The sequence below is a fragment of the Gobius niger genome, assembly GCF_951799975.1.
Source record: "Gobius niger genome assembly, chromosome: 7".
Taxonomy (NCBI): Eukaryota; Metazoa; Chordata; class Actinopteri; order Gobiiformes; family Gobiidae; genus Gobius; species Gobius niger.
In genome coordinates, this window is record NC_136858.1 from 28,242,515 (window position 1) to 28,386,693 (window position 144,179).

The 144,179-nt window shown below is 41.4% G+C and overlaps 3 protein-coding genes across 5 annotated transcripts in view; 2 read left to right on the forward strand and 1 right to left on the reverse strand.

Annotated features, from left to right (window-relative positions):
* tsnax (translin-associated factor X) overlaps positions 1-1,253 on the forward strand; it is an 8,903-nt gene extending 7,650 nt beyond the window's left edge. Inside the window, exon 6 of the mRNA XM_079560382.1 lies at positions 365-1,253. Coding sequence (XP_079416508.1) covers positions 365-742 — 378 coding nt within the window. The 3' untranslated portion in view covers positions 743-1,253. The remainder of the gene's footprint in view (positions 1-364) is intronic.
* Positions 1,254-3,390: 2,137 nt separating this feature from the next.
* On the forward strand, positions 3,391-104,848 carry disc1 (DISC1 scaffold protein). 3 transcript variants are annotated; one of them, XM_079559736.1, is made up of 14 exons: positions 3,391-3,967; positions 11,224-12,047; positions 20,145-20,214; positions 23,082-23,241; positions 24,481-24,577; positions 24,916-25,148; positions 30,569-30,623; positions 32,329-32,431; positions 40,288-40,476; positions 63,980-64,040; positions 78,675-78,921; positions 87,350-87,394; positions 94,918-95,040; positions 103,922-104,848. In XM_079559736.1, the coding sequence occupies exons 1-14, from the start codon at positions 3,892-3,894 to the stop codon at positions 104,099-104,101; spliced, it is 2,463 nt and encodes an 820-aa protein (XP_079415862.1). In that variant the 5' UTR covers positions 3,391-3,891; the 3' UTR covers positions 104,102-104,848. The 3 variants fall into 3 exon arrangements, with proteins under 3 accessions (XP_079415862.1, XP_079415863.1, XP_079415864.1); XM_079559737.1 differs by lacking the exon at positions 87,350-87,394; XM_079559738.1 differs by lacking the exons at positions 94,918-95,040; positions 103,922-104,848 and adding an exon at positions 85,094-85,129 and having other exon boundaries at positions 87,350-87,392.
* LOC306965091 (uncharacterized protein) lies at positions 34,281-37,560 on the reverse strand (the record flags this gene model as incomplete). Its single annotated transcript, XM_079559335.1, has 2 exons — positions 37,487-37,560; positions 34,281-36,792 (listed from the first exon to the last, which is right to left on the reverse strand). Exons 1-2 carry the CDS (start codon positions 37,489-37,491, stop codon positions 34,281-34,283), a joined length of 2,517 nt encoding a protein of 838 aa, XP_079415461.1. The 5' UTR covers positions 37,492-37,560.
* Positions 104,849-144,179: the final 39,331 nt, after the last annotated feature.

Below are 144,179 nucleotides of genomic sequence, written 5' to 3' on the forward strand. Positions count from 1 at the left end.
GGGGGTCTTGACCCTCACCCTTTTGGGGGGGTTTGAGTGAGAAAGCCTTGTTATAGGCCTCTAGCAGCGCATCCCTACAAACCATACCTTTGGTTAATTGGGCGAGTTCTTGAAATACCAATTTAAAATGGAATCAAGTTAATAAAGTGTTGTGTCTGTAATGAAGATGAAGTCCATTGTGTCAAGATTTCATTTAGGAAAACCCTGAAGAGTGAAAAAGCCAACACACTTCAATAAAACTGCAATTATTCAGACAACTTTTTGACCCAAGTGGCTCTTCCAAATAATACGCTGTAAATTCACTTCATTATTTGACACAAAGTTCCCCTCCCTTTCACTCTTAATGCTTTGGGTGACCCTCCAGGCCCCCGCTGATGCCGCCCCGTTGGCAGCCTACGTCCTGACCTTCCATGTCACCCCCTCCGATTACCTCTTGGGCGTGGCGGACCTCACGGGGGAGCTGATGCGTCTGTGCATCAGCAGCGTGGGCAACGGAGACATCGACACGCCCTTCCAGCTCAGCCAGTTCCTGCGACAAATCCACGACGGCTTCTCCTTCATCGGGAACACGGGGCCGTACGAAGTGTCCAAGAAGCTGCACACTTTGAGGCAGAGTTTGGGCAAAGTGGAGGACGCCTGCTACACCCTCCGCGTCAGAGGGTCCGAGATCCCCAAACATATGCTGGCCGACGTGTTCAGCAGCAGAGCCACCATGATGGACCCGGAGGAGGGAGTGGTTTAGGCCATACCACAATCCTGATTTTGTAATTGCTCATTTTTATTCAGGCTGGAGGTTAGGGCTGCATGGTTTTGCCAAAAAATATCTATATATGGTTTTATACATAACTAGACCCCACAGATATTGAATATTTTGTTGTTTGCAAAGAATATTATGACCTTTGTTTATTTTGTAAGGGACTGACATTCAATTTCAATCATTCTTGCAGCCTTAAGGTCGTGGCATTGACAGTTTTAAGAGTCCTATTCCATAGAATCTGAAAAGGCTATTTGTTTCAGTAGTTTAGTTCAAAGTTACATTTGCAGTGTACCTGGCAATGGTTCTCAAGGTGTGGTGTGGGTACATTTAAAATGAATAAAAATAAACACAGAATAATTCCTGTTATTCTGATTAATCTCACTGTGGACCCAAATTATACCATACACACTATTACTGTTGAAACAAATGCGTTATTCTCCTTAATGTAGATGATGAAACTTGTTTTGTACATATTTTTATCGTGATTTTGGTGCTGTTTTTCATTTTCATATTTGGCAATATTTTTGTGTATGAAACAGGTGTCACTTTAACGCTTTTTGCTAAATATCGTCGAGACCTGAGTTGTTTTGCATGAATAAAGTTCCTGTGCCAAACGCGCCGTGCTCGCCTCGTCTTTGATAAATGTGTTTATTTTCTTTTTGCTGCATAGACGACTCCTCTTTACGCTCCATCACTCAGATAATCTAAGGTGAAGCCGATTGGTTGGTGTGGCACAGTTTGGAGGTGGGATCTGGGACTTCTGCCCTCTTCAAACGGACCTCAACATGAAGTCAGTGACGCAGTCTTCTAATAATTAAGACAAAGGCATGTATTGTAAATAAAACCGAATGTAGCAGCTGCCACAAATCACACCAAAAACACCAACATGGTTATTTTCAGGTAGGATAGGTTTATGCTTTTGCATCTGCTTTGAAGAACATTTTCACATTTCCACCTGACTGAGTCATTTTGTGCGATGTCGGGCTGTATTTTACTGCCATCTAGCGGTCATAAAGTGAACATAATAGAACAAATGCAGGTGCTCGTCATATAACTAGAATATAATGATGAAGTGCATGTCTGTTAATAAATAAATAAATAAATTAACTTAAACTGTGAAACTATGATAGACTCATTACATGCAAAGTGAGATATGCCTTTATCTGTTATTTTGATTATCCATCCATCCATTTTCTTCTGCTTTATCCGGGCCGGGTCGCAGGGGCCGTAGTCTCCGCAAAGATGCCCAGACCTCCCGACCCATGCACCACCCGAGGCGACACCAGGCCAGCTCGGAGACCAGCGTGTTCTGGGTCTTCCACGAGGCCTCCTCCCTATAGGACATGCCTGGAACACCTCCCGCAGGAGGCGACCAGGAGGCATCCGAAACAGATGCCCTAGCCACCTCAGCTGGCTCCTTTCGACGTGAAGGAGCAGCGACTCTACTCCGAGCTCCTCCCGGGTGACTGAGCTCCTCACCCGATCTCGAAGGGTGCGCCCAGCCACCCTGTAAAGGAAACTCAGCGATCTTGTCCTTTCGGTCATTACCCAGATCTCATGACCATAGGTGAGGGTGGGAACGTAGATCGATCGGTAAATCGAGAGCTTTGCCCCCAGACTCCGCTCCCTCTTCACCACAACAGACCGATACAGCGACCGCATCACTGCTGACGCTGCACCGATCCGTCTGTCGATCTCACGCTCCATCCGTCCCTCACTCGTGAACAAGACCCCGAGATACTTGAACTCCTCCACTTGAGGCAAAGACTCCCCACCGACCTGATTATGATTATGACTTCCAACAGCCATAATCATCAAAATTATAACAAAGGCTTGACATGTCACTTTGCGTGTAATGAGTCTATATCATATATTAGTTCCACATTTTAAGTTGAATTACAGAAGTAAATCCACTTTTTCATGATATTCTAATTATATGACGAGCACCTGTAGATGACAACAAGCTTTATAAAGAGTATAGGTTGACGTCATAAACATGTAAAGTCTGACATCTAGTGGCGGAAACGGGAATCTTTGCCACATTTCTCGCCCAGCCCTAATTTTCCTCTTTGCCATTCAATTAGTCGCCATTATGGTGATGAGAAAATGTCAGAGATGTCAATGTTTAAAGCAATAGTGTCCCAAGTAATATTGTGAATACAACAATGCTCTACAGTAAATAAAAAACAAAAACATTTCTTTATCTTGGTTGTATCTAATTTTATTTTACCTCCAGAAGCAATTAATTTGATAGGGCGGAGGGTTAATTACGCAAGGGTATAACTTGAAGTGCTTGCTATAAGTCTAATCAAACAAACCAACAAAACAAAAACTATACAGGCCAAAGACTTTCTGCCTTGTCCAAGTGTGTGAATTTGTTTTTAGGCACCATGCGTTTCTAATATGTTCTAGTGGGATGTGATTCCTACAATGGAAACAGTAGACCAGCTGTCAACCTCCAGAGGGCTCTAGCTTTCACAGCAACTCCCCAAAACTGGGAGGGGAAAACATGTTTCATCATCAGGCGAGATTCAAAAAGTTGCTGTGGCGATTTGGATCCGAATTAGGCAAAAAAAAAGAGACGAGCTTGTTTTTGGACATCGTAGCAAACGCTGTTGGCTCTTGCCTTTTTTAGCCAAGTGTAAATGATCTTAAATGCTGTCGGTGTGTGAGGCGGTCTGGAGGAGCGTGGACTCAAATTCCTGAACACGTAGGAGCTTCTCGCGTTGGTCCAGCAGCAGCAGCACGACGCACACAGGACGCAGAGGCGCATCGAATAGCGGATTACACGCGGACGCACTGATCAGGAGATTTATAACGCCTCATTTTTCACTTGTGGATGCCTGCTCGGTTAATCCTGCAATTCCCCCTTTGTCTTCATAGGAAACGAACGAGCGTAACTTTATTTTAGTTGTAGTTTAGCACCAAAGGCTGGGGACCGCGCACAACTGGAGAGCTTCTCGCATCAGGAAATGTTTATGTGGACAAAGCCGGTTAAACTCACAACAGGCTAGATCTGGGTCATTCTAAAGGGACAATACCACAAGTGCCATCGCTGTAGAGAGAAAAAATCATGGTCTTTACGAGAAGTCTTCCAACAAGTGACGTCTTGGACTAAAGCCGGTCGTGGGAAGATGTTCGCAGGACTTCTTGGCTTGGAGCGCCAAAGCCACAGCAGCCCCCTCCTGCACCGCAGCCAAGTCCAAGAAGGTAACACAACGGACTACTGTAAGCGTTAATAATCAGCTGCTGAGTTTTAGGAAATAGACAGGGAACTCGAGCTTTTGGCGCATGCTTTCTGGATAGTGTTGCTCTTATATGGATTGGCGCTGTCGCTGAGGATCTATTGTCAAACGCAAGGAAAAAGTTAACCCATGAAAGAACAAGTCTGTTTATCCCACATCTGCGCACCATCCACGCTGTCAGTCTCAGCCTTAAAGATACAGCAGGCAAAGCTTAAATATGAAAGTGAACGCTTGACACTTTCTTCCTGTCTGTTGTTGACATAGATTTTTAAAGCTGTACTATGCAACTTTTTATGTGGAAAGAAAATAATAACTTAATATTTGTGCATGTTTGACCTTCTAGTGACTCAGTGGCTCTATAGGTGCAGCATGGCACCTTTGCTTCCCTCACGGTGGCCTCTATGATGCTCCAGAATCAATTGTTTTGGGGTTTCAGGCAAGTTTCTGGGCCGAACTCCTAAAACAATTGATCCCGGAGCGTCATAAAGTCCACTGTGAGGGAAAGCAAAGGTGCCAAGCTGCACCCACTGAGTCGCTTAAAGCTTAAAAGATTTTTTTTTTCACTTATAAAGTTACATAGTGCACCTTTAAATGTTGTTTCGTCATTTAAAGTCTTGATTCTGGATTATATCACTTATCCACATTCAGTATTTGCCACACTTGTCAATAATAGGCTGCATAAAACCCAATACAATCACAAAGTCTATCACAGCTCACTAAGATGCATTTGACTGTCTTCATTACAAAGGTATTAAGCAACATGGTTCAATAGAGATGGCAGGAAAACAGTCAGTCAATGTTTCCAGAGCAAGGACATACTGTAATAAGCAGTCCTGAGAATATGCATTGCCATAGGATACAGCAAGCATCATCTCAAACCAAACATCAATGCCTTATTATTGTATAAAGGTGAACCTACAGTCCCTCATAAAGATCTCACTGTTGCTACTTTAACAGCTACACTTGAACCATTTAAACACAATAATGCAGCCTATATCGGCCCTGATAACCCACAGTAACCTCTTTTCACGTGGGATCAGCTGTTTGATACGTTTATTCTGCATGAGTGGTGTGGAAAACGATGTAAATGAACAGTCTCTATGGACTTCATGAGTGCATCCATTTCAGATGATGACCCCCATGTGATGAGACAGGAAGCTGCTGTTTCAGTCCATGTTGCTCCAGTTGGCAGCTGATGTCACAGTCTTTAATGGGGGTTTCCTGCCATCTCTATTGAACCGTATTGATCTTTCACAGTGCATGGAGAGACCACAAAACCCTTGTTCTTTTATTTATACAGTATGCCATGTTCTTATAGGTCACAGCTAAAGATTATCTTAGAAATGTTTTAGCATCTGCATCATAAAATTAGACGACTCTGGTCATGAAGGGAGCTACTGAATAAAGTCATCTTTTCAGATACAGGAAAATGTTCCCCTCAATATAATAATGTTTACCGTCCATGTTGATCTATTAGTCATTGTGTCATTTTGTAAGGAACTTTCTCTTCCTCTTTTCTCCCACTGTGTCTCATAAGCAGCGAGTTGCTGCACATCTGTTGACTGCTGCTGACTTGCGTATGGCCTCACTGCATGTGTTTGCGTCTGACGCTGCAGAAAAAGCTTGTTCCTCAAATGTTTCTGTCGTTTTTATGAGATCCTTCACATTCCTCGCCTCTCAGGTCTAAGCACTCCAATCACATCCCACCAATGGGATCCAGTGTTTAACCTACGGGCTCTGTCCTGGGCCTCTTTAATCTCCAAAGGTAAATAATCCGGCCTCTTTGTAGCAAGGCGTTACATTTTCCCAGACTGGTGAAGCTCTTCATTGCTATGCATGCGCTTTCGTTGCGCAGTTTGAATAGGATGCGAGGGCCCATTACTTTGTGACAAGGCTTGATTGAAAACGAGAATCCAAAATGAACCTTGCTTCACGTTGCCCCTAAACCTTGGAACAGCATTTCTCTACATGCACGCTCGGCTCAGTCTGTAGAAGAGTTCAAAACCAAATTAAAAACCCACCTCTTTGCTTTGGCCTTCAGTTCAATGTAGACCAGACACAGTTTGTGCCTTTTACATTACCTGTGTTTAAGTTTTATTGTGTATATTGTACATACTGTACCTGTACTGCACTTTAGTTAACTGAGGCTGTTTTTAAATGTGCTTTATAAATAACGTTGACATTGACCTTCATGAAAATCTGCATGTGAGCGAAACTGTCGACCAACATCAGTATATTGGAAATTTCATAAGAATATATGATGCATACATTTGGTTTTTGATTGTCTCATACATACTCTAGACGTTTACAGCGATGATTTAGGCAAGGCAAGGCAAGGCAAGTTTATTTGTAGAGCACAATTCATACACAAGGCAATTCAAAGTGCTTCACAGTTGCATAAATACAAGAAAACAAATACAATCAATAAAAACATCAACATAGAATTAATCAATTACAGTAAGAGGCAATATTTAAGTCTTCTCCAATTCTCATTAGCATCAGCAGCGTACTACTTCTACTACTTACTCTGGGGTCTTTCCACATCATACACATACATCTTTAACTTCTTTTTATTATATTATAAGTCAAAATCATATCCAACAAAATAAATAAATCAGATGCTATAAAACAAACAAGCTTGCTATTATCAGTTAAAAATGTTCACACTGAATACTGATTTTAAAACTCTAACTGCAATCACAATTGAATTAAAATAATAATTAAACAATCATGGAGCTCTGCTTTGCATTTCCCATTACACGAGAGAGATCCTGCACACTGTATCTATTGACCAAATCTTCTGGAATGCATTGAACATTCCTCTGTTATCTTTCACCGTGATTTATGATAAAGATTGTGGTCAAAAAGGCACATGTTCTGCAATTAGGAACAAAAGGAGCGTAGTTGTTGCTCCATTTGATATACACCATGATTTCTTAGCTTCTTCCTGCCAATCTATTTCAGCTCCGAATCTTCCAGGAAGAGGCACATTACACTCTGACCATGATGTCGATGCCCCAAACGTCAACACAAGCACATACAATGGGGCTTGAGGCATTTCCTTCCCCTTTTCACTGAACAGAGAGGCTCCCAGTTCGATTGAAGCATGGCGCGGATACAGTGTCAGGCTTTCTCTTTCACCTCGTTCACTCTTAGAAGTGCTATATTATGACATTACCGCAGCAGATGGCGAATGTCTGCATTGGCGACCCATACATGGTGTTGGGTTTCTTGAGGTTGCTCAGGGAAAGCACTAAAGTGTAACATGAGAGCGAGGCGGTGATCCCGGTAGACCGTATGGGCTTTCACTCAAGGCCATTGACTTGGACTCGGGATGGAGACAATCGGACAATTACTACTGTCGGCATGGATGTGTGAATAAATCCAATTGCAAAGTGTGTCAAGTGTAGACAGGAGCAAGAATCGTAAGGACTGAAATGGGTCATGAAGCCCAAAACAAACTAACTGCTTTGGTGCTGTAGTATTAATCTTGAGTATTGCTTTGTTCTCTCATCAATGGGATTCAGTCACATGATTGTTTTCCGGGGGGACCTTTACCCCTTAAAAATGTACCTAAATTGTTTTGAATTGTAAATTGCTATGGCCACATGAGAGCTGTGGATAGGATGCATTGATAAATTGTTAAATTGTGATATTCATGGGATCATGTAGATAATGAATTGAAGACGTGGACAGGAGTTGGAAGATGGCAGTTTTTTAGAGCATTTGCTGCTGCTATGGTTTGCTCCGGTTTGGCATTTCGCATTCTTAGCTCCCCTCTTTTGACTTGCATGCCCCTATTGTAGCTCTTAAGCGGTTGTAGAAAGCAAAGAAAGCAGCCAATTAAATGCCTTTTTGACTAACTTACGAGAACATCTCGTTTTGAACGTCTTTCATTTCTCCCAAAATAGACAATACTTGCTGCCTAATGTTTTCAATTTAATTCAACCATACACCACAAAATGTTGCAATGAGCTACACCCCAAGAGACACTAGACTTAAAAAAAACACAAAAACATAAGTCAGGCTGCGGTATCACTGGACTATTATAGAATCCAGAGACTGTCCACTTTTTATAGATGTCTGTCTCTCCGTCCGGTCACGTGGTTCAGTCCTAACATCGTAGAGGTCAGAGGGCGGAGCTACAGACTGCGGCTGCAGTTTTGTTTGTTTGGCATCTTCATTCCCAACATATGTGGATAATCACTGCCATGGCAAAACAATTCATAAATCAAACATTATCTCAACTATGAAAAACATATTTCTAGAGGGTTGGGTTGTCACGATAATTACTATATCAACAGGTAAACAATACATTTTTGGCCTCAATATTTATCGGCTGTTCATTGATTAGCATTTCTCCCTATTCTTTTTTTGCAAACGTATAATTTTTAACTGAAGTAAATTGTGCTAGATTATATTTCATGTTTTTGCAGTTTAGGGTGGGATTAAGCACTTTTAGAACACAGGTTTACTGTCATTTTCATGCTTTAAAGTTGAAAGTCTCTGGTATCTTTAGAGTCAGTAAAATTGTTTATCGTGATATTTTCCTACCTCAATCTCGAATTTCAAAATCATGACAGGCCTAATTCATGTGGAAAAGTTACTATGCACTTTAAGAACAAGGGATTACTAAGATTTCCATTCTTTTTTAGCTCGTTTCAGTGGCATCAAGTGGTCCACAATAATATCGTTTATCGCAATATTTCCCTGCCTCAATATATTGAGGTTCAAATTTTGTTGTTGTGACAGTCCTACTAGTGGGTCATTTACTTTATTTTAGCATGTTTTTTTTTTTTTTTTATCTCAATAGAGTTTAGGAATGTGTCGTCATATCGCTAAGCATTATGAGATTAGCAGCAATTGTAAACTAATGGAGATTATAAGACTTTAAATACTGGCGTTATTGTTTACATTAAAACACATGGACACCACAGTGTGTTAGATGTATTTACCAGCAGTAACTAGGCAACAAACAGGGTTGTTCCAAGGTTATTTTCTCCACTTTTTATTTTGTTTTTAGCTAATGTTAGCTCCATGGTAACTGTGGAATTTCCCGAACTCTATTAACTATCTTATGTATTGCTATATTTTGTGCAGGCTCTTATAGAGCCTGCTATTATAGAAATGCAACATTTGTATATCCTTTTTCTTTGATTTTTGCCATATTAGAATATTATAGATTCAAAAGATTATATTGTCAATCCATAATGTACGTTTCTCTCAAACCCTTGGTGTGGGGTGGGGCTGAGGCGTGAAGCATAGAGAGGGCAGGGAAGGGAGGGAGTTCAGCTTGGTGGATATAAGTGTTCTTCAGTCGACTGGACCTGGCCCCGTGGATTTCGCAGTCTCCTCCCTGAAGGCACTACCTTGAATAGACTGTGTGATGAGTGTGTAGGGTCCCTGGTTTAATCAAAATAAAGATCATAATGTTTTTTTTTTCTTTCATTTTTGCATCAATGAACGAGCAAATCATTAATTTCTTCACCTCAGAGAATAACAATTGGAGATGCTATATGAGTCCAGTGTTGTACAATTTTAACGGTATATATGGCATTAGAATCACTGTTGAATTTCTACCAAGTACTTTAAAGTTGCACGTCAACACTATAAATACCCTCACTGTCGTACTACAAAAGCCTCAGTGACAGTGGTGCCTTTGAGTTTGAGTGTGTGTGTGTGTGTGTGTGTGTGTGCGTGCGTGCGTGTGTGTGTGTAGTGAGCGAGTGGCGCAGCTGTGCACAAAGACCCCGTTTATTCCTAACATTTGAGTCTTCTCCTCTTCTGCCCGCAGTCCTCCTCTGGGTCCCACACATTATCTGTATAATCGGCCTGAGGCGGCAGCAGGTGGGACGGTCCAGGCACAGACGAGTCTTTGTGATTGGTCCATTTTGTCGATCTCATTTTTCTGACAGCACTGATGGTCCGAGTTAATTATTAGACAAGAGCACAGTTTACAGCGATGTGGCCAATGTGAAAGTAGTGGGTCTTGGCACCGAGCTAAAAGTCCCAATTCAAGATATTAAAATGAAAGACAATATAATGTTCCTAATTGAAAAAGGGATAGATTTCTGAATTAAGGACACAAAACAACATAAACAATGCAAATACATATCACTAAACCAGATTTGAACTGTTTTTCCCCTGATATTGTCCACATTATTTGTTCTTTTTCACTGTGGGGGTTCTAGATTCTTTGCACGGTACCTTTGGGAGCCCCTGACCTTTAACCTCTTAACACTCGCCTGCACATTTTCTCCAGTTTGGCATTACCCAAATCTAAAAGCATCGAACAGTGACGAAAACAAGGATGAAAACACAAGAAAAAGTGACAAAAAATCAGCAAAAGAACGGCAAAAAATTGACACAAACGTACCGGATGAGCTACATTAACACAATAGCGAAAAAAGAGATGAAAACATGACTAAGAAGTGATGAAAAGGCAACAAAAGAAGAGTGTCAAAATAGTGACAAAAAAGCAACTAAGATTCGACAAAAAAGAGTCAAAAACAGGACAAACACACAACAAAAGAGTGGCAAACGAGAGAAAATGAAAAAACGGACAAAAAAATACACAAACACTTCTAAAATGTGACAACAAAGAAGTGACAATGCGACAAAAAAGTTATGAAAAGTAAAAAAAAGCTTTCAAAATGAGGCGTTACACTGGCCTTAGCTGTGAGCTCGCGGGTCAAGAAGCTTTTAAGATTCAGGTAAAGCTGAACTGGGGAAAATGCGCTTGGTTAAGGCGGGGGTCAAAAGGTTAATCAATGTGCATTTTTGTATATTGTGATAGAGTATGTTGCAGGTTGCATCAGGAAGAGCATCTGAAATAAGTGTTTACAATTCTACGTCTTAGTTTCTGAAGTTCAGACTCTGTTGCTTTTCAAACCAATTCACACCAATCTCTTGTTGTGTTTTGGGGGCGGGTCCTGGACGCCGCATGACAGCGAGGCTCTGGTATTTCCAACAGCTGGAGCAAACCCATGGGGAAAAAAAAATCTCAAACCGCTGCCCCGCTTGTTTTCCATTCATTTCGCTTCGTGTTAGCTTTAGCCCCAACCAAAATCAATGAGGTGTTGATAAGAACCGCTTCATGACATTTCCCTCATTCTTGTGTAATTAGCTTATCCAGTGTCCAGTTGCTTCCAGTCAATTGGATAAGCTGGGCCGTCCATAATCTCCTCTCCTGACTTGGAGCATAATCTGTTCTGTCCACAGGTGGCAGTGGCAGGGCATCTGGGTCAGTTGGCAGCGCCGGTCGGAAGAGGCTTCTCCACAAGCGACCTGGTTTCGCGAGGGGAGACAGGCGACAGGACGGCAGCCGTGACGATGGAGATGAGAAGGAGGGGGGAGACGTGGAGGAGGAGGAGGAGGAGGAAGGGTGTGGCGCTTTGAGGAACGGGAAATCCGGACGTCATGCCTGCACTTCTAATGACGCAACAGCGCATGCCACGAACTCTGTGAATCGAGCGAATAAACCGGCAAATCGCTCATTGCACACGGACATCATAGGTTCAACCACTTCTGCACATTCCCCTGTGAACTGTAACGGCACATGCAATAAAAACAAGCACTTAATGTCAAAATCTGAAGTCAGGACAATCCCAAAATCACCCACCTTCGAGACCTCGTTCAACTCAAGTTTTAGTTTCATCCAGCAGTCTCTCAATTGTAGCCAAGATTTGCACACGCTGGCAGAACCGAATCTCACCACTTTGTCTTTGGACCAGTCAAGTCGCTCACACAATGTCCATTCCTCGCACGGAGCGGAGAAAGAGGAGCTTTGGAGGGACGGCCTGTGGAGCGCCGGGACAGGAGGGGTGTCCGGGTCAGACTTACCCGATATCGACGCTCGTTCTGTGGACACGGAGGTCACGTCGTCCCTGTCTGTGGATTCGGACACGGCCTCGGCCTCCTCCGTCACCTCCGGGTATGAGAGCGCCACCCCGGCCTCCACGGAGCAGCAGGGCCGGGACAGTCTGGTGAAGAAGTACGACCAAGTGCTGCAAGAGTGTCTACAGAACAACCGCGCGCACACCAAGGTGGGTTTAAAGACACGCGACATGAAACAATATATGCTACAGTGGGCTGCACTCAAAGGCACTGCAGGATAACTGAAGTTTTTCCTCAATTTCCAACCAAAAAAAGTTTGTTTATGCTTTTGTTTGTTAATTTTGGTCAAAATTTTCCAAATGGATTGCTAATGACCCCATTCTTTACAGGCAAGGTTTTCACAGCTGATATATTCCTTTTCTTTTGTTATCCGGTTTGCCTTTCTTGATAACAAAAGTTAGAAGTACAGAACAAGACAGTACAAACAGACACCTATTGGACAAAAAAACATTAAATAAATCATTGCAAAATAATTTAAATCTTAATTAATTTACATTTATACTGTTAGATACGAGAAAGTCATGATATCTGGCTAACAATGTATGTAGGTTCTAAAATTATATGAAGCCAGCATGACTCGCTGCGCCCTTAGCATGTCGTAAAGTAATCCAACACCGTCAATAATAAAATCCATGGAGTCAAGAAGTGCAGTTAAAAACTCTTTAGTGAGAAAAAACATACATTACATGACAGACTGACAGGGGATTACAAAAAAAGGGGTAGCAGTGGTCTAAAAACTGTTTGGCTCCATTCTGTGCCATCCCCACCAATGCGACACTGTGCGGCGTCATGATATAGCGACACCTATAGCCTAACCAAACAAAATATGACAAAAACCAATTACCAAATACCAAAATGAAGAAAAGTAAATAAACCAAAATAACCATAAAGTTACCAAACAAAATAATTATGTCTTAAACTCATTGAAACTATTTACAGAACAAAACATAATTTAGGCTCCTACATTACCGGCCCCTAATTGTTAGCAAGTTTACGTAACAATTACCAACAGATTAATTCATTAAAGGGAGCCTCAAACATAGATGGTTCAAGGAGTCTAATCAGGTTATAGAACTCATGTCTCTTCAGCTTCTTGTAGTAGACACAGCTTTGTCACTGGCCGCAACAGCTCAGAGATTTTGGTCCTGACTTTGACTTGACGGATGAGACCTTTTCTGTCGGGAAAAGTCTCTACCACTCTTCCAAGTAGCCATGAGTTTCTGGGTGAGCTCTCATCCACGATCATCACTATATCTCCCACGTGAAGATTTCTTCCAGTTGTGGACCACCTCTGGCGTTCCTGTAGCTGTGTGAGGTATTCTTTACACCAGCGCTTCCAGAAGATATCTGCCAGGTACTGGACTTGTTTCCATCTTCTCCTGGCATATTGATCCTCCTTATTGAAAACACCAGGGGGCAACGATGGTTTAGTTTTGAGCAAAAGCAAGTGATTAGGCGTTAGGGCCTCCAAATCATGCAAATCTGAAGAAGCTCTTGTAATAGGTCTGCTGTTAATGACCGCTTCTGCTTCACATAACAGCGTATGTAGGCCTTCTTCTTCCAAAACTTGCTCTTTCAATGTCACATTCAGTATCTTTCTTACAGAGCGTATCAATCGTTCCCAGCAGCCACCATGGTGCGAGCCTGCTGGTGGGTTGAAATGCCATGCAACTCCCTTTTGTTGCAGATTTTTTGCAATTTGGCTGCTGTTCCATTGCTGAATAGCTTGTTTCAACTCCGCATCCGCTACTTTCAGATTGGTGCCATTGTCAGAGTACATCTCCTTCACTTGTCCTCGTCTTGCAGCAAACCTCCTTATTGCATTAAGACATGCATCCGTGTCCAACGAAGATGCAACTTCCAGGTGGACAGCTCTCACAGCAAGACATGTGAAGATGACTCCATATCTTTTTACTTGGGCTCTTCCTCTTCGCACCAGGAAAGGACCAAAGTAATCCATCCCAACTCTGGTAAAAGGCGGATCGTCAGGTAGCAGCCTACATTCAGGTAAGTCAGCCATTAATTGTTTCCCAGTAGAGCCATGGAGCCTTCTGCAGGCAATGCATTTTGAGAGCAACTTCCGGATAGCTCCACCGGCCCCAGAAATCCAAAACTTCTCTCTTAATTTAGCCAACATGTGATTTCTGCCTGCATGAGCTGTAACTTCATGAACGTTTCTCAGCACAAGAGAGGCAACATGTGACTGCTTCGGTAGAATAACTGGCTGCTTGAGTTCAGCTGGCATGGCTGATCGACTCAATCTTCCACCTACTCTCATCACTCCGTCTTTAAACACCGGACTTAATTTGTGTAGTGGGCTACTTCTCTTGACTCTGTTGTGTTCCTTTAACGTCATTATGTCCTCTTGAAAGTACTGCATTTGGAAATATTTCACAATTTCTGTTTCAGCTTCATCCAAATCAGCATAAGTCAAATCAACTCCTTTGGATTTTGATTTCACATCCATCATTTTGTGATTTGAAGTCAACATTTCCTTTCTTTTCATCCTCAGCTCCATCAACAGCGTTTTCAGCTTTAGAAACCAAGCAACAGCTCGCTTCAACTTGATCCAGGAAGAAAAATGAAGCATTAACTTGTCTGTCGCATTGCTGAGTTGTACCTGAACCGCGTGTATTTGAGCCACTCTCTTCACCTCCAGGTCTTCACAAACCAAAACTGTGGGATCTGGATTGGTGGGCCACAGATCAGGTGACTGGAGAATAAAGTTCGGTCCAGACAGCCAATTTTCACTCTGCAGGAAGGCCTCTGCCGTGAGCCCTCTGGAGGCACAATCTGCAGGGTTAGAGATGGAATTCACATACCTCCACTGACACGGTTGTGAGTGATGCAGAATGGCTGTAACACGGTTCGCCACAAAGGTTTTGAATCTTGACGTTTCACTGTTCAAGTACTTAATGACTGCTGTACTGTCAGACCAAAATATTGAGTCTTTTAGCTCCAATTCCAGCTCCTTTCTCAACAGCGTGTCCATCTTCACTGCAACTGTAGCAGCTGTGAGCTCCAACCTTGGGATAGTGGGCGTTCACCAGTGTCATTGTGCAGCACCAGGTAGCTTGTCGTGCCATAAGCATCTTCACTCGCATCAGCAAAATGGTGAAGCTGTGCAGAGACTGGTTTACCAAAGTGCTTAGTTTTGATGCATCTGGCAACTCCAAATCCTTCCAGCAACTTGAGGCCAGAAAGCCACTTTTTCCAACTTTTGATGATGTCATCTGGTAGCTCTTCATCCCAGGAATATTTCAGACGACATAACTCCTGAAGAAGTCTCTTCGCTGGTAAAATGACAGGAGCGAGCAAACCCAGTGGATCAAAAATGGAACTAACCAGGGAAAGCAATCCTCTTCTGGTGTGCGGACGGTCTTTGAGATTGAGTTTGAACTTGAACTGATCCATTTCAGCACACCACTGTATTCCCAGAGCTCTCTCCACTGGTAAGCAATCTTTGTCCAAATCCAAATCTTGAAATCCAGTAGCTCGTTCATTTACTGGTATTGTATTGAGCAGTGTTCGGCTGTTACTGGACCACTTTGTCAGCTTGAAGCCTCCTTTTGCCAGCATTTCAGTCAGAGCAGCAGCAAGTAAAACAGCACTGTCTTCATCCTTGACGGACTTAATACAGTCATCTACATAAAAGTTCTTGAAGACTGTTTTTGTTGCTTCTTGGCCGAACTCAGCTCCAAAATCAGTTGCACATTTTTGCATTGCAAAAGTAGCTACACTTGGTGATGACGTAGCCCCAAAAATGTGTACCAACATCTTGTGATCCACCAGCTCTTTACTGTAATCGCCATGAGGCCACCAGAGAAATCTGAGGAGGTCTGTATCACCATCACTGACTCGTACTTGATAAAACATGGCCTCCACATCAGCCATCATGGCAACAATCTCCTGACGAAATCTCAAAAGCACTCCAACTAATGAGCTTGTCAGATCTGGTCCTTGCAGTAGTTCTTGATTCAGAGATGTTCCTTGAAAACTGGCTCCAGAATCAAAGACAACGCGCAGCTTTTGTTTAACAGGATGTCTGACTCCGTGATGAGGTAAGTACCATTTTCGACCAGCAGATGTTGCATTTTCAGCGTTTGTCATCTCCACTGCATAGCCTTTCTCTAAAATGTTATCCATAAATGCCACATATTCCTTGTAGTAGCTGTCATCTTTGGAAAATCTTCTCTTTAGATTCAGTGCACGTTGCTCTGCCACTGATCGATTTTTTGGCATTTGCAGAAATTCATTTTTGATTGGGAGACAAACACTGTAATGTCCATTTTTCAGGTCTGCAGATCGAGACACCATGGAAATAAACTGATGATCATCCTTTGACATCTCAAGCTCCTCAGTTTGTCCAGCATCAGGAAAGTCCTGTTTAAACTGAAGCTGCCACAACTCATCCAACCTGGCAACTGAAATCCTGTTTACAGTCACTTTAGTCCATGCATCATCCTGTTTGGTCTCTCCTCCACCTCGCAGCGGCCCGTTTATTGTCCAGCCTAGTATTGTCCTCACAGCGTATGGTCCGTTATCCACACTTTTTACCACTTGAAGTGGTTCCATAGCTTTGGGTACATTTGCTCCGATGAGCAATCCAATGTTGGCTTGGATAACAGGGATTTTCACTTCTTTCAGGTGGGACCAATTATTCACATCTTCTTGGCGAGGGATGTTCTCCTTGCTTACTGGAATCGACCTTTGTGAGTAAACTTCAGACAACTGGATGAAGTGCTCACTATCCAAACTGCTGATTTCCAGTCCGTTCACAATACAAGTGTTCACAACAGATTCTCTTCCCATTGTCCTGAGCAAAATACTTGTGTTATGTCCATTCATATTCAGTTCATTTATCAGTGACTCTGTGGCAAAAGTAGCTGTGCTTCCTGGATCCAGAAATGCATAGGTATTTACTACTTTAGTCCCTTTTACAGCTTTCACACACACCGGCACAATAGAGAGTGTGCAGTCTTCTTTACCGGCCCCTGTGTGATGATGAGTCTCCATAGTCTGTACCAGAGCACTTGACACCGTTTGCTGCTCATGGTTTTCGTTTGTAGATTGTGATTCTTTTGGTTTAAAATTCATGTGCAGCAAAGTTGGGTGTGGTCCTGAACACTCTTGACAAGTTGCCTTTTCTTTACAACCATTGCCCATATGTCCGTGTTTCAAACAAGCAAAACATAAACCTCTGCGTCTCAAAAAGTCAATTTTTTCTTTGTGCGACTTGGCTTTGAGCTTCCTACAGACAGCAAGACTGTGATGCTCTCCTTTACAGTAAGCACAAGGTTTAGCATTTGCATCCACAGGTATGTATGACACTTTCTGATTTTGTGATGTATCATCTTTGTTTTCCACCAAGGAAGAAACAACTGCTGTGCTGAAGACTTTCTTGGACTTTGGTGGATCTTGGACCCTTGATTTTGATCTTTGGTGGAAGGGTACAAAGTCACTATTTGTTTCTTTTATGCTTCCATAAAGTGGATGTACCATGTATTTGGCTTGTTTTGTAATAAAATCGACAAAATCCTTAAATTTTACTCTCCGTTTTGTTCTTTCTTGTAAATCACATGCACATTTCCTCCAAGTTTCTTTAAGTTTGTAAGGAACTTTGCTTACCAGCAACTTGATGTTTGTAGTGTTGTCCAAATCTTCCAGGTAAGTGATATCTGACATGGCATTGAAACATCCAGTGAGAAACAGTGCAAAAGAGTGTAGTGCAGCGCCATCTTCTGACCTAATTGTTGGCCAGTCCATTATTTCTTTCATATAGGCATCTGCAATTTTAAAATCGTCTCCAAAAAACTCTTTTAGCAAAGTCTTTGCCTTAGTATATCCAGCTGTCGGCTCCATATGAATGCAGCTTTTTATCAGTTCATGTGGTTGACCACTGGTGTATTGCAAAAGAAACTGCAATCGGTCGCATGCATCACTTGTGCGGCCCTCAATGCTGTGTTCAATAGATCTGATGAAGGTCTGAAATTGAAGTGGGTCACCGCTAAACGTTGAAATTTTTATTTCAGGAAGTAGAGTAGCCTTGTGATTTTTCACCAAATAGTCAGTAACACTGGCCTGTTGATTTATGGCTTTGCACAAGCTGTCAAAGGCTGGCCCGTCAGCTAATTCCAGGTTGAGGGCTGTTGAGGCTCTTGGTGGCATGACTGTTGGCAGTGGTGTCTTGTTTCTAGGATTGGGTGCTGATGAAACCTTAGGTGCTGGCCAAACATGCCGAGATGGAAATTGGGATACAGGTGGTAGTTCTCTGTGCATGTTGTTCATTTCTGATCCAGCAGATGGCAGCGGCTGTTTCCTTTCCAATGGTTGCGCCTCTGAATAATCAATGTCCAATACATCTCCATCAGCATCGTTGTTCACACCACCATCACCATCCTCATTATCACCGCCATCACTGCTAAAGTCAGAACGAGCCTGGACGCACTGTGAGCTGTATTTTTGCAACACCTCCATTTTAGCCTCCGACTCAGCCAGTGCGGTTTGAATGTCATGCATTTCTTTCTTTGCTTTAATTTCCGCCTCAAGTCGTTTTTGATGCGTCTCAAACTCCACGGCTCTCAGCTTTTCTTGTGCCATTATTTCAGCTTGTTCTTTTTCGATAGCCAGCTTTTTCTGTAGCGCAGCAGCTTTAACTTGTAATGACGCGCGTTCCAGCTCTGCCTTTATCCTGATCGAAGATGTTGAACTACGGCTTCCATGAGATGAGCCCGAACGCCGACTTTGCGCTCCGCTCCTTGTTGACTTATTGTCCACTTGGTCAGCGCGTAAAGATCTGACCTCGACCACGGGCGCTGGTGCAGGTGCCTTTGCGCCAAGCACACCCACCGCTGCGTGCTCAGTTTGTGCCGTAGGTTTCAAAACATTCTTCATCCAGTTCTCACATTTCCAAAAATAGTCATTTATGTGCTTGTTTTTAGGTTCAAACCACGTATTTTGATCCTCCACATAATCCTCTTCGGACATATAGTTCTTAAGCCCCGCATTTATTTCACAGAACTCTTGATGCAAACTGTGATAATCCACACGTACTTTGTTTTTGACAACATCTGCATTTTCATCCGTTTTCATTAATTCATCAAGGTGATTAATCATTCTTGATATTTGAGACAACTTTTGTTTGCGTGCTTTTAGGTACCTTGTTTTGTAGTCCTCCATAGCCCGCTCGGTCAACTTTATTGTCCGTTTTTCTCCAATTTGCTCCAGATCTTCCGACATTTTGATCGTTCTTTTTCCACAATAATAATCCACGAATTAGGAAGGAACGAATAATCCACAGAAATGTCCAGAATGTCCACGAAAACGGCTTTTATCCAAGTTATTCACTCGTGCGTAATAGCCGCGCCACGGCGTGGTCCAGGTTAGCAGCAGCAAACAAAGAGAGGCTAGTGCTTCGGCGTTTTCGTCCTCAATCACCGTGTTGGCACAAAAGTTCATGATCCACTTGTACTCATCTGATTGTCGGGTATTTCCACTGTCCAGTAGTCCACTTGGAGCGAGTTTTTAGACTAAATGTAGGTTCTAAAATTATATGAAGCCAGCATGACTCGCTGCGCCCTTAGCATGTCGTAAAGTAATCCAACACCGTCAATAATAAAATCCATGGAGTCAAGAAGTGCAGTTAAAAACTCTTTAGTGAGAAAAAACATACATTACATGACAGACTGACAGGGGATTACAAAAAAAGGGGTAGCAGTGGTCTAAAAACTGTTTGGCTCCATTCTGTGCCATCCCCACCAATGCGACACTGTGCGGCGTCATGATATAGCGACACCTATAGCCTAACCAAACAAAATATGACAAAAACCAATTACCAAATACCAAAATGAAGAAAAGTAAATAAACCAAAATAACCATAAAGTTACCAAACAAAATAATTATGTCTTAAACTCATTGAAACTATTTACAGAACAAAACATAATTTAGGCTCCTACAATGTATGTACACCACAATGAATAATAATGCTCCTCATTTTGCAATGTCGACCACATCCTTTTCCTATGAAGACATTTGCAATATGTGTCAATAATATACTGTATCATTATACCATAAAAGCCTTTGTATTGAAATAAGGGACTTATTTCACACTTTTGACACTTTTTTGACATAATGCTGACTTGTTCTCGCCTCGGCCCCTGCAGCTTTAGTCTGAGTGCTGTCTGTGGTCAGTGTTTAAACAGTGCTGCTCTCTGGACTCTCGTCACTTCTCGGTGTCTCTGTCACAGATCGAGTCCATGATGTTGAAGCTCCAGAGGCTGCAGCAGAAAGCCATTCTGGAGGACGACTATGACGCAGGTGAAGTACACAGCCTTCATGTTGAACTATTCTAAGTGAGAAGCATGACATTGGCTTGTTATTCTGTTGAGTGGCTATAATCTTAAATCTCTACATAAATGTATCTAAAATTACTATTTAATAGTAATTACATCTAATTACAGACTCCATTACCTAACACCTGGTTTAGAAATTGTGGGTAGTATTTGTTGTAAAATATCACTGTGGAACTCTGTTGGCCTTATTTTCACTGCAGTGTGAATGAGGTAGGGCTTCTCAATTGCTCTCAATTGAACTCATGTTCCCATGGGTTAATCCTCCAGTCAAGTGATTCTGACCATTAGCCTGGCTCGACATCTGGAGATGGGTCCCTGGGCGCTGCACTGCCTCGCCCACAGCTCCTTATAGGTTGCCCCACTGGCATCAAAGGATGGGTCAAATGCAGAGGACAGATTTGTGTACAGGAACAGTCAAGTTCACTGTAACCTTAACCTTATATAAGTCATTTATATAATTTTGTCTGGGAAAAAAAAAAATCTGTGTCCATAAGGATTAATTATGTATAAAATCTGCAATCCCAGACTAGATTAGACCTAGTCTGCAAACATGTTCAGCATATGAATTGCATATGAATCTTCAGTTTCGCAGGTCATATTGCAGTCTTGCACTGTGAACGTGCCCTGTAAACTCAATCTTTTCTTTTTAAACATAATTGCATATGCTAATCTCCGAAATAAGAATAAAGCAGTAGACACGCTTTCTCAAATGCACCTGTTTGTAGAGATGTTTATGGAAACACCTGCACCATCCTAATGTGGACATGAAATTTTAAGTGAAACATCCTTTTTTAATGATCATAACATATTAACAGCTGAATAATAATTTATTGCTAGTGCTTCAAAGGGACTTCTCTTTACACTGCATTATTCAGCTGGTGGCCACAGTGACCCTGGGACAAACTGTCCACACCATTCTGCTCCTCCCACATCAGCTCCACGCTCACATACTGACATACTGACTTATTGACATACAACAGTGAAGTGCCTCGCCCTAAAACACAGTGACACTTTGCAATACCAGATGCTGTGATCTCACCAACCTCCAGGTCACTTTTAGGTCACTGGTCCTGTCTCCAGCCCCCAGACAAACAACTGCTCACATTCAGTGGCTCCGGTCAGTGTAGGTTCACTAGTTTACCTCAAAAGTATCTTTCAATATAGTTCATGGAAATACAGTGAGACCTATGAGATATTTGAAGTTTCCCAATTAACTTGATTTGATTTTCTTTCTAACTGCATTAGTCACCGATCAATGAGACATTTCATAAAACACATGAGGAAAACAGACCACAATTTATTAGAAAATGGGATTTTTTTCTGGCAAACACCCAACAGATTGCTATCTGTCAATGTTATACAAACGGTCAGTAAGATAAGTTATTCATTTTTGTTGTTGTTGTTAACAAGTTGTCCAAGGATAATTTCTTAATGTTGACTCAGGAAATGGAGGGAAATGTCCTGACCCATTTCTCAAACCTTGTGACTAAACTACAAAACTACATCTGCTGCTTCTGTCCAGTCCGGTCATTATTATCTGGGTCAAAATAACATGTAGAGTAAACACTTGATAGTAAACTTGCATTTCTCACCTTTTCACCTTTTGTATTTGGAAAGTTAAAATGCAAAACATCTTCTTTAATGCCCTAAAGAAGACGTTTTGCATATTAACATGAAGAGAGAAGAGGCCATGCAACATCTTGATTTGTATCTGAGAGTTTCAGGCATGATTAAGTTATCGGAAAACCACATAATTAAATTGTAATTTCTTGGTATTTTGGTAAATGTAGAGATCCCACCATTGCAGATGAGATCTGAGCAGAAGTGAGCAGAGTAGCCAAAATATTTACTCAAGCAAGAGTAACATGCTTTCAAATAATTATACTCATGTAAAAAGTACTTGGAGAAAATGTTTCTTGAGTACTGTGAGTTTGAGCCAAAAGTCTGATTTATTTTCAATGGTGCCATAAATTGTGTGAACTGAAATTCCCAGAAAATGGCACGAGACGAACTACATCTATTTATATTGAAATGCACTTGGTTAAGATGGGGGTTAAGAGGCTAAATATTTACTCACAATAAGAGTACAAACACAATATTATTATTTTACTCAAGCAGAAGTAAGACGTACTATAAAAAAATATTAAAATATAGTATAAAAATATAGTATAGTATAGTATATTAAAATCAAGTACATGTACTTGAAGTAACTGTGTACTACCCGCCGCTGGATCCAGTGATTATTTTGATAATTATTATTATTATTATTTTGAACATATTTTATTTTAGTTTTAGTCTTAGTCTTTTGACTAAAATGTAATTCAATTTTAGTCTAGTTTTAGCCGACTAAAATTGCATGTCAATTTAGTCGACTAAATTTAAGACTAATTTAGTCGACTTTGCATTTATAATATTCATTATAATCATATTTAATCCAGGTCCTTGACTTCATGGGGCTGCTTCCACATGAATAAGGCTCAGACCTGTTCATTTGGCAGTGAATTTACATGATCTGAGGCTCTTTCAGACGGTCAATAGAAGTTTGGATGATTTTAGTCTCTCCTTTTCATTTTTATTTAGTCTTATTTTAGTCGACTCAAATATCTGGACATTTTAGTCATAGTTTTAGTCTCATGAGAAACTTTTAATTTAGTTTTAGTCTATTTTTAGTCGTCAAAAATATCACTTTGACTAAAATTAAGTCTAAATATTTTAGTCGACGAAGTTAACACTGGCTGGATCTACGAATGTAATGAAGTTATTTAAGGATCAAAGCTATTGTATGTTTTGTCCTATCTTTAAAAAGCTAAACTAAAGTTTGTTTTGTTACAGCTGAGAGGTTCGGGAAGAAGCTGGAGGAGCTGTGCCGGGAGAGGGGCGCTCTGAGGCTGGGGTTACCGTCCAGACAGCCCGCTGTGGCTCAGTTCCTCCAGCGGCTCAGTGCGGTGGTCAACAGCGCCCTCCAGAGGACAGACTCTGTAGCACAGCACAGGTCAGTATTTAATTATGAATCACTGAGTCTTGATTAGGGGTGATTAGTTGCTTTACAATACTACATATCCAGATACCACCAAATCAATATTATTACATTTAAATGCCAATAATTTCATGAAAAGATAATCATGAAAAGAAATGAAAAAAACCGTATTCTTTGCTCTTATACAACGTGTGCTTTGGCTACCTCTAATAAACTACATAGAATACATTTGAAAAGAATGTTTATTTCTTCTTGGTCCTTGGTGAGTCATACGAGTGTATTCAGGTCCAATGGGAACATCATGACCTTATTCTGTGATCGACAAACAAAAGCTGCGTTTACTTAGAAGAACGCGACCTACAATCTATTGTAAAATATCGACCATGGAATATTCATTCAGTTACCTGCTCCATGATTGACCGTCTATTGTATTTGTACCAAGCAGATACTTGTACTTTTCACGTTACGGTTGTTGAATCAGTCGTGGTAGGTCTAGACGTGGCTAAAAATAACTTGTTCAACTCAGACAGGAAGAACATCAGGTGGAGTCTGTTCATGGCACGTCCTGGAAAACTGAAAACAATGATTGACCTGGCGGTTGGTCTCTGTCACGCTTTAAGTGCATAATGATTAGTGAAACATGTGAAGTCTGGTGTTTGTTGACCGTAATTCACAATTCTATGCTGCAGTGTATTGAAGTGAATGATGTGACAACCCAAGGTGACAGTTGACAGAAATAAATGGGTGGATGGCACAGATTACTGGGAGATATGGCAATGCGGTGGAGGATATGCAAAGGACCCGATAGCAAGCGTTAAAAACCCAATACACTGGCACCTGCACATTCATATAGACTTGCCTCCACCCTGCCCCACAGTGGTCGAATGAAATGTAGGTCAACTCTGCCTAAATGTAAACAAACACTAATGAAGGAACAATAATGGCTCCCACGACCAACATTTCTCTCTCCCTTTTCGTAATCAATAATGTTCATGTTGTGATTTCTACATATGTACTATTATCTGAATCAGGTCTTGATGATGATTGTCTCCAGTTAATGATCGTCAATGACCAGAACTAAAGCATGTCCAAACCCAAGAATAAACCAGGACCTTTCTGTGTCAGACTTCATCAGACTATGTTTTCACCTCATAGCCATAGTAGTTGGCTCTAAAACCAACATTAGGTAGTGGATGCCTAAGGTTCTTTATTAAGCATTACAAAATGTTTCATGGGTCAATGCCTTGTTCACAGGGAGAGTGCGGAGTCGGACAGTTCAGACCAGGGCGTCTTGTCTCAGGGTCCACTGCAGCGCAGAGATCGACTCATCCAAGAGAAACGACTGGTTGAGGTAAAAATTTTTTTAAAACATTTCATTCATCAGCCCTTTTTATTCATATATACACACACACACAGCATATTTCGTCAGCTGATGGTAATACGATATAGAAAATTCTCATGTTAAGTCCCACTGAGCCAACAATGGGATAGACACTTTTATTAGATTGCCAAAAAAGACTAAGTGCAAATGTCATTGTGAAATGGGAACAAAGCTATCCACATGATGCAAGACCGGAAGAAAAGAGGCACAATGCAGTGCGAAATGAAATGATCTTCTCTTTTGAAATACGGGTAATTACTATGTGACAGCTTAGAATAACCCTCTTTATTGATAATATTGTTCTAAAGTTGGAGATGTGTGAGCTGCAGCAGAGGTTGTCCGAGCTGCAGCAGCAAAGGCGGAGTCTGGAGCAGCAGATCCAGGGTCAGGAGCAGGAGGCGGAGTCTGAGGATCTTGAGACGTCCGTCCTGAAGACCTACAGCGCCCCGCAGATTCGAGAACTCAACCAGACCCTCCAGGACCTGCTCTCATCCCAGGATCGGACTGAAATCACAGTGTCCCCGCCCCCGTCCGTGCTCAGGTCAGTCACAGTGAAGGGAAATGATGAGAGGACACTAAAACAAAAAGTCCCTGGATAAGAGTCATCAATCTAATCATGTCATCTGTTCTGTTATGTAACTGATGACAAATCTTACCAGAATAATTGGATTTGAACGGTCATAGAATCTATCGTTTTTGTCCATAGCGTACTAAACACAGTGAAATCTTACTTGCTAAAAATGTCTTAAATCACAAGTGTAAACCAGGGCAGAACAGTGATGTGGGTGTGCAAACAACGGCACATGATTCATCTGACATTTCAACAGGCCACAGAGAGAAAGAAATCCACCTGTTGCAGTGCCATGTGTGACCTAGTGGAGGTGCTAATGAGCTGCTAATTGCTTTTGTTCAACAGCTCTTATATTATAGATGATCTGACTATGCAGCTGAGACATACATTCACTCACTTGTTGATTGAGTGGACTTAAATGATTTCATAATGTAACAGCGACCCATAACATTTGAATAATTTCCTTAGTCCTGCACATACATTGATTATAATGTACCCACATATTCTATTACGACTTTGAAGGAATAAATATAAATGTAAAACACATTTGAAAACAAATATCTTTAGCTCTATGTACCTCCTTGTAAAACTATGCCTCTAATGAAAATCACCTTCCCCTCACAGCAGCTGCCACTTTATTGCCGTTGTAATTAAGCCGTAATTATCCATTTGGCTTTTTCTGATTTGGAGAGACGTCCCGCTCCCCCCCCGCCCGGCGCCCTCTCCCGCGCCTCCGCTCTCACACCTGCGTCGACCCGCTCCGAATTTCAATGCTTTTTCTCTGATGCAAATGATTACTTCGCATCAGAAGTTAATAGCGTGCGAGGGAGCGCCGCGGAAAGCCCTCTGCCTGCACACACTCGTTAGGAGAGACGTGTAAATTGCACTTATCGCCTTTCCCGTGCCGTGACCCCAGCGTTGCAGGAATAATTTGATACCTGACTCGTCCTCACCTCGGCTCCGAAACGCTTTGATTCTGCCCATACTGATTGAAATTCTGACCTCTGATGCTCTGTTTGTAACGAAGATTGGAGCCGCCATTTCCCCCGCTCATAATTTCCTCCTGAAAATATAGGATGCGAGGAGAGGCAGACGAGGGCTCGAGAGGATTGAAATTAAAGCTGGGGTTATTGATATTTTTTACCTTGTTGTGGAGTTATTTCCTTATTTCCCACAGTAAAAGACAATACTATGAATGCACAAGCTGTTTGTGTAATGCAGGTTTCTGAACGTAGAGACATGTTTACATTTGTTGGCCTGCCAGATTCATTCAAAGAGCCACAGGGGGGGCAGTATGTGAAGTATGTCGATGGAAATATGGAAGTGGACCTTAAAAATATTGCTGACTTTCACAAATAGTTAGGTGTAAAGTTTGATCAGACACTCTCTAGAGATGTATCTTCCTTATGTGTTTTGTTGGTGGTGTTTAAAGCAGAACTATGTAACTTGTTTACCATAATAAATCCGTTCCGTCGTCCCTCTGGGGGTGATACAAGTGTTAATGGGATGATTGGGAGGGTCTTCATCTCCCCCTGGTGCCTCTAGCCAGAAAACCACAATTGCAATTTCGGTGCCACCGGGTAGGAACCACCAATGCACACTAATAGAATCACAAAGAAGAAGCTAACAGGCTAACGGGCAAAGTTAACTGCGGGCTAGCGCCACTTAAACAGTGTCAGGTTCTTCTAGCTTTTTTACCGGGCGGGTTCCCACGCCTGACGTGAGATGGGCTCACTACTGAAGTCAAGTACAGGAATTTACTCTAGAGCCAGGAAGTTGTCTTTCTCCTTTTATTTACTTCATTTGTTGGTTTCATTTGTAAAAAACCTTAGTGGAAACAGAAAAGAAATTCCCAATAAGTAAAAAATACAAACACAGGTAAGTATTCAGTACAAAATCTAACATTTAACCATGCATTTTAAATCATGGAGTTCACAGTGTTTTATATGTAGATTACGGATAAATATTTATGATTTTAGCACATTTTACCCTTTGACTTTTATAAATGTTTTTAAGCCTTTAAAGATTTAAACTTTTACACTTGCAACTATGAATTAACCTTTAACACAGCACATTATAAACACTACGTTATTTATGCTTTTAACAAGTTTACCAAAGTTTAGTTAAATGCAGTGATGAATTACTAAGAACTATACATTAAACCCATGTAAACCCCTTTCCACATACATAAATCACTATTTACAAAGTACCACTGAACACAGCTTTAACACAACAGAAGCACGCGCTGGCGCTTACCGGCAGTCTCTTCAGGTTTTTAAAAGTGAGTCCGGTCCCGCTCAGCGTTTTGTGTTGGTTTAGAGCAGGGGTCCTCAGACTTTTTTCTCTGGGGGCCACATTATTGTTCCTGACTGTGATGGAGGGCCGGACCGGGTTGGCTATAATATAGAATTGTATGACTCAGACCAAAATGCCTCTTTGTGAAGTAGAGATGACTCGCCTGCACAGTCGTCCCCACGACTATATCCACAAGATCAACACTTGAGGCAGGCACATATTTGTTTCAATGTGGTTTGCAAAAATAGTAATCAAGTCTTCACACTTTGTTTTAATTTCCATTTATTTTTATTTTCAAATAAAACATCATTATGTAATGTGACCAAAGTAATAACTTCTTACACTTGTATTGTGCTTTACAAGCCTGTGTCACAAGTTTCTCAAAGTACTGTCGTCATTCTTCTCTCCACACTCTGTGGTGGTTAAGCTTCATTTACCATGTGGCTTTAATGTGTTATTCTGATCTCTTATGTAAGTGCCCTCTGCTGGACACCTGTGGAATTATTTTTTATTTATTCAAATTGCCCCCTAGTGGCTGGAATGAGTAAACTGGTTATTTAGTTAAAACATCCTAACTCCGCACAGGAATGGGCTAGAAACTTACTTTTTTTTTTGACATACTCAGGGATTTGTGCTCCTCAAGTCGGGGGCCGGATTAAATCATCTCGCGGGCCGGATTTGGCCCGCGGGCCGTAGTTTGAGGACCCCTGGTTTAGAGTCTTTTGTTGAGTTTTAGGAGTTTTCCTGTGCTCCTGCCGTGGTGTTGGGCTGCTCCCGGTGCATGACAGTGGAGTGAATGAGGCTCATTATGAACAGTCCAGGTGTGTGAACCTGATTGCAAATTGGTTCCACCTGGCCTCAGACGAGGAGGGCGGCAACCAAACGCAGAGGAGAGGGCAGATCGCAGCAACAAACAGTATTTACAGCCAAGTTTGAGTGAGAAATAATATCTCCATTGTGTAATTGGATGTACAATATCCCTCTCTCCCTTTGTCTTTTCTGTCAACGTAGTATTTACTCTCACGGACAATTAATGAGTAAAAAAACGCAACATGCTACGACACCTGCAGTGGCACTTATGGCCTCTAGGGGCATGAGTTACTTAGTGCTGCTTTAAACTTTGTCGATGAGGTTATAGCCATAAATCTAGGCCTGAATATATTTCCACTCCATCCACTTGTCTGTGGCCATTCCACCTTGTGAAGGTCCGATCTCAGCTCGGAAGTAGGTGACCTGGATGGGAGACTGTGAGGGAATAATCTGATCCCACTGTGAAATGTGAAGTATGACAGCTGCATCAGAGATATGAAAAGTTGTCCCTTGTAAAGCACTTGCACGCTGTACAAATCTATTCCCTTTGATCAGTAAAGTCCCTGCAATATATTTAGTTTCTCGCGCTTAAGGTATTGCATTCGCTGATATTGCGATAACTTTCCTTTTGAGACATGTTGCACCCCTGTACTGTAAATAGGCTAATACAGTTATCAGGCAGATGTAGTGATGTTGACAGCTCCCATTTGGTGAAGTGCCTGTAAACATTAAGGTTATCTCACGCCGTGCACCTGCTATAACAACCTTTCGAGGAATATTATTGAAATTGAGCTAGAGGAATGCGTTAGATACGGCGTAATAAGAATAAAGTTAATTCATTACAGTGTTCAATCACACCGCTGCTGAGGCTATTATTTTTGCACCTCTTGAATAATTTCATGAGCCATCATCTCGACTAAAGACTGAAAAGGTCAGACTTATTTTTCAGATTTGAAACAACGAGAGCGCCTCAAGGTGACTGTAATTATGCACCAGGGATAATAGATTTTGTGTTTCTTTTTATCCATCTGACAATTCATTTATGTGTGAGTGCTGTGACCTTATTGGTTGGTGCTGTTTGTTTTTGACAGACGGTAATTGAGTGTAATATGCCCCGGTATAATCTGACATTCACCTTTTGTTTGTGATCGGATCCAGCGAGACAGGGCTGATAAAGATGAAACACAGTGAGTGAAGGGAGTGGGTGTCAAGCCTTTTACAAGCCCTTTGTTTTTCAAGAACTTACATTTGTTTTACAGACTTGTAGTTGTGACTGGTCTTTACAGCAATCAATCAGGATGTGACTGGCGCTCCCAGAGAAGCGAGGAAGAGAGGAAAAAAACTCTGTGTAGGCAATAACTTACCGCACTAGTTTAGTTTTAAACTATTTGCTTTTGCTTCTTCCATCCCAAACCATGTGTTTACCTGTAGATTTTAAATAAAGTTTAACTGAACTAAACAAAGTAAACTACTAAAAACAATATTTCATACACATAAACAAAAACAGTTTAGTTTAGGGCTAGTTTCCATCCGTCGTCCCCCTGCGCATACTCAAACACATTCATTCTGGCCTATTGTACATGTTTTAAGTGGTAGGGGAAATCTACGCAGACACGGGAAGAACTCCAAACTCCACGCAGAAAGGAGGGAATCGAACCCGGACCTTTAGCTGTGAAGCACGAGTGCTAACCGCTGCGCCACGGTGTCGACACGGTGTGGATGGTTTTAATTCTGCTGGTTCTCTTCTTGTTGAGTCTGGATGCAAACGCTGGACTTTGGAAAATTACTTTTGTTCAATTGTTTTGATAGATTTGTTAGTCAGACTTACTGCCAATGTTTGAATCAACAGATCTCTGAGGAAATGCTGTAGTAAATAATTAATGTACAGTTCTTAAACATGGCCTTAAAGGGACTATACAGAGTTTAAAAATGTTAAAAAATTAAGTATTTTCCTCCCCCTCCATGTTTCAACAATGTCCAAATGTGTAGAATGAGCCCAGAGCTGTTCACCACAACTGCCCCTAAAATCCTGCACTGTCACTCAAAACGGTGTTAATTCGGGTCCGAAGTGCCGTCATGCACGAGCTTAATATAGAAGCTGCAGTTACACGTTTGACCTGAGGTGGCAGTAGTGAGTATAAAATGGCTAACATGCATCTAGCTCCTTTAAGATGAAATTCCTGTTTTTATTTGGGTCACTATTTGGGCCCCCAGTCTACAGCAGTCGAAAACCACTGACCTAAACAATTACAAATAACCATAATCATGACTTCTGTTCTTTTTAGACTTCAAGAGCAAGAACAGGCGCTCAATCTGTCCATCAAGGAAGCCACCGCAAAAGTAAGTCTCCCCATTTTTGTGTGTTCTTTATCAACACATGGGTAACTTTGATGTATGTATGGATAGTTACATACTGTATGTGGGTGTCTTAATAATAAACATGCATCTTTCCCATTAGCGTTTGATCTTCCTCCTTATAGGCCTTGATTGGTCTGTAATTATAATAAATGTGTTATTTTCCATTAAATGCATGCTTTATAATTGGAGGCTGTATGCGAATCCCCACACTCTTGTGCTCTTTGTTGATGTGTTTTATATTCTCCTTACATTAGCTCTGTGTGCCTTTCTGTAGAAACCATCCCTCCCTGGGGTTATTCTCACATCTCACTGCTATATCTTTGTGCATTCTCCTTCACTGTATCTGCACATATAAATGTAAAGCTGGGGGCGGTCTGTGTCTGAAGAAATCCAAGTTTTTGCGCTGCAGAGACACTGACTTACAGTAGAGTCCTCTCTGGCTTCATCTCGTCCTTGAAAAGTAACATGAGTCACTTCTTTTGAAACATATACTGTCTTGTTAAAAGTATAGATTTCTGAAAAGTGACTTTGAACACCAAGAAGTCACTGAGTTGCTTTTGTTTAAGGCCGTAGAAGTTTATTTTAAAATACCTATCCTAGGCCAGCAGGGCAAGGGTCTAAACATTTCACTGGGAATTGGAAGGTTATTGTTTTGATCACAGCCTGATCTGTTGTGTTTCCATTGCAACTGGCATTAAAAGCAAAAGCCATGTCACCACACGATTTGTTGTGATGACTCCTGATGAAAAGGGGAACAGCTGAATGCTAAAAAAGTAATAAACCGTGGAAATGAACTTTTTTTAATGCTCCAAAGTTTCCCAATTCTTTTACGACGGACACCTGCTGTGACAAAATGAACGCTCCCATTTAAGCAACTTTTAATTTCACTTTGCAATTTCCGAAATCTTTTGAAATTGAGCCTGCACTTTCACTTCTCCCTCAGTCGCTGTAACGCATCAAAGAAAATTATGCAAGAGCCTTTTGAAAAGTCACTCACGCTTTTTGGGGGGAACAAATCTCCCCAGAGACTCAGAAATGCCACTACTTTCTGATGGCCTTTTGAAAGAGTTGCACTAAACTGTCGGACCTTTAAGGAAAATGCATCAGTTGTACCCCCACCGAGCTGTTCCTCCGCAAAGAGAGTGGTGGGTTATGGGAAATATGTGTAGCTTTAGCTCATGGTGAATGTTTCCGAAGGGAGGGGGGGCATATTCAGGCGTTATCCGAACACATCAAATCCCCAGAGAGAAGACACAGGACAAGGTGCAGCTTCCCTATCAGCCCTGTGACATTCAAGCCCCCCCCCTCCCCCCCATTCCTGAGTCCTGACATTATAATGGCATCCTTCATGGGGATTTTTTCTAAAGGTTATGGACCAGGTAGACACTGATGGGGTCTATGGATCTGCACATTCCATCTCTGGTTCACGTATGCGGTCTGTCTGTTACTTAAAGGCTGTCCACGTCAGAAACATGATGATGGTTGGTCTAAACCAGCATAAACCTGCACTAACACCTTCATGGAGATATTATTTCAAAGGTTTTGCTAACAAGGTAACATACTGCTGCTCTGCTGTGTGTTTGAATACATGGGGAATCATTTCGGAAGAGGAAGACGGCGGATTCAAGCGTTCACGTTCAACCCATATGTGCATCTCCTTTTCTCACTCTCGCGCTCCTCTCTTTAGGTGATGATGACTCAGCGACTGGGCAGCAGTCTCAGGAGGAAAGTCAGTGAGACGGAGACCCAACTCCTGGCGCTGGATCAAGCCAAACTCGCTGCCATCTCAGGTCAGTACCCAAATAGCACCCACATGCCCTCTGTTCAGCGAAGAAAACGTCTAATATTACTGTGGGTGAAGTTCACGATGTTCTAGACTTTGATGTGACGAAACAGTATTTCTCATCGGGTGATTGAGTGCTTATTCATTTTTGTTTTCACCTGCAGACACTACAAACCTGCCATATTAATCTAGTGGCTTGACAACAATGTAGACTGTATGACTCAACATGAAGCAATCATCTGAGTTTTTATGGACGGACATTGAACTCTGTGACAATCTGTGTTTCACATGGTGAGGCCCAGTAATAGTAACTACTTTAAAGCATCTGCATTTTGTTTCTGGCTCATCCTCTTCAATATTAAAATATAGGGTTACATTACAACCTGTTAATTACATATCGTACATAATGCAAATGATTGTTTTAAAGGCATCAGGAACTCATATGGAATGGGTCAGACCAGCAGGATTATCATTTTATGGTAATGCTGCGTTCATGTGGACTGGGGAGCTCTTTTTCCTGAGATATGAGTTCATTGTTCCCAGTTGGTTTGTGTTTATGCGCTTTTTATGACGGAAAGGGATCTTTTATCACTGATTAACGTCCAACTGAGCCATTTAAACCATTTCACCATGTAGATTTGATGTTGGTATAAAACGTCACATACATTTTATTTTTGCTAGCATTAATGCCGGGCATTTCTCACATATATGTCACTCTGAGGACGACAGCTCACACTAAACTCATGAAAGTAGAGTTTAACCAATGAAGGTCACATTAAACAACAAATCAACAATTCATCTGATTTCCACAGTCAGGAGGTCGGGAAGCTTGATATGACCCGAGTTCCCCGGTAGTTTTATTCAGTTGTTTTCCCCAGATAATAAACACATACAAGGATGCGTTTTTGCCTAGAAATATTTGAAACAAAACCCACTGAATATCAACACATTGCCATCATTGGCGGCTGGTGATGTGAAAACCATAGGGGGCTGATGCTTATACCCTTTCCATTATATGGAATTTCCCTACGGGGACAATAAAGTATACAAACATACTTATAAACATTGTTTCAACCTAAAAAAGAAAGTGGGTTAACTTTGGGGCATTTTATTATATTATTTTATGCAGAATATTATCAAAAGACACAATTAAACAATATAGAAGCATGAAATGAATTTGTGCTTTAGGAAAATCTTTTTTCTGACAATGAAATGAAAGTCCAAAGATAATATCTATACATATTTTTGTTTTGCACCACTAAGTACAAGATGATTTGTGTTTTGTACCAACAGAACCAGAACAAAGGCAGGAGGTGCGTTAATTTTCAGGTTTCTCCTTTGATTTCATGTTCAGTTACTGTATGAGACCTGTCTGGCAGACAATCGCCAACACCAAATAAACAAAGAAGAAGAAGGGCACATGGAGATTATTCTTACTTAATTTGCTGAAGCTGAAGTCCACTCTCCAGAGGCAGAGATAATCATAAAATCGGCAACAGCTCAGTCCGCTATCTGTGTGCACGGGCAAAAACAAACAGCAAATTCTTTCCTAAAATATGCTAGAGTGCACTAAATTTGATCTGATTGATCAAGTCAAATTCCTGGAGATGACCAGCTGTTGCTCTAACTTTCTGGGAGTATCTCAAACAAGAGCACACATAAATAAATGTTGTAAAATGTTTTAAAACTTATTTTAAAAATAAATCAATTCAAAGTAATAATAATAAAAATAATAAAAACTTCTGTTACATGCACTTTATACACAGCCTTTTATATATAGGCCTAATGTAGCATTTTGACGATACCCATCCCTAAAACTCGGGTATAGGACCTTGAAGTAAGACCTTGTGTGAACATTAAATCTCAGGACTTTTCAGAAGGAAGTCGTCGACCTGAGCGCGCAGACTCAGGTCGCTCACACCCCAGTCCTTGATCCGCTGTAAAGTTTTAATGCTGCTGGAGCGACAGTGCGACGTGACTGGGATTTCTGCTGCCCTCAGGTGGTACTGCGTGGACGTGTGCGCGTCGTTTATTTCAAAGTACAGAAACTTGGCGTAGCTGTTGTACAATATTTGTTTGGATGTTGGCTCCAGGTCGCGGCGGATCAGCTCGCTGTAGAGGAGCTTGGCGTCAGTGAGACTGTGGTTGGACCGGGCATAGGCGTTGGCTAGGTCAATCTCCGTCCTGAAGCAGGAGTCTGGGTACAGAGATATGACCTCACGGAGCAGAACCACTGTGCGGTCTATCAGCTCCTGAGTCACCGCCGCCGCCCTCTGGTGGATCCTCCACTTGTAGCACATGGCAAGGCAGGCCTTCAGGAAGCGGCTGTCAGGGCGTTGTTCCAGAGCTTTAGTGGCCAGATCCACCGCGGCGTTGGCCGATACGGTGCTGCGGTACAGCTGCAAGAGAGGCTTCATGTGTTTCTGCATTCTGTCGGGATGTTGTAGGACCTTAACCGCCAGAGCCTCTGCCTCAGGGCCCACATCCTGACCGCTCCTCGCGCACTGCTCTAGGTACTCTGCCCTCAGCGGCAGGTTCTCAGGGTCTCGCTCTGAGGCATGTCTTAGCTGCTCCAGGAAGTCGCTGCTCTTCTTCTTAGCATAGAACGAAGCCAGGACCTGAGCGCTGCGCCACTCCACTCGCTCCTCCACCTCCAGGGCCTTCTGGAACAGCCTCGCAGCCAAGCGGTAGTTTCTGCAAAGCATCTGAGTACAGGCCTTTTCAGCATAGACCTCAGGGAGCAGCTGGTCCCTCTCTGTGGGGTACTCCCTGCTCAACTCCTCTATTCTCTGCAGGTACTCCTGGCTCAGGTCAGGCTCTCCTCTCTCGTGGTGAAGCCAGGCCAGGTTGCTGTAGTTGACGAGGAGTGCAGGGCCCTTCAGGGCTTCAGATGCGGAGCTGAAGAGGCTCAGGACCTCGTCAGAGTTCCCCAGTCTGGTCTGGAGGAAACCCAGCAGGTTGTAGATGTATCCCTTCCAAGGGTTACTATCATCAGGGAGGAGGTCCTCCAGTTGGTCCCTGATGTAGAAGAGGTGCCCCCGGCTAAGATCCAGCTTCCAAGTGAAGTGACACTGCAGCCCATCGAGGTGGCTGCTGAGGGAAGACTGCTGGATCTCCGCTTGGATCAAGTCCCAGCCTCTTTCTTTGAAGCTCTCTATGACTTTTATGCTGTTGTCTTTGAAGAAGGAGTCATGATGTATGAGAGCAGCCTTCCTGTGGTACTCCAAGCATCGGGGGATGTCTCTCAGGTCATGCTGGAGGTATTTGGCGTAGCGGTTGTACAGCATCTGTGTTTCACGTGGCTCCATGCGCCTCTGCAGCAGCTTATGGTACACCTCATCCGCTTTCGCGTGGTCACATTTACCATAAAGATCTGCCAGGTCGATCTCCTTCGCTAGTGCCGTGTAGGGGTACAGAGAGATCACCTCCTTCAGCACAGTCACGCCTTTCTCCAACAGGTGGTGCTTTGATGCTCCGCCTTTCTGAAACAGGACTCTCCACTTGTAGCAGAGCGCGGCGCAGCGCTTCACATAGCGACTATTGGGGTGTATCTCCAGAGCCTCCTCTGCCCAGTAGATGGCCATGTCCAGGGCGTCTGTTAGACGGTAGTACCTCAGCGCGGGCTTCAGGCCGCTGTAGCTTTTGTGGGCGCTCTCTACGATGCGGGGCATCAGCGCAGCCACCTCCTCCTCCTCCACCTGCTCCCCTCTCTTCACTCGCTGACTGAGGTACTCCACACTCAGATACATATTCTCTGGGTCTTCCTCGTGAGCTCGCTGCACCTTCAGGAGTTCCTCCGGGGGCACCCCAGTCTTGTCGTATTTGTGAGCACTCATGAGAGCGATAGCCTGAGAACTGCGCCACTCCACACGCTCCGGCTGCTCCTCCAGCGCACGCTCAAATAGGTCTATGGCTACTCGCTTCTGTAGATCGAACTTGATCAGAGTCCAGGCTTTCTCCGCCAGCACCTCAGGGAGCAGCTGCTCATCTGCAGGGTCTGTGGGGCGGTCCCTCTCTGTGGGGTACTCCCTGTTCAGCTCCTTCACCCTCTGCAGGTACTCCTTGCTCAGGTCAGGCTCTCCTCTCTCATGGTGAAGCCAGGCCAGGTCGCTGCAGTTGACAAGGAGCTCGGGACCCCTGAGGATCTCAGAGGCGGAGCTGAAGAGGCCCAGGGCCTCGTCGGAGCGCCCCAGTCGGGTCTGGAGGAAACCCAGCAGGTTGTAGATGTGTCCTCTCCAAGGGTTACTCTCATCTGGGCAGATATCGAGGAGTTTCTCCCGGAGCTGTAGCAGCATAACATGATTGGAGCACAGGCCCCAGGTGAAGTGGCACTGCAGCGCCTCCAGGTAGTGCTCTGAGGGAGGTTCACTGTGGAAGGAACAGTGCCATTAGCACAAGGGACCTTAGCTTAAATTATTTTAAAATGTATTTTTTATACAAGCAATATTTAACAGGCAAAGAAGATACAATAATTAACCCCTGAGCGGCTCTTTACAGTTTTAATTGGTGAGTCATTGTGAATAAAAGGCTACACTTCAACACGCATGACAAAAAAATGTATACGCTTTGTTGTGTGTAGATGTTGTGACTCTTTACGACTTTTCTTTGGTTTGAAGCGGGACAAAGTGTAGCTTTTGATGTTTAAGGTTACGGAGCACTGAACTTTCTCTTGTTTTTTATTTGAGCCTGAACAGTAAAGGTAGTTTCTGTAAAGACTGACTATGAAAATGGTCTTTGTAGAGATGTTTGACTCTTGGATGCACAGTTATTACAAAAAGTGATATAACTCAAAATCAATGTTGTTTATCTTTCTTACTTTTCCTAAAAGATACAAATCTATTTGTTTGTATGGCTTCTGTGTATGTTTTTTTTTTTTTTTTTTTACAAGGACTCATTTTCATCTACAGTGGGTGAGTTTAGTTTCTTTTGACTGAAAATAAATCTTCACAGTGTGACACACAATAACCCTGAAGTTTAGATAAAACATGTTCGTGCTCGTCAAACTTTCATCAAAGACTAAAGTCTAAACTGGGACTGAACCAGAACTAACGCAGTCACTCACCTCATTCTGAATCCGAGCTACAGCCAAAAGACTCCAGAGAACAGCGGGATCAGGTTCACTGCTGCTTAGTCCTGAGTCAGACTGGGTTCTGACTCTGGAGGAAACTAGAATGTCATTTTCACTTTTGGGGAAAACGAAACTTACCAGCAGGGGCGTGTGCAAGGGGGAGGAGGAGGAAGAGGAGGAGGGATTAGATTCAAAATTAAATACGTACATTTCCAAAAGCCTGTATGTAACACAATAGGCCTGTTTAGCTGAAGACTGTGGCATATTTTTTTCAAGAGCGTATGATAGCTAGGACTTATTAGTATTTTTAATATATATTTTGTTTATTAAGAAGTCAAAACAATAGGTTTACAACTAAACAAAAAATGTCTCCCCCTACAAACAACAAAAAAAGGAAAAACAACAACAAAAAAGATTAAATTAAAAATCTAAATAAAAGAATTATGGGGGGAAAAGTAGAGGAAAAAAATAAACAAAGAATATAGAGAAAGCCCCGTCCCTCCCCCCACACCCTTGTGGTCCTATACAAAGCATTATGAAAACTCATCTCAGCTGTTAACTAGCATCAGTCTGGCATAAAGTCCACCAGTGTGTCGTGGTAGGACCTGAGATGGGCCTCCTCCATTACGACAGCTTGTCCTGGAGGAGTGACCTGTTTCTGGAGACCGTTCTCTATAGGCAGATCCTCCTCTGGGACTATGAAGCCCATTTTTAAAGGAATAGGCCACCGTTTTTACATACTGAGATATGCTCTTACCTCACTTTAGCCGAGTTAATATATCCCCGTCTGGTCTTTGTCCGTGCGCTCTGCCAGGCAAACGGAGCACATACGCAGCCTCTCCCACATGTCACATAGCTCCAAAAAAGCTCACGATAGAAGCTACCAAGCTCTTAATAAAATAAAATAATAAATAATAAATAAAGACTTCCCCCGCTCACTTCCGTCAATAGCCTTTAGGAGTTACCGCGCGGACGTTTTGCTCCTTGTATCATTACGCCTCACAATATAGTCCCCCTTTTTATCTGCTTATAAAATTGACATGCTACATTTCTGTGTAAATATACTTCGCATGAAAACACTTCACGTAACTTTATTTAAATAGGGAACACGTGGAAGAGCTTGGTAGCTTCTATCGTGAGCTTTTTTGGAGCTATGTGACATGTGGGAGAGGCTGCGTATGTGCTCCGTTTGCCTGGCAGAGCGCACGGACAAAGACCAGACGGGGATATATTAACTCGGCTAAAGTGAGGTAAGAGCATATCTCAGTATGTAAAAACGGTGGCCTATTCCTTTAAGAGCAGAGCTGTAGACACTTTCCCCTTGGCTTCTTTCTTTGTGAAAGCGGTTCCTGTGGACCGATTAACTTTGCGTTAATCGCTCCACAGTATATTTTTCCAGTAGTGCAGTGGAGCTTCCAAGTGCTCCTTCGAAAACAAAAGTTGAATAGTTTGGCTGGAACACACAAAGTAACTACTGTGGGATACTTTGGTAATAATCGCATTATACCATTTTGAAAATCTCCCCAATCTAGCCCAATACCCAACTATTGTGGCGACTATAAAGATAAAGAAGATAGAGCAAGGTTGGCTGTTTATATTTATACTTGAAACCAATGTGTACTTGACAAGACCCCGAGTCTTGTGCATAAAATAATGAGTAGTCAATGCATTTAGGGACAGTGCAGGTAAAACCCCATATTTCAGGTTGGCTTTATGTTGTTTTTATCAATTACATCCAGCCTGTGATTTCCTCTTGTTCATTTACCTCATTTTCTGGATCCCGTCATTAGCTGATCTTAATTACCGCGCTAACGGTTGAGCGCTCGTTAATGTGTGCTGGGCTGTAATGTGGTCCTGTGGTGATCAGGTAATGACTTCAGATGTGCCAACTCTCCAAACAGGGACTAAGCCACGGATTACCAGGTTCACAAAACATCTTTACACTAGGTCTTGACTGAGACTAAACATGACCTATCCAGAGCTAAAAAAAAAGAGCGGCGTCAATCCATCATTTAAATGTCACTGTGCTGCAAAGAGCAAACATCTAAATTGAAGAGAGGCCATATTAGTTTGTCAAACAGCGACATGACGAATGAAAATGTCAGTCTGGGATCTCCAAGATGCAAGTCACGACTACCATGGAACAAATGTGGACTTTTCTTAAACAGAACCAGGCCAAACGAAACCAGCACTAAACCAACTTGATTGACAGGCCAGTTCACAGGAAAGGACAGAATATAAACAGAAATATAATTACTTAATATTATTTATATTACATTAAATGGCAGGCCACAATCCATTGATACATAAATAATGACAACAAATTTAGATCTGAGCCATGTCAACTGTAATCAAGCCATAATTATTACAAAGACAAAAAGATCTAACAAAGCCTCTCATGCAGTTCTGTCCATTCAGTCTAAAATACAGCAACAATTCCACCTCAATCAAGTCAAAATTGGGGCATATGCCAAAAAATGCTCTGGGTATTTGCTACATGTCAAACCTGTCAAATGCACAAAAGTCTTAAGAAGTCAGTTTCATTACAAGAATCACCAGACTAAACCTTAATTCCTGTATAATTTGGCCACTGATTCAAAAGGTATAAAGTAGAGACTAATCCAGGACTGAGCAAGGTCTCTGTGTGCTGTGGTCTAATAACACTCTCTTGATTCATTCAGGCAATGACATAAGCTGTCTTTACGAGATAAATAGGAACAAACCTGGTTGAAACCAGAACAAAACCTGGAATAAACACGGTCTCTGTCTCATAATGTATTCTTGTGGCGATTCAGGTAATGACTTCTGCAGCGCCAAGCAGCTGAAGGCGGAGATGAAGGCGGTGTACCAGGAGCGGGACCGGCTGGAAGCTCTGACCCGCAGACTGCAGACCCTCAGCTCCAGCAGCTGTGAGGAGCTGAGCGGACTGAAACAGCAGAGGCAGCAGCTCAGGCAAGAGCTGGAGGACAGACAGGCGCAGCACGGTGAGTTCACATGCAGGATTGTGACAGTGGAAACGACCTGGTATGATACAGTATGTACAGCAGTTACTATAACACAAATTTGAGCATCACAAAAACACTTATGGACAAAGTAACCAAATACAATCAAACATCACAACACGTCAATATAATCATAATCAACATTGGCCATTATCTTTACTCTGTACTTCCGAGGTCTCAAAGCTTCTGTCATGGAGCAGCCTTTAGTAACAATGGGCCTTATGCAGAGAGAACCCTGGACATTTAGCAGCAACAATTATATTTTTGGCACACAACTAGAGAAAAGGACTTTACTTACTAGAAAAAGACAAAGGGAGAGAGGGATACTGTACATCCACTTACACAATGGAGATTTTTTTTTTCACTCAAACTTGGCTGTAAATACTGTTTAAGTGGAGCTAGCCCACAGTTAGCATTGCCCGTTAAGCCTGTTAGCTTCTTCTTCGTGATTCCATTAGTGTGTATTGGTGGCTCCGACCCGGAGGCAGGAAAGTTGCAAGTTCTGGCAAGAGACACCAGGGGGAGATGAAAGACCCCCCAATCATCCCATTAACACTTGTATTACCCCCAGAGGGACTACGAAAATGATTTATTAAAGTAAACAAGTTACGAAGTACTGCTTTAACTATATTTACTCAAAGGTTTATAGATTGTGATCAGTGTGTTCAGAACAAAAAGAAAATGCATCAAAATGTCATTGTCTAAATTTATGCAGAAATGTATAGAATGTTTGGGGAGCTGTTTAGAAAAGCTGAAAAGACGCTGCTGTAAGCTATAAGTTTAGACTCTTAAGAAGCATAAGTTCTAAAGAGGAAGAAAGTACTGTACACTAGCTCTTAAATATGTTTTTGGCCTTTTTGCTGAAATGCTCTGTATATGTGCATTTACTGCAATCTCCCTTAAATCATGATACATGCTTTTATATCACAATGATGCCAGCCTTAAAAAGAATAGATAGTTCAAGTTGTTATTCCAGTACAGTTGTTGAAAGTACAGTATATTTAGTGTCCAATTGCATGCATAGAGTTTTACAGCTTTATTGAAATGAATTAAAGGACCATTATGTCCGCTGTCTGCCCCCTCTGTGTCTGCGAAATGAATTGACCATTGACACAAAGACTGGCATTCACTGCAGCACTTTAGAAATGTGTTTAATTTTAGATTGATCGATGAAAGGTCCACTTTATATTGGCGGCAATACAGATGAGTCACGAGGGATTTAATGGCCTTGTATGGAACGGGGCACTTCATTCACACACCCACAATTTTATTTTACAAAGGCAGAGTATAAATGGTGCTTTATGAAAATGCTAATTTGAATTGAGATTTTCTTTTCTTTTTTCTTCTAGCCATGTTTGTGTTGCTTGTATCACCATAGCAGCCCAAAATGTACTGCTAGGACTTCACCTCTTCTCCAGTTCAGCTTTACCTAAATCTAAAAGTTTCTTGACTGGAGCTTACAGCCTGTAGGCCTGGAGAAAATGTGCTCGGTTAAGGGTTAAGGGGTTAAAGATACTTGTTCTTCAATTAGTTTGCCAATTTGGTCACAATACTCTTTTCTCATTTAGAAATATTTGAAATAACATGTTTTTATTACAATTTCCCACAAACATTTCTCCAGCATAAAGAATGGTTTACTTTCTAAATACTTAAGAAATAGTGGCTCAGTGGTTGGAGCGTGCATCCTTTCGTCTCATAGAGGGACTAATCAGTGGTTAGAGTGGCTGTCGGTGCAGATTGGTAGCCATGTGTCAGCCCTGGGGCAGTTGTGGCTACATACCAAAAAAGAATCCTCCTCTGCAGCACTTGATGTTTAATAACAATGTCGGTTTAGTCACACGTACAAACACAAAAACAATCTGATCTGAAGTAAAAGGGGTTTATTGTTGCACTTTTTGTTTTGATTCTTGAAAAAAGCAGAACGAGCCTCACACATAGGGTTGGCCACATCAAACTGCTTAAACCAGTTTGGAAATGATCATAAAGGGACTTTCCTTTCCACAGCACTTGTGCCCAATCGAGTCCTAACTTGTGCCGGCGCAGTGACTGATTTCTGGAGATTCTTAGCTTTCAAATGAGGAATGGCACATTGAGCAAAATTAGTGCTTGCGTCCTCGTATTCAGCTTAAGGCAACCCAGATTCAGCTTGAGTAAGGCAAGGCAAGGCGAGGCAAGTTCATTTGTAGAACACAATTCATACACAAGGCCATTCAAAGTGCTTCACAGTTACACAAAATTACACGAAAACAGAAAAATCAATCAATTACAACAAAAGGCAAGAGTGCAGATAAAATACTTTCAGTCATATGCACGGACAAAAACAACTGTTTTCAGCCTGGATTTGAACATTGTCAGAGTTGAGGCCTGTCTCACATCCTCACGAAGACTGTTCCAGATTTTAGCTGCATGAAACTGAAACGCAGCCTCACCGTGTTTATTATTGACTCTAGGATCCACCAGGAGACCCCTCCATGAAGTTCTCAGGGCTCGAGATGGTTCATACGGTTCTAACATGTCAGAGATGTACTTCAGTGCTAAACCATGACTTGAGCTGTTTTAAATTCTATTCTCTGAGTGACAGGAAGTCAGTGCAGAGACCGGAGCGCTGGACTAATATGGTTGTATTTCCTGGTTTCCAGGTCAGGACTCGAGCAGCAGCATTTTCGATATACTGTAGCTGTCTGCAGTACATCCAGAGTAGTTGTGCGTTTAATAAGACTAAAAGCAAGCAATCAAATATTACATTTACATGTTTAACCTCCTGAACCGAGCACATTGTCAAGTAAAGTTCAGCTTTACCCAAATCTAAAAGCTTCTCGACTGAAGAGTTCACAGCCTATGGTCCTTAAGTTAAGACAGCGTTGTTGCAGCGTCGTCACTGTTTAGTCATATTTTTGTCACGCTTTTGACATTTTTTATATCATGTTTTTGTTGCATTTTTTATAATTTTTTGATGCATTTTTACTGTACTAATGCGTTTTTGTCTGTTTTTTTGGTCAAGTTTTTGTAGCTTTTTTGTTGTTTCAATGCTATTCTGGTGCCTATTTTCTTTTAGAGGAAGACAAACTGGAGAAAATGTGCTAAGTTCAGGTGGGGGTTAAGAGGTTAAAGCACAATACTATTACTATTAGCATTATTTTGTATTAATATTGTTTACCATAGTATAAACTTACTCTCTTTATTTCCAGTATCACTGCATTCTGGCTCCCCTTGAATGCACCTCTAAAACAATCCAATCCAAGTGTGAATGTTTAAAAGGCTTTGAATCCGCGGCGCACGGGGACAGCACATCAATGGACGCAAATTTTTTTTTTTTCCCACTGAATGAAAGGGAGATGATCTGCTGTCAGCGGGGACAGGCTTCAAATGTATCGCCAGCAGGATTGGCACTTGTTAACAGGAGGAGGGGGAAGCGTCTCGGGGAGAGGGGGAGTCTGCGAAGGGAAAATGAGCTCCAGTTTGTGTGAAGTAGCCAATTACCTCCAAGCGCTCGCCGCAAACACGACGTATCGCACACAACTGACAAGTAAATGGACGCGGCGTCATGGCAATGTAGCGATGCTTTGGGTAAAAATCAATTCAAAATACAGTGTGAAGATTTGACTGACGAAAATATTTATACAAAGACTGCTATCATAGCCAAGTATTATGCCATGAAATTGTCATAAAGTGCTTGGTGTAGGTTAAAGAAACGTATACAATCAATGTTTATATGTGCATAGTACAATTTCTTTAGTCACAAGTTGTTTAGATGTTTGTATCTAGATGGTGCCACCGCTCCACAGTCTGTCTGGCAGTAGGTTTCAGAAAGAGGATAAAAGGTTAGTGTTTGGAGCTAACATGAAGGAAATTGTTCAGGGTAGTGTATATAGGCCTTACAATATTGTATTCTTCATTAACCCCTTAACTCCCGCCTTAATCAAGTGCATTTTCTCGAATTCAGTTTTGAAAGCCTAATTTGAAAGCTAAGACCTACAAAACTCATCTAAGCAGATCTTTTTCCTTGCGTTGTTGCCATGTTGTCGTCACTTTTTGGCCATTTTTTTTCATTGCTTTTTTGTTTCGATTTCGTCACATTTTTGCCACATATTTATCGCTTTATTGTCACTTCATTGTTGCTCTTTTGTGGCTTTGTTGTTGCCTTTTCATCACACATTTTATCACTCTGTCCTAGGCATAGACGACACAGGCTGCTGCCTAGGGCGCCATCTGCTGGAGGGGGCAACATCGCCGATTTTCAGAGATAACTTTGGAACAGAAAGTGATAGAGACTTGCGGTCTTTTGTGTTGACAACTAGAGATTTCAATCTTTCAAACGAGCCCTCTCTGGTTCTTCTATGCCTCCGGGAGTCACGCAAGATGAAAATTCGTAAATTTACTTCAGAAGAGGCTTCTCCTCCACTAGAACTGTTGAGCGCGTTTCATGATACACATGCTTAGATTTTTTTTATGAATAGATAAGCATAATAGAACAATATCAATCATAGTGAAATTAAATAAAACTAGCCTTTTCCATATCCAATAAGTGTCCGAAAGGATTGGGAAAAAGAAAACAAAAAACAACTACTATAGCATGCTCTTTGGGTGAAGAAACATGCAGAAATATGAATAACTGTCGCCAAAGTTCAGTCTTGCCTAGGGTGCCAAATTAGCTAGGGCCGGCCCTGACTCTGTCCTTGGTTTTCAGTCACGTTATTGTCGCTCTTTTGTTGCAGTTTTATCCTCGTTTTCGTCTCATTTCTGTTGCTGTTTTGACATTTTTTTCAAGGAGCTTTTAGATTTGGGAAAAGCCAAACTAGAGACTCTGTTGAGAATAGAGGTTAAGAGGTTAACGATGGAGAAACAGTCTACTTTTAATATTGTCATGGCGATCTGGCGAGACACAAGACCATATGTTGTGTAAACGGGGGATAGCTTAGTGACTGAAGGCTTGGTATACACTGCCTCTTTCCAAGAGAATTTAAGTGAGAATGAACAGTTCTCACAATTGAATGTGCAAATGATGGCATGGCAAAAGTGTTTGATATATTAACCAACAACCCCTGCCATCTCTAACAATTATACTTTAAAATAGCTCAAATAACATGAAGAATTATCGCTTTATTATCATAATATCAACAGGATAGCCTTTTCAAAACTGTAGAGAATCGCTAATACGACACGTTTCTTGAGAGGTGCTGGGGGCTCTGCTCTACAAGTAACACTCTGTTGCACATTTGGACATCCAGCACTAAAATAATGAGGCAGAGCATTAAGCCATGTGCTCCCCATTAGTGATTTCCATTGTCTTGCTGCCCAACAGTACCGTCCACTGCCGCTAGAGGGCAGCCTTTCATTACCACAGCCAGGCTTTTGTCATTGTAAATGGGGTGCAGGGGCTTTAATGCAATTGTTACACTATTGTTCATGAGATGGCTTTCATTTAAGACTTCGATTGTTTGGGTTTGAGGATTTTTATTCTTGTTTACAGACCTGTTATTTCAAATTGTTGCCGTTTGTAGTAATTTCTTTCCTCATCAGAGAAGCGAGTTGACTGATTTGGATGTAGCCTATATGTATAGATGAACTCTGGGCATGTATCGTATATAAAGCACAACACGCATGGTTGTTTCTTAGTGACAGTCATTAATAAGACTATAATAGCTCACAAACCTGAGGAACAGAGTGTTGGGCTGTGTAATTTTAGCATTACATATCACTACATTTAAAGGCACACTGCGTAACATTTTGGACTATACTGTTGTGCTGCATACAAAGCATGCTCCTAATGACCAGCGTGGCACAGAAAATGCTATTATTGCAGTGGATAATCAAATAATGGATTTGAATGAGAACCTAACCTGTTTAAATCTCAAATTCTACTGACTTTAGTCACATCTCCACGAGCTGGAGACAGACCCACTTCCAGTACTGAGCCGCTCACAGCAAAAGTTTATTTGTACATTTATGAGGTGTTTTTCAATGATGAAAATATCTATCATAAAATAAATGCTTGTATTTCAGTTGTGTTTATTGGGTAAAATTCTACACGGTGTGGCTTTAAATTGTAGTGAAAATTGCTCTTTATTTTATGTGTCATTCTGGCTCAGATTGCTTGTTTATATTCCTTTTATTAACCAGGGCTGCACAATACATCGGCAAAATATTTTTATTGGAGCAAAATTAGGTGACCAAATATCCATTTCACAAGAAGCCATATCACAAAATCACCGAGATCCATCTGACTCAGGCAAGTTTTGTAATTTTTTTGTTGAAATATAAAATCTAACATTTATATTGTCATTGAAAGTTGCATTTCCCCCAATCTTTTTGTGCAGCTTTGTTACTGACTCCCTGTAGCTAAGCAGTACAATTAACCCTTGGTGATACAAGTCAAATCTTAGAGTCATAATGAACAATGTGTAAAACTGTTCTCTCCTAACGCTTTGTCTTTAGCGGCGTAGAAAAAGACCATCCCGGGCATACTGCAGGGTCGCCGTATGCAGCTGGCTATAACACCTCAAGACATACATTACATTTGCCAAGTTAATAATGACTTTTGCGCTTTGCTCGAACTCTCCAGTGGGCGTGTCCAATATGGCAGCCCATTGTGAAGCTGCCACCACACGAGGGGCTCATTATATTGTCATCCTATTTGGTAATAAAGGGCTGGCACACACTCAGTGGAAACTGATAGGCCACAAACACCATGTTACCATTTCTTTAGCCGGAGGGAGTTACAAATTACTGTCTGGTTCAAAGAAAAGTGGAGCGTCTTTATGGCTCTTCAGGCTTCCGTGGTATATGATTATGACACCATATACTGCCAGTAAAAAAACCTAAGAGCGAACACCTTTTACAAAGCCGTATTATTTCAGCAGCCTATAGTGATGTGCCTTGTGAGACCATACACATCAAGTACTTCTATTACTACAATTGCTTCTGCTGTTTTTGTGCTAGCACTGCCATAATACTTTCACTGTCTGTCCATAGATTCTTACTTCTGCTGCTGACACACAGTAACCACCATTTCTTTTGAATTGTTGTGCATGTACAGTTACTTTTGACATATTGATATTGGTTAGTTCGTTTTTTGATCGCTACCTGGAGGTATTGTACAAAATCCTAAAGCTTCTCGACTGGAGCTTACAGCCTATAGGCCAGTGTCATGCCTAATTTGAAAGCTAAGACCTACAAAACTGTGTTGTCGCCATGTTTGTGAAGCGTTTTGTTGTGTTTATGTGTCTGGTTTTCATCATTTTTGCTGCTTTCTTCTTTTTTGACGCATTTTCATCTAATTTTTGTCACTTTTTAGTCATGTTTTTGTCTCACTTGTTTTTGTTGATCTTTTGTTTTTGTATATTGCTCTTTTGTTGTTGTGTATTCATCCTTATTTTCATCACTGTTTTGACGCTCTTTTCAAGCAGCTTTTAGATTTGGGTAAAACTGGATAAAATGTGCTTGGTTCAGGTCGGGGTTAAGAGGTTAAAACATTCAAATTAATGAGTCTTGTTGCTCATTAGAAATCGTGCCTACTCTGGAACTGCGAGTGCTTTGTGGTTGAGTTGAGGTCTGTATCCATTACGGATGCTTTGGCAAAGGTCTCTGTCTCTTCTGCCTCTTCCTTCTTTCATATTGGCCATCTTTCTTCTTGGCTCATTGAAGATCCTATCCCAAGTCCTTTACAATGCACTATACATTGCGATAACCCGTCGTACGCTGCTTGTTGAGTGTTCCAGCCTGGTGCATTTTGTGGCATGGGGGGGAGTTTTTTTGGCCAGAAACCATTAGGCCCCTAATTGCCAATGGCTCGAGTGCTGATGAATACCAAACCCATTACAACCATCGCTTTGGTCTCCCGCCAGGAGTATAATATTGTCCCCAAGAGAGATTTCAAGGATACTAAATTTGCAAAATATAAATGATTGAAAGGCTGGATAAGATGAGTAAATGAACACCTGCCGTGACGACTTGATTCATCTTGATATGTCACTAATATTCACAAAATGCAAAGGTCAAGGCAATACATTCAAAGGCAGTTTAGTCATGATGATGATGATGATGATGATGATGATGATGATGATGATGAAAACAAAATATGGTTAGATTGAGATACAAAAAATAAGTTTATCTACAATAAGATGAGCCCTTGCTTGAGATGCTTTGATTTTTTGGTTAGATAACAGTATGTGTTGGGCAGAACAGTGGCACGGTGGTTAGTGCTCTCACCTCATCACAAGCACAAGAAGGTTGCAGATTTGATCCTGGGCAGGGCCTCAATGTGCAGTTTCTGGTTACTACTACCATAGCCTGGCCATAGCCATCGGTAAACTCAATTATAATTTCCCTACATGTACATCTGGGTCTGATCTCATTGGCCGCGTTACATCGGTTGAATTTCAACCTACCATTCAGCGAGTGGGGGAGGCGGGTGTTGTAGGTCAGTGATTCCCAACCAGGGGTAGTTTTAATTATGTTTTTCAGTAAATGGTTTGATTTTGAGAGTATTTTTGCTTAAATTTGAACACAACACACTGTCAAATGCTGTATAATATTAATTTAGTTGGTCACTTTGTAATAATATTGCCAAAATCCTCAAGGTAGGGGGTACTCAGAGTATAAATCCACGACTCAAGGGGTACCCGAGGCAAAAAAGGTTGGAAACCACTGTTGTAGGTGACGTTGGATCTGGTTGTAGTTTGGCAATGGCGGCGGATACAAAAGTAATGGAAGCCCTTCAATCCGTTCTGGCTTGGCTCCCAAATATCCAGAAATTAAAATTGAAGCCTTGGAATGTGCAAGGAATTCCCCCAAGAGTTATGATAGCTTGCTTCACTCACGAAAATCACTCGTGAAAATCAGATCAAACCGTTTCAAAGGAGTTCACCCCTCCCACCTGATAACGGGGCTCAATTGTGAAGGTCCAGACCCTTGTACGAAACGCAATGAGTACAAGAGTATGGCAAAACCAAGCTACTACTACCACTGAATACATACAATAGGGCTCCCTTGAAAAAGAGATTCCAAAATCATAGTGTTACTATCCTGAATCCTGACTAAATAAAAGTTAGAAAATCAATCAAGAAAAAAGATGCAAGACATATTTTTTCAAGTGGAATGACAGACCATCACAGCAGTACAATGCTAAAAGTGCAGTCTCTTAACTGGGACTGGAAATGTCTAGTTTCATTGGTAAATGCTTTGTCGATCGGTTTCATATTTGTGACTTCACATTTGGGGACTGGCGCCACCATGCTGGATATACAGGACACAGCCACGTCACTCTGTATCAAGTGTTTGTCGATATGACTTACATTCAGTGTGGATCCGTCTGCATATGATCAATTAACCACAAACCTTTTTTTATAGAATAACAAAATATGGTTAGGGGTAGCATTTCTGACGATGTATTCAAGATCTCTAGACTAAAAAGTACGAGCGCAGTTCTTCAACACAGATTTCTTTTGTTCACAGACTAACCAATCAACATTAGCAAAACTCTTTGGCGGATGTCACTGTAGTTTTCTGTTCAATTCAAAGGCGTCCTTCCTTAGTCTTGCATATTTTTCAGCATTCACAGAGCCTTCCAATTTACATACCGCCACAACGGAACACACTCAGTTTTGTCTTTTATTGGACCTTTTCCATCTCCGGTCCCATTTGTTGGAATTTTTGGGAAGCTGGCCAGGCCACAAAACGGGAGTGCACATCAGAATGCCTGTCAATTCGTCTCATTAAACCAGCGCAATTCCCTCTTAACGCAGTGCCAATAGTGAATATAGTGCAGCGGCGGACATGTATGTTTTATTCATGGGTTTCTTGCCTTTTCTCTGGTGCTTTTGTGGGGAACGTGATGGGATGTTTGACAGCTCCTCTTCGGCCGAGGGTAGTGTGATTGAGAGCTGTGTAGTGGTTAAGTGGACCCGGGAGAGCGCCCCCTCCTGGTTTTTGTCTGTGAAGTTTTGGCATCGTTCACCGTTCGTGTGATTTAGCAGAGAATGTCAGTCTGTTGTCAGCGCTATGATAGTACGTGCTTACCCACAAGGATTGGTGGGAAAACAAAGGGAAGTTGATTGAGGCATGGCTAAGGAAACGGCTAATGGATAGATTCTCTAAAAAGTCGAAGTTTACACAAGCTGGACTGAATGCATTATTGCTTGTGCCTCAAGAAGAAGTAAACTACTCAAATAAAAAAGTCCAAATGTAAAAAGTTCTGTAAAATCAATAGAATACTGTTTGCCAGAGACGCTTGCCTCGCTTACCTGTGGTAGACGGTGGACACACAGGCAGGTAGACCAGAAGGAGGGCTATCATGATGGGGTATTAAAGATCTTAAAGTGGCCACGCCCGCTATAAAAACCTCACTGGGGTTCTATGAAATGGGCAACAAAATATACTTAGTGCAAGGAACGTGCTTCTCTATGGTCCTTATGGCGGGAAGCTGTAATACCACCCCCTTGTGGCCAGGGGCGACTCCAAAAGGCACTTTGTAGACAGGATTCTAATGGGACTTCAGACCTCCCTATAGCACTGTTTAAAAGGCAGTTTTTCTTTTTATAATTTTTTTATTTTATAATTGCCATGACCCATGTGACAACGCTGGGCCAGGTGAAATATTTTTAACCACGCTGTTTTTTTGTTTGTATCAACCCGAAAAAGTGGAAGCCTTTTCAGTGCATTGACTGGCTCTAGAGCCTTTTGAGGAACAAGCTGCGTAGGAGGAGATTGAACGGCCATGTAAGTTTTACAGATGACTCGGGACCTTTACGATGAAGGTCTGAATAATCATCTGTCTCTAGTTATTATATCTATACCACTGTCCCAAGTACATCACAGGGTTATTTTCAGGCTACTACAAAGACAATTGGCCGGATCTTCCGCCTTGTGCGACAATAATAATAATAATAATACCTTTAATGACAACAGCGCTACTCAAGATGAAGTTAATATCTTGCATACAAACAACTGTGCACCAGTGCTTCCGCCCGTCACCAGAGGGTGTCGCTTAGAAAAAAAGGGGTCGGACTGAGAGGTAGTGTGCTACAAGCAACGCTGACTACAACAAGCTCTTTCCGCTTCATCTTCGCTTTCCTCTTACATTAACTACAAGCAATTTGTCCCACTGCGAGTGAAACACTGTCCATGTCTCAAGAGAGGGATGGATCCCACTCTAGCGCTAGTATTAAAGAGCGTAATACTATAGCGCACCCCCGCCACCCATAGTAGTAGGCAGAAATGCTTGGAGAGGGACCAGTACTGTGAAAAACATCGCCATGGGTTTCTGTTCTACCCCCGTCCAGCCCCCACTTACTGCGCAAGGTGTGACATAGCGCCCCTGTCATCACGCAAATGTCTAAAGTCTGAGTTTAGAAACATAAGATCGGGCCCTATATGTCTTTTGCAGACACATGACCAGAGGCTGGTACTGGAGACTTTATCATATCTGTGGCCTGTCATGTTACAGCTGAGTGGATTATTAGCATTCACCAGATGCTAATAACACCATTACTCTTGTCAAATTTGGGAGCATATGGAGAATCAAAGTAAACAATGGACAAAGTCATATACAGGAAAACACAATACGTGCCCCTTAATTGGTGAAATGGTCTCAAATTAACAATGAAGACCTTTGATCTACTGATATATCCTCTGTCGATGATGTGACGCTATAAGAAGTTAAGATTGCTGCCGCCATTACCTATAACCACACCTAATTCAAGTGCACTTCCCAACTACTGCTTATGCGACTAATTCTGTTTTCCAGACGGGCACATGTAGAATCTACTCCATTACATATAGTCATTATCTGTGTCTTTTAAAATCCATGTCTCTCCAATGTCTTTTTGTACTATTATGTTTTTTGAGAAAAATACCGAAGCCTAATGATGTCCTTGCTTCTGTCTGCCTCACAACAGATCTTTTATGCTCTCACAAATTTTGCAATACGTTATTGTGAGGCCCATTATAAAACGAAAAATTGGGTATATAATATAATGCTGGTCCACTGCCGCAGAGTAAATGTTAAGAGCTTGTTAAAGAGGTTCGAAAACACACATTGGGGTCTGTCTTTGTTGGCCCTCACAGCGCTAACAGGACACTGCCTGTGGGAGAAATGCTGCTATTAGCCATTCAGTCTGTTTGTTAACATGATGCCGAAATAAGGTCGGGCAAAAAGCATGAAAACAAAATACTCACCGGGTTCAGATTTGAGAAATGCAAAACACTAATGGCAAGTCCACTTATCTCACAAGAAAATACATGGCATGTTGTCATTTTGGGCAGTGACTCAAGTCGTGGAACTGTGCTTTTATACTTGGGGCTAGGATTTCGTGAAGCTCAAAAAATAATAGGCTTATTCAAAAGTTTTAAGTGAAAATGAAATGTATGCCTTGAATGTAGATTAACACTTCATCAGTTCAGCATCAGTTCTGCCAACATTATTTGATTTTACAGCCAAGTGTGGAAAATAAGGACTTAAGCATTAAAACTATACTCAAACCCTGGATCAACCTGGCGTCTCCTAAACTTAGGGCACGATGGACTGGGGACCCCGCACTCTTGAGAAATCCTGAGTAAAGCATTTAAATTGATCAATAAATCAGTTTAAAGGCGGATCTCCATGGTAACAATGGATTTTCCAGAACTTTATTGCAGCAACTTGCCTCTGTCTTGGTAAAGCCGTGTTTTTGCTTACTTTTGCACATCTTGTTTTGTGTTGTGTTTGTGTTTTTAGCTGATTTTTTACTGCAGAGAGTCCGTACTAGCCATGAAGTATCCATGTTTTAAAAGTAAACGAACAGCTAGCTTATGAGCTTAAGACGTTTGAGACCTTTCTTCTGAAACACTGAAGAGGCACCAAGAGCCCACCACACCTGAGGCACAGTGGAGCTGTCACAAGGCGCTACAGGAAACAAAAAAGGGACAAACGAGAAGATGGTTAAAGACTGTTGTGGAGGAGGTGGAGGAGCTGACCAGTGCAGGACACCACGCTCTGAAACGGGACGAAACCCAGGAGGCGCTGCACCATTATAGAGGAGCCAGCCAGGATTCCTCCGGGTGCCCACCCCCCTCAGCAGTACTTCCAACTCCCAGACTGAAGACCCTGTAAAACACTGAAGCCAGATTATTTGCTGTTGGGAACCTGTGGACAAAGAGAAAAGCCATTGGAGCGCTAGTCTGCAGATATTGACATTTGTATTTGCCTCTAGATGGATAATTAGATATATTTCACACAGCAAGTTATTGTCTGTGTTGGTTATTGACTTGTAACAATAAAAAGCAGCAGCATCTGGGAGACTGTTTGTTCTATCAAGGTAATTGGAGGCGCTGTCATGCTTACACAGCGGTACCAGCAGCGCTTTTTGAAGGGATAAAAACAACATATAACGCAGGTGAAAAATGGAGTGTCTTTGTAAATTGGGGAAAGGTCGTGATTAATGTGTTTTAGTCAAAGCGGCAGCAGGCACAATCTCGCTGTCAGCGTATGCAAAATCCTCTATGTATAACTTAACAGTAGCCTGACAGTATGGCTAATGGAAGGAGAGAGACGGCCTGCTATCTCCACTCAATTACCCATAATGCTTTGAGGCTGGGCGATCACAGAGCATGGCCGTGCGCGCAGCTGGCACACTGGAACATATTGTTGAGATACGCACGGAGGATCAACCAAAGAAATCATACGAGCGAAATTGCTTGAATTTACAAAATCTGTGCATGACTGGCTGCATGTAGTTTATATTTAACTGTGAAAATGGTCTGACTGAAACGTTACAAAGCCGTAATAACAGATTTAAGCCTGGACCAATGACTGTTGGAGATGTTTGCAGGGGTGTTTTGAATAGTGCTTTGAGGACACTGGGCGAGCAAGCCATTTTCAAATTACATATGTCTTTGTAATAGACTTAAAGGAATAATTCATAGTTTTTCCATAGTGAGATATGTTCTTTCCTGAGCTTATACGAGTTGATATGTACCTGTCTGGTCTTTGTGTGTGCCCGTGTAAGAGCTTGGTTGCTTCTAACTTCCCCCCGTTTGGAGCTATAGGAATATAACGGGAGAGGCCAATGCTAAAAACATCTTTGGTCTTTTTGCGTGACTGAGGGCGCACAGTTCTTTCATACTGTGATATGTTCTTACCTGAGCTTAGACGAGTTGATACGTACCTGTCTGGTCTTTGTGTGTGAACATGGAGGAGCGTGGTAGCTTCCAACTTCACCCCCGTTTGGAGCTATAGGAATACATTGGGAAACTTGCTTGTTTATTGCTAAGCCTATTGTGTATAGATAGTCACTGTATAGCCACATCTGTAACCAATATTTTTGGTTACCACCTTCGTGTTAGCATTGACCATGAACTTGCAACAGACAGCACACAGACTTATACATTTAGTTCAGGAGTAATTGCTTCATCTGCCGAACGAGAAAAGCTCCAGAATCCAATCAAAGTCACTAACCTCCCTGTTGCCGTACGTCGTTCATTCTCCATAATCTCATTGCTTCGTTTGTGGCTCGTAGTTCCATTGAGTTGCAGGTCTTTGCTAAACATTTCCGTTGATCATTTGTTGTGATTTCACACAAGCAGAACTTGGTGAAGCAATTCTGTGTTTCCACTTTATACACACCATAGCAATGCATTTTTTTTTCTCCTTGAAACTAAATACTTTTGATTTGTATTGTGGCTAGTCATGATAGAATAAAGGTGTGTCCCGAAGTTACATCAACTGAGAATCCTTTCTTCATTTGCCCATCAATAACTGCATTTTCTTTCTTTTTTTCTGAAATGCATCAAAATCAAAACAACTACATGCCCACTTTAACCCAAGTATTTCAAAAACGAATGGCGATATCTACTCCAATCTTCACAGACTCACTATTGTGTTTATCAGCAAGAATCGTGCCAAGTTTGAATCAAGTCTGGATAATATTCACATGGAATGTTTTTCGGAAAGCTTTGGATTTCACAAAGAATTCTGAGCTTTTCATCCTTCAAGGCAACAATTAAGAAGAGTCTCACTAATTGGCCTTGGCACTGCTCTGACATACTGGTATCAAAGTTAGTAATATCCAGCATTTGACCATCTGCAAAACCTATTCATTTGTATTCCTTTTTTACAACTCCAAGCCCGACTGGACTAACCGTGTGACTCTCCTCCGTATGGTCTATTTAGTGGTCATTTCGTCCACTCGGCCAGCTCCAGCCGCCCCCCCTGTGTACCGGGAGGAAGAGGTAATATCAGCGTCTCAGTGTCTGGACTCCGCGCAGGAGGAGGTCCTGTAGCTCGCTGCCCGTCGCTTTGAATAAAGGAGAGATTATTTCCGTCTGTCACGCCCCGGAGCCTCCAGCCTCATATTGCCCACAGTTGGCATGGAGACCGTGTGGCAAACTGCATGAGCTTATAGTGCAGTCGCAACCTGCCATCTCCTGGTTTCTAGCCCTGTTTTAGACTTGCTGTAGTCTTGATATCGTAGTGTTAGATATGGTTTTCTTTTGTGTCGATTATTTAGTAGAGTTATGCAGCCGCTAGATTTTTTTAGGTAGTACTTTAACAATGCTTGGTTTTCGATACTGATACCTCAACGATACTTTTTCCGATACATATACTGAAATATTTGTTGTCTAAAACTAAAAAACGGAACAGTGATGTGTGGAAATTTACAATATCGGGTTTATCTATAATGTCAAGAAATGTTAGGAAAATTGGAAAAAGTTGGGAAAAATAGGGAAAATATTAGTAATAAAAACTAATATTGGCTTAAAAATAAGCCAAATCAGCATTGTCAGTACCCATTGATGGTGGTTCACAACTACCCACGGTGTCAACAAAGCCCATTAAAACCAAATCATAGAGAACAACCGCTATTTAGTTCTATTACGTCACTTAACCCTTTAATAGTTTGCTCAACCGTTTGGTAGAGCACATTTTATCGAATCATGTGTTGTTTCTATTTCTGCCTATCGCTACCATTCGGTTTAAGTTTGTAATACTCAAAATATCCAGTTTGGACTAGTATAGGTTGGGGTTGGACTAGTTTGGACTGGTTTATGCTGGTTTAGAGCAGGTTTGAGCCTGTTCCTACCGAGTTTGGACCGGTTTAGAGCCGTTTTGGACCGGTTTAGAGCAGGTTTGGACTGGTTTATGCTGGTTTTGACAGGTTTAGAGCTGTTTTTTCCTGGTTTCGATTGGTTTCGATCAGGTTCAGATCAGGTCTGTACTGGTTTATGGCAGGGTAACTCAGAGGTCTATTAAAAACATAATATAGAGCAACATTTAAGGGTTAAAGTGGTTTTATGGCGATGTGCCAGGTTCACATTCATTCTCCATTGCAGTGCGACTGTCCACGTGGGCTTTATCAGTCTATGGAAGAGTTTTGGAACATAAAGGAACCTCACAGCGTTGTATCTGCGAGCCGCCATACGTACTCATCAAATTTCCTACTAAGAAAGATCCAGAACGTGGCAACCCAAATGGATTAAATTAGCAAGTTTGACATATAGCTAACTAGTAATGCTATTTTTAGCCAATGCGTCTATTTACTTAATACAACAACTGTTTTTTTATTTATTTATTGGTTTAGCAAGGGCGACAAATTATTTTTCTCTTCCCAGTAACACTGTGTACCCGTTTCTTACAGAATTCTTTTAAAACATCCATTTTCAACGCTCAAAGTATTCGATATCTGTGTCACACTCGGTCATGTTAACAGTTTGGGATACGATCTGGGTAGGCCTGACCTTTAACCTGGACCAGCATGCTGTGCGCTTGGTGAAATGCTGAATCCGCTTATTAAGGGAAAAAATGGGAAAACAAGAAATAATTGTGGCAAGAATAAGAAGAAAATGGGGCAAGATGAGAAAAAAAAAAACTTTATTTGAGGTGAAACAATCAAGTCACTTCCTTTAATGCTGACCCTGGACCCACAGCATCAAAACTTGGATCTAAAGATATAGTTTTTTCCCCCCCCACACAGATAATTAGAAAATAGTTACAGGGACAAAATAAACCACTTAAATTGCTTGAATAATTGCTTAATCTGAATAATTTCTATGTGATGCACTTATGTGGAAAAAATAGGAAAATATCTGTATCTGGGTTAGGCTTTTCTTATTTAGAGATTAAGCCTAAAATGTTCTGCTTGATTCCTGGGCCTGATTCCTTCCTTGTTAGGTGTGTTTTTAGGTTCCTTGCTACTCCCGTTTCATTAAAGGCCCAGCATTTGAGTTGAAACTTTATAAACACTCTCCGTAGCCTTCCCTCCCCAACACAAGTGTATGTTTTTTTCCCTAAATCTGTCTCTTCTTTGTCATCTAATACCGTCAAGCTTTAATGCCCCCAATGTATTATTCAATGCCTACTTCTTGGCAGGCTGCTTAACATGAATGGGAGTTGACGGGGGAGGATCTGTCAGGTAGGAGAGCATCTCACATAGCAATTAGAGGTGTGGTAAGTGAGTTGTGTGCCCGCCGGATCCGTGATAACTTCTCCTCCCTTGTAGTCTCTTTGGTTGAACAGATTTAGGCACTTTGAGACAGAAACGGCGGCTCTCACGAAGGAGTTCTCTCTCCCAGTGACACACATGCGATCGCCATAAATAAACGTCACCTTGATTCTCGTTCCATTGAGACAGCTGTAAGTGTGTGAGGAGGGAGCTATCTTTCACTTCTGTGCCACTGTGTTAGCTATTTGGGAGGATATAGTTAGGATATAGTAGTTCCACTTACTGTAACCTCGATCTCACTGAATGTGTGACACTTTGATGCCACACTGCCACAATTGCTAATTAAAGAAACTCGGTGTCCCAGTGCTACTGAGCCTTTCAGGTTCCTGCAACCATCGGACATTTTATAGTGACTATAGGGAATCTTATGTCACAGAGCATTATCCTTTAAATATCGAGTATGATTGACTCCTGTAAGCCATGCTATAACACATAGATCATTTGCCTAATCTTCGGTGGTTTCTTCATTCTACTGCTGAAGCGCTCCAATCTGTATTTCCGGGATTTGATTCAGTCCGAGAAGCAATAGAATAAACTGTCCTCCACATTTCAAGTTCATAATTCATCATCGGAAAGTGTGTTCCTCATGGTGCCGTCATTTCATTTGGGCAACACTGTGGCACAGCAAGAAGGTCCGGGGTTCTATTCCCAGTCTTTCTGTGTGGTGTTTGCATGTTCTACCTCTGCCTGCGCAGGTTTCCTCCGGGCGCTCCGGTTTCCCCTACCACTAAAAATATACACAACGAGATCCTCTCTGGGGCCGTGACTTCCCTGAAAAAAGAGATTCTTAATCTCTGTATAGGACATTCCTGGTTAAACGAAGGTTAAAAAAAGAGAACAAAGTTAAAGCTTGTTTTTGCTGATTAGCTATAGGCCAAGTTTAAATCCTGACTGGTCCAGTTTCTCACTTCTTACTGTAATTCCAACAGCATCAACATTATTTAAAAAATGTAGAATAGAAAATATCAATGCTTAGGAGATGTCAGTTCCAAATGACTTAATGATTGCAAGCACGAACTGCAGCAGACATCTTTTTGGAGAGTTTTGGAGTCACTAAAATCATGCACCAGCATGTACTTAAATATCCTAGTCTAAGTAAGAGACGATGTTGTGCAATAAAAAAAAATAAAAAAAAACACTAAACAATTACTAAAATAAGACAGACAACACAGCACTTCCGCACCATGCATTCCAAAAAGAAAAAGAAAAACAAAATTGTAATAAATGTTTGGTTGATGATGAGGATGTTCATCCTTTTAAGTTTTTATAGAAAAAAACGTTTATTAAGGATGCCCTCCCGCTTGTTCATCTGAAGCGATCTCACGAAGCAAAGCAAACTTGCATTATTTCATGCAGCTGGGATTATTTTCCCTTTGCATTTCACGTGCCATGGCTCATGCTTCTGCCTGACACAAAAACAAGCAGCGCTGTGTGATGATGTCATCAGGACAAGCTGCTCAGTTTACTTGCACAGGTGTGAGGGCTGGCCAGCAGGGGGCAGGTGTGAAACAGAGACCTCTCCTTAATCAAGTCATTACTTGAAATCGTTTGTACTTTTATGACGTCAGAAAACAAAAAATATTCAGCATAGTTTTTGATGAATAAATAAATAAAATAAAGATAGACTTAATTAGACTCATTTATTAGTGCTTGCTAATGATGCATCAGGAATCTATTACATAAAGGGAAGTATGTTTGTTTTGAATGGACGTTACTTCTATGCAGAGAAAAAAACAAAACAGTGTATTTTGGGTGCGTGTGTGTGCAGTTGCGTGTCTCATGTGGTTGGAGACTCAGAGTAGAGTAGGTGTGAGTGAGGAGACTCTACAGCGACTTGTCACCGGCTGTTGTCACGTTTGGAGACTTTCACGCAAACCTTTGGCTCTTTTTACACAGTCACTGACACATGTTTGGAAACTTGTGTTGCACTTGTTTTATGCATGAGGTGAGCTGGCAGGCATGCGTTGTTTTTGCAGTTTGGAGGTACGTAAGTTTGTGGGTAAGAGCTTGGTGTCATGTTACATTCTAGCTATCAGACATCAAGTACAGCTCCCTGGAGGTTTTCAGCATTTTCTAAATAAGCTTGATGAGTCACTTAGATACAATTTCTTTTCGTTTCGGAAAATGTTGAACACAGAAAACTTCATGAAGCCCCAGTGCAATAAATAATAAAGTTGGTTCTTATCTCTTTTTGACACGTAATGTAATAGTTAAGTAAAAAAAAAAACACATACAAACAGACAATAGAGCCATTTCAAAGCATATTGTTGACTGTCCTTACTTGATGATCTCCTACCATTTGTGTGAGTTAACAGTAATTAAGGTTCATGCATGCTTTTGATTTTTTTCTTCCCAACACCATTAATCACGGCACGACCTCTGCGCTCTCGATCCTTTGCCCTCTGTGGATTCCCCCGTGTGGGAAAGCGCTGAGTCCCAAAGCTTCAGCGGCGCTACAGATGTTAGCGCCAGGTGATTTATGTGCGTGTGAATTGGACGGAGGAGGATAGTGAAAGTTTAGCTTTGAAACGGGCGAGCGGTTTAGGTGCTGCAATTTGATATAAGTGCGCCCCGTTGTGTTCAAAGATGGAGGAGCGCGGGGGGGGCATACTCTCATGTTTCATTCATGAGGCTCATTAACGGCGTTCAGATCGCGGCCCCCCTCCCCTGGCCCGGACCAGCTCACAGCCTGTGTCTGTCTCCTCTGGCAAAACGGGCTCCGGATGCAACGTAAGCGATCGGGCCAACTGTATGCCCCATGGAAAATCTGGCACCCAGCAAGGAGTCCACGACCAGAATCAAATCCGTTTCTATCCCCAGGCTGGATTATATTGATCTCCTCCTTAAAACAGAGACCATTATTCTGTCAGAGTTTGTTAAGGAAATTACAATTTGGGGCTGGTCCTTGTTAGTGGTTAATGCTGTGGGCCTGGTTTAGTCCGGTTGTAAACCTAATTGCTTCATATTTGGTCTTGATTTATACACACTTGGTTTTACCCGGACTCAACCAGTGTCTCCAACGTACCCAAATCTATCTGAATGCCCCTTGGAAAATCTGGCGCATTGTATGGACCTCTGCGATAATCAAATCCTTTTGTATCCTCCGGCTTGTTGTATTAGCAGTTATTTGGTATTGAAAATGTCCTAGGAAAATTACCCTCTTTATTTCTGTCCTCATTCAACGCTAGTTTGGACTGGGTTTAGTTTTCACTTACTAAGCCAGTGTATTATCTCCAACATGACAGTGGTTCGACTGTACGCCCCACAGAAAGCTGGCGCCACTTAAGGAGTCAGTGCCATTGTATCAAATCCCTCAGGCTGTTTTAAACTGGCAAATGAGAAAAGTACTGTATTTTTAAAAAGAACAAGTTTGAAAATAAATTGTGTGCACGTTTTAGAGCTTGACTAGTCCTGATTTTCCCTGGATCAATCTGGATTTCGAGCGGATTTGTTAGTTGTGTAATTCAACCTGGATAGACTCAGACAGACAAAAGCAGCAATTCCGAAGATTTATTAACAGAATATTTGTTTTCAGACCCCGGCAGTAGACATTGATGTAAGAACTGAAGTCAGTATAGTTGGACAGGTTGGAGTTCGGGATGTCTTCCCCGGAGCCTGGACACTGGTGGAGGTATGAAAGACCCGTGAGGTTGCAGCAGGTAGAAGCCGTGGATGGAAGAGGCGGAGATGGGGTGGAGGCGGGTCGCAGCACGACTGGGAAGCGAACGAACCATGATTGCTAGAGGCTTAAAAGCAGGACTGAGGTAGATGATTGGCTGCCACAGGGGTGCGGCTCTGCGCTGATGGCCTAAGGTGGAGGTGTGGCCCTCACGGAAGCGATGACTGGTTGGAGGAAGTTGATGCTGAAATTGGTCTGCCAGGTTGAATTAACGCCGAGGCTTCATTTGTAGCTTAAACATGTTCCACCTGTTTTATATTTAACTGGGCTAATCATTTTTAATTGGTTTACTCCATCTTCTGTACAAGTGTTTTTGACCTATTTTTCTTAATTTAGCCTTTTTTTCCCTTTTTTTTTTAACTATTAGCTCTCCGGCCCTTTCTTCGTAGCTCACCAAAAGACTTTTTACATTACCACATGCGCTTGATTATTTCCTTTTTAGATGCATTTTCTTTTACTTCTGAACAAAACCAAGTACATCCTTTTCTTTGAAACATCATCTCGGCCACTAACTTTCCTGAGTGAACTCCTCCCAAGTCATATAGTTACAAACGTGTCTTGGAAGCACAAGTAGCTCTGGGACATATTTGTTGTATTAAAGTAGCTCACTGGTGAAAATAGTTGGAGACCCCGGTCTACAGTTTGTTCAATTATATGTCCGTTTAAGTGCACGTGACAGGTTTGAAGACTTTTATGGATGTGGGCACATGCTATGACCTACTACAACGAGGTAGAACTGTCATGATCTGTCTTCTGTCCCCTGTTTTTAGTTTGTTTCCTGGTCTCGTCCTGTGTTTTATTTTGACGTGTGTTCTGTCCTTGTGATTTTGCTTTGCTTCCCTCGTTACCTGCCTGCCCCGCCCTGATGTGTTTCACCTGTGCCCCGTTTCCTCTTGTATTTATACCCCTGTGTTTCCCTTGTCCTTTGTCGCGTCATTGTCTTTGTCAGCCCCGGTTTTTGGTTATGTCTGGATTTTGTTATTTTGTTTTTTGTCAGTTTCTTGTTTCTTGATTTTTGCACATATTAAATCTAGTTCCGTTGCAGTCTGCATTTTGGGTTTTCTTTTCTTCACTCCACCACAACCATGACAAGAACATCCCTAACAACAGCCATACTGTAGCAATGGGCCAAGTCCCAGTTCAAGTCCCTGGAATGTGGACTCGCATTCCACAGGCAATACTAAACTAAGTAATTATAATAAAAAATCGTGAAAACCTGACATGTGATCCCTCCTTCTCTTCAGACCGGCAGCTTATATTGTACTTTTATTTTAACGTTTTTCTTTTTTTGTGATATGTCTTTTAAGAATTACCACCAGCTGAGGTTTTTGTACTTTATGCATGATTCTATGCACATTGCCATCTCCAGCTGCGGTGACTCCTACCTCTACCTTTCTAAAATCGGACGTGATTTATGCACTTCAACCTGTCAGACTTAATAACATTAGTCCTGCGATGCGTTGCTAGGATACATGTTCACACAGTTTAAAAGGTTTAGCGGTAATTTATAGTGGAAATTTCTTAATGGAAAATGTTAAGAGCCTGCAATAGATGACAAATGCCTTTAAGACATAAGAAACCTTGTCCATGCTCAAGCTGTTGTATTGCTATTTATAAATCATGTAAAAAAAAACATACTAAATTCATCTGTTTTCCACTTCAACTTATGTGTGCAATAAACAAAAAAAGTAGCAGAAAAATGTTATTGTTTTTAACAGTGATGATGTAGTTGGACCTGGTTTTGCAGCTTATACGATGCACACATCCGGTCCCTGGTTGAGCCTTATACAAACACATCTACATAAAAAACATTTCATAGCATTTCCGCATAAGACATCACTTTGTCTCACTAACAATTAAAAATTGAGGCATTTCTGAAAAGTTTTTTGTCTTTTTCCTGTTGGCCCGGCACACTTTTTATAGTTGAAGACGTTTTGTGTGTCTTTCTCTCAAAGCATCTCAGCAAACCTTAACTGTTTATTCGGTCCTTCAAGATGACAAAATACAACTTAATATGTGTTTAGAAATGTCAAAAACAAGGTCAGACAGGCTGATTGTGAAAACAATTCATTTTAACTTTGGTTGAATCAGATATTTGATTGAAAAATGCCTTTGTTGCTGTCAATGAATGTGAATGTCATGAATACAAAGTTGTCTCCCGCAATAATTGTGGCACTAAAATATGGCATTTAGATGTGGGCAATTACAAGAGACTGTTTTGATCTACTTGAGAGTAAGAGTGCAATACTATCCACAATGCATCACAAGAACAAATACTGTACCTTTCTAAAGAAGTAAAAATTCATAATCTGCTTTTTTGTTGTTGTTGCAGAATGTCGATTGAAGGACAATGCCACCAAGTACATGGAGCTGCTTGAGGACAGATTGCAGAGGTAAGAGCAATATTTTTCGAACAACTGAAATATTACATGTCTAGACATGAGATGATGAGACTGGTTTGGAGAATACGAGAATGCGATCTCAAACGATTCTTTGAACTAATAACTTTCCATTCATTACCAACATTACCCTGATGATGAAAAGAAACCTCTATCTTAGTGTAATTATGGTTAAGCTTTAAGGTTAGATAGATAGTCACAACACAGGCACCGGTCACAAACTCAAATAAATGGAAGGCCTTGTATGAGGAAGGGCATTTAAAACCAATTATAAAGGACTATGCACATTTAGAAAAAGCAGAATTCTACATTCAGATGATTTTGCTGGCCTCAGATATGAAAAGCCTGTCTCAGAACAAAACCAAATGCAGTTGGTTTGGTTCAAGTCTAGTTCTGCTACAGACATAACGTAGTCCAAGTTAGGGTAAATATATTTTTTAGTCTGAATAAGTTCATATATCATTGTTAAAGACCTGGTGTAGTCATATATTCATATACAGTAGGCCCAATTTACTTCTGGTGTACGACTCATTTAGCCCTGGTTTAGCCTCTTTTGTTATAATCTAGACTTCAACGTAATCTCACCTATGTAGACTCTATATCGAGCCTAAACAAAGAAACAAGCTGCTCTGAGCCTCTGTGGATTTTGCGCTCTCCTCTATTGTGCTCTGCCACAGCACAGCACTGGTCCCTTCATTGGGCACCTTCTCCCACACCTCTGCGCCCTTTCTCACATTTCACTGTCTTCCACCTGCACAATTTCATCTTCCCCAAACCCAGACACCAGCTTAGGTCTCCGGCTCATCTGCGCTAACACTTTGAGACATCCCTGTATCTTTTTGTCATTTTCCCTTGAGTTTATTTTGGTCGCAGAGCTCCCAAATCACTGTGGACAGGTCTGGAGTGTCGAGGGTGGGCAAGAAGCAGTCTAACACAAAGCAATGTGTTGATGTGCTGGCATGTTTAAGCTTGGAGTAGTCTTGGTCCAAGTCCTGTTTTAGACTAGCCTGGAGCTAGCAAAGAGCACAGACTTTTACTATTCTATACAAAGACATTGGGCCCGATTTTAAAATATGGCGCAACAACAGCACGGGGGCGTGGCTTAGAATAAAGGGTTCAACTGAGGTGTGGTGTGACTGCAACAAGCACTTGCTGCTTCTTCCCCATTTCTCTCCTCATCTTTACATTAACAACGCGCATCATTTTCAAGCTGGACACACTACAAACTTTATTCCACTGTGAGTTAAAAATTGGAGAGAAACTGAGAGAAAGAGAACATACCACTGCCTCTGGTATTGAAGAACACGTGATCAACACACCAGCACATTCTCCCCCCACACCCTACACGGAAAAAATTGGTCTGTAGGAGGAGAAAGCTTGTGGAGGGAGCGTTGTTTTTCATATCTACCATGGGTGTCTGTCCAGCCCATGTACAGCCCCCATTCAGCCCACTGACTGTGCCAGGTATGAAGCTGAAGATAAAACATAGTATGAAGCTGAAGATATCACATGCACAAAGGTCTAGTCTACTACAGTCTAGTTTAGAAAGTGCGATCTGTTCCTTTCAAAACAAACATGGCGGCTTCATCAAATAACAACATCATAAATTATTCAGAGAGAACATTTGACGAATCTACAGGCAAAGCGCAAAATTTGAAGTTTGAGAAGTTTGCGCTAAAAAGGATACTTAAGATATTTAAAGGGAAATACTTCTTCTTCTTCTTTGTTAGACCATTGTAAACTCAGACAGTGGAAATAATGTGCTGTGAGGATTTCAGACGCTTTTACTTTAGAAAATATAGTAGAGGCGAGCTCGCTTGGCTAGTTTTGAAAATTGCTTAGTCCGTTTCTGGTTTAAACTCTTAGACCTGGCCCTGCTTTTGACTCGTAACTCGACTTAAGATTTCTGTCCTCTTGAGCCCTGATTTTGATCTGCTCTGTAGTTCTGCTGCTTTAGTCCTGTCCCTCCTCCTCTAACACTTCCAGACATCCCCATATCTTTTTTGTGTCGTATTTACTTGAGTTCTTTGCATTCCCAAATCACAGTGGACAGGTCTGGTTTGGCGTGTGGGCGCTGGTGGTCTGCTGCACAGTCTGACACAAAGAGAAACGCTGACTGGATGACTTTTTCTCAAGCGGAAGGTGCTCTGGGTTTTTGTTGACAGCATACGCCTGTTTTATATGCGTCCTTACGGAGATAGAAGCTGCTGGGTCGGTCGGTTTTCCTCTGCAGACGGAGCGGAGCAGCTGTTTTGGACGGTGTTTGTGTTTTACAGATGGTTGACTAAAGCTGGTGAATTTTCTGTGTTCAACATGCGAGGGGTATTACACTTCTGTGTCATTGTTCTGAATTGTTCATTAAGGAAATTCACATGGGATCGGTTGAAATCCGACTTGGCAAAAGTAGTGGTTTGGTCTGGTTGTTTTGGCTCCTGTTTACTGCTTGTGAAGTAAAAAACATAGGCAGAACAACAAAGAAAATGCGTGTAGTTGCATCTCTTGAGGTATATTTTAGAATTGTCTTTTTGTTTAACCACAACCCGAGCACATTATATCCAGTTCTAAAAGCTTCTGGACTTATCTTTTGATGCTTTTTTTGCCGATTTCATCCTCATTTAGGCCTGCTTTTGTTGCTATTTTGACGCTTTTTTGAAGAAGCTTTTAGATTTGGGTAAAGCCAAACTGGAGAAAGTGGGTTACTGCGGGGGTTAAAAGGTTAAGTGGGGCACCGTTGGATTTTGATTGGCACAATAGGAGCTGATACTGAATAGTATTTCCATTTCAGAATCTTCGCTTTTTTACTTTAGGTGTCAAATTAAGACAAATAAAATGTATTTGAAAGAACACATGATTTGGTCGAGTCGTATGAAGCCTAGGTGAGGAGCTCAGTTATTCAAGAGGAGCTCAGAGTAGAGTCGCTGCTCCTTCATGTTGAAAGGAGCCAGCTGAGGTGGCTAGGGCATCTGTTCCGGATGCCTCCTGGCCGTCCCCTTGGGAGGTGTTCCAGGCATGTCCTATTAGGAGGAGGCCTCTTGGAAGGCCCAGGACACGCTGGTGGGACTATGTCTCCGAGCTGGGAAGTCTGGGTATCTCTGCTAAGACTGCTGCCTCCGCGACCTGGCTCCGGATAAAGCGGAAGAAAATGGATGGATGGATGGATGGATGGATGGATGGATATGAAGCCTGGTAGACTCATTACAAAGTCACCTGCCTTCATCAAATCTCCTCATCCGCACCTCACAACCACACCTTTGCTGTAGCCAATCATCTCCCAACATTCTTAAACCTTCTCCTTCAAGCCGCATCCTTCTCCAACCTCCCATACCACCATCAGTTTCCAGGATCTGGTGGAAGACATTACAATTTCGTAACACCTATGTCTTCTGCCGGGATCTGAGCACCAAAACATATATTTTATGCACTAAAGCTCTATTAAAATGAAAAGGTGGCACTGTGCTCAAATAAATTATTGTTCTTGATATGATTTCTATTCACCAAAGCATCCCTTTGTTCAGTATATTGTGACACTGCCGGTCAGACGTACGTTGTCAGTTTCCCTCTCATACGGCGCTGGTCCCATGTCTATTGTGAGAGCACTGGTTTGACCTCTGCCTGTTTCTTCGTGATCCTGGAGTATATTTTCCTCCCAGTGTGAAGCCGGGGGGGTCACCTCTGAGTGTGGGACAGAGCTGTTTACTCTGGTGAGTTGCTGCTTGGGCCGGGGGTCTGTGTGGTCCGGTGAGCAGCAGGATATGTGCCCTCAGACCTGCACTGTCAGAAGGGCACACAGCCGCTCCAAGTCCTGTTTGTTTGGATCCTCTCTGGCTTCCTCTTCCCTGCCGCTGTTTGAGAAAATCCTTTGTTCGAAGATGCATTTATAAGCAACACACGGAAGACAAAACAGCTTAGTAAAATATAGTGTAATAAAATGATGGATTAGTTTGAATCTTAAAGTTCTGTATCTAGTGCAAGGGTCTCCAACCTTTTTTACCCGGCAAGCTACTTTTAAGCAACAAAACCATCAGAAATCTACTTATGCTTCATAGACACTCGTGTGAAAATGTTTGTTTTGTCCTTATACGTTACTATATTGACCCTAATGTTTCCAGATTGTGTGCAGTAACAAAAAGAAAATGCATCTAAAATGTGACTCACCAAGTGTATGTAGAAATGTAGAAAGTGTTTGGCGAGCTACCCAGAAACAGCTGGACAGCTACTGGTTGGAGATCCTTCATCTAGTGGTATCTATAGTGCAAAGCCAATACTGTAAAGTCAGAACATAGTGCATGAGAGATAGCGGACGTGCTTAATGTCATTTTGTTTGCCACACAATGCATTTCACCATTACTCTTCTGTTGGAGTTGAAAGCTCAAACCAAGCGAGGCAGCAGTAATCGGTCTAGACCCAGATTTATTGAGCAAACAGCAACAAGCAGAAGATCACAGTCAGTTGGTCAATTGTTATGTACATTCATCATCTCCAAGTCCACAGATCGTTTTTATTTACTGTATGACGTGTACATTGAACATGCAATACATGATGTCTTGATGTTTGGTGCCACTCGTGAAATAGTCTGTCTTTGGCACATATTCTAATCGTATAAGAAAGGTACAAACATTACACATCTATGTCATCTCATCCCAGTGTCAGTTCATTACGTATTATTTTCTTTAGCTTACAAGAAAACAAATGAGTAAAACGAATGAAATTTAGTCTCCAATTCCTATACTTTTAAACATAATAACGTTGTTGATGACGATAACTTTTACATTTTATTTCCAGTTTGTATTAAATCACGCAAATGTTACTTTTTCATTACTTTTACCCATTCTATAATGTTCCCTTATCAGAAACCTGGAGAAGTAATATCCTGATATTACTGCCTGCCATCAACAATTTACTCTATGTTTACCAATGAGAATGTCCAATTCATCATTAATGGCTTGGATGGTGAAGGAAGTCAAAGTCAAAAGCTATCACTCAACAAGTTCATTATACCTTCATTATATGGACCAGCGGCTAATAATAACGCGAGGGGAGACTTGAATTGCTTTCTCTACACATTGCCCTAATCTCCCATACAGGCCCGACCTTCTGTCAATATCTCCTGTTTAATGTCACTCATATGTTGTTGGATGTAATTTATTGTAATTTATTTAGACACCAGCTCAGGCGTGTCTTATCACTCACTCCCACTCGATCACATCATAGGACACCTTCCTGGCTCTTATTGCCGTAATCAAACATGGCCAGCTCATTTTTCCTCCCTCGCATCAGGTCATGTAATGTAATTGATTGGCTTCTTAACCAGCAGTAAATTACAATTCCACCTTTAGCTTGCCCTACACTTTTAGCGCAGTGCGAGATCTGAGTGGCAGCAGCTTGTCCTGGCGTCTATAGGGGCCCATAATGTCCTCGGATGCAAGCATGATGCATTGTAAATGTGAAAAGTCTGCTCTCATGTACAGTAGGGCCATTTTGATGGAGCATAGGGTTGACGGGAGGTTGCAAGTGGGGGATGGTCGTGTGAGAGCGAGAGAGAGAGAGACTTGGTACCATGGAGACGGTTGGTGTTGAGGAAAAAAAAAAAAAAACAATTATCTCTTCCTTGCTAAAAATGAGAACAGGATGCTAGAGATGCACAGATGCTCTAACATGTCGCTCGAACAAAAAAATATTACGATTACTAGCAGCATGGCAGAAATGAGGAATCCCTTTACATATTTAACACATTTGTGCATTATTATCACATATGTGTGCTATGTTGCTATTGAAACGATTAAAAAATGAATACATTATCCAGAGTAGGGATAATCTCTATGCATATTATAAAGTCAAACATCAAACCTAGTTCAACAGAGAAGAATAAAGTAAAGCCAAACTCCACTTCCTTGTAGTGGTAGAAGAAACAAGAACTACTGTCGTGAAGTGTAATAAAGTCCCATACCCCCAATTGCATGGAAAGTGCCTTCACATTTTATGTATTATTATATTTTGGTTATTTTAAACATGATCAAAAAGAAATCAACAATTCAGAACACTTTCTTGCTGTAAAATCTGCCATTATGTCCAGGGAAAAATAGTCACAAGGCATATCAAGTACTACTGTCAGTTACTACAGTCTTTTATGCACAAAACCACAAGATGCCTGACTTTACTAGGATTTCTCTTCAATGTTTGGTGAAAATTAACATACCTATATGCCAGAGTCCCATACAAAAACATAGCTAGAATCATTGGGGTTTTAACGATACCATTTCCTCCGCATAAATGGATGTTAAATGTAAGTGTAGCATGTAAAAACGATTTGTGGTTGCTTATATTCTCTGTGAAATTATCCCCAGACAGTGATCCTCCCACTGCTCAGACAGTCCGGTTAATCCTCCTCAGTCACACCTCAGCTGCAGTCGCCGCGTTGCATTGTACCATGTCATTAGCACCTTCCGTCCCAGCGGGTGTCAGATGAGACGCAGGTCTGTGGTCGTTTCCATTTCCGTTCTTTTTCTGTCCAAATGTGTGAATCCTCCTTAAAGCTATGAATATATACTACAAAGTCAAGAGCACAAGGTAGTTTTCTGTTTAAATGGCTGGCAATGTATCACTAACACCATTTAATAAACTGAACAGTCTCTCTCACAAAACAGACTGTCTGAGCTGTGAAGGTTTTGTTTTAATGATCAATTTACAGTGCTAAATTTGACATAAAGTTGGTGTAAGGTAACTGAGGAGTCTCTAACCTTTTTTCACCCGTGAGCTTCTTGTGTGAAATAAAAATGGGAATGAGAGCTACTTATGATTTTAGGATGCTGGAGTAACAGTAGCGCTTAGGCAGGGTACACCCAAGAGAGTTGTCAAGATGATCTACAGTGGGAACCAGATGTTTACATACACTTTATAAAAAATATTTCTATTTGCTAAATGCAGATGCAGAAGGATGAAAGTGTTGGGATTTTTTTGTTGTTACTTTTTTACAAAGTCCAGATGATGATGTCATGACCTTGGAAGCACAAGTCTTGTTCATCCTTGGGTGCAATTTCAAGATGGCTGAAGGTACCACGGTTATTGGTAAGTATATGAAAGTATATGAAAAGATGGAAACGTTCAGCCTTCATACAGATCAGAAAGAAGGCGGGTTCTGTGTCCCAGAGATGCTGTGGTCTGAGATGTGAAAATCAACCCAAGAACAAACGCTAAAGACCTGGTGAAGATGCTGAACCTGGTAAGAGCTTGTCATTATCCACAGTGAAACAAGTACCGTACCGACATGAGCTGAGAGGTTACTCTGGAAGAAGCCCTTACTCCAAAAAAGCCAGATTGGATAAATTCTTTAATTTTTGGAGATATATCCTGTGGTCTGACGAAAAAAGATAATAATAATTGTTTGGCCATAATGAGCATCGGCACGTTTGGAGGAAAAAGGGAGAATCTTGCAAGTCTGAGAACACCATCCCAACTGTGAAATACAGGGGGTGGCAGCATCATGCTGTGGGGTTGTTTTGCTGTTGGAGGAACTAGTGCACTTCACAAAATAGATGACATCATGAAGCAAGAACACTATGTGGAAATATTGGAGCAACATCTCAAGACGTCAGCCAGGAAATTAAAGCTTGGCCGCAGATGGGTTTTCCAAAAGTTACCAAAGCAAACTGCCAAACTGTGAACAAAGTGGCTGAAGGATAACAAAGAAAACATCTGGTTCCCACTGTTTATATCAAAGGAAGGAATTAATTTTCCTCTTAATATTTTATATCCAACAAACCATTTCCAGATTGTGTTCAGCATGTTCATAACTCAATCAAGCTTATTTAAAAATGTAGAAAGATACACGTAGGACCAGCCCTACATGTTTTTAATGAATATGTTGCCCAAACAGTATTGAATTAATGTGTGTGAATGAAAGTCAATGTGTGTTACAAACCTTTGCAACTGACTAGCCAGTGTTACGGCGTCTCATCGCCGCAATATGTATTTTACTAAACCTTTGTTTATCCTGAAAATGTGTTTATTTAATGGGGAAATGTTTGGAGACGTCAAGATGACAGTCCACAGTGGCACAGAGGTTTTTTGCCTGAAATTCTAGTAGCCCTAACTGTGTCATTAAACCACAAAGTATGTCATTTAAATACATTTTTTGAGTGGCATGCTCCCAGTGTAGTGAGAGGACCAGGCAGTAGCGAATATAGGCGAGCTGCGTGTGTAAAGTTTGAACGCTTGTATTAACTTCTGGGCGGTCTAGCGGTGCCGTGCCAAAGCCGAGCCACTCTCCACTTCTTCTTCTGGTGCTTATAATAATCATTTGTGCACATGTGGATCCTCGCCCTGAGCAGAAAGAGCAGCGCTGTCAGTCAAAGCTTCCGAGGGAGAGGAGGAGGCAGGGAGCGAAGGAGAAGTGTGCCTGGCTGTCTGTGGCTCTTATTACTGAGCTGTGAAAGGAGCAGTTTTTCCACAGACAAAGGATGGCCACTGGCTGCTCCGTCTACTCAGTGTCCTGCCTAAGGCCCATAGTGGCACATTATTCATCGGATTGGTTTATTATTTGTTACTCATATTCTGCCTCCATATTGTTAATATGCAAATTACTGCACACTGGTGGCAGATGGTTTGCCATGGCAGGCCCTCCAGTAACGAATGGTGTTAATTTAGGAGGGCTTCAAAACTGCAGAACTTAATTATTTATAGTTGTTGAAATTAAGATTTGTTTTGAAATATCGGTAATGGCCAAATTCAAAGACTAAATATTTAATTTTGGTGGAGATTCAGACTCAATTAGATGGAAGTGAAGCTAAAACAAAGATTTTACTAACTCAAAAATGCAACTAATATTAAGTAATTTATTTTCAGATCGAGTTTTACTACTTACCCCTATCTTTAAAAGTTATTCTTCCTCCTTTCAATCTGTGAAAGTTAGTTGAGCATAAGCATAAGGTCTGGAGACCAGGGTTGGGACATAATATTGTTTTGCATTAAAGGGACTAGATTCAAGTTGTCCATTTTATACTCACTACTGCCGCCTCAGGTCATATGTGTAACTGCACCTTCTACATTAAGCTCGTGCATTCTGACCCGAAGTAACAACTTTTTGAGTGAAAGTGCAGGATTCTAGAGGCAGTTGTGGTGAACAGGTCTGGGCTCATTCTACACCTTAGGACATGGCTGGAACATGTAGGCGGAGGAAAATACATGATTTTAACATTTTTAAACTGTATAGTCCCTTTCAGTCAGAATACATCTTGTTTTTGATTAAAGTTGGTATTGTTTATGTTAAACGCTTTTCTACCTTCATCAGGCCCAAAGCGCTTTACAGTAAGGAACCAGTCACCCATTCACACTCTAATTCATACACCAATGTACGCAGACACTACTGTATAGGCAAGTAGGGTGAAGTGTCTTGCCCAAGGACACAACGACAGTATGCATTTGCAGGAGCTGGGACTCGAACTGGGACTCGAACCCACAAAAAGCTAATTCATTATAAATTGATGAACTATTACTGGAATAATTCTTTCCTCCTGAGAGAGGAGGTTTGAAGCAGCTGCACCTTATCTCTCCTATGCCGTTAACATTTCCCTTCAAGGCCAAGCCACGGAGCCAGACCAGATAAGGACTGAGCTCTCTGGGTCATATTTTGCATAACACTGACTTTCAGACTGTAAATAACCGCACACACATACCCCCTCCCTGACCACGCCCCCGTCGTTCTGCATCTGCCTCAACATGTTTCTTCAGCCCCACCCCCTGGTCAATGGCCGGTCATTGTGTATTTCTCATGTCTTGATGTTTCTATATATGTGCTTTGCCAGGTGTAATACGCTACATTATATAATTGCATACAGTAAATCAGGCCCTTAAACTAGAATATATTGCTCTCTGTATCATGATACAAATTGTATGGCAAAAAAAGCGTATTATCCCAGCCCTCCTGGACATTTTGTCGTATTTTGTACCAGAGCATTGGCATTTCTTTCACCTCGGTATTCATTAAAAACCTCCATAACACGTTTGCACAGTGTTGCTTACGGACAACCAAAGATGCAGCAGGATTTGGAGAGTAGAAATAAAGAAAAATCTGAATTTGCCCCCCCCCCAAAAAAGGCAATTGTGTTGAAGCTGGTGATTTATAAACAATGAAAGTAAAAAAAAACAGTGGGTTGATTTGGTTCCAGAAGTGTGTCTTTCTGTCGTCATGGCGCTCATTACTGCTGTTTGAAAAGAGCAGCTCGCCCACTCCCTGCCCCTGTCACGACTGGACTGCGGCTTCCAATTAACCCCTGGGACAAGTGAATCACAAGGGTCTTTGGCATCGGGGCAGTCCTATGGGAGACTTGTAGTATGATTCCCTGGGGGACAGCAGACACCCAATGCCACTGGTTACTTGTTTGTAATGAATTATGCCCGGCAGTGGAGTGAAGCTTTTATGATGGATGATTCCGCCTTTGACATTTTTAGCGGGAAATTGTAAACCACCGGATCCCTATGGCGAATGATTTATGTGCCGACTCCGAAAGAAAAAAGTAACAATGGCGACGGCTCACTGGGTGCGCAATTTGGAGCAAAAAAAGTGGGGGGAAAAAATGAAAAGCGGCAGAGTTGAGCACCAAATTGTTGAGGGCAGGGGGGCTGGGCAAGGCAATTTCGGGCATTGTCTGGGTGCCAAATGGGGGTTAGCGAGCAGTGAGTGGAGGAGCGTGCATTGGCAGGGTGTAGCCTATTCACACAGGACATGAGCCGCTAACAAGTGGCTTTCAATTTTCCAGAAGCCTCATCATCGGTTATAGAAAAGACAGCGGTTAGATTAGACAATGCTCCTAGGTTTTGTTTATGTTTTAACCGGCAATTTCTCAATCTTAAGTGCGCAGCAGGGGGGACGCACTTATAGGTGATAATATGCCATATGTAACTGACAAATATATTATCTGCACTCTGTGTTTTCTCATTACACGTGTGAATTAGCATTTGAGACAAAAACTCCACTTGGGAAATACTGTACATATTGGCTGCCCCTCATGTAAAAGCTGTTATTATAATAACACCTTTATTTGATAAGCACCAGACAGCTTCCTGGGGAACGAGACATTCTTCACATGGGTTTCAAAATACAAATGTAGGAGGTCGAAGGATTATTGGAAGTGGTTGGTAAAGTGTTCCCGGATTGCACAGGAGCAGGAAATAATTTGTGCTTTAAAGGTCAGTGCTGGAGGAAGAGGAGAAAAACATGAATATTGTAAAGGTCGTAGGGCTGAATTTGTGGGATTAAGGACCTACTTAAAGGGAGCTGTGTTACTATAGTGTATTATGCCGATTACTCATTAGCCATAGACGTATTTCTACAATTTTAACAACAGTTAAGCTGCAGGTGAAAGCACAACAAAGGTTTAGGTATTTTCTTTTAGGGAAATATGCAAAATTTATATTTCACCCATACTTCATTGTCACTTGAGTAAACTGTAAAGAGCAGTGGACGACTGCAATGCAGAATCCGGAGACCTATCTCCAGATCTAGAAATAACAAAACAAAAAACAAGGCTTATCCTAAAGGCTAATCCTAGTTCTTTTTTTTAGAATTGAAAAAAGTTTTACTACATTCGTTCTTATATCAGTTATTGTCTAAAACTTTTCACATCAAGTACCGCCTCATTAAAAATGTGACCTTCCACACACCACCAGGCAAAGTTAAAAACCAAATCACGACAGAACATTGTCTTATATATTTTCTATTAAGGGGTTCTTCTACTTCTGCACTTTGTGATCAGTGCTTCCTGACTAACATACCATTTATTTGGCGGTGGTGCAGCGGTTAGTAAGTCTTGGGGTAGATCCCCAGCCGGGCCTCTGTGTGTGGAGTTTCCATGTTCTCCCCATGTCTGAGTAAGTTTCCTCCGGGTACTTCAGTTTCCCCTACCACTAAAAACACGTAGAAGAAGAAGAAGAACTTTATTTCTATATGTAAAGGCCTTGATGAGTGAGAGTGTGTTTAAGTGGGGGGACAATGGATGGAAATTAACCCGTGGCTACAATCGGGCGAGGCGTGTGAGTCATAAACATGCACTGTCTCAACCAAATAAACCATGAAAATAAAATAAATAGATCATTATGAATTGTTGAATTTGTCCTTCAGCAAAGATCATTCCTCATTTTATTTACTGCGATGAAATAAAACATGTAAAACAGTCTCTTCCATCAGCCACTTCTCACATAAACCATGCTTTCCTATTAAATATAATATACCATTTGAATTAGTATGACCCTATAGACATAAATGTGACTAAATTATCTCCAAACTATAGGTGTAAACCATGTCTAAACAAGAGAACACTTAAAACTTTAACACTTGAATGCAACACTAAACATTTCTAATTAAAATGAATAAAGTAATTGCATATGAGTACCTGAGTACCACCAGTGATACACGTACCGCAGTTTGGGAACGTCGACCCAGACCTATAGGTCAGTATTTGCTTAAAGGAAGCGTTTTCTCCTCCTAGTCTGGAGAGATAGTCTGTTTACTCGGAGAACCAGGGCAGCGTTATCTGAATTTTGTTTTATGACACACAGTGTTTGCTCTGTTGAAATGAGAAAACCTTATAGTTTTATTGGACTAATTCAATGAGCAGATAAACAAAATGATCTCTATGTCCTCAGTTTGAACTCATCACTGACCCGTTGACACAAAAACTTTACTGACTACGATGTGATGCTAAAACCTCTATCTGTCACCCAATGAATAGGCTCACATTACTGTACTTTCCTGATTTATCCGCCTTTTACTGTCTCCTTGTCATTGCAAAATCCATTGTATGATTTTTTTTATTGAGGCAGATTCTTTTATGGCAAAATCTCTCCAACAGCATTGCAATTGTGAGCTATTATATTGTTGTTTTTTGTCGTCCTAACAGTAAACATAAACCTTAAACGGCCCCTTCTCCAAAATTGTTATTTTTTACAATTGTCTACTTTCAATAGATCCGTAGATATCCAGCCACACAATGATCACAAGAAGAAATTAGGAAACGTGACAGCTGTGCGGACGCTCAACAATAGGGCTTTATTAAGCACATTTCATTGCTTTGTTAGTAGAGTGTGTCTCGTCTGCAGACAGTAGCTCTTGAACTTTGGCCCCTTGTTTTCCCTGTTTTTTGTGGATGCTTCTGCGTTGCCATGGAAACACTCTCGGTCTGGCCGCGGGGTACGCTCTGCCTTTGCGCCCATTTTCTGCTTGGATCTGTGCCAAAATGGGTATGACTAAAATATTGTTATAAATGTTCAGAAATTGTACAGTCAAAAGAAAAGAAAATGATGGAAAAGTCTTAATTCATCTGATCTGAATGTATCAATAATGTATCTATGTTTCACACTGAAGAAGATTCTTTTATCTTCATTTTCATTCAACCTGCCAGACTTGAAAGTAAAATTATCGACCTTCTAAAAAGTGGACACAACAGACCCTTACGAATTGACTGTTGTGCATAACAACAACGCCGCCCAAGAAGGGACTTCCTGTTTTGATCCAGCACACCAAAATAAAAGCACCATCTTATTCATTAGTTCAACTTTCATGCATGTATTTAATTTTGTTCTTGTAATGTTGCAAGTACCTGCTGTACCAATCAATAAGACGAGCTGTGTGCTTTTATTTTGGCGTGTTAAACCGAAAACAGGAAATCACTTCTTGGGTTGCACAGGGTCAATTATACTGTCCAAAGAATAGAAGAGAAAGTCCTATGTTTTTTTTTGCGATAGATACAGACGGCAACACGTCATACAAGGAGGTGTGGCTTCGCCAAGGGGAAAATAGAATCTTTTGGGAAACACAATTTTTCACTCTTTTCACTCTAGTTATGAACTTATTTATTAGACATAAATAAAGTCAAGTGTAAATCGGGCCCATATGGATATTTTCTCACAGCAGATTGTTCAGTAGAAGTGAAAAAACGGCAGTCTTAGCTAGCACTAGCACTTATGTATTAATGGGATGTTGAACCACTTTGCTCCTTCCCATGTCTTTGTATCTTTATTCAGTAGAAAACTATATTCATAATTCAGTATTTGTCAAAGTACTTTTTGAATAATTAGATAAAGTTTGCAAATTGTTTCCCCCCTTAACAAACAGGACCATGTATGGGCGATTCCAGAGATGCCGTCTGTATAACAAAATCCTTGAACTGGGAATATTTTGGTACAAAGGGAAAGAATCAGGAGAATGCCTTTATATGGGACATTTTTATATTGGTTAATGATTATCTAATTAAGATTTCTGTCATTAAACATGCCAAAGATGGAGGAACTGGAATTTGTAAGCCAATATTGTCTGGCATCAAATATATTGATTAGAAATGAACAGGCCAAGCAACTGGAGCTGGTATTTTTGGCTCATTTCACGCAGAGTTGGAACAAGATCTGGATTTATTCCAAAATGTCGAGCATTTTGAGGTATTTGGGGAAATTTAATCAATTTAATAAAATCTTGCAATTACATTTTCAGTTTTAATTATTTTTTCTTGTTTTTAGTTCATTATTGTCATTGGCACCTGGCTTCCAATGCCAAGTGAAAATGAATGTGAAAAACAAGCTTAATACACTCTTGTCAGTGGCAATAAGTTAAAAATAGTTCTGTCTCTGGTTGTGTTGCAGTTACGGCTGTCCTGGTCTGGAGAGGATTTGGGAGGCGGATCTCGAAGCTTGTCACCTGTTTTTACGCGGCCTTCAGCTTCGAACTCCGAGCGTCAGCGGATCGGACCACGCTCTTCCTCCTGACCTCTCAAACCACATCCCGCCCCGCTCCAAAAAAGACGAGGAGGAGCAGGACTGCGCTATGCTTACTGCCTTAGGGGGGCGCTGGTGTCCCGAAGCCAATCTGCAAAACTCAGAGTTCACCAAGGTAACAGAGTCTTTAGTGGTAGATGTTTTTCATGCAGTGGTCAATGTTGAGGTTTTTAGCTAGTTTTGCAGTTTTATCCACCAGCGAACCCGAAGATTTTCCGGAAATACCTAAAACACCTACAGACCCCTACCACCCCTGTACATAACTATATTTTAAAGGATTTTTTTAATGAGGGATTAAAAAAATATATTAAAAAAATCCTAGCCTGATTAAATGCAAAAAACAAGGCAACATTTTTTCACACGAGAAAAACACAATAAATAAGTGACAAAAACACAATTAAAAAGTGATGAAAAGGCCAATAAAGACCCACAAAAACATGACTAAAAAGTAACAAAAACATGATGAAGCCACGACAAAAAAGTGACAAAAAAACATTTTAAAAAATGAGAAAAACGCAATTTTAAAAAAATGCAAAAAATAGACAGGAAAAAGACAACAGCACGACAAAAATTAGATCAGTTTTGTAGGTCTTCGCTTTCAAATGAGGCGTTACACTGGCCGGATGCTCCAGTTCTGAAGCTTTTAGATTTTGGTAAAGCTGAACTGGAGAAGATGTACTCGAATCAGGTGGGGGTTAAGAGGGAAAGGAAACGTATTAAAGCAGTAACGCGTTTACCTTAATAAATCCTTTTCATAGTCCATATGAGGGTAATATGAGTGTTAATGGGATGATTGAAGGGTCTTTCATTTCCCCCTGGTGTCTCAGGCCAGAAAACCACAATTGCAACTTGACCGCCACCGGACCGGAGCCACCAACACACACTAATAGAATCACGAAGAAGAAGCTAACAGGCTAACGGGCGAAGCTAACTGCGGGCTAGCGCCACTTTAAACAGTATTTACAGCCAAGTTTGAGTGAAAAAAAATATTTCCATTATGTAATTGGATGTACAATATCCCTCTCTCCCTTCGCCTTTTCTGTCAGCGTAGCATTTACTCTCACGGACAATTAATAAGCTAAAAAAATTGCAACTTGCTACGACACCTGCAGTTGCGCTTATGGCCTCTAGGGGCAAGAGTTACTTAGTAATGCTTTAATTTTTAGTAGTTTTTACACTGCTTCCATTAAGTTAGATTAAAGTCATCCAACCTCCCCTCCCTTTAAATGTATGAAGCCTACTGTAACTTAAAGAAAACATTAAAATGTGAAAACGCTTCTATCCCTCTCACAAATGATATTCATGTTTAAAAATAAGATTCCGGCAAGAACTTTCCCAACCCTATCGCTAACAACAAACTATGCATTATTGATCCAACGCCTCGACATGCCTCCGCTTTGTACGAGCGGATAATGTGTGTCGACTCTCAGCTGGAACAAGGGAAGACGCTCCGTTGAGGTTGCGCTGTGCTAAGCTGCGACATGGAAGGGAGCTTGTTTTGTTCGCTCATGCATTTAAAAGGTCAAACGAGAGCAGTATTTTGCATCTGACCTCGAATCAAGTCAGCTTAACGTACTTTAAATGAATTGAGCTCGTGAGAATAGATGAGAAGATGCATGAGGTTTTGTTGTGGCACATATGCTAAAGAAGTTACTGCGTAAAAGTGGGTTGTCAAAACTGGACACTTTGAGTATAGGAGTTTGCTCTAAGTAAAAGTTGTCAGAGAAGTATTGAGAGACAAAGTACTGCATTAAATCATTAATAACCTAAGTGGCTTCTTTGTCAGGTTGTAGTGTTTTGAAAGCTTGTTTGCGTAATGCGGTAATGATAACCTTGCCTCAACAACGAAAGGTGCTACTTAATGTGTTTGAATATGATTACAAAAATACTAGAAACTGAAACTTTAAACCTTGAAAATACTTAATAGCATCTTTATTCATTCATCATTGAGTGCGTCGTGTCCACCAAACCGATGGCGCGATGAGCGTTAACGCACACAGAAAGATGAATAATAGTGGATTCTGAGCACAAGTGAGCACATGTACGCCGTGCGCGATTCCCGAACATGAGAAAATGAAGGCGGCTGGAACCGGTTCAAAACTACTTCCAAATAAGTGTGATGACAGAACACTACGAGGTCGACGCTTTGCTGTGAGACCCCACAAGAGAAAAATCTGGAATGAAAAATAATTAATTGGTGTACTGACCAGATGGTAATTTGCCATAGCAACCTGATTAACATAATGGAGCATGTGCGGTGAAGAAGAGAAAAAAAAAAACGGCATGCTATCTTTCATTATTCTATATTGTTAAAACACCTTTGCTTTGTGTAGTTCATTTAAAGCACCCACAGCTGTCCATGCACTGTGTTTAATATAACAGAATGATTAAACACAAGAAGAATTAAATATTAACTTCTTACTCCCCGCCTAAACCGAGTGCATTTCCTCTCATCCAGCTTTACACAAATCTAAGAGCCTCTCAACTGGAGCGCAATAGTGTAATGCCTCATTTGAAAGCTAAGACCTACACGGTGGCGCAGTGGTAAGCACTCATGTCTCACAGCTCGAAGGTGCCGGGTTCCATTTCCAAATCAACGGGGCCTTTCTGTGTGGAGTTTGCATGTTCTGCGTAGGTTAGTGGTAAAAAAAAAACATGTACAGTAGGTGAATCCTCCAGCCAGGTGTTTCTGACACACCAGCCTGGCTCCACATCATGGTCCCCGAGTGACATCGAGGATGGGTCAAATGCAGAGAAGTAATTTCTCTACAGAGATGAATAAAGTGTAACTTAACAAATGTTATAGTAACCTTTTTGTCACGTTGTCACCACATTTTTGTCACGTTTTTGAAGCGTTCTTGTCGATGTTTTCGTCTGTTTTTTATGTTTGTTTGTTTTTTGCATGTTTTTGCCCTTTTTTTTGGCTTTTTCTACGCTGTTTAAATTTAGTTTTTGTTGCGTTTTTGTTGTGTTTGCCACATTTTTGTCACTTTTTTTGGTCACTTTTTTGTTGCATTTTATCCTCGTTTTCGTCGCTATTTTGCTTTTTTTTTAGGCTTTCAGATTTGTGTAATGCCAAAATGTGCTTGGTTCAGATTGGAGGTTAGGAGGTTAAGCTTATATATTATAACAACAAAAGTATAACATCTAAAAGAAAAGATAAGAGAGCATTCATTCAGTTTTGAGTCCGGTTCACTTTGACCACTTCTTTTCCTGCAACAGCGCAAAACTGCGAGTCAATCAATCAATCAATTGTTTTGTGTAAATATCACAACAAGAGTCGCCTCACAGGGCTGCACAAACATGAATACAATGAAACAAAACAATGTAATGCTCAGGCAGACTTAATGTCTAACAGCAGTAATGTCCACATAAGCAGGTAGCAGCAGATGGTCCGATCGTGTTAATAAATCCGCCCCGCGGCGTCCCCCGCCCTTAGACTGTCCTACCCGGAAAGGAAAGACTCAAAAACCCAGTGGGAGAAAAGAGAAACCACAGAAGGAGAGATCCACTCCCATGGACGGACAGGCTATAGATAGACCCAGGGCTGATGAGAGAAAAAACTGTCCTCTTCATGTTTCAAGGCCATGATCCATCAATGAACCCACTCTGAGCTCAAAGTTGTTGTCATCACGGCGCCATCAATGCTAAAAGTGAAAGCTTGCATTTACTGCTCTACTGCTATTTCCAATTCATCAGCCCAGTCTCCCTCTCCTCACTATTTTTTATTCCTTATATAATTACATAAAACAGAATATCAGTGCTGAGGTCCAAAATACGTCCTCATTATGCATAAGAGGAGATGAACTTTATAAATATGGATGACATGTCAACTTTAATGTTAGTCAAGATAGATTTAATTTAATTTTTCTTATCTTCTCTTAATGACTTATTGCGCATAGCCTACTTCACCTCTCTGTTCCATTCATGTTTATCCAGTCTTTCATCCTGGGGTCAAACGTGAGCAGTTTTCTTCTCCATCTGACCTCAAATTAAGCTTATTATATCTCTCTCCACTTGACTGGAAACGACATTTGCCGTAAAAAACACTGGGCTGAGGTCAGAATGCACAAGTCTCTAGCAGCAGCAGACGATCATTCCACTCGCTCCGAGGCATCTCTAAATGAGGAGGAAAAAATGTGGATGTGAGGGAAGCAGCGGCTCGGAAAACTCCCGGCGTCTTTGTTTCATCGTCCACAACAGTCGATTAAACACTTTTACTTAGAATGCATCTGTGTGTGTGATGTGTGCGTTTGATTGTGCGGTTTACTCCGCATTGAGAGGTAGCTCGGGGGAATCAGGAGAATGTTTTTTAGATGGTACTTGTTAGAGCTGCCTGGTTCAGATCCAGTTTAGTCCTTGTACAACAATTAAGATGTTCTCTTTCGTTGCTTATATCTTACTCTGACATCGGTTTGTCCTGTTTGTTTGAAGCGCTGAGTTAGACCTGCAAATTTAGGACGCTGCTTAAAAACCTCTTAACCCCCACCTGAACCAAAACTCATCATCTACAAAACTCATCTAAACAGATGTCGCATTTTCATCACACATTTTTGACACTTTTTTGTAGCTTTTCTGTTATTTTTTTGGTGCATTTTTGTCTCTTTTTTGTGGCATTTAGTAGATTTTTTGCTGCATTTTCATCACACATTTTTTGTCACTTTTCTGTTATTCTTTTGTTGCATTTTCGTCACTTTTTTGTTACTTTTTTGTTACTTTTTTGTCACTTTTTTGTCACTTTTCTTGGCTTTTTTGTTCCATTTTCATACTCATTTTGTCTAATATTTGTTGCTATTTTCTCCCTTTTTTCCCAAGAAGCTTATAGATTTGGGTTAGGCCAAACTGGAGAAAATGTGCTCAGTCCCGGTGGGAGTTAAGAGGTTATAGCCTTTTTTCTTTAATTTATGTGGACCAATTTAGTTCTTGGGTTTGACTAGTTCTTTCGGCCTGACTTCCAGGATTCAGACCTCCTTTACTCCCGGCTTTGTTGATCCCTGCTGGGAAACGTGTCCTCTGCATTTGACCCACCTCCAGAATTTGAGCCAGACTAACACTCGGAGTCGCTTCGCTCTCGTGTAGACCTGGTTCTGTTTTGGCGCTGGCTGCCAAGTGTTTTCGCTTGGCTCCGTTTTATTTCATCCTTCAGTTAGTTTAGTTTTGATTTAGTCTTTGGAAAAACCCTTTGGGCTCCCTCGGACAGCACAGTCAATTGAGCATATTTAGTGAGAATGTCTATTGTTCGTTCCTCTGTTTGTGTGTGTGTGCGTCTTGTGTAAAACTGTATGTTCAGACGCCTTATGTGCTGGTCTGTCCCGTTGTGAGTTCCAGCCCAGCGCCTCCGGGCTCTCTCTCTCTCTCTCTCTCTCACACCCTGCCTCCTCCCACGCACTCTCGCAGGCTCCAGTCTGAGGAACAAAGCCAACACGAGAGAGTAGTAGAGCACAAATGCGCCTCACAGACATATTTTAAGGGTCTTTTTAGTCTCACTATTTGCTATTATTACAGTCATCAACATTTTCTATTGTCAGCAAGGAAATTTCCTCGTTTGTGTTTGGACTTAATTGACACTTCAACCACTTCTGATAATGGCCAAAAAAGAAATTTTATCTCACATTTTGCTATAATTGCCTTTTTTTTTTTTTAAATGAGTTACACTAATCTACTGTAACACATTCTGCCTTGTTGGTGATTTTCCTAATGGCATCTTGGTATAATTTCAGAAATAACTCGATAATGATACTTTCAGACTTCATAGCCTTTGTTGAATAATGTTTTTGCCAATTTGTATTACCAGGGAAATGTCTTGTACCACTGCATTGCATTACTGTGAATACTATACCACTTGGTGACCGATCAGTGTCTAAAAAATGGGTATAGTCAAATCTGACCAACACACTTTTAGGAATAATTTAAATTTGCTGCCATCTATTTATTCTATCCCACATTTCATCATTTAGCTGGACGTTTTATTTTCATCTGAATCGCGGGCTGTAACTGGAGCATGTTCCCCAATGTCTGCAGGGGGTGTCTGGGTTTTTATTGTTCATTGGTTTAACTTTTGCCTCAGTTAACATCTCCCTTTACGCACGGCCCATTTCATTACCTACCATAACCGTAGCTCCTCTTCAATGATAATTTACTTGTCTCTTAAATGTAATGTGTGTGAATTTTTGTTTGGCCTGTTGTTCCCACTTCTGTGTACCCGCATGATTAACTTTGAATAACTGCATGGGTCTCTATACACTCTGCTTTTCCTTTGTTTCTTCTCCTCTTTTCTCTTCCCAAAGCCTGGTCCCTCCTAACAACCATCCAACTACTGAAAGGTGAGAACGCCCACAATTTGTCTCCAGTGACAGAAGCGGGCAGAAGAAAATACCTGCTTCTAGCCTTTTCGTCTTGCCTGATAGCTGTGTTGAAGTAGCTAGTTCTAGTTTTAGTGATGAATGATTCTAACTGGTTGCTGCCGAGTTAAGACAGGATTTGTTTCAGTCCTTTAGTCCTTGTCTGGTCACCATCAACTCATTTCCCAGCAATCTCAAGTAAATAGGAAGAGGGGAAAACCAATCAGCGAAAGGGTGGAAGTCTGTAAGGAATTCATGAATGTATTGTTGGATGGAACATACTCTCCTGTGCTCCGTCCATGAAATGTGGACGCTGCTCAGTAACAACGCATGAGAGCAAATAAACAAATCTGATTGCACGGTTCCGTCTTGGCTTGGTTCTCATTCAGTCTTGGTTTTGTTCTTGTTTATACCTGACTGAGACACTATTTGATACCAATATTTAAATTGATTTGCCAGTAGTCTTGAAGTTCAGTTTCCTTTAAATTCTCTCATTCCATACTGAGTGGTGATAAGATACATAGATGAACACAGCTGCACCAACCACTCACCCAGGCCATTTGCTATTTCCACATGGTCTCGGTCTCCAGGGCCAATGTACTTAGATGAGATTGGGCCGTCTCAAGGTGGTATAACTGCAATTATTCACAATATAAGGTATTTTGTTTTCTTATTTTATCTTGAAATTATCTCTCGACTCAATGCTCAAAGGAAGGCAAAAAAAATAGCACAATATTTTCTTAGAAAAACCATGCCTGCGTTCCTTGTCCTTGTGAAGCTTCAAACCTTTCAAAAGTATCTAGTGCTTTTCCACACTAACATGTAGTGCTTCATCTATTGAAGGTCTATTTGTCTCCTTTCCATTATGAACCTATAGAGCATTGTAAATGTGATGTTACATACAACCACTTAATGCATCTCTCTTCATTAGACTTCACATGTCATTGAAGTGGCTCTACATGTTTGCATCCAAGGACCCACTTCTCCGGAGTTATTTAATTAAAGCGCTGGATGTTTCTGTCTCAAAGCAACATGTTTTATCACTAAGATGCCTGAAAACCTTTCCACTATGGGCACCGTTAGACAATATATTCCCTTGAGATGAAAGATTCTCAAGTATGCTGAATAGCTGTGAGGTTGTTTCTGTGGTGACCTAGTCAAGTATAGCAATGTATAATATGCAGCCCCTTATGCAAACATCAATGCACTGACAACTATTCTAACACCTTTCCATCAAAACACGGACTTAATTACAGTAATGTGAGTTGTCATCTCCACTTACGACTGTCCTCTCTCTTCTAATGTGCACAATATCACCACTACTCCCTTGGACATGATTGATATAGACCACTACAGACAAGGAACACATATACTCTGGCTTTCACTCCAGCATAGTGGGGGGAAGTAATGCGCCTTAATGTTGAGTGCCGGCCGCCATTGACCAACAAGAAGAAGAAGAAGACCAGGAACCAAACACTACAGTTTTGCTGATGTTAAACCTGCAGTGAGGGGTTTCCTGGTGTTTGGATGTTGTCACTCACTTCATCCATCACTTTGGCCTTCATCAAACTCAGCTGGCTAACCTGGTTTCAGCAAATTAAACTTGAATATTTCCCTCCCACTAGGCGTCGTGATGAATGGATGAATTAATGGTTGTCTTCACCTGCTCTGTCAATCATCATAATGTTAAACCGGACATAAACATCCATCAAAATTCAGTAATAAATGATCAATTACAAAGCTACAAAACGTGAATAAAAAGCTACCTGAGTTTATTTTGATGGAGGCAGAAAGAACACTCACACAGCCTCTTCTGTACCACTATTTCCATTTCTCATCATCAATGTGCAGCTTGAGTGGCTGCACAGGTTACAATATTAGATCTACAAAAAAATTACCAAAACCCATTTGAAGTCAATTCTAATACACCCCACAGTCATAAAAATCCAGCCCAGTTTCTAATCACCTGTTTCCTCCTGAAGAATGTTGCTCTTTTGAATACCATCTCCACGCCGCCGCACAGATGAGACCGTTAATCACGTTTTTTTGTCAGTTTTGGTGCTGAATAATTACACTCTCTGCTCATTACGGGGATGATGCCGCACACATAGCGTACACACACGCCACATAGTAATTGCATTTTCAATAATTCATGAAGGTGGAAGACTTAACTTGATGTTTTATTCCCTTATTTTGTTGCAGAAATTGGAGGAGTTTTTGTTTTGCGTGGAGGACAATGCCCCAGAGGTGAGTGTAGACCTCATGACTGTATTTTATCAGTGTAATTAAAGTGTCATTGGGGTGGAACGGGACACAAAGGGATCAATTAGCTGACCTGATCTTAAACATGGCCCCTGCCGCGTTGTCGACTGTCTGATCAATACCAATTTACATGAGAAAGTCTTGTCACTACAGCGTGCACAATGCAGTTTACGTAACAAAGAGTTTTGCTGAGCTGGCGTTTTCAGCACCAGCTTTATATTCATTAACCTGCATTTTCTGTCCAGCTAACACATTCACGATGCTTTACCTTAATTTAAGGGTTCAAGATTGCATTTTCTATATGTAACACTACCATAAAAATAGAAACATTGTATTTTTAAATACAGAAAAAATTAACTCAATTTACTGTCGGGTCACAACTGGTAACATCCAACACACTGTAGTGATGAAATGCTTTTAAGTGAACGGCAACTCCAGTATTTTCTTGCACAATCACCTGGAGCTCAACAGCCGAATAAAAAAAAAAGGATTTTTTAAAAGGTGTTCGACAGTAAGTGTGTCACACATTTGCTTACATAACTACTTTCTATAAAATGGTAAATGGACTCAACTTATATAGCGTTTTTCTACCTTCATCAGGCCCAACGCGCTTTACAGCAAGGACCCGTTCACACTCTCATTCATACACCAGTGTACGCAGACTCTGGAGGCAAGGCAGGTGAACAGCAGCGTGACCTTCCGACCATCTGTGCCAGAAGCAAGGTGGTACAGTGGTCTTATACAGTTAAAGAGATATTTCAGGATTTTTCACATAGGGCCTCATTTCCTTGTTATCCAGAGTGTTGTTGAATTCTGGAGATTTATATATATTTTTAGTTCATGCTGTCCTTTTATTTGAAGATTTTAGTGGTGCTAAGCTAGTGCTAGGCTAATGCATGTCTATGGTAACTAGTAGCCTGCATTAAAAACAGTCTGACTCGAGCACAGTGCACATGAGGCAAATCACTTATAACACCAGACTACCGATATAAATGTCTGTGTTGACTGAATCGTTATTGAAATATAACCATTTTGCATGTAAAAGAACTTATATTTGAGCTGCATCAGCTTCCTGGTTGTAAACTACGCAGGGGCGGAGTGATCTGCTAGGTTACCGGCTCTACAGTAGTTTGTTTGCCTGCGGCCAGCTTTACTACACCTGGAATTCACAAAGGAGCTTTCTACAAATCAGATATGGCAACGTTTGGAGGACTACCCGATGAGTTTGAAGAGTTTTTTTTAATGCAGGCTACTAGTTACCATAGACATGCACTAGCCTAGCACTAGCCTAGCACCACTAAACTCTTCAAATATGCATGAATTAAAAAAAAAAAAAGAATTCTCCAGAAACAAGACTCTGGATAACTAGGAAAAGAGGCCCTATGTCAAAAATCCAGAAATATCCCTTTAATCTCACCAGTGCGTACGTGTCCTTGGGAAAGACACATGAATGTAGCGTGTGACTGCGTAATTAGTGGCGGCTGTGGCTGATCGGTAGTCACACTTTCATCAGTCTATCTCAGGGCAGCTGTGGCTAGAGAAGTATCCAGTAGAGTGAATGACAAATATGCAACTTCTTTGAGGGTCCACAAAAGTGCTATACATATTTCTGTGATTATGGCACTTCGCTATCTTAATGCGGGCTCAGCACTATTGTTGTCTGGAGGTTTGAGCAAAATATGGCCCTCACATCTATTGTATGATGAACATTTAGTGCTGAATACAGAACTGCCTTGCACAGAGGGGGAAAAGTGGGTCCCAGGTGTCCCCTTTTATAGGTTTTCCATCACAAAGCATGTAGAAATTATTCATAGCACCACAGACTGTACACGGGGACCGTCGCTCAGCCTGAGTGACTGTGAATGACATATAAATGATTAGTTGCAGTAAACCATGATGCATCCAGGTGCCACTATCTCTGTTTTTACAACTTGGAGGTGGTCTGTTGCTGCTGTCTTGGTTTCGTCGTGCGTTTGACCTCATTCTCCTCTCTGTAATGACTTAAAGTAAATGATTTCCATTTAGCTTGTGCTGAGCTGCGGCCCTCGTGATGCCACTATAGAGATTGATTTGCTGTGTATCCCAGCATCACTCTATTTCCCCCTAATCTCTTCTAATTGTACTTTTATCCTTTCAAGGTTGTTCATTCCCACTCTCATTTGGCCCCGGTGAAAAGTTGTTAAAGCTTTTTGATTAGATATGGTAATCAGGAACTTGTGATTAACGTCTTACCAGCTCCATAGGACTGGTTGTGTAAGAGCTGATTGTTATGACCCAGTTTTCAACAAAAGAACGCCAAAGGATCATTTTTTGTTTGCTGTGTTTGTGTTTGTTTTCTTGCTTTTGCACCTGTGACAAAGCACTCCCACTGATCTGTGTGCAGCATTGTGAAGCTGTCAAGCGCTCACTTCAGTCGACACCAGTGTTTTGTTTAACGTTTTGAATGCCACTTGTACTGTCTGCACTCATTGTCGATGATTTGATTTCTGAACTGGAATTGTTTTTACTCGATAAGTTCCTTTGAAGTGATAAACTGGTGGTCATCGTAAGACAAACCTGTTGCTCTGCCAAGTCTTCTTTTTCTAACTATTGTAAAAAACCTCACGCCAGGACAAAATAAAACAAAAAAAGCCGTCTGCAACTGGAATATCGTAGAATAGCAATCCTATAACAGGGGTTCCCAAATTTTTCAGGTCGCGACCCCAAAAATCACCAGACCAACAACTTGGGACCCCAGCAGTATAATGTGATTGTAAGATTTTAGCTGGTAACGATGGCCTCTTACTAGTGATGGGCAAAATGAAGCGAGGCTCTGAAGTGTGTGTTGAGCCAAAATGGGCGTGCCTGATGAACCAGTAGATCATGTGACTGAAGCCTCGGTTTATGGAAATAATGTATCAATGTTTTTTTTGCAAGCCTAAAAATTTGCTCTTTGAACTCAAAACGTGTACACATATTATATTTCAAGTGAGGCACCAGACAAAAGGAAAATAAACATACTTTATTAATTGTAATACATTCAAATCAGCAGCAGGTGGCAGCATAGAGCGATGCTTCAGTTTGAACCATTGGTTGGCACAGGAGGCCGAAAAGCCTCATTGGTTCATGAGGCTTCATTTTGCCCATCACCTCTTCCTAGCCCAGGATAGCCGTAGCGCCTGAGGTGCTGAATATAAAAGATGGAAACTTCAAAAAGGTGCGAGCTCTTCAACATTTATTCACCAAAATCACCAGGACAGTCCGACAGCTTTTTCTCCTCTACAAACAACAGGCACACACACAATCGCCCCAGTTCCCTTAAATATTGGGGTAGGAACCACCACACCCAATTAGAGGGTGAGAAAATATTCCAAAATACATTGCATATAATATTTACAATTATAAACACTTATTTACAATATACAGTGCATCTATTTTTAACATTAGAAAGTCGTCTGGCCTCCTACTAATTTACCCCTTATAAGCTTTAGTCAACATCACACTAAACTCCCCAGTTAATAGCACTTGTGTTAAAAAGTATGAATGGCAAAGCAATTTGGCTGCTCCACATAAATGTATATGATAGTGCTCTTAATGAGAGCGTTTTATGTAGTCCTTGTATCTATAATGACAGCGCTAATGTTAATACATTGGTTTCATGTCGTGCTTTTCTGTACTCTGTATTCTCATTCAAGGAAGGACACAACAGTATTCCACATTTCGTGCAGTACAGAGCCGCTGAACTTCATGGATGATCACCCAAACCACTGAGCCACTGATGTTTCCTAAAAGTGTCCCCGCCTCCAACACAACCCTGTATCCCTTTAACCACTTTCCCAAATTAATCAAAAGCTAGTTAACTTTTAGAGTTTAAAATTAATTTGGTTCCTTTATTATCAGGGTGCAGACTAACGACCTTTGCTGTAATAAGGCGTTGGTGTTATTGCTTGGCTTTGCTCGCTCTGATCAGGGCCGGTCCTAACAGCACCTATGGGACCCTCCACAATTACATCCAGCCTCTCACTTATTATAGTTTAAATAAGCATAGCTCGTACATGTGTCCTACATTGAATCCAGGAATAATTTGCTTCTATTGGCTGAAGTTTAATACAGAGGTAATTAAATATCATAGCAATGGACGTGTGTGCCTTATATGAGGTATTTTTAAACATTAAACGAGCACCTGAGCCAGAACCATGGTTTAACAGAGCTGCACGATATATCGCTCACCTAATATTGTAATGTTGTAGCAGTAGGTGATACAATCATAGAAATACCTTGAGCCTGTTCCTAAAAAATAAAAATGTGGTGTCTTTTATCATGAACATAGTATAAGTTGATGTTTAGTGGCCATTGGATGTGTATCTCACCCCATGAAAAGTAGAAATGGAATGGAAAATATAATTTAGCATTTGGCTCAGAGGTCAATTTGCACTAATTCTTATCTAAAGCTAAAATTGTCAGTACATTCATAGATGATTTCTAAGAAGGCTTTGATATCACCTAAATGTGATCATATCATGTGACAACAGCTCAAACATCTGGATCTCTCATAATTTGCGATGTTTGATGGCTAATGCTAATGTCTATTGGAAAAATACATTGAGCAGGCTAACAAACCCTGAACAGTTTCCCGGACTAGGGGATTGAACGCTGAGTCTCTTTTTTATTTTTATGGATGGTGTTTTATGGAGAGACATTTTATATCTAAACGGAAATGGTACAATTTGCTGATAATTAAATTACCCAATCTCTTTGTTTGAATAAAATGAAACAAAGATGAAATGATTGAAATAATCATAATAATCAACATTTATTGACCATCACAATTTTTTCTCATATTGTGCAGCCCTAATTGCGATTACTGTCGACGGTACAGTATGTGGCTTGTACAACTATGCATTTTCACGAAAGAATTAAAATGAAATAATATTGATGACTGCACCATGGATAAACTTGGCTAATCTGGACCATACTGGGTCTAACCGAGGACAATAAAACTAAGAATATAAAACAAGTGTATTTTCGAACATAACAAAAGCTAAACCCAGACAAGTGTTGAACAAAATCCACAGTGTGTCTTCACCGGCTCTTAAGTATAGCAAGAATAAAGGAGGTGTTGATGCACTTGGCCAAATTGTCTTGTAGGAAGCTTCCTTATAGTGGAAAAATCACTTTGTTTTGATAGCTCCGAACAGCTAGTTACTAACAAACTGTCATTTCGCCCAGTGTGTCTCTTTTGTAGCCTGTGGTCCTATTGACTTTACAGAGATGGACCGCGGCCTGTGAAGTACTGAATCAATCCAGTTCTCAAAGAAAGGGTCTTATCTCTGCCAACCCTCACGGAGAAAATACAAACACTTCGACCAAAATGTTGAACTCATTTAAGGTTTGCTCGTCGCATCAGGACAGAAACGAAATAGATTCAGTTCACTCAATGTTTCGGGGTATTTGTCTTTGATGTTGTTTTGATTGTTGACTTGTTGACTTGATTGTGCTTTTTTAAGTACTGGACGTTTTAAAAGTGACCCTATGAGCTTGTGGTATCGGGTGTTTTTAGTTAGCCTACTCATGCAGCTTTATGCCCACACAAAAACATATGCCATTTACTCCTCCCATTTACCTTGCTCTGAGTAAGTGACAGGAGGATGTACCAATCACAGTGAAGTGTTAGCTCTCAGGTGAAGCAGATTTTTAAGACAAATAAAGCTGCCATGTGCACATGAATTTTGGGAAATTTGCTGCAGAATTCAGTGGTTCTCAACTCATGCAGCTTCTGGACCCATTTTCAACCCACGAATCGAAGGCAAGACCCAAATAAAACTATTTATTTTCCTTTATAATAGCAATAATTTGACCCAGGTTTTTAACATGCAATCTCAAAAGACAGCATTGAACTATAAGAGTGACTCTCAAAACCTTTCAAAATAACCAATCTACTATCATTTTTTGGTCCCACGACCCACTTATGGACCCCGAACCACCAGCTGAGAGCCACTGATGCAATCCTTTTTGCCCACCTCTGTGTCTGGGCTGCCAAATATTTCAAATTTTGGATAACATTGAAAAGACAAGCTGACACCACATGCCAGGTCTATAAAAACAAGTGAGATTTTACTCCTTAAGACATGGACTTGTTCTCCGTCTGTATTTTTTGTCAGAATTTGCACCAATGCCTTGTCCCCAGTCTTGTCGCGTTTCCCTTATTTATGTTGTCGTATCATAGATTGCTTGAAGCCCCATTTAAGTATCCAATTACACATGAATGACTTGTTTTGCAGCGTCCCTGAGGCCTATTGTTGCTTCTTCAGGACAGTTACATCATTCGCACAAACAACAGAGCTATTCCAGGACACAGAGATGACTTTGCTTTGATCGCTGTGACACCTTCGCGCTGCGGGGACTTCTTATTTTCCACCTGAAGCCATGAGTGGGATCGGAGAGTGGTCCTGTGCTGTTTGACACTGTGGCTGTTTAGTGTGTGTGTCTGTGCTCGAAAGTAGGACGCAGAGTCTGCTAGTGCTAAGGGGCCTGTTCTAATTATGGCCGGCCGTGCTGTGAACGCTCTGCCCCTGTGCTCTCTGCTCCTGCACCAGCGCCACATGCCCGGTGCTTCTGTATACAAACTCATACAGACTAAAACATACTCTCATACAAGCTGCCTCCTCAGGTGAACCGGCGCGGAAAGGGCGCATATGGCACCCCTGCCGCTGGATTGTGAGCATTTTGACCTTAGTATTGAGTTGAGAGGACTTCACGAGCACTTCTCGGTTATCCACAGTCACACTTGAGTTGGTAAAATGGCAAAAATCATAACGCCATTTTTGTTGAGCCTAGTTGAGCCGCAATTATTATTTTATATACTTAGGCAAAAGACTGTGATTGAGCATTGGAAAAGCTCTGAATCTGTGACAGTTTCTTTGAGGATGCTAAACATGTCTTCTTGATTGGCACTGCATAGTACAAACAAGTTTAAACCATCAATGATGAAATTATACATGAGCCAGACAGACGGAGTTGTCTCTTTCTAAAGCAGGTCACACGACTAATTATAAAATCCTTTAGAAAATGTAAAATGTAAAGAATATTTTGTCTCGTTGGCTTTTTTTTTGTCAGACGACTGCTGGTGTGCACCGTCACTGCCAGAGTCTAGACAGTGAGCGTTACAGCTGTCAGTCACCCATCAGACTGAGACTGGTCTGAATTCATTTACTCAAGGCATCTGTCTGAGCACTTCGATCAATGACACGTGTAGTTTAGTTTTACAGACATACTATACAAGCCTGCAATGTCTCTGTAAGTACTGACACATCTATATTATTGCCATATAAAGCTTACATTGAACTTTGGTCCTAACCAAAAGCGTGGTAGTGCAGTATAAGTAAAAGTAAAAGCGTGTTCTGAATCTAAGCTCTCAGAAAATAGCCTTGAGCGTCAATAATCATGTGCTTTCCCACCACAAATGAATGTACACTAACATGGGCTTGCATTGAGCGGTGTTGTTTGATGACTACTTCATTTGATTGCAGGACGGGGGCAGCGAGGCGGGGGCAGGAGACCTGACGGAGCAGTGTGAGCTCATCAGTGACCGACTCATGACTCTGGAGGAAGAACTGCAGATGGCCATCCATAACCGGGACCAACCCTTAACTCATATCCTTTTAAACAAGTTTTCAATGGTCGCTCAGGATTCTCAAAGCCTGTAGTGTTTAATGGATATATGGGGTAGATACACTTGCTATTGCATACAAAACATATACAGTACTGTAGACATATTTAAATGTTCATTTTTTCTAATCTTCACAATAAGGTGTATCCTTTCTTCATACATTTAAAGAAGAACTAAGTAACTTGTTCACCTTAATAAATCCTTTTCGTAGTCCCTCTGGGGGTAATACAAGTGTTAATGGGATGATCTTTCTTCTCCCCCTGTTGTCAAACCACGCTTGCAGCTTTCCCTGCTTCGACACGGAGGTACAATACACACTAATAGAATCACGAAGAAGAAGCTAGCAGGCTAACAGGTAAAGCTCACTGTGGGCTAGCACCACTTTATATTATACTAGCTGAGACCCGGCCTTCGGCCGGGCCTCGCTAGTCTCCACATTTGATATTCTGAGATTATGAGTGATTACAAAGAAATGTCCAACCCGTCACACAGTTCAGCTGTAGACCAGTGGTTCCCAACCCATGCCAAAAACTATGGCCACTACAAATGAGTAAAAGAATGAATGCAAAAAAAAAAGTCAAACAAACTGCAATTGGAGTGTTTGATGCACCCGTGCTCCTTTCTTATAAACTACAACGACAATATGTTCGCTAAACTCAGGGAATAGAATTCAAGAGACAGTGGAATAATTATGGATAAATATTAGGGGTTCAGCTCTAACGCTGTGGTTCAAAGTGCAGGACCCGTGGTTTGGTGCATCACGGTAGTTTACAATCCAAAAAATAATGAGTAGGTTTTGAAATGAAATAGCCTAATTATCGTTGTTAGACAGTATTTATAACCTTAAAAATGAAATTGGCAATGCTTTCCAAGCTGCTTTAGAATGAAATGTACCTCTGGGCTCAATACGTGAAAGCAAAATAGAAAACAAATGGTCCAGCAGCAAAGGAAAAAAAAAGATAAAAAGAAAAAAAACTACGCAGTGCAGGCCATGCGCTCGTGAAGTTGTAGTGTCATTTTCGCTTTTACGCACACGGAGGATAAATCAGTCGGAGCAGCGCGTGTGATTAGAGGCTCGTGTTTGAGGAGGTTTTGGGCACGCACGCACACGCACACACATACGCACACGCACACGCACACATGGCCCTGTTTGGATGCGCACGCGCACACATACATACACACACGCGCGCACACACACATCGCCCTGTTTGTACGCGCGCACACGCACGGCAGTCAGATCTCGTGCACTCACGTTTTTGTGACAGCGGGTTGTCCTCGGACAGCAGCACCGCGGTCCATATGGACCCGTGGGCGATGCCCGCGGCCGGTGCGACTCGTCACGTGGGGGCCGGCCGCGGATGTAATAACACCAACCACGCACACACTCAGTACTGTCGCCAGGCTTCCTGGTGTTCCCAAACGGTCTCCCATCCCAGTCCTAACCAGGCCTTTCCCTGCTTAGCATCGGAGGAACGGTCTCCCATCCCAGTACTAACCAGGCACTTTCCTGCTTAGCTTCAAAGTCGGTATGGGAAATAAACATGGCGGCGCCCAGGCGGCGGCCATTGAGATAGCGTTTTCTATAATAGATTAGCATTATTTACAGCCAAGTTTGAGTGAAAAAAATCTCTCCATTGTGTAATTGGATTGTGGTAGAATGTACAATATCCCTCTCTCCCTTTGTCTTTTCTGTCAGCGTGGTGTTTACTCTCACGGACAATTAATGATAAAAAAACCAAAAAAACAATGTGCTACGACACATGCAGTGACGTATATGGCCTCTAGGGGCCAAAGTTACTTAGTTCTGCTTTAAATGGGGAATTAATATAATAACTTCTAAGACTATCTTTTTTTCTGAAGAATCTGATTAAGTTACATCTAATTCTTAATCTGACTTATTGAGCTTTAACCCTCAAAACAAGGTGAAACTTGAATATTTACAGATGTATTTATTTTTGGTAATAGCCGGTGTATTCAACGACTAAATACAATGACCACAATCCCTTCTGGAAAACAAAACAAAAAGCTGTTTTGCATTATTGTATTGTCTGATAACAACTAATACCGCACCTCTGTGTCTAGTTCTCGCTGGATCCTATCTTTTCCCGCTCGCTAAAATACACATCCCACATGCCTTCGGGCTCTCTCAACCTTTTAAGGGAAAACCTGCTTCATCTGTCATTGAAAAGGAGCGAGATAAACTGGGATCTGAAGGGGTGTGTCGACTGGCAGGACGTCCAGACCCGGAGCTGAAGTCCAGGGGAGATTATTAGAGGAAGGGGATGTAACTGCCATTCTTTCACTCCTGGCCCATGTAGACAGGGCTTAGGGAGAGAGGGAGATGTCACTATAATGAGGCTGCTCTGTTCATATCTTAAGGCGAGAAGCGCTACAGTTGATTAGGGGTTTTACCTTTGTTTGGGCTAAATCTGCTCTTCTATTTGTTTCTCAGTATAATTAACAATACTACCTGTGACCTTAAGAAAAAACAAAAAGCTCTGAAAACACCTTATGGGCATTTTTAAATTATTTTTTATGCCGAGACTAATCTGCAAAGCCTAGCACACGCATGTAAGCTATTAGTTTTACGATAAATGGGCTGCGCTGCTTTAACATAACAATACAGCGGACGAGGATATAGCCTCTATTCACTCTTGGTCTAAAGCCAATAGGAAAGGCAGAAGAAGATAGAGAAATGTCACTGTAATGAGTCCACTCTTGTCCTATCTTTAATGTCCATCCCTCTGCCGACCTGCCTCCTGCCCCCTGAGCTCATTCAGCCGCAGGTGAAACTACAATACCCACCATAACGACTCAAAGGAAGCTGCTCAGGCTGATTACGGCTCGCAAAACGTCATTTTCGGAGCTAATTAGAAACCTGATTGAAAATAGATTGCTGTGTTTTTTTTCTGCCCTCTGCACAGAATCAAGACAAGATGGAGGTAACAATTTATGAACGTTACAGCGAGGAAAAATTGCTCACTTGTCCTGCTTTCTTGTGGTTCGATTTGCAGTTTTGTCTCCTTTGGATAGACATATGGGATTTACATGAATGTGTCAATACAAGCAGTTAAAATGATTTGACCAGGTGATAGATTCTGATGTCTAGACTTACCAGGGCCATGTCTAAAACTCCAGCTCTTGTGAGAGAGCTTCTTTTAAAAGACACAACAGACTGGCGATGCTGCTCCACCTCATGTCCGTCTGAGGTGGAGAGGGTAACCGCGATTGTTAATTCTTGATTATGTAGTAATCCTAGTATTCTAGTCAGAGCCCTTTGGAAATCGATGAAATAAGTAAATGCTTCTCAAACTTTTCCCACCAAGTATCACCACATAAAATATTAATAGGCCTAAATCAAGATCAGATCAGAACTAAAGCGGAACTAAAGCAGAACTTTAGTCAATCAACCAGAATTGCAGATTACCCAAATTAAAGAAAAAGAACCACATTTTTAGACAGTGTTGGGCAAGTGACTTAGAAATTGTAATACTATTAGTGATTACAGCTTTAAAAATGTAATATTGTTTGTATTACATATTACTGTTTCAAAAATGTAGCTGAGTTACACTACTTTGAGTTACTTTTGAGTTACTTTTGGCAAAATATAAACTGAAATAGTTATAAAGCCACCAAGCAAAAGTGCAGTCAGAGATTTCCTTTTCCTTCCTCGTGTTTTGTTATGACATTACAGACGGCAGATCTTAAACACCAACCTCCAACTTGATATGTTATGCTGCATTTTATTTGAGGGGAGTTTGGCATCTTTTTGGTTCATACATTAAAATGTTGCTTGAACTTGTAATGACTAATATTCCCATATTTTGTTTAAAGGGGCTAAATACAAGTTGGCCATTTTATACTCACTCCTGCCACCTCAGGTCACCTTCTATATTAAGCTCGTGCATGACGGCACTTCAGACCCGAATTAACACCTTTTTGAGTGACAGTACAGGATTTTAGAGGCAGTTGTGGTGAACAGGTCTGAGCTCATTCTACACCTTAGGACATTGTTGGAACATGTAGGGGGAGAAAAATACTTAATTTTAACATTTTTAAACTCTGTATAGTCCCTTTAAGACAGTGAAGTGCTGAATCTTCAAATGACGATCCCTCCAACTTGGCAGATCGTCACAGGTCATGATACGTATTTTGTTGTCATACTGACCAGACCTACATTTGCCTGAGCTCATTCTACACATTTTTAATCTCTGTATAGTCCCTTTAAATAAGATGTTATATTCCTTAGTTGCTTTAAGGAATAGGCCACCGTTTGTGTATATGTTCTTACCTGAGCTTAGACGAGTTTGTGTGTGCCTTCAGTCACGCAAAACGACCAAGATGTTGTTAGCATTTGGCCTCTCCCAATGTATTCCTATAGCTCCAAACGTGGTGAAATTAGCGACCAAGCTCTTCCACAGGCACGCACAAAGACCAGACAGGTATGTATCAACTCGTCTAAGCTAAGAACATATCTCAATATGGAAAAACAGTGGCCTGTTCCTTTAAGAAAGTATTATATTTTTGTAACTCATTACTTTTGTATTACGTTACCCTCAACACTGGTTTTCGAACCCCTAAAGCATAATTTAGTCATGCAGATAGTTACGTATAAGTATTTTTTTTATTATTATTATTATTATTATGACAGGCTTCACGTAGCATAATCATTGCTGAAAACTAGTCGGGTGGTCTCGATATTGTCTGTTCACTGTACATTAGGAACAAAACACTTACTTGTATGCCTTCGATGTCCTTCAGTGCGGCTGTCTCTTTCACTTCTGATTAGAGGCTGGGCCCCCGCTGTGCTGGCAGGGTCAGCCTGGCCCTCCACATGTCCACATGACATGGATGCAGCCTGGCAGTCAGAGATAGACACAGATTGGGCCGCTCCTCTGCACCTCTCTGCTCCCATCTCCTCGCATGTCACTCATCTCTGCTTTTTGAAGTCCCTGCAATGAGGAGCGCGGAGACGGGACAGAGATATTATTGTTGGTGTTTTTGTGTGGAAGTGAAAAGAGGTCGCTTTAAAATCAGATATAAAGCACTATAATCCATACCTCTCTCCAAATTGTATTGATTTTTATTGCACAATTTTCTAAACGTAGCAGTTTCCATAGAGTAGCACAAGAAAATTGAAAAGGTGCATGTAAAGACGTCAATATTTATCCATTTAGCTCCACCTCTTCTTACTGAAATAACATTAAAACAAAATGAGAGCAACACACAATAAAACATTGATGACCAAACACTACATTTTTAGCATCACATTCAGATTTATGTTTCATCTTCGGGAAGGCTTTAAACAATGTACTGCTGGTTTTGAGAATCTCACACAGACATATCAACAAGTGTCATAATGTTAATATGAAGAAATGCAAGAAAATAATCAAATGTGTATCGTGAGGAGAACCCACAATACCAATACTTTTACTTATATATGACACACTAGACACAGTTTTTGCCAAAACACAGTTAACACGATTACAAGACTTTGCTAAAGACAGGAAGTGACATAGATGAAGGTAAAAAATGTTAAACTGTTGCCGTGCCGACCATGTGAAGTCAATGAGAAATTAGTCAAACTGCTATGAAATGTTACCTTTTTCTATGGCTGTGTCCAAATGTCCACCCTCGTCTCTAACCCCTCATCCACTACATAGGTCCGCACTATATAGTAGACTATATAGTCCACAGATGCTGCTGGAGATTCGGACAGAAGTCACTACTTTCTCCGAGCTGCGTGACATCACTGCGCTGCGGTGAACAGATTTTTTATTTATTTTTTTAAGCTTTGGCGCTCTTACAGGTGTTTTATTTGACATGTAAATTAAAATTAAAACCATCATCACAAAAAAAAGAAAACACTCCAGTGTTAGCTCAAAGACGTGCAAAATGTAGGTCAGCCCGGTGTCTGAAGCGCCAGCAGAATGAGTGAACTACGTCTGCTAAAAGTTCGCTAAACTCCGGATATAAAGTATTTCTGCGATAAAGACCAACCAAACTCATGAGACAGTGGAAAATCTATGGATAAATACGAGTCAGATGCATGATATTTAACATGGATTTTAAATGAATGGCTTGGATTATTCGAGAGGAAGCTATCGGTCATGTAACAGCTCAAGCTAAAGGTAAGCACCTAACGTTAGCATTCGTTCGTGAGAAATACACAACACACGACTGAAACAGCTGATTTCATTCAGTCGTGTTGTTTGGTTCAAAGACGTGTCGCTGTCAGGCCTTCTTCTCCGACTCTCGCAATGCATTGTGGTCTATATTGACCCGTTCAGTGACCATCGCTGCTCACTGCTTTTCCGAATGCATTGTGGGAAATTTTGAGTGCACTACTTTTTTCTCTCTGAACATTCGAACACCCCTACAAAATGGCGTGACCACTATATAGTCACTATATAGGGAATAGTGTGGACATTCGGACACAATGTCACTTCCTGTCGGCAGCAAAATAACTTTTCTGCCCAACATTTCTTCATTAAAATTGCTGCTTCACTAAAATGAAATGATAATTATGCAGCTGATGAACTTGCAACTGTCATCATCCATCTAAGTCATATTTTCAAAAGTAATACAACCGGTCACATGCACTTTAATCATTGTCTTTATGTAGCTACTATTAGATAACATATACCAAAGTCTATGATCTTCTTATGAACTGTTCTTTGCATGTACTGTGCTTTCATAAAGACAAAATAAGAAGGCTTTTGCTTCAGACGTTATAACCTCTCTGGGCTTCTTGGCACAACTTCATCTTCATACTGGGACGGTCCTGTCTTAAAGCCGTCCTGTGGCGTGCAGTATTCATGAGCAGCTCTTTAACGGGTGTTCAATTATAAATGAGGACAATCTGTGTCCGTTCACAGTAAAATGAGCCGCCGGGCCCCATCTGCCGCCTCTGTGCTGTCCCTCTGATTCGCCACTTGAAACCGGACACTCGCGCCATTAATTTCATTTCGCGACCAGGTTAAACAATCCCCCTCCGACGACGCCCTCTGTCCCGTCTCAACCGACGCCTCATGAATAATTGAACTTCTCCGTTCGCCTTCTGAAAAGCCCAAAGATGAGATGAAATCATGAATACTGAATCACACTGGGGTTAAATTGTCTATGACTTGATGATCCGTCCGGGTAATCTGTTTGAGGGGGTCCAAATTGGAGGCTGATAACTTCATCTGGGTTTTTGGCCGTCCCATGTCATTACCATTAACCGTCCCAAGCCCACAAGTGTTGAAAATCTGCCCTGATTTTAGTCTGAAAGCTCAGCGATCATTAGCCCCGTTTCAATCGCCTTATTGCTATGTGTATTTTGAAGTGTTGCATCAAAAAGCAATCACAGAAGCCGCAAACATCAAAATGAAACGCTCAATCTGGATGTTTCTTATACGAAGAGATTCTTGTTTGATCTCAACTTTACCTGCCAATCCAACTTCACTTGTCTCGGCTTATTTTGCTGGATGTTCGTTTAAAGGAGCCATGTTGTGCAAATGACTTTCTGTTACGATGTTACACTCATCAAAAACATATTTGCTGATCTTTGGGGGGAACTGCTGGGACCTGCCATAGCTCCTAAACATACTCGCATATGCGCACCTGACAAGTCCCTTAAAGGGACTATATAGAGGTTAAAAATGTTAAAACTAAGTATTTTCCTCCCCCTACATGTTCCAGCCATGTCCTAATGTGTAGAATGAGCTCAGACCTGTTCACCACAACTACCTCTAAAATCCTGCATTGTTACTCAAAAAGTTGTTAATTCGGATCCGAAGTGCCGTCATGTACAAGCTTAATATAGAAGCTGCAGTTTTGCATAAGACCAGAGGTGGCAGTAGTGAGTATAAAATGACGTGCTTGCATCTAGCCCCTTTAAGCTTCAAATTCTGTTTAACATCTTAACCCCAGCCTTAACCAAGTGCATTTTCTCCAGTTCAGCTTTACCCAGGTTACACACTACACACAGAGTAACACCTCATTTGAAAGCTAAGACCTACAAAACTCACCTGAATGGATCTTTATCCTCGCTTCAGCACTTTTTTGTTGCGTTTCTGTTGCTTTCTGGACACACATTTCTGTCACTTTTTCATTGCTTTTTTGCCACGTTTTTGTCTAATTTTCTAACATTTATAGATTTGGGTAGTTCAGCTTTACCCAAATCTATAAACGTCTCGACTAGAGAGCGACAATGTAAGGCCTCATTTGAAAGCTTAGACCTACAAAACTGATCCTAACTTTTTTGTCACATTTTTGAAGCGTTTTTTGTCGTGTTTTCGTCATATTTTTAGCTCTTACGTCACGTTTTTCTCGTGTTTTCATCACATGTGTATCACTTTTTTGTGGCTTTTTTTTTTTTTTCACTTTATGGGTATTTTTCCGCTGCTTTTTCGTGGCTTTTTTTGTCACGTTTTCGTCACGTTTTTGTCTTTTTTTTTTCTCATTTTTTGTGTAGCTTTATTCCATTGCTTTTTTGTTGCGTTTTCATCACGTATTCGACAACTTTTCGACACATTTTCGTCACGTTTTTGTCGCTCTTTTGTCACTTTTTTGTTGCTATTTTGATGCTATTTTCAAAAAGCTTTTAGATTTGGGTAAAGCTGAATTTGAGAAAATGCGGTCGGGGTTAGGAGGTTAGAGTACAATAAAGCCATACTTTAACCTTGTATTTATCTGCTTGGTAACCCAATGTGACCTGTCCCTGTAATCCACAATTTCAGCTTGATTTTATCCTTCCCCTCGCCATCGCCATTGAATATTCAGCGCCACTAGTGTCAAACTCCTTCCTGATTTTCGTCTGGGGGTCTGCTGTTATTTACATATAAATTCACTTGTTGATTTCCTTGACTCTGACTCTCTCACAGTCTCTGGAGAAAGAAGTTCAAAATGTGAAAGCCACTTTGCAATCGATGCTCGCTCAGCTCCAAAAAGACGAAGAGGGCGGAGATGATGAAATAAATAAGTTGGAGGATGATGACCTTATGGAAAATGGACTGGGGGAGGAGGAGGACGAGTACTTCAGTGACAGCTGGGACATTTGAAACACAGCGCCACAGTCTTTTAAGGCTTTCGCTGCGGGACCCGAGCTCCGCAGTGACTGACCTTATGTCCATTAACTGTACCACATCTGCTCTCCCTGGTCCCAGACACTTTCCACCACACAGCCAGTAAATGTCAATAAGTTCAAGAAATACAACGGAAATCCTTTTTTTTTCTTTCTTTATATAGAGAGAAATAAGAACTCGGAAACAAAAACATGTGTGAGTTGAATCCATTTGGCTGTGCAAGGATTGAAATGTCAGTTTACAAAAAACATCAGAGCAAAAACAGTACGATAGTAAGTGCCTTGTCACACTGTATGCTATTTTTGTAAAGAGATTTGGCTTTTTGTACTTTGTCACTAAGTTTTTACTTGTTGATGCATGAGTTTTAATATGATCATTCCATTTATTTATGTTACAGCTATAATTGTAACTCTGTCTCGTCAATAATAAGTCACTTTTCACAGAATACCTTATTATGTTATCTTTGAGAAAACCATGGCCATCTGTCTTAGGCCGCAGTGTCACTGAGTTTATAAAGTCTAGACTTGTTTTTTAAAGACAGGGCTATTTGTAAGTTTTGACCTTTAAAAGCATCATCATTAAAGAAGTATTGTCTTGAAAAGAAGCATATGCATAAAGATAAACACCGCGCTTGAGTTTCTGTTTGTTGACCACTAATGTGTTTTGTGTTGGACAAATGCACGTTGTTTTTGTAAACTTTCTATTGTGTGTTTTATTTTATTATTGGGGGCTGGTTTTTCAACAATCGGCCTTAATTTACTCCGTGCATAGCTTCACAACAACAACACCACTCAAGAAGTGACTTCCTGTTTCGATCCAGCACACCAAAATAAAAGCTTATCTTATCTATCTTATAAAAGCTTATCTCATTCATTAGTTCAACTTTCTTTCTGCCGAACTATTAACAGACAAAACACTTAAAATGTGTGTATTTAATTATATTCTTGTTATGTAGCAAGTACCTGCTGAACTAATTAATGAGATGAGCTGTGTGCTTTTATTTTGGTGTGCTGAAATGAAACAGGGCTGTGTTGTTTTTTATATGATTTTATACCGTACAGTTACGTTTCTGCTTTTGCCCCTCATAGTAATTCTATCAAAGGTCCCTGTAATGCGTACATAGATACATAAACATGAAATGGTTCCTGTTGAGAAACCAGCCCCTGTGCCTGACTGATTGTGGTGCTAATGAATGTGATCTAACTTGAACACTTTATTTCTTTATGAGTGACAACATATGGATTATTTCATGCCTTATGTATTTTATATATTCATGAAGAAAACTGAAGGAAGATAAATTATAATTGGACTCTACTTCAGTGTCTGTTTTGTTTATCCTTTCAATTGGCTTCATCCCATTGGTTAGCAGAGTAACACCTAAAGCTGTAGTTGTAATTACAAGAATTAATGGTTGCACTGGTGGTAATAGTGTTCGTAATGTCTTATGTTATTAATGTCGACAGTGGCTCCGGTTCAAGAGTCATAGTTCAAGTCTCAAATCTTACTGGGACATACTGTTGTTGTGTCTTTAAGCAAGACACTTCACCTACTCTGCCTGTGTGAGTGTAGTGCATGATGCTGGTCAGAGCAGTAAATGGCACAGATGGACAACCTTGCTTCCATAAGTCTACCCCAGAGCAGATGAGGTTCTTACTATTGTAGCATACAAACAGCAACAAAAACTAACTTTACAAGTGAAAGTTAGGCTGTTTAGCACACTACAATTTAAGTCAGGATATAAGTTACGACAGCCCAAGCAAGGGCAAAATTCAGCCTTTGAGCAAACACAATAACTTGTCAATTCCTTTAAAAAAAAATCCCTTGGAGAAGCCCTAGACTATTTTTAGGCCAATATAATGTACACTAGTACTTGTAAATGTGGTCACTAAGAATGAATGAATTCATGAATGAAGTAAGGGAGTCCAGTTATTCTGATAATGGACCTCGGAGTGCATTATCCCGGTTATACCATGGTCCTGCGAACTGAAGCTGTTCATTGGGACCTGTTTGCTTATTTTTTTAAGTCCTGGGCAGGAGTTATTTCACTTTTTAATCTGTTTTACCTGAAAGTAGTTCCAGCTCAATTGTTTATCGATACAATGGAAACAGCTGCAGTGGACTGATATAGAACGTGATTTAACAGACACCTTCCAGCCAGTCAGAATGGAGTATTCACCCAGATCATGGTATAACAATGAATGAAGACCTTTATTGTCATTATACAAATGTATTGAAATTGCGTAGATCAAGAGGCCCACCATCCAGAAAACTTGCACACCCCTGATTCAAGTCTTGATAATACAGCAGTAGTAGTAGAAGTAGTGGAGAAAGTATACTGCTATATTACAGTAGAGTGAAGTGCTGTTCGGGGTGGTGGATATCATTGCAGTAATAAAGGCCTTACATTGAGCTCTTAAGGGGATACAAGCCGCACTATTGTTATCTATAGTCAGCAGTCTTGTTCAGGCTAATTGGAAAACACAGGGCAGAACAGTAGGAAAGACAGTGCAGTGTTGGGTTGTTCTGGTCTAAGGCGCTGATCCTCAGGGGCGTTTCAGGAGGTGTCAAAAACAACATGACGTTTCCCCTTCATCCTGCCAGGACGAAAGCCGCAAAACACATCTGCTAGTGACAAATAAAAGACAAACAGCTGGGTCATAATTAAATCTGGATCAGTCACTGTGCGAAATGTGCCAAACCTGAGCCGGAGGTGACCACAACCAAAGACAGATGTTTAAAAAGGCTTTTGATACAGAAAAACAGGGCCATTGTAAAAATTAAAGATTTTTTTTCTTTATAATTAAGTTATCCTGGATTGGATCATTGGGTTTGTTATATACAGCCTGTACATCTTTTTGTGTATTATATTAGACCACATTTTAACTGTGAAGAGGAACTTGTTTACGCTTTAGCACTTGTCATTCATTCTTTTCTAATTACTGTAATCTCTCTGCATTTATTGGCAATACAATACTGATACAATTACTGCCATCATTCATTATTAGGCTTCTGAAAATGGCTCAAATCACAAAAATGAGTTGTTTCCCGCTCCAGTACTGTCTATAAAAGTGTCTACACCTCAATAAAAATATGACTATTGCTTGTACCAGAGGCTTGATTTGTTTGGCACTGAGCTGTCTGGCAGATACGAGCCTATGATCCATGCGTTTCACTGCTCAGCTCCACTCCACTGCTCTGCACTAATGAAGGCAAAGTGGTCCTTCCTCATCAGGACGCCTCCTCCCGGTGACAGATCGCGGCTTTTTGAAACTCGCACCTGTGTTTTCAGAGTTACATGAGGTCAGTGGCTCGGGAAGTGCACGGGGAGGGGCTGTTGCAGAATGATATGAGTGATAATAAGCATGCCTCGCTGTGTTTAGTCCTGACTCTGGGTGGCAGCAGGACAACACTCCCTGGGGTTCTCAGCAACAGACTGTTTTAAAGTCTATTCTCTGAGCACTGGACTTTATATGGTTCACTACAAAAAGTAAATGTCAAGCATTGGCTTAACCTCTAATCTCCCGCCTTAACCAGCACCAGTTTGGTTTTACCCAAATCTAATAACTTCTTACAGCTTACAGTCCAGTGTAATACCTCATTTGAAAGCTAAGACCTACAACACTGATCTATGATTTGTCCTTGTGATGTTTCCATGCGTTCTTGCCGTCACTTTTTCATCACTTTTTTGTGGTCTTTGTTGTCGCTTTTTTGACACGCTTTTGTCACGTTTTCGTTGTGTTTTTGTAGTTTTTTCCATCTTTATTCACGTCTCCCTTTTTCAGGAAGCTTTTAGATTTGGGTAATGCCTGGATAGCTCAATAATAACTGGAGAGAATCTGATTGTGTAGTCAGGGATTAAGAGGTTAAATTACTTTGAATTGAGGAAATGTATCTTGTTTTGAGTGGGTGTCACTCACTTTTTTCCTGATTTCTGACCAAGAAAAAAAGTAAAACTGTCATTGGGATAATAGGACAATGACCTGAAATAAAGACGAAATGTATTGAAACGAGTCAGAAACATCTCATAACAGGTGAAAAAATCTAAGTCAAATGCCCAACTACAACACAACTAGTAAAAACAACTCAAATTTGAACTAATCTAGTCTCTTCCTGGTTCTAGTCAGGACAGCAGTGTTCAGGATGTACTGCAGCTGATACACAGTCCCTTTAGAGAGGCCAGAGAGTAAGCTCTAACCTCAGACAAACACATGGATTAGTCTCTCCAAGCCTGGTTTAGACACAATACCTTTGATTATGGCAATGTTTGTTTGTTTTTTTAATCGAAAAAGCTGCTGACATTATGGATTTGTCCCATCGATGGTGACCCTTAGATTTCTAACCTGATATTAAAGTGATAGTCTGAAGTCTAAATGTTTAACACATTTTATAAAATGTGCAAAGTCGACCACCTGGTTTTGCATTTTGATACAAAGTAAGTCATAACATATTTTTGACTTTTTTCTAAAGTCTCTCCTTCCCGGATCTCAGCAACTAATCAGAGTCTAGTATCCTCCCGCATTGACCAATGAGACAAACTTTTCCTTGTTCCCGCCTGTCAGGTCCAATCAGGAGGGGAGGGGGAGGAGCTTAATCATTCCTACTCTCCTCCTTTTTGCAAACTAGGAAGGCCGTTCTGGTTAAAGAGGGGAGGAATTTGATTGTTTACTTTCAAATTTCACACCACCTCTCCTCACTTTGTAAACTTACAGACTATCACTTTAAAGGAATAGGCCACCGTTTTTACATATAGAGATATGTTCTTACCTGAGCTTAGACGAGTTGATATGTACCTGTCTGGTCTTTGTGCCCGTTGAAGAGCGTGGTAGCTTTCAACGTCACCCCCGTTTGGAGCTATAGGAATACATTGGGAGAGGCCAAATGCTAACAACACCTTTGGTCGTTTTGTGTGACTGAGGGCACGCACAAAGACCAGATAGGTACGCATCAACTCGTCTAAGCTCAGGTAAAAACATATTTAAGTATGTAAAAACGGTTGCCTATACCTTTAAGGTTTCATTATCATTACTGCATGTATAGTGTGTTTCTACAGATATAGCTGATAAAAGAAAGAGCATGAAATTCAACATCATCAAAAATATGACACAAGTCTGCCCTGTTCTGGTTATTGGAAGACACAATTGACTAACCTTTCTTAATGACATTTCAATAACGTGACACAATGTAAGAATTTCTTTAAATCATCAAAATGCCACGTCTCCTTCATGCTTTCAAACATAAAGACCACTTCAGAAAAAGCCTGTCCTCCTCCCTAGCATTAGTTTGACGTCAGGAATCGCACTTCATTATGAAACAGCAACAGCAGTGGAGAGAGAGGCTCCTCAGGAACAAACCTATTTTCACATCTTAAAGCTGCAGATTGGAACAAATGCACCGGCAGACATTTTCATCTTTATTTGAACAGCTGTAATTTGCGCTGACCCTTTTAGAAGTCCTGTGTGAAAAACAGAGATGGAGCAGTACTTACCGTGCGGCAATCAGAAATAAAATTGATTTGCATATTTAATCACTGGGACTTGGATTGGAATAATTATCTGTGGAGCGAGCAGTCTGTGCCGGAGGTGAAAAAAAAAACACACTGACGTTTTCTAATAAAGATATTTACATTGCTGCTGTTTGCACAATCTGATACCTGTTAATTAGACAGGAGAGGCTTTGTTTCCGAGCAGAACTGCACCAAGAATGAGCTTCAAAAGGCAAACAAATGAATTTTGAATAAGAGAGTGTTCTTATTACATCATCAAATCTCGTGGAAACATACATGTATAAATTATATGTTTTTGCAGGTGGCGAATGGAGAAAACATTATTTTGTGAGGCTTGTTCCAGCTCTGAGCATGAAGAGCTGGATCGTCTTATGAGGTCAAATGATCATAACTTTAGTGTGGCCTTTGTTGCTTGAATGTTTTTGTGTTTTTTAACATTTAGAATGTCTCAAATCACCACCAATAAGCTATTAAACAGTGGCTCAGCAATGATTGCATTCATACAAGCTGAATACTGATGCTGTACCCAAGGGAGCTGGGTAGACTGATGGGTAGACTGATGATAGTCGACTGTATAAACTACCATCAATAGTTTATACAGTCTAGTCTACTGTATAGACTAGGGCTGCGTACGAAACCATCAAATTATAGTCTCTAAGTACTAACACTAGCAACCAATCCTTAACCTTTCATAGGGTCAACTGCTAAGATCTCTATGCAGTTAGTGAACTAGAGCTTTAGCGCTATTTGCCCAATTTGACCGTCCTTACCCTGGGGAAGGGGAAGTGACATCATCAACAGCTGTTTTTTCTTCTTCTTTAAAGTTATTGGTGGGGTGCAGGCCAAACAAAAGCGAATGCCGCCCCTATGTATAGTGTCCAACAACAACATAGTGTCCAAACAAAGACATTTAAGGACATTAAAGACATTTCCCTTTAGTGTTATTTTATCTTAACAGCTGTATCATAAAGCTACAGTATTCATTTAAACCATTTACTGAGGCGGCTCTTTAACACACTGTATGTGACTGAGCTGTGGTGTTGACAATATGTATTTTGCCACTTTTATAAAGTTTGGGTTGTGCAGAATCTTATTATTTTTTTTTTATTATTAATATTATTATTAAAAGTGCACCTGTCAATCAACAGTGGTTGCACATGAATCACTCGAGGGTGGGTGCGAGAGGGGTGGGGGTTTTAGCGACACAGTGGCTTATGGGATGGCACATAGCTCCTAGTCACCGATTAGTTAGCATCAGAGGTCCTTATGCTAAAGTGGCTATGAGAGTTAGCATTGAGGCTTCTTTTCCTAACTCCTTCCTGACAGCCCAATTCGGACGCTTCTTGTCATGGCGGACACTGACGCACATCCGGTTTGGCGTAAGACCTCTTACCAATCTGCCCGTTTCGGAAGGGGCCTGAGTGGTAGACCTATAGTAGCTTACCGTACCTCAACACATGGTAGCTGAGGAAATGATTACTGGCCATTTCAATCCTTTGTACTCTGAATATGATGAAATTGCATGCATTTTTTCCAGACAATTCCCTGAGTTTCCGTTATGGCACGAGTTATGTAAGTATAGAAGTAAGAAGCGTGGTACAAGTTTGTGACAGTATTAAGAACTTCGAGTATGCATGACATGCAGCCTCATGATGTAATACACAGACTCCTTTTACATTGAGTCATTGGAGCAGGGCCATTTGCACACCTACAGAGGCCTGGGAGCATCAACAACTTTCAGCTTTCTGCCAAATCGACTGAAATCCTGGTTCCTGAAATCAAGTATTTTGAACTGTACGTTTAAACTTTAAAGTTTTAGTGTCATCCATCCATATTTAGATTTAAAAAGGGGGGGGGGGGGGTGTTCAATTCACAATGTAATGTTAGATTAAAGCCTCAAAGACATGGTCCGTCATGGTGCCACCCTAGAATAACCACCCCCCACCCCGGGCCACCCCTGTCTGAACACACATCTGCGTTAAGCCATTTCTGCCCACTGTATTTTGATGCTTTGTATAATTAAATATGATAAAATTCAATTGCAAACTGCATCATGTTTTTGAATGATAGAGTTCTTTTAATTCCTGGCAGATGTGACACTTGTTACATGATCTGACAGGGATCCAAAATGGCGTCTCCAAGCCACCAGTTTCTAAACCTGTCATGAGATTAAAATATGACAGTATAAAACCATGACAAATCTCTTCAGAGGGGATTTACAGCCCCTCTCGCACACACTGTTTTATGAGTTTCCATTGTTTGACACTGCACAGGAAAGGTCTTTGAAATCAACCAGGGACTGGTTTAAACTTTTAATGCCACTGCTGCATGAACAAATTAATCCTGGGTAATTCCTCCAGAGAGACTTTTTCCATTTAGGAGCTGCCTGTCCTGTCGCTGATTCACCTTGTCCCATCCGCAGGGGACACAGCTGTCAGTGAAAAAAAAGCTGAAATATCATGCCAGCACTGCCATCCGTCCCACTTACGCTCAGACAGGTAGAGCAGGTACCACACCGGGGCGCGGCAAGATCGATACCAGTGATTGATGCAGCGAGAAGAGAAAAAGCTTGACAGAAGGGGGACTGAATAAGAGGTTGGGCTGGCGCTGGGGGAAAAAAAAGATAAGTTAAGCTGCCATGTTATTCCCAACGAGGAATGTTGTCTTAGAGCCGGACCAGGGTGACTGATTTGCATCCTGTATAAAGAAGTGTTCTGTTGATTTTTTATCGGTCCCAAAGTCACATCAGCTGTAACCAGTGTTAGTAAAAATGTCTCGGCAAAACTTAAAAGAAGGAGCTTTAAAGCGGAACTAAGTAACTCATGCCCCTTGCGGTTTTTTACTCATTAATTGTCCGTGAGAGTAAATACTACGCTGACAGAAAAGACAAAGGAAGAGAGGGATATTGTACATTGTGCCGCAACTCAATGACACATTGGAGATCATTTTTTTCACTCAAACTTGGCTGTAAACACTGCTAAAGTGGCGCTAGCCCGCAGTTAACTTTGCCCGTTAGCCTGTTAGCTTCTTCTTCGTGATTCCATTGGTGTGTTTTGGGGCCTTCCGACCTGGATGCAGGGAAGTTGCAAGGGTGGTTTTCTGGACAGAGACACCAGAGGGAGATGAAATCATCCCCAATCATCCCATTAACACTGTTATTACCCTCAGAGGGACTACGAAAATAATTTATTAAGGAAAACAAGTTAATTAGTACTTCTTTAAAAGGAATCAAACCTAATGTTCACCTATTTTGTCAGATTTTGACATAAAAGACAAAATACCCATTTAGTCATAATGTGACGCAATTGCCACAATCTGATGAAAAAGGTATCCATTTTCGTCGCCTATTGACGATTTGGGTTGACCATAAACAGCATCAACAAATCATATTACAATGCAAACTTCACGCATCATCCATCCATCCATTTTCTTCCACTTTTCCATTGCCGGGTCGTGGGGGCAGCTGTTCTGCCCCCAGCTGTTCTGCTGGCTCCTCCTGCAGGTGGTGGGTCCACGGAAGGACGGCCTCATGATTCAAACCGGGCCTGTTGGTCTCTCATAAGGGGCTTCAGAACCGCTCTTTGTCTGACCCGTCACCAAGGACTTGTTTGCCATGGGAGACCCTACCAGGGGCACGAAGCCCCCGACAACAGAACTCCCAGGATCATTCGGGTGCTCAAACCCCTCCACCACGTTAAGGTCTTCACACATCAGGGTATTTTTATTTTTTCCAAATTACCTCTTTTACAACATACTTTTATGGAGCAAAAATGATTGATTTGACAAAAAGATAAAAAGTCAGGTGTAGGGCCTTTAAACAAATTGGTCCTGAAAGTATTTTATGTGCCAGATGTTTTGTTTATCAATGACAAAACATGAGCAAACAACTCTATGGCACAACATCATGCCCCATGTTGTCCCTATATCACATACATTTCCGGATGACTAAATTGTACCAAGCGTTTGAAAGCTTGTATGATTGGTCTGTGAGGCCAGGTCAACATGTGGCTGGGCGCTGTGACCTGACCATGAACATGGGTCAGTCTGAATAACTGAGTGTTTGTCTCCTCGTTGAACCCTGCCCGACCGCTGACCTTTCAGATTAACTCGCTGCGGATGATTGAATGCTCACACCCAATAGCATTAGGATGATTTGATAACGTTCACAGGCTTAGTACAGATTAGATGCTTTTGTCAAGTTAATACACTGACACAACCAACAGTCTACAAAGTGTTAATAATCATTTTAAGAATTTTGGGGGGAATGTGTTGGTGAATTAACCTCAAGGCAATGCCAAAATGCCGTTCCATTTAACAGATAATTAAAAGTGTAAGGGGGGGATTTAATTTGTTGAATAATTGTGTCTTTTTACTGTTGGGCACATCATGTTAAAACAGTCAAAATCTGTCAGGAGTCTGCGGTATATTTATATTTTTTTGGCCCAGAGTGGAGCAACATTTTCATAAATTTGATGTGAACCTTTCTGAACCTCTGCCTAAGCTTGCTCCGCACTCTGAATTCTACGAACAGAAGAGGCAGCCCAAGGACATTAGTGCCATTTGTGATTTCAAAAGGAAGAAGAGGGAGCGATGGTACTGACAGAGAAAAACAGAGAGGGGAGTTTTTCTGTAGGCAAAGTACGCCTGTTTAAAGGAACAGGCCACCGTATTTCCATAGGAGATATGTTCTTACCTGATTACATGCCTGTCTGGTCTTTGTGCCCGTGGAAGAGCGTGGTAGCTTCCAACTTCACCCCCGTTTGGAGCTATAGGAATACATTGGGAGAGGCCAAATGCTAACAACATCTTTGGTCGTTTTGTGTGACTGAGGGCACACACAAAGACCTGACCAAAGGTATTACCCAAATAAAAGTTTCTTGAAAAAAGAGTCAAAATAGCAACAAAACGAGAATGAAAATGAAGCTTAAAACGCAACAAAAAAAGCCACAAAAGAGCAACAAAAAAGCAATGAAAACGAAGATGATAACGCAACAAAAACCCGACAAAAACATGACAAAAAATAGATGAAAAAGTGACAAAAATATGATGAAAACGCATTAAAAAAGGCCAGAAAAACGAAGATAAAAACGATCCATTTAGGCGCATTGAGTTGCCTTGTGTACGAAATGCGCGGTATAAATAAAGTTAGCTTTCAAATGAGGCCTATACTGGCCAATAGGCTGTAAGAAGATGTGCTCAGTAAATGCAGGGGTTAAGAGGTTAATCAAGTGCAGCATGTACAGATTAGTACAGATTAAATGGAAGTGGGAAACTATATGGGCCAAAGATGACTCTTAATGATACAGAACCATTGAGTAGTACAGAATACAGCAATACAGTGGGTTGAAAAAGTACCCGCCCCCCCCTTTAACTAATGTTAATATTGAGTCGAAATTTTACGTGAAAGACACACAATCGTGAAGTCAAATGAAATGTATATATGATTTTGAATTTTTTTGATGGTGGGGTTTGCAAAACTACCCATACCCCTGTCCTGTTAGTGCAACCAATTGCCTTCAGAAGTTGCCTGATGATTTGAGTCTACCTGTGTGTAATCTAATGTCAGTTCACATACAGCTGCTCTGTGCTGGTCTCAGAGGTCTGTTAAGAGACCTCTGTCTGGTGTGTCCAAGAACACACCAGACAGGTCCGGGATAAAGTCACTGAGAAGCATAAAGCTGGGTTAGGTTATAAAAAGATTTCCAAAGCTTTGAACATCTCTCAAAGTCCAGTTAAACACACCATCCAGGAATGGAAAGAGCATGGCATCACTGCAAACCTACCAAGTCCTCCCTGATCTCGTTTCAGTTTGTACAAGGCTTTGACCCGGTTTAGTCCTGGCTCAGTCCAGTTTGAAAAGCCTTCAGTGGGGCACTTGAAAAGGGCTGGAGAGCTTTTGTATCACCCGAGCAACTGGTTGGAGAGAGATCCCCGGTTCAGTCATTTTAGAGTCGCTATTATGATATTTTGTGTAGTCCAATGAAACGTTTTTGTTCTTTTGTTTTTTGTAGGTGATATGTCTTGCCCAAGGACACAGTCAGAGGTTTGAACAGCTCGTGAATTCTCTATTGCCCCCTATAACATCAACAGGGATAGTATATTATTCGTGAACTTTCTGTCAAGGGTTGATTCTTTGTTTTCACATTGTCCATGGCCTCAAAATAAACACACAGACTCATTCTTGAGGTAATACAATAGGATTTTTCAAGTTCACTTTCAACTTTCGGGGGGGAAACTCGTGCTTATGGAACACCCCCCCTGGAACAGGCTCAACAAAGTGACCCGAGCGCGGACCACTGCAGGAAGGATGCAGGCTCTCCTCCTCGCCGGGGCCACCTGCAAGTGATTAATCTCCCAAATGTGTATTAATAAACTCCAGCGCAGTCGTCTCAATGTTTGCTATTTGCTTAGTCTCTCCTTGAAACTCCGCTGACCTTCATTTATTATATGATGTGGTATTGCAGACGGGGCAAGGGCAAAAACATTTATCTTTTCGTGAGGCTGCACATTTTTAAAAGGGTCGTGTAGATTTATTTATAAAAAAAAAAAAAAAAAAAACTTTGCTATATGGGATGACAAAAATAGGAAAAATGCAATTATGAGGGCGATTCAAGGTTACACGGAGGACGGAGACAATCTTTCACGCTCTCGGTTTCCAGTTAGTTTCCACCGGCACCTCTGTATAGTGCATTGCTGTGAATAGCGTCGTCTTGTGGAAACAGAAGAAAGGTTGGGCTTAGTGCAAACTATCAAACTATGGTCTTGCCCAGTGACACAATGACAGTGGGGGGTCGTTTATCAATGCGTCTTGATAAACATCTGCTCTCAATCGTGCAGGAGTTGTCCAGCTTCAATGAAGGTTCTTGAGTCGTCTTCTGTAATTGAGGTGTCGAACCTTTCGCTTCTCATCCAAAAGGCTTCGTCAGCGACACTAAAGTTCAGCTGAGCCCGCAGTCCAGATAAAGACCATGGGGAGACTGAATAACTGAATTAAGGCTCCAAATCTGGTGTGTAAATAAGAGAATGCTACGAGAGTAAAAAATGCATAAAGGAGTGTTTACATGGACGTGTCATTGGTTAGAAGAACGTTTTGTAAGACATAGATTTCAAATGTAATTGAAACTTGATTGAAGTTATCTGGATTTATTGGCAAATCTACCAAATGTAAAGCAGCAAAATTAGCGCTTGGTGCAAAATAAAGTGAACAACAATAAAGCGCTCATGCTTCACAGCGGGAGGGTCTTTCTGTGTGGAGTTTGCGTGTTCTCCTAGCCTCGTACTCATTGCATTTCGTACAAGGGTCTGGATCTTCAAACGATTGGATCTGATTTTAGCCTGGGTTTGGTTGTGACGTATGTAATGCGCCCGAGTGAGTGAAGCGAGCCATCATAACTCTTGGGGACATTCCTTGCACATTCCAAGGCTTCAATTTTAATTTCTGGATATTTGGAAGCCGAGCCAGAACAAATTGAAGAGCTTCCATTACTTCCGTATCCGCCACCATTGCCAAACTACAACCAGCCAATGCGGCGCAAATGCTTGACGTCACCAACAATACCTGCCTCCCCCGCTCGCTGAATGGTAGGTTGAAATTCAACCGATGTAACGCGGCCACTGAGGGAAATTATAATTGACCGGAGTTTACAGATGGCTAAGGCCAGGCTAATGTTCTCCCTGTGTCTGAATGAATGGTGAATGTAAATTGTCCCAATGTAAAGCAGATTGTGACAATGTCTGTGTCATGTCTGCAGTGCTTAATTTATAAATTAGTATTTTCAGGAACACTTTTGGTCTGATGTGATGGGAACAGGCCAAAACATTTGCCGGAACGCTCTCATTAGACACCATTATATCAAATACATTTTTTTGCCGGATCCTCCAAAATATTTCCCGGATCCTTTACCCTGAAAAAAAATTGAATTGGGGGAATGTGTTTCCCCAAACGGGGGATCAAATTAAGCACTGCATGTCTGACTCAACTTATATTATTTTCTATTTTCTTCTTTATCAGGCCCAAAGTGCTTTACAGAAAGGAACCAGTCACTCATTCACACTCTCATTCATACACCAATGTACACAGACACTGGAGGCAGGTAGGGTGAAGTGTGCATTTGCAGGAGCTGGGATACAAATCAAGTCCTTTCCTTCCTTTTCTGTGTATATAGGCTCTCAGTAGTCCAGAAGTTCCCAGAGTTATCAACTGAACTTGGTTGTTTGAGTTGAGGACAATTCACCTCATCAACAAAAGGGTTTTTCTCAATCCTGTCGTCTTTGGCTGCTCAAGCTAGACGACATTGGAAGCTTTTCACTAAATCATTGTGCTGTGAACAGGACTGGCTTTATGGAGAGACCAATGTGTATGAACCCCCATTCTTTTAGTCCAATTTATCACAGCAACTGTCAAAAACAACACGCACCCACTGATTTCCTGGAACCGTCTCACAACCTTCCCCAAAGGTGCCCATGCGCTTAGTCCTTACAATAGTCCTGTTTACATTGCCTTGCTCCCGGGACGTCCCCTTCTGATCCCGCTTTCAGTCCGCAGACAAACAGCTGCACCACACAAGGGCATTTCTCTTGTGAAAAATTACCAAGAGCTCAGTAAAAAGCTTATTTGAATGAAATTACAGGTTTTGTTTGGCATCCATTAGCGTCGTGAATAAAGAGCCTTGTCAAAATGGGATTAATTCAGTTCATATTTTCAAGCTATTCTAAGCCGCATTTTGTACCCACACACTTGTTGTTTTATAAACGATCCAATCGCCCAATATTGCAGTGCATTGCTCAGTTAAAGCGTTCATCCACTGACTCAAATGTCTACAGTTCAGCTGCATCCTACACCCGTGCTGTTGTTGTGTCCTTGGGCAAGACAATAAGTGCTTCCAGTGGCGTCTTTGTGCTCATCCTAAGCCTGTAAAGGAAGAGAGTGACATGATTAAAGAAATTGGCAAAACACAATTCTGACAACATTCAAATCCCCGTACATTAGATTGATGGCTTGTTTTGGTGATTCTGCTCAGGGGAAAATGAAAGGAAATGGTTTATGTGGAGTGGAAAAGCTTAAAAAGGTCATTGCGTGTGAGTGGTGTGTGCATGATACATAATACATCTGATTAGAGTGAAGGGTAAATAGGCAGAAACACATGTGGATTATAGGAACATGCAGCGCCATGCGGTGATTACATGTGAAGTTATGGAGATGCGGGGTTAAACAGGGGTTAATTCAGATTAGCATACACATTAGCGTATCTGGATGTATATGTGAGCCGTAATCCAAGTCCACTTGAGCAATTAATATGGTGAGTGCATCTCTGCTGATGGAAATGAATCTCGACTTTGCCCACGAGTTAAGAAAAATCAAATCTAATGTGAAAATGTTTGATCTAAAAGCAAAACTGATACTTCCATTATACTGATCAATTGGTTTTATCCTCATTGTCAAGCCATATCAGTATCCAAATCATTGTTCACTGCTATACAAATTGTCGAGACATGGGCGTTAGTGAGTCCATTCTTAGCTCAGACTGGTACATACTGTTGTCGTGTCCATGGGCAAGGCACTTCGCCTACCTTGCCCGTGTGGATGTAGTGTGAGAGTGATGTATTGATTGGTGGTGGTGCATATTGGCAGCCTTAAGGAGGAGTAGAAGAAGAAATTTGCAACCAGGCATCTTTATCATTAACGTTTAGTATCATTTTTCTAATCTGGCCTGGATCTTGTGTTGTTTTCCTATTTGTCCTGCAAAAAAACGCAAAATGTGAAACAGACATCGATTTAAGCCTGAGGTGTAAAGTTACAATATGTTGCAGCAGTTGGTTTGGAAGTTGAGCAAATGGAGCCCTTTTATTTATTTTTTAGAATGCCAGTTATTCCCGCTTCATCCATTTTATATCATTACATTTCACTAAACGTAACACAGGGGAAACTTTAAGGGGTCATTTACGTAAGTGTATTCTATTGCTATTGCTATTCTATTTTATTGTTCACCTAACATTTTACTTTTTCATTTTACTATTTCTTTTTGACAGTTACTGAGATATGGAAGATAGCACAGAGACTACTATATAAATCTCCACAGAACAGTACAATACATTTCAATGATATTAATACCAATACTTTTGCCATCTACTCTGTTCCCTATGGGATTACAAGAGGCATATAGGGTTATTTTTCACCAGCGCGGTTCACCTGTCCCGGGCCGTGCTCCTGTCAGGTACAATTCCCAGAGGGTCTGCTGTGGTCCTGGTCTGCAGATGGGACCTGGGGCTGAGGGGCAGAAAGACACAGCAACAGAGTCATAACATGTAAATGGATGGCCGCGAAAGGATTATAAGATTGATGATGTGTCTTAGATCAGAAACACTGCGACAAACAATGGAAAAACATCATTAGCATCTTATTGATAATCTACAGTAATGTGCGATACCAGCCCTTTTGATTTGTTGCCCGATTCTTTTGTTCATTGTCCTTGTTTTTTCTTGTGTCTATTGTTTTGTGGTAATTTCTAAAAGCCTTGTTGTTGTATTGTTGTTGTAACTAGAGCCTCTTTAGGCCACTGTCCCAGGAAACAAAAACAAAAAAAACATTGTTAGGTTGCTGTTGATCACACAAAAATAAAGGCCAATACATGTTTTGGCCACTACATTCTAGATATCAATTCTTTCACTTTTTGAAATTTGCATCACATTTGTTAACCTCTTAACCCCCACCTGAACCAAGCACATTTTCAACAGAAATGAGACGAAAACGAGGTTGAAAATGCAACAAAAGGGCAACAAAAAAACAATGAAAAAGTGACAAGAAAAGCAACGAAAATGCAATTGGAAAAAGTCAAAAGTGATATGTGCACGTTAATGAACATACATGGGTCTCATGCATGTAAATAAGCCACACCGGATTGTAGCCATGGACTAATTTCGATCAGTCGTCCCCCATGCACACTCTCAAAAACACTCTCATTCATCCTGTCCTATTGTACATGTTTTTAGTGGTAGGGGAAACCTGAGTACCCGGAGGAAACCCACACAGACACGGGAGAACAGGCAAACTCCACAAAGAGAGGCCCCCGTCCAGGTGGGAATCAAACCTGGGACCTTCCAGCTGTGAAGCGCAAAATGCTAACCACTACGCTACCGTGCCGCCATTTTATTGGTCTCAGCTTTCAAATGAGGCATTTTTGGCCTATTGGCCTTTTAGAATTGGGTGAAACTGAACTGGAGACAATGTCGGGCGTTAAGAGGCACTTTTTAACCCCTTTACCTTAACCAAGTGCATTTTTGTTTTGTTTACTTTATTATCCCCATATCGCTGGGGCAACCCGTAAGGAGCAGAGGTCGAGACAAGTGCCGCGCCCAGGGACCCATCTCCATGATGTGGAGCCAGGCTGGTGGTCAGAATCACCTGGCCGGAGGATTTGCCTATTGTACATGTTTTTAGTGGTACCTGGAGGAAACCTACGCAGAGACACGGGGAGAACATGCAAACTCCACACAAAAAGGCGCCGTCCTGGTGGGAATCGAACCTGGGACCTTCTAGCTGTGGAGTGGAGGTGCTAACCGTTGCGCTACCGTGCCGCATTTTCACCAGTTCGGCTTCTAAAACAGGGTAATACCTCATTTGAAAGCTAAGACCTACTCATCTACGCTTCTTCCTAGTTTTTGTTGTCACGATTTGTTACGTTTCTGTCAAATATTCATTGCTTTTTTGTTGCGTTTTTGTTGTTGTCTTTTTTGTGTAATGTAAGTGTGATGAAGCCACAAACATGAAAACACACGAAAACACAACAACAAAAATGGGGGAAGAGCTTAAAATCAGTTTTGTAGGTTTGGCTTTCAAATGCGGCGTTACACTGGCTCTCCGGTAAAGAAGCTTTTAGATTTTGGGTAATGCCGAAATAGAGAAAATGTGTGCGGTCACGGTGGGGGTTAAGAGGTTAAAGACAAATCGATTTCACTGATTCACAGTTCCCGTATCTCCATTAAAATAGAGCAACACATCCCTTTGTCTCTCTGATTAGCTTCACACGCTAAGTGCGTTTAGCAGGCAATTGTTCTGTTATTGGACACACGCCACTGTAAGATGAAACTGCTGCTCAAAGGTCTCCCTCCATCCTCTGCTCTCTCTCCAAAAATAGTCCTGTCTTCTCCTCTATCCATCAGCGCTGTAGTTCACTGCGCTGCTATAAGCAATTACCGCTCCAATTGGGCTTAATGAGGCAGATCTGCAGCTCGGGGAACGGCACGCCACTATTTATAACCCTTTTGAAAAGACACCTGACTGATGCTTGCAAGAATACAGTAACCACTGGGGGGCTGCGGGGGGCTGATTGGCTGACATGTCCATCATAGCGTCGAGCAAATTAGTCCTGTTTGTCCTAGTTTAGTCTTTGGTTCAGTCCTGTCTTCTGGTGCGGGATCCATCCTTGTTCTGCTCATGTAACCCACTTCTGCTGCCGAGGCTGCTGCTGCTGCGCCCACAGACACAGAGAAGCACAAGGATGATGTCTCTGTCATCATTTATTTTGCTGCCTCACTTCCAGAATCTGTGTCAGGCGAGAGGAGACCAGAGATTGACAGATTTACAAATCCTAGCGTGCCGCAGTGGTGGTTGGTGGAGGTGGGGGTTTCATTGGCTCATAGGTTTTATTTTAACCTACTCAATTTTGATCCTCTGTATGTTCGTTGCATGTTTTAGCATAGAAAATACAACTAACTCGAATGAACTGACGATTCATTTTATTCATTGAATTTATTTGGAGTTTCAAACCATTTATGCTTTAGATATAGGGTCTATAAAGTGGGGTTCAGGGCCCTCAGGGATTGTGGGGTATGATTTTTAGATAATTTCAATAAACATTTTTTCAAAAATAACAACACACAGTGTTAATGTTTTTTTTTTTTTTTTTTTTAATTCAAAACTGTATGGGGCAACAGTGTTAATTTTGACAACATATTTTAATTTAGTTTTAGTCTTAGTCTTTTGACGAAAATGTAATTTGATTTTAGTCTAGTTTTAGTCGACTAAAATTGCAAGTAAATTTAGTCGACTAAATTTAAGACGAATTTAGTCAACTTTGCATTGATAATATTAATTATAATCATATTTAATCTTGTTCCTCTGCTTCATGGAGCTGCTCCACTTGATCAAAGCTCAGAGCTGATCCTTTGGCAGTGAATTTACATGATCTGAGGCTCTTTCAGACGGTCAATAGAAGTTTAGATGATTTTAGTCTCTCCCTTTCATTTTTATTTAGTCTTATTTTAGTCGACTAAAATCCCCTCCTGGAACCACCACCTTATCGTGGTGGAGGGGTTTGACCACCTGAATGATCCTGGATCTCTGTTGTCGGGGGCTTCGTGCCCCTGGTAGGGTCTCCCATGGCAAACAGGTCCTAGGTGACGGGTCAGACAAAGAGCGGTTCAGAAGCCCCAGAGACCAACAGGCCCACCACCTGCAGGAGGAGCCATAAGGGGCTGGTGCAATGTGATTTGGGCATCTCCAACAGCTGCCCTCACGACCCGGAAACAGAAAAGTGGAAGAAAATGGATGGATAGATGGATAGTCGACTAAAATATCTGGACATTTTAGACATAGTCTTAGTCTCATGAAAAACTTTTAATTTAGTTTTAGTCCAATTTTAGTCGTCAAAAATAACACTTTGACTAAAACTAAGACTAAATATTTTAGTCGATGAAATTAACACTGTGGGGCACAATGGGGCTCTACACTGCAAAAAGTAATCTTGAAATAAGTAACTAATTATTGAAATAAGTACTTGTCCTTCATTTAAAAGTCAAGAAATCTGTTCATGGGACAAGATATTTGCACTTAAAGAGACATGTTGCAAGTTGGTCATTTTATACTCACTACTGCCACCACAGGTCTTATGCGTAACTGCACCTTCTATATTAAGCTCGAGCATTACGGCACTTCGGACCCGAACTTTTTGAGCGACAGTGCAGGATTTTAGAGGCAGTTGTGGTGAATAGGTCAGGGCTCATTCTACACATTAGGACATGGCTGGAACATGTAGGGGGCGGAAAATACACAATTTTAACATTTTTAAACTCCATATGTAGTCCCTTTAAATTAAGATAAATGAAATGACCGCACTCAAAACTAGATGAAAAATCTTAATTGACCTGAATAAACACTGTTGTAGGTGTTTTGGCTTAATTTAAATGTATTATTATTATCTGTTATCATTTATTTTGTCTCAAATCAAAGTAAATGTACTCATTTCAAGAAAATTCCACTTATGTCGAGATTGCTTTTTTGCAGTGTAGTGCTTGAAGGTTCAGATCTGACCATGAACAGAGCTGAAGATAAAGTAAACTCAACTCTAAACCGCCCAGTTTGAAAACCTTTGCTGAAATGACTCATACATCTATACTTACCTATAAATGTTGTGCTTTACAATAGCTCAGACCTTCTCAAACATCGCACCACACACTATAATCAGCAAAACTTAAGCACAAAGCATCAATCTCATCTTCTTTCAATACAATGTTCAAATAGATTGTTTTTTTCCTGGTATAATGCATGGAAAAAGACATCCATTTTAAAACCAAATTGCTGTCCAATTTCCCCAATGGCCTTTTCCATCCACCTTACATTATGGTGTGTCTATGTAAAGCTCCGCGTGTCTTTTACTGGCTAATCACCACTTCTCCTGTATATGTAGATTTGCGTCATCTGTCTTCGTCCGTCACAGCTCGCAGTAGCACCGCAGCACTCGACAGCTTGTGCACACGAACCCAGCCTCTGATTGATATGTCCATTGGCACCCTCGGCTAGCGCTAATGGAAATGAATGACAGCACACAACGTGTCCCTTAGCCTCTCCATGCTACATTAGCTGCCTCCTGCAGGGACACTTTTCTTTTTTTTTTTTTACCCGTGTTTCAACGCGGTTGTCATCTCTCAAGAGGCAGTTTTGGCAGCTGCTGGGTTTCCAACAGGACCCCACTCGCTGCTGTACATTTGAAAAGTGAAGAGTGCCGTGATGAATTGCACAACCGGGATAAACATTGTGCACACTGCGCTCGGTATCTAAGGTAAATGTTTATGTGTGGCGCTCCTAATGGCATTGTGCGTGATAAATTGTATTGTTTTCAAATAGGTTAGCGACATCCAAACAATGAATACAATGAATGGCAATCACAGCGCCTCTCATCTCCGTTGATTGTCGTGTTTGATGTTATCGTGGAACAGCGTGACGCACTTTTAAACTGTTTTATGTACACAAAACAAATGCAGGAATTAAATATACAAAGCGATAAAAATGAAAATCAAACGTATGTGACCTAACCTGAACCACATATTCAGTTACAGATTTGAAATAAAGACACAGAACTTGACTTGGAGTTGAGCTCTGAGACTTGAGAAGACAAAGCTACTCCATACACGCCTTGCTGTAGAATTATGCAGTACTACAACATGTAACAATATCTCTACGCAGGATATAAATGAAAGACAACTGACTGACAGAGGCATTTTTATGTACTCGTAATCATTGCTCAAGAAGAAAACAGTAAAACACGGCCCCAGAGACCAGATGAAGAAACCAGTAAGTGTTTAAGCTGCTGAAAACGTTAGCATGCTACCGGTTAGCATTTAGCTTCAACAGCTTAGCTCTGACCTCTAGCAAAGAGAAAGCCCTGAACCACACTCCAAGCATCTAGCCTTGGATACAACATGTGACAGAGGTCAGAGCTGAGATGTTGCTGTAGTATTTCCTCAGCACATGTGTTTATCGTGTTGAAGCCATTGGTTGATAGTCGCTAGCAGTAGCATGCTAACGTCTTGAGCAGCTTAAAGAGACAAGTTTGATGATTGCAGGATTTTAGAGGCAGTTGTGGTGAACAGGTCTGAGCTCATTCTACACATTAGGACATTGCTGGAACATGCAGGGGGATGAACATACTTTTTAAACTCTGTATAGTCCCTTTAAACACTGACTCGGACTGAGACTCTGTTGAAATGACATTCTGTAAAAATGTAAAAGGTTTTCTATTTCCGCGTTGATGTGTTAATTTAGTCTGAGGAGTGAAGCAGATCTTTAATAAATCCTGCTGTAGCTCAACAGACAACGCTGCTATGTCTGTGCCACATTTGCTGGTTATATGGCATAAACGTTCATCTCTGGGGCCTATTTTTACTGTTATCTTCTCCAGCAATGACTACGAGTGCATTGAAATGTCACTGTCAATCAGTTGTCTTTCATTGATATCCTGAGTAGAGCTCCATGTTGTAATTGGATATGCATGTATAGAAAACCTGTAACAACCTAAAACCTCCCCAGTGTAGGCCAATCTTCCTGAACGAGATCCTGGCTCAAGATCTGGGGAGATGGTTCCCCTGGTGCTGCATTGTTTCTAGCAGGTTGCATCATTGCAGAAGGATGGGTCATATGGACAATAAAGTCTCCCATCACCCTCAATGCATCTGCAGCAGAAATGTAAGAAATAGCAAGAAATAGCTAAAGTTTGCTGGGTTTCCCCTTTAGCAGAAGAACATCGAAATTGCTCACAAATCCGAGCATATTCTAGGGCAATCATATACAGCTTGATTTGTATTCAAAGTAATAAATGCCTCTACATTACAACCAATAATCACAATCTTTAAAATGCAAATGCACGTCGGGTTGTCATCGCCTGATATGAGTAATCTGCTTTGTCGATATGAGAAGCAGCAGTGGGAAAGGCCTATAATTACGAGCTATGAAAAACAACAACAACACCAGCAGCATATGGCTCTGTAATTCAGCCCAATGAGCCAATGTTTCTCATACATTTATTTCAAAAACTGGTTGAATTTAGTCTTGTTTATATGAATGGGGGGGGGGGGGGACTGAACATTTCCCAATATGCTCCTCGAGGACTTTCTCACACTCCGAGTTGGCACACTTCAATTTTCACTGCCAATTAAACACTGCCCCCACTCCCACACATTGTCAGGACAGCTCTGACAGCCAGTCTTCGGAGTCTAGCACAGAGGTTCTCATGTTGCGGTGCTGGGGGTGTGAGCTTTCTTGTCTTGATTGCAGCTTCATAACACCTAACATAACATTTTTACAAGACAGACAGATATCTTGTGAACAGAAACACAACTAGCTCGTCTTCACCCTCATGCGCCGTTCTTTCATTTTTCTTTCCTGAGACCGCTTTTTTCCATTCCGACCTTTGCCGACACGGGTGCCCCGCGCAAGAGCTGCACTTTTAGAGATGCTCTGACCCGTGTTGTCTAGTCATCGCAAATGGGCCCCTGTCAAATTTGCCAAATCCTGATACATTTTACTGCTTCCGAAACTTCAGATTTGACGGCTGAAGGTTAAGTTACTGACTTGCGTATTCCACCCACTTGTGACATGATGTGAAAAATGGTGGGGGGTTTTTCTATGGGTGAATGTCTCCTGAATAAAGCCACGTTCACATGTCTAGTAAAAAAAAATGTTTTGGAGGAGTTCTTAAAATATCAACATCAGTGTGACATAAGGGGTGGATTCGTGTGTGGTTATTATCTGTATATCTGTCACTTACTTGGATGAGAGAAAAGGGAGGGGGGAGTGTTTGAGTGAAGAGCTGCATTAAAGGGGCTAGATGCAAGTTAGCCATTTTATGCTCACTACTGCCACCTCAGGTCATATGTGTAACTGCAGCTTCTATATTAAGCTCGTGCATGACGGCACTTCGGACCCGAATTAACACCTTTTTGAGTGACAGTGCAGGATTATAGAGGCAGTTGTGGTGAACAGGTCTGAGCTCATTCTACACATAAGGACATTGTTGGAACATGTAGGGGGAGAAAAATACTTAATTTTAACATTTTTAAACTCTGTATAGTCCCTTTAACACAGTGAAGCGCTGAATCTTCATACGACGATCCCTCCAACTTGGCAGATCGTCACAGGTCATGATATTTTGTTGTCATATTGACCAGACCTACATTTGCCGACAGGAAGTGCAGTGCAGTGTTGTTGCTGCCTTACTTCCTAAAGTGGCCACATCTGATTGGTTGAAAAGACGCCGCTGGAAGCAGAGAAGTGGAGGGAAGATTGTTTACAAATGTCAAGCAGGTCCTGTCACACTTCCACACGGAGCAGGATTATGAAGCTGGAGGAACACACGTCTTCTGCAATTGGAAGATAATGGAAGGTGACTTTTACAAATGTGAAGAGCTGGCCTTTTCAGAAAGTATTTCATCAAGAGCGACTGTAGCTGTGACCAAGCCACTTGTCCACAATGCAATTTACCAGTATCTATACCTTAATGTCAAGTCATCAGTGAACCAAGTGCTGATGTACTCTCCAAGTGTCATCCTGTGCAGAAAATACAGACTAGGACAGTTTGTTGTGGCCATACCGCCTTTACCCTGCCCAATCCCGTCAGACCTGGGAAGCTAAGCAGGGAAGGGCCTGGCAGGACTTGGATGGGAGACCGTTTGGGAACACCAGGAAGCCGAGCGAATGTAGTGCGTGGGTGAGTGGTTGGTGGTGGTCGGAGGGGCCGATGGCGCAGACTGGTTGCCTCGCTTCCGTCAGTCTACCCCAGGGCAGCTGTGGCTAATAGTAGCTTACCACCACAGAGTATGCAGTGAACGAATAGTGCAATGTAAAGCGTCTTTGAGTGTCCAGAAAAGCGCTATATAAAACCAATGCATTATTATTATCAATATTTTCATTATTATGATCCACGCGATAAAACAATGTTTTTTTTCCATGTCAAGCTGCCAGCACATTCTCGAGTGGCACTTATTGTGGGTCTCTGCAATGAAGGATATTCGAGTGGGTCAGAACACATGAAATCCATTTTAATTCCGCTCAGACAAAAGACACTTCAGGATTTGTCTTATAAAGATGAAATAGAGGTTGTCTCTTTGGGGAATTCATGGCTTTCATCTTTGTCAATGAGACCAAGTCACAAGAACTCTCGACTATAATTGTCTATTCAAATCCAAGGTCTAACAACAACAAAAAATACTTTTTTGTTATTCATTCTGTGGTCTAGGATCTATGCCTTTTTATTCAATCAAACAATGAACATATAGTTAATAAAATGCTGTGCCCTGATAAACTAGTATGGACAGTAAACTAGCATTGACCTTATTCCGGAAGTTTACGTGGGTGCCGCCATTAATTGTGTCCGGCACCCTTCACTCCTATTAGTTTACGTATAGGACTGGAGACGTCAAGTTACTACACGAACACAAAGCTGTGTCGATGCGTGACAAAAAGAGGCAAAAGTGGGCAGGGCAGAATAAGGGACTAAACTAATCCTAACTAACACTAAATAATTTAGTAGTAGCTAACACCAGTATTTGTTTCGGTACTATCAGTTATATATGTCTGATACTTCCTATTTTAACAGAATGAATACATATTGTGATATCCCCTACATATCACTGTATTATAGCGGCTTCTTCTGCTAACTAGACTGACAGAGGGCACTAATGCACTGACCTCAGAGTGGCAGTGTTTACAGAGCCTCTGGTTAGACAAGCGGATGGAGCAAACATGCGCAGAGCTGGAATAAAAAAACAACAACAAAAAAAGTCCTTTCTTTGACTGAGCATGACTAAATAATGTCGTGTCCTCTCTCATTCTCCACGTGATGTGCACAAACCACCATTGATCTTGTTTAAAGGTTTGTTGGCAGGTGGTAAAAACTACAGGAAGTATCTGCTTGACACTTACACTTGGTATGTTGCTCCTCCTCTGCTGCGTTAGCCCTCGGGCAGTGCTGTGGCCTCGCCGTGACCTGCAAACTTCATAGAAGGTCAGCACTCCACTGGTGACCGTGGTGTGCTCTGTTGGCGTTTTGTTGCCGTTGCACTATCCTCGGGGCAGGTACGAGTGGTCACGATGATACACGGGCGAGCTTTATGGTACTGACAGCACAAGATGCATGTAATGTTTCTGTATCTATGTTTAGTCCTGCAGGCTGTGTCAAACGCTTACAACAGTATATCTAGAGTCAACTCACGCCGATCAGGGATAACAGTAACCACCAAGGCATTCATGGAAGAAGTTGTTGCACAGCATATCCAGACATTGTCCACACAAATCAGCATGTCATTTATTTATTCACTGTCATGAAAAGGGAAAACCATTCCACCAAAGGAATTTTGTGGTGGAATAGTTCAAACATGTAACAGAGATTAATAATAATAAAAATACTTATGTAACCTTTATTTATGCATTTGAAGTCCCAGAAGATTCACGTATCTCAAGGGTAGGCAAGTTTGCGTCGTGGAGGAGCCGATTTTCATAATCACCTAAACATCAAGGGCCGAACCTCACCATTGTAGCCCAAAGTAAAAGAAAAACATTTTCTGTAGATGCCAGTGTTTTACATCATGTCAAAAGTTTGGAAATGCTTTTTTTCCATTGTAGATTCTCACTGAAGGCGATGCATACTGTATTTTGAGTCATTTCACCCTTTTGTGTTTCTTACATAATCCCACGTGTTCATTCAGAGTTTAACCTCCTCACCCCTTCTCCTTAAGCCAGCATGTTTTTGTGGTTCATGTCTTTGGGATTGTTGGGATCATGTCATTGAGAATCACACAATGGAAACGGTGTTTTGACTGTATGACCTAGTGAGATGTTCTGTCAGGCTATGGGATCTCTTGTTTGCACAATACTATTTCTCAAAATCATCTCGAGGGCCAGAGGTTCTGCGCTGGAGGGCCAGATTTGGCCCCCGGGCCTGACGTTGCCTACCCCTATATCTCTTTCGAAATAGACGTGGCCAAAGTAGCAGCCAATACAATGAATACAATACAGTCAGTCCAATATAAACAAGAAATAAATTGGACTGCACTTTTTTATTTTTTGCAGCAAGCTTCTTCTCAAATTCAACACTCCACTTTTTATGATTCTCTTAAAGGAACAGGCCACCGTTTTTAAATACTTAGATATGTTCTTACCTGAGCTTAGACGAGTTGATATGTAACTGTCTGGTCTTTACGCGTGCGCTCAGTCACGTAAACAAAGCACAGACAGCGTTAGTATCTGTGTACATTCCAAGTATAGTCAAAATTATTAGTTAGTTAGTTAGCAATATAGTTCAAATTTTTTTCCGCTTAGAAAATCGACATGTTTAATTTTGTATAACTATACTTGGATCGTGTACAGCAGGGCTCTTCAATCACTTTTTTCACTGGGCCAGATTTGGCGGAGGTCATTGGCCACTGGGCCGGTCAGTCGGTGAGCCGACCACTGCCACCAAACGTATTCATATTTTTCATATTTTGGGATGAATAAATGAGACTTTCATTATCATAAATGCTTGAATAGAATAGAATTGGGCCGAAACACAATAGTTGTTTTATATTCCAGCATTTTAAGGCTTTAAAAAACATTGCAATAACATATTAATACAGAAAAATAAAGAGCCTAAAAATAAACTAGGACTACTCAGAACTAAACCAGGACTAAACCAGGGCAAAACATGATATATCAGGGCTAAGGCAGGACTAAATCCCATAAACCAGACCAAAGGCCTAATACAGAATAATAGAGTTTACATGCGAGACCAGTTAATCTCAAACAGCATGACTAACTCCTGCTCAGCCACTGCTCCTCTCAGCTGAAGGAACACACACTGACCAAACCCCTGAGCCGCTGTTCTGTCCAGACCTCGCACCAATGCCAAAAAATATATATATTTATGGAAAATGAGGCACGGGCTCATGTAACGGCATTTAAATAGGGAAAACGTGGAAAAGCTTGGTCGCTTCTAACTTCACCTCCGTTTGGATCCTTAGATGAGAAGAGGATAGGCTAAATGCTAACACTGTCAGTGCTCTGTTTACATGACTGAGGGCACGCATAAAGACCAGACAGCTACATATCAACTCGTCTAAGCTAAGAACATATCTCAGTATTTTAAAAACCGTGGCCTGTTCCTTTTAAATTTGTCAAATGACCAAAGAGATTTCCATTTACTTGCCAAAACTAGCCAGAAAAACATTACACGTTCCTTCCATGGGTCACTTTTGATAGACACTGATCACCGCAGCCCAACAACACCCCCCCGCAAGTGCTGCCGTTTTGGAAATGCTCTGACGCAGTTGTCCAGTCATCACACTTATCAAGCTCCAGATCTTCCTTTATTGCCTGCTTCTGACGCATCGAGTGGAAAATACTCACTAAACACTGTGCCGGCCAATCTGTGCCATTCACCTGTCACTGGTCATAATGTTGGGTAATTGGTGTACGCAAACACATTACCGCGGTTTGTTCTCGCCAATGCTTCTAATTTTGCAAAATAAGATGTGGTTGACAGATGACACCGCCGGCAAAAAAAAAAAGGTAATTAAAATGACAGACAGCTCAAATGAACCGAGAAACGTCAAGTCACTTCCACTTTGCGTGATTCCACCAGATGCTCTCCTCGTGCTTCCTGCCACGACTTGGCCAAAAAAAAAAAAAGATATCGACTGTTTTTGCCCCGACGACGATCTGGCAACGCGCCGTCTCACTTTGACAGTGGGATGCAGATTAACTGCGGTTGAACTTATCAGTGTGGCTTCAGGTGAAAAGAACAAGCACAATTTCTGCTATCTGAGGTTTGGGATTTTGCACTGAATGCCCCAAAGGTCTGCTATATCAATAAATTACTTTTTGTATCTAATCTTTCTGGTTTGTGTATGCTTTGTTCTGTTTGTAGACACCACTTTGGCAAAACAGCAATTAGAATAGAAAATAAATTGACATTTTGCTCTTCTGTTTGAGCGCCTTTTTTTTTTTTTTTTTTTATAAATCTGTACCCGGTGTGCCGTACCCAAGGCTTGAATCAATTAATGAGTTTTGGTCGCATGGCCTTTTCTGTTATGGACGGATGCCTCTTAGCCTGTACTCATCTTTCAGGTTGATATGGGAAACTGGAGCAGCAAGAAAGATGCCCATCCAGACACATGGAGAACACGCTCCAAGCAAACACCCCTGCATCTGAAAGGGAGGCGAGAAGGCTTACCACTCTGCCACCATATTCTGAAATATTCCATCCGCTATCTGCTCTTATTTAAATCATCATCTCTATCCCACATTCATGCTTTGCTACATTTAGCGCCGTAAAAGGCATGCGTTGAATTATCCCTCTGCACAAGCGGTTTGGAGGTGCAGTTGGGCTGTAAAATGTTTAATGAGTGACATGCATTTTAAAGTGCCTCTGTGTCGACTGCCTGGGGCCAGAGCACAGATCACACGGTTATTTAGGTGGCACTGGTGTCAACACTGGTGTGTATAAGAATTTGACAAGACAAACTGGCGGAAACAAGCCGGAAAGAGGCCATTTTAAAGCACAGAACATGCGCCATATCTGAAAATAATCTACATTAAACTCTAAATGCAAACTAAATTGTAAAAATTGTTGGAAATGCCAATTGGGCTTTGTGTTGCCGATAACAATAATGTTGCATGAAGAAGAGTCATCAAAACTAAATCTAAATCTCTTGACCCTAATAACTTGAAATGACTTGATGCCAAAGCTGTGATGACCATTGTTTTGCATTATTGTACTGCACTGGGAAATTAGGTCAGGGTCAAATTAAAAGCGTGACTGTAGGTTGTATCCAAAAATGAGAGTGAGGTCATTGGTCAGGATACAGAGGACATTTGTCTGCACTTCCTGCTTTTGAGTGGTTCAGGCCATAGGACACCAGCACTGTCGAGAGAGAGAGAGAGAGAGAGAGAGAGAGAGAGAGGGAGAGAGAGGGGGGGGGGGGGGGGGGGGGGGATGTTGGTCAGCTGGAAACTCTAGTGGACATTTGGCACTCACTTCTGAATTGAGACATGAGCGATAAGCAGGACTGTATAGGTAATTTTTTACTATATAGGGCGGTTTTTGAAGCCATTCCGCGGGTGAAAAAACTGTCCATGTTTTTTTGCCTTGTTGTTTTCAAAGTAAAATTAGCTATTTCTGTCTTATTTTTGATCAAAATCACAATTTTGAATGACAAAATCTCAAATCCAAGGCTCTGTGAGCTGCTTTTTCAATATGGGAGGGAGACTCCTAAAGACTTCCCCCGCTCACTTCCGTCAATAACCTTTAGGAGTTACTGCGCGGACGTTTTACTCCTCGTATCATTACGCCTCACAATATAGTCCCCCTTTTTATTTGCTTATAAAATCGACACGTTACATTTCTGTGTAAATATACTTCGCATGAAAACACTTCACGTAACTTTATTTAAATAGGGAACACGTGGAAGAGCTTGGTAGCTTCTATCGTGAGCTTTTTTGGAGCTATGTGACATGTGGGAGAGGCTGCGTATGTGCTCCGTTTGCATGACAGAGCGCACGGACAAAGACCAGACGGGGATATATTAACTTGGCTAAAGTGAGGTAAGAGCATATCTCAGTATTTAAAAACGGTGGCCTATTCCTTTAACTAATAAACAATGTATGTCAGATATTTTTGGGCGGGTTTGGCTGCCCAGACCTGGCAACCCTGGATATAATGTAACAAAGAGAGATATTCAGACGCTCAAATTAATGTTACTGAACAACTAAGTTTTTAGATTTATTTTCAGTCTTTTGTTTAAAGGGGCTAGATGCAAGTTAGCCATTTTATACTCACTACTGCAACCTCAGGTCATGCGTGTAACTGCATCTTCTATATTAAGCTCGTGCATGACGGCAATTCGTACCGGAAGTAACAACTTTTTAAGTGACAGTGCAGGATTTTTGAAGCAGTTGTGGTGAATAGGTTCATTCTTCACCTTGTTGGAATATGTAGGGAGAGGAAAACTCCATATAGTCCCTTTAACTTCTTAACCCCAGTTATTAGCTCCCTTAAAAGGCAGCAAAATAGCGCCAACATTTAGACAAACGTGAGGATGAAAAAGCAACAAAAAAGTGACTGAAAAGCGACAACACAGTTACAAAAACACTACCACAAAAGTAAAAAAAATATGACAGAAAAAGTCCAAAAAAATGACAACAAAGTAATAAAACAGACCACAAAAAAGTGATGGAAAAGCGTTACAACAGCCTGTATAGTCTGTAAGAAGCTTAGATGTGGGTGAAGCCGAACTGGGGGAAATTGCTGTTTTCGTGACATTTACTTTGCATATTGAAATAGTTTAGTTGTGATCTCTTACCCTGGCACATTTATTATTTAGCTTTAATTTGGTTTTATTATCAACATAGCTAAACCTGCTCTGACATGCTGCCTTCGCTGTGTTGTTTACCACCGCCACTTCTCACTCAACAGCAGTGGAGGATTTTTTTTTCCCACTGATTCACTGTAGCTGTCTTCGGATGGCTGCACAGCTGACTGACATTGTTGGCAAGAATGTTGCACTAAACAGCTCTGAGTCCTGATGTCAAAAAGATGTTTAAAAATAAGAGGGAGGAGCGGCGGTTGTTACCACATCGCGCCAACTGGAAGAGCAGGTATGAGCTTGGCAGTAGTACATTCACTTACCTCAGTCCCATCTGGTTTTGAGTGAATTTCTGCTCCGTTAGCCACAGGACAACACTTCACAGCTGTTTGTCTTGACTCCACACTTCACTGTAGTGTGGAATCATCTGGAGACACTGATACAAAAACAGAGAAATCAGGAGAAATAAAAGAGAGCGTGCGCGGGTCGAGGTGTCCAAAGGAGTCATGTGAACTGGAATGTGTCAAATTAGTAATGCCTCATAAATCACACCCTGGATGACAGTGAGGTCTGAATTTCAATCAAGAGTGGAAAAAAAGGGGGTGAACACTTAGAATATTACTGTAATATTGTTTTGTGTGGTTTTTAGTTATTTAGACTATTTTTTATGGGCAGGGCTTTGGCAGATCTGACTCCTCTCAGAAGGATTCCTTGTTTCTATTGTGACCAGTGGGACCACAGAGCTGAAGAATCGTCCTGGTTGAACTGCTCAGTCCCGATGACTACTTTTTGCAATGGAAAACTGCTCGACAACTGAGAACAAACTTTACTAATGTTACTTCTTCATGATATTACAACAACACCTTTGCATCTTCATCTCAAGTACATTTTAATGAGGAGAGTACCTGTTACCGGGGAAACAGTCTAAACAGAGATACTCTCACTGCCACCTTTACTGCTAATTAAGCAGTCTACAGATTATGCTTTAAACTAATATCTCTAACTACTGTCATACTTCCATTATAACTTTCTAAAATACTATTCACACTTTTACGAAACTTGGCAAAAACTCGAGAAACTTGGTAGTACGGGCTTGTATTTTACTGGATGCTTCTGTATGCCTTTGCCGTGCTTTTGTGGGGATCGGTGGATTTTTTTTTTACCGCAGAGAGTCCATAATGGTCCTGAAGAAAGCAGCTTTTTAAAAGTAAACAAACAGCTAGCTTACGAGCTAAAGACATTTGAGACCTACACATTTCTTCATCTGAAACACTGAAGAAGAGGCACCAAGAGCCCCCCCACACCACTACAAGAAACAAGTGACAAAGGTATCCGGACGAGACTCACAGCTAAGCCACACATGCCTTCTTTCCCTACTATTGATCTGGCTAATGGACGTTCGCTGGAGAATAAAACCGATTAGCGGTTCCTTCCTTCCTTCCTTCCTTCCTTCCTTCCTTCCTTCCTTCCTTCCTTCCTTCCTTCCTTCCTTCCTTCCTTCCTTCCTTCCTTCCTTCCTTCCTTCCTTCCTTCCATACTTCCTTCCATACTTACTTACTTACTTACTTACTCACTTCCTTCCTTCCTTCCTTCCTTCCTTCCTTCCTTCCTTCCTTCCTTCCTTCCTTCCTTCCTTCCTTCCATACTTACTTACTTATTTACTTACTTACTCACTTCCTTCCTTCCTTCCATACTTCCTTCCATACTTACTTACTTACTTACTTACTTACTTACTCACTTTCTTCCTTCCTTCCTTCCTTCCTTCCATACTTACTTACTTACTCCCTTCCTTCCTTCCTTCCTTCCTTCCTTCCTTCCTTCCTTCCATACTTACTTACTTACTTACTTACTCCCTTCCTTCCTTCCTTCCTTACTTACTCCCTTCCTTCCTTCCTTCCTTCCTTCCTTCCATACTTACTTACTTATTTACTTACTTACTCCCTTCCTTCCTTCCTTCCTTCCTTCCTTCCTTCCTTCCTTCCTTCCTTCCTTCCTTCCTTCCTTCCATACTTACTTACTTACTTACTCACTTCCTTCCTTCCTTCCATACTTGCTTCCATACTTACTTACTTACTTACTTACTCACTTCCTTCCTTCCTTCCTTCCTTCCTTCCTTACTTACTTACTTACTTACTTACTTACTTACTTACTTACTTACTTACTTACTTACTTACTTACTTACTTACTTACTTACTTACTTACTTACTTACTTACTTACTTACTTACTTACTTACTTCCTTCCTTCCTTCCTTCCTTCCTTCCTTCCTTCCATACTTACTTACTTATTTACTTACTTACTCCCTTCCTTCCTTCCTTCCTTCCTTCCTTCCTTCCTTCCTTCCATACTTACTTACTTACTTACTCACTCACTTCCTTCCTTCCTTCCATACTTGCTTCCATACTTACTTACTTACTTACTTACTCACTTCCTTCCTTCCTTCCTTCCTTCCTTCCTTCCTTCCTTCCTTACTTCCTTACTTCCTTACTTACTTACGTGAAGTGCAATACAAGTGTAAGCCAGATCAGACACTTCTGCTGGACTGCACCAACTTGAACTAACTCAGAGCAGGGATGTTTAACTTAACGGCCCTGCTCTGAGTTAGTTCAGCATCCAATGGCATCTCCCTGCTACAGCCCACCGAAACAAAGCGCAAATGCGAAAGTTCTTTCTGATTTCAACACCTCCGTCATTATTTTATAGATTTACATGACAAAAAAACATTTGTGGCACCAAGAGCCCCCCCACACCACTACAAGAAACAAGTGACAAAGGTATCCGGACGAGACTCACAGCTAAGCCACACATGCCTTCTTTCCCTACTATTGATCTGGCTAATGGACGTTCGCTGGAGAATAAAACCGATTAGCGGTTCCTTCCTTCCTTCCTTCCTTCCTTCCTTCCTTCCTTCCTTCCTTCCTTCCTTCCTTCCTTCCTTCCTTCCTTCCTTCCTTCCTTCCTTCCTTCCTTCCTTCCTTCCTTCCATACTTCCTTCCATACTTACTTACTTACTTACTTACTCACTTCCTTCCTTCCTTCCTTCCTTCCTTCCTTCCTTCCTTCCTTCCTTCCTTCCTTCCTTCCTTCCTTCCATACTTACTTACTTATTTACTTACTTACTCACTTCCTTCCTTCCTTCCATACTTCCTTCCATACTTACTTACTTACTTACTTACTTACTTACTCACTTTCTTCCTTCCTTCCTTCCTTCCTTCCATACTTACTTACTTACTCCCTTCCTTCCTTCCTTCCTTCCTTCCTTCCTTCCTTCCTTCCATACTTACTTACTTACTTACTTACTCCCTTCCTTCCTTCCTTCCTTACTTACTCCCTTCCTTCCTTCCTTCCTTCCTTCCTTCCATACTTACTTACTTATTTACTTACTTACTCCCTTCCTTCCTTCCTTCCTTCCTTCCTTCCTTCCTTCCTTCCTTCCTTCCTTCCTTCCTTCCTTCCATACTTACTTACTTACTTACTCACTTCCTTCCTTCCTTCCATACTTGCTTCCATACTTACTTACTTACTTACTTACTCACTTCCTTCCTTCCTTCCTTCCTTCCTTCCTTACTTACTTACTTACTTACTTACTTACTTACTTACTTACTTACTTACTTACTTACTTACTTACTTACTTACTTACTTACTTACTTACTTACTTACTTACTTACTTACTTACTTACTTACTTACTTCCTTCCTTCCTTCCTTCCTTCCTTCCTTCCATACTTACTTACTTATTTACTTACTTACTCCCTTCCTTCCTTCCTTCCTTCCTTCCTTCCTTCCTTCCTTCCATACTTACTTACTTACTTACTCACTCACTTCCTTCCTTCCTTCCATACTTGCTTCCATACTTACTTACTTACTTACTTACTCACTTCCTTCCTTCCTTCCTTCCTTCCTTCCTTCCTTCCTTCCTTACTTCCTTACTTCCTTACTTACTTACGTGAAGTGCAATACAAGTGTAAGCCAGATCAGACACTTCTGCTGGACTGCACCAACTTGAACTAACTCAGAGCAGGGATGTTTAACTTAACGGCCCTGCTCTGAGTTAGTTCAGCATCCAATGGCATCTCCCTGCTACAGCCCACCGAAACAAAGCGCAAATGCGAAAGTTCTTTCTGATTTCAACACCTCCGTCATTATTTTATAGATTTACATGACAAAAAAACATTTGTGTAAGTATGTCAAAAAAAAAAAGAAGCTGCCCAGGCTCCTGCTGCAGCCTTTGGGCCTGTAATAGTAAACCAGTGGGGAGTCCATTATTCATGTTTTTTACTGTCAGCCCAAAAGCATCGCTGCCCACCGGGAAACGTCCTGACTCTCTACCCAGCTTCGTATTAATACTTCTACACTTCTGCCATTGCTAGAACATTGTGCACTGTCTTTTACTTTTGAACAGCATTCGCATTGTAATAAACTTCTGCCTAAATATATCTTTAGAAAGAAGCAGATGAATTGAAGCCAAGAAATGTTTATGTTTACTCTGCGATCTTTATTCCCAGTGGGTCCGTGAGCATTCAAGCTTTGCAACTTTGAAGACGTGCACAGCTCGGTTTGCAGGTGCAGTCGCTTAAAAAAGGACAGAAGTTCAAGGTAGAAATAGCTGACTGTGTTTATTCACTTTCATGGTGCCACGTCAGGGTTTTGGTGCCAGCGGCAGGAGCCCACATTTCGGGGTCTTTTCCCCTGGCTGCTGGTTGGAGACAGATGGAGGATTAAGGCTGGTCTAATTGCCTTTGCCCTGTTCACACACCCCCATCTGCTCAAAGGGTCTTTCCGACTCTCTCCCCTCAAGGAGCAAGAACCCTACAGTAAAACCATTGTCCAAAATATGATTGATGCATAGAACTTGTCCCACTCCAGAGCTGCCTTTGTTCAGCTGAGATTGATGGATAGACTTGTGAACTTCACCTTTGACACGTAGCAGTATTGTTATGGTTAACTCAGGTCTACAGCACACCTCATCAAAAGATAAAGTTGAGACTTAAACTGTCTCCTTAAAGGATCTTTATCATGCTATTTTAGCCATTCCAAAGCAAAGTAAAGGCATTTATATGATATATTGTACCTCTACCACGAGGGAGTACTCATTTTTGTGATAAATATAAGTATTTTCTGGAGGTATTTTTCAAACCTGGAAGACAAGACGCTTGGATTCAGTTAACTCCGCCCCCTCTCCCAGAGTTGATGCAGCCGATGCAACTTTCGCAGTAGTAGAAATATAGTATCATAGCAATGCACGCAATGCAGTTATAAGGAGTTAACATTTGCAACACAGCAACACACACAAGCTAACACACGTTTTGATTGACCCAGCATCCGCTCTGGCCTCTCCATCGTCGCTGTTTATAGAGTTTAATCCACCATCAAGAGACAGTCACAGACAAACACTGTTTTGGCTGATAGTCGCTGAATCCCGGAAAAATAAATTTCAACTTCTGGCGAGTGTACTCGTCTTTAGGAGGGTTGAACAAAGTCCAGTCATCTCGTAGCCAAATGCGCCTTATTATCGTTAGGTAAGAAAAAAGAACAGGTGTCCAGAGTAGGTTAGAAAGAGCTCCTTCTTCACAGCTTTCAGTGCAAAGATGACATCTTTTCGGATGCTCAGGGGTGCATTTGTTTACTCCGCAGGGCCAGCGCCGCATGGACACGTCCAGTTTTTCCTTTTTTAAAATGTTTCTTTCTTTCTTACAGCTATTGACGGTATAACAGAAATAATGAAAAAGCTTAAAATCAGGCCGTATGGAATTACATTACAGACGTCATGCACTTCCATTCATTTCTGACGTCAGAAGGGAATAAGTCAGTGGTTTTCCAGGAGAGGGCGGAGCAGCTGCTCAGAGAGCAGGATTCAGGAGGATTACTGAGATATGTGTGAATGAAGCCAAACATCACTCTGGGGGTGTTTTAACAACATGGTTAAAAGCTCTAAAAAGTCGATTTTGTATGATAAAGGACCTTTAAAGAAATGTGTCCACTAACAGGAAGTGACACCCAAGGATCCTTTTTCAGATCTTGAACCAAGAATCAGTTCAGCAGCATCTCCTCTGGGAACAAGCCTATAACGCACAAAGATTATGTTGATTTTCCCAATGCACCTGAACTTAATCTTAAAATCTTAAAAACGTCTTGTGAGACATTTTACCCTCAAGAAATCAGTTCTTGTTGATTATAATTCTTGTACAAAGTTACGTTAAGCTCATTCCTTTAAAAGTTTCTGCTTCTATTCAGATTCCTGCTTCCCTCATCTTTTGTTCGCCTCAGGGTTTCAGAATTGTCCAATCAAAGCACCTAAACACTGCATTACTGTCATGCCTCGGGACAAGGGCTATAGGTGCCCTGCCTCCCGGACATCCAAACAGCAGAAAAAAAAAAAACGCCTCCGGGTGGGATTTAGCACCCATTTCATTCCCAACATGTCATACCCCCGCTGCCAAACAAAATCTAGACACAATCAAAACATCTGAAAGATTTATCGAGCCGAATTAAAGCGCCACCGATCACTGTCACATTATTCGGGACAGGGCTGGAGATTTCCCAGAGGGCACTGAGCTCACACGCTGATGCATAATGGCCTGTTTTCAGCAGAGGCCGGGCCATGGAGAAAGTGCTCTGGTGTGGAGGGCGACGGGCACAAAGGAGCTGAAAGCATCTCTCAGCGTCCCACTTGTAGCCCCTGCAGCCGTGCCCGTGTAGCCCCCTTTTCATCCATGAGACAGCACAAAGCCGAACACACACTGACCTACATACAAAGTGCACTATTATATAAGCGCACTGTAACTGTGGGTGAGGCACGTTTCCATCTGTAAAAGTCTCCTGAAGCAAATGAGGGTTTTGACAGCTGCTCCGATTAAGGGATTACAGTGCAGTACTTGTGTTCTTAATCTAAACCAATTTTACAGAGAAAAGGTAAGCTAAGTGTGTTATCTTAAGTTTGGGTGCAGGACCACACCTGGGTAAATACCTCCCGGTTCCTCTCCTCAGTTAACCGTTCACACTTCTTTATCAAGATCTTACATTTGTTGGTTAGAACATGTTGATCTAAAACAGCTGAGACAAAAAATATCCAGTAGTTTAACATCCTAACCTTCCAAGTGAGCTACCACTTGCAGCTATTGAAGAATACATTCACTATCAGACCTCTGGTTTCAGGCTGCCCCCTCCCTCTCCCCCGACTACCCCTGATTGGGTCTCTGATATCACTCATCCCTGCCGTCCACGTGGGCCTCTTTCCACTTCACCACTGCTCTGTGTAATTGAGCTGAGGGGTGTAAATGGTTGTTCTGGTGGAAACGTGCCCCGATAGGATTATTTGTTAGGACCATATGGGTTAAACATGAATGGCCACGGGGCGAGAGTGTAATCTTTTCCTCTCCTAATGGAGACGCTGACATGGGCCTCCTCTTATTCCCCCAATGTCAGGAAGTGGTGGTTGTCTGGACCATATTGACATGTGCAATGCACCACATTAAAGGCAGAAAATTCTGTATATAGGGCAATCAATAAGTAAAATTTAAAAGGTTTGGCTTCCTGTTTAGGCAGGCCATTACTTAACAGTCTGATGGTCGACCAAATACATATTAAACTGCATAAACATACATCCTCCAACATAAATACTTTTTCTAGACATTCAGATTTGCTTTAATTTTCATGCATGCACTAGTCACCAGACCAAAGTGACAGACTGAATGAAGAACAAATGTGGATGATAATCTGTCCCAACAGCTGCCCAACCACTGCATACGCATTACGCAAACACCAGTACATAGGGCAAAGTGCTTGCCAAAGAGTACAACAGCAGTGAACTCAGATCAGAGATTCTATCACTTTGGGTTGAAGGGAAATGCTTAGCAGTGAGTCACTGCTGATCCAACTTTTTATTCACTATTATTTATTTTACCCTGGAAAGTCTCACTGAAATTTCTAAATCTATTTTCCAGGGGAGTCTTGGCTCCAGAGGGGACCATGTTTCTAATGGTCAGAGAAACTGGAGCTCCAGGAGTAAAACTTCACACAGCCTCACATGGAGGCCAGAAATCAAACCTGTGACAGTCTTCATGTGAGGTGAGAGTGCTTACAGCTGCACCACCATGCAGGACTTTTGTGACTTTTTGTATTTTTTTTTTCTGAGCTTATCAAATATTTGAGTCCTGTTAAATAACAGGAATAAGCGTAGCTCCGCCCTCTGACACGCCTGGTCTGTGTCCAAATTTGCGTTGGGCCAGTTCCCACTTAAAGCCTGCAGGAAGCTCAAACAGGCTTTGAAACCAGCCGCTGATCCCAATGGCTCTGTCGCATCCAAAAAGTGTACAAGGTCATTTTCACAGCACTGACTAACCCAAAGCTGCACGATCGACCAGCTACAGTGATCTGAATACATCCAAACCCCATCTATGTAGTCAAATGTATCTGACACTCAAATTCTTAATAATCATTATTTTTAACCTGCTACAGTGAATCAAAAACTGATTTAGAAAGTTTGCTAATAAAATGAACAAACTAAATGACAAAATATAACTGTAGACCCAGTGCTTTTTTTAAAAAGATTTGACTACGGTCCATATCAGAATGCTGCGTAATATAACAATGGATATAAATCAATGACTTCAGACAGAACAATGAGAAGAGAGTTTGTCCAGGCGTCAGCTCAGTGCTCCTGAACTTAACTCAACTCTCAATGTCAATGTTTGATGATCAATGATCAGTTAGAGCAGTGGTCGGGCCTTTGGTTCATAATGAAATAGCAGAGTGGACCACAACATCTCTGCTGCTTCATGTGATGGAAAGATCAATAGAGAAGCTGCGCCCACTTCACATGAAAGCCTAAACCAAACGACTGAATTTAATCTATCAATGTAATACTGTGCAGTACAGACCGGAGTATTGGATATCTATGCAATAATAAACAAGCACGCCCCAGTCCACCAGGCATCTGACATTGGTTTAGAGTACATTATTTCCTTGTTTCCATAGACTTTGAGCTAATAGTTTCGGATTAGATGTCAGATTGGGTCTATGTGAAGAACGCATTGTGAATAATCGTGGCTTTGTAGTTTCTTGTGCCAATGAGACGTGCCTCTGGCTCAGGGAACAGGGAAGTGTTGAATGAGGTTGAGAGAGACCGTGACTGAAGGGCAGGAGACCAGAAGGGGTCACTCTGCCGCCATCGCAGCTCACTCATGTCCACTCTGGGCTATAGCTTTACTAAAACATTCATCTTGGGTATTTAGAGCTTTAAAGTTCTCCACCCGAGCATCATTACGAGAGCTTTTCTTTTATCTCACCTGGCAATTTTAAATGAAGAAATTAATTTTTATTCTCACCTTAAGTGTGATTAATATTTCTAAAGCACACCCTCCAAGCAATTATCAACGTCTTACACTGCACTTATAAGACCCACATTTGACTGAACTATTTCAGCACACACTTACACTGGGGCTAT

What these genes read in the sequence shown, in the direction of transcription:
- disc1 (XM_079559736.1), top strand. Translation starts at nt 3,892, where the DNA reads ATGTTCGCAGGACTTCTTGGCTTGGAGCGCCAAAGCCACAGCAGCCCC. An exon ending in ACAACCGCGCGCACACCAAG is followed by an intron (nt 12,048 to 20,144) that starts GTGGGTTTAAAG and finishes TCTCTGTCACAG; the next exon opens with ATCGAGTCCATGATGTTGAA. An exon ending in TCAAGGAAGCCACCGCAAAA is followed by an intron (nt 30,624 to 32,328) that starts GTAAGTCTCCCC and finishes TCCTCTCTTTAG; the next exon opens with GTGATGATGACTCAGCGACT.